This window comes from Vipera berus, assembly GCF_964194415.1.
Source record: "Vipera berus genome assembly, chromosome: Z".
Classification (NCBI taxonomy): domain Eukaryota; kingdom Metazoa; phylum Chordata; class Lepidosauria; order Squamata; family Viperidae; genus Vipera; species Vipera berus.
The window spans coordinates 59,914,404-60,058,582 of record NC_138205.1 but is presented as its reverse complement, the minus strand read 5'-3'; the positions used below and the strand labels follow the sequence as shown (position 1 = coordinate 60,058,582).

At 44.4% G+C, this 144,179-nt stretch overlaps 2 protein-coding genes and 1 long non-coding RNA gene across 8 annotated transcripts in view; all 3 read left to right on the top strand.

The window, feature by feature from the left end:
* The window catches only part of EXOC3 (exocyst complex component 3), a 97,266-nt gene extending 97,231 nt beyond the window's left edge, over positions 1-35 (top strand). For all 3 annotated transcript variants that reach the window (XM_081345337.1, XM_081345338.1, XM_081345340.1), the window contains exon 13: positions 1-35. This exon is cut by the window's left edge. The gene's annotated coding sequence lies outside the window, so the exon portion shown is untranslated.
* Positions 36-42,030: 41,995 nt separating this feature from the next.
* Positions 42,031-143,648, top strand: PDCD6 (programmed cell death 6). 4 transcript variants are annotated; one of them, XM_081345352.1, is made up of 7 exons: positions 42,160-42,219; positions 42,353-42,414; positions 126,924-127,074; positions 136,148-136,192; positions 137,806-137,964; positions 141,869-141,978; positions 142,307-143,648. In XM_081345352.1, the coding sequence occupies exons 3-7, from the start codon at positions 126,966-126,968 to the stop codon at positions 142,403-142,405; spliced, it is 522 nt and encodes a 173-aa protein (XP_081201478.1). In that variant the 5' UTR covers positions 42,160-42,219; positions 42,353-42,414; positions 126,924-126,965; the 3' UTR covers positions 142,406-143,648. The 4 variants fall into 4 exon arrangements, with proteins under 4 accessions (XP_081201477.1, XP_081201476.1, XP_081201478.1 ...); XM_081345353.1 differs by lacking the exons at positions 42,160-42,219; positions 42,353-42,414 and adding exons at positions 102,161-102,243; positions 102,352-102,384 and having other exon boundaries at positions 126,921-127,074; XM_081345351.1 differs by lacking the exon at positions 126,924-127,074 and having other exon boundaries at positions 42,031-42,219; positions 137,806-137,958.
* LOC308677087 lies at positions 71,420-73,779 on the top strand. The gene is made up of 2 exons (XR_014028420.1): positions 71,420-71,703; positions 73,153-73,779. It is a non-coding gene; the product is annotated as an uncharacterized lncRNA (long non-coding RNA).
* Positions 143,649-144,179: the final 531 nt, after the last annotated feature.

The following is a 144,179-nucleotide window of genomic DNA, read 5'->3' as shown; positions in this document are numbered from 1 at the left end:
TGCTAAGTGTTTGCTTAATAAATGAATTGGCTCTGGTGTTGAACTTTTGAATTGTGTGCAGATTATTTGGCTGCCCTTTTGTGAGACATTTTTTACTTATTACAAAAAATTTTGTAGAGAAAAGAAAAATTAACAGAAGAATAGAAAACTGTATTACTGGTAATCCTTGTTTAGCAATCACAATTTGGTCCAGGAATTCAGTGATTAGGCATAACAGTTGCTACGTGAAAAATACATGACCATGACTGTACTTTTACTTCAGTTTTCCTTTGCTTGCTATTTCCTTCAATTGAACTGGGGTTCTTTCTATTTAAGATGTTAGTATGGGGTAAATAAGGGGAGAGAGATTCCACAAAAGCAGTAAATGCAAGGGCTGGTCCCTAATTGCCTTTTGAGCAACACTGTAACCTCAAATATTAAATGAAGCAAATCACTAAGTGAAAACTACTTGTAATTGTAAATACTGTACTGTAGTTTAGAATTAGAAAGGACAATTTAGGATATCAATCCAAACTCTTACTCAAATTATTTCCCCAAGAAAATTCCACTCAGCTTCTGCTTCAACATATCCAGCAAAGGGAAGTTTAATACCTGACTAGACAGTTTGTAATGGACAAACTGATCTTACCAAAATGCTGCCCATTGTAGGGATAGCCAAACCCCAAATTACATATAAAGTATGGAAACTGGGATACTATAACTTCTGTAATAAAATTGAGCAGCAATCTGGACAATCAGTGTGTAATTTCTCATTTTTACCAAGAAACAAAACAAATAGTTGAATTAATGTACCAAAAATAATTTAAAATGCTTCAGAGTGCCCCTAAAAAACTCACATTCTCATGAGATCATTGCCTTAAACACTTACCCATAGTGTTTAAGGTTTTTAAAAATGAAAGGTAGAATCTTCAGCTGTTGAAAGTTTATGGCTACACAAAAATGCAACAATGAGTCAGTCTATATTTTTTTGATTCAATAGAATAGGACTTAGTAATATGTTTATATGGTACATATAGGATACATATGGCTCAGTGGGTTAGGACGCTGAGCTTGTCGATTGGAAGGTCGGCAGTTTGGCGGGTCGAATCCCGAGTGCCGCGTAGCAGAGTGAGCGCCTGTTACTCATCCCAGCTTCTGCCAACCTAGCAGTTCGAAAGCACGTAAAAATGCAAGTAGAAAAATAGGGACCACTCCGGTGGGAAGGTAACAGTGTTCCATGCACCTTTGGCGTCTAGTCATGCCGGCCACATGACCACAGAGACGTCCTTGGACAAGCGCTGGCTCTTCGGCTTTGAAACGGAGATGAGCACCGGCCCCTAGAGTTGGAAACGACTAGCACACATGCACGGGGGAACCTTTACCTTTACCTTTACTAGGATACATATAAGGGTTTGAAACACAATTTTCTGAAGTCTCACAAAATTTTATTTCCAATGAAAGTAAACAGGCATATGAAATCATAATTGGTTTATTATTGTTGGCTTAGCAAGAACATTGTCAATTAATTTTCAAGAAATCATGAATAAATAAATCAATATTTAGCGTGATGTAGGAGCTCACTAATTCAAATGCAGAATGCCCACATTACTAATACAATATTAAATATTAATATAATTATATTATACAGCAATATATTAATAATAGCATTACTAATAAAAGATTAAAATATTCATTTTCTACTAGACATATTTTGTTAATAGTTTCAGTGAGGAATCAAAAGTATTTCCAGAGAGATAAGCATTAAGTCAGAAAAGCATATGAAACTAAACTGGTTTGCTTATCCATAAGTTATTGTCAGCATGTTACATCAATATTATCACTGGATGAAAATTTCATCTTGGTTGTACATGTAGTAATGTGAGAGATAATAAGTTGTTATTTTCCATAATATAGACTAGCATATAGCTTATGAATGATAAGGTTTATTTTTTGTTCAAACTACCTAGAGTTAGTATTTTAAAGTATAGCCACACTACTACATATCCAAAGCACAGCCATGTTTACATGATGCATGAACTCTGCTAGGCAATGACATACACAGCTTCTGGCTTGAGATACCAGGTGCTGCATTGTACAGATGAACAAGAAAAAAATTAAGGAAATGATTGGTCCATTAGTGGGGGAAAGTGGCAAGAAGGTGACAAGCAATAGGGAGAAAGCAGAACTATTTAACTCGTTTTTTGCATCTGTCTTTACATAAAGGGAAAAAACAGTCCAACCTACCAAAACCAATGCCATAAAAAACAGAATAGAAACGCAAGTTAAGATAGGCAAGAAAATGGTAAGTGAACACCTGTCCAGCCTAGACAAGTTCAAATCACCAGGACCAGATGGATTACACCCCAAAGTTCTCAAGGAACGAGCAGACGTGATCTCAGAACCACTGAACTATATTTTTCAAAGATCCTGGAGCACTGGGGAACTACCAGAGGACTGGAAGAGAGCTGATGTAGTTCCCATCTTCAAAAAAGGGGCAAAAAATTGATCCAGGAAACTACAGACCTATCAGTCTGACCTCAATACCTGGGAAGATTCTGGAAAAGATAATCAAACAACAAATCAGCGAACACCTTGATGCAAACAAAGTCATCACGAAAAGTCAACATGGGTTTGTCAAAAACAGATCATGCCAGACAAATCTTATTACAATAATGCCGCTTGGGGGGGGAAGCCCTAATAAGCAGGCATATACATAGAATGAAGGCTATTGCTAAGCACATTGATTTGTGCTTTAGATTGTAAGCCGCCTTGAGTCTTCGGAGAAGGGCGGGATATAAATGGGGTAAAAAATTAAAATTTAAAAAAATTACATCAAATTTGCAGACGACACCAAGCTGGCAGGAATAGCCAATACTCCAGAAGATAGGCTTAAAATACAGGAGGATCTGGACAGACTCGAACACTGGGTGCTATCTAACAAAATGAAATTCAATGGTGAAAAAAGTAAGGTTCTACATTTAGGCAGGAAAAATCAAATGCACAGGTATAGTATAGGTGGTACCTTTTTCAATAGTAGTAACTGTGAGAGGGATCTCGGAGTCCTAGTAGACAATCACTTCAATATGAGCCAGCAGTGTGCTGCAGCTGCCAAAAAAGCCAACACAGTGCTAGGCTGCATTAACAGAGGGATAGAATCAAGATCGAGTGAAGTACTAATACCACTTTACAATGCTTTGGTAAGGCCACACCTAGAATATTGCATCCAGTTTTGGTCACCATGATGTAAAAAAGATGTCAAGAGACTAGGAAGGGTACAGAGAAGAGCAACAAAGATAATTGGGGGACTGGAGGCTAAAACATATAGGGAACGGTTGCTGGAATTGGGTATGTGTAGTTTAACGAAGAGAAGGGTGAGGGGTGACATGATAGCAGTGTTCCAATATCTCAGGGGCTGCCACAAAGAAGAGGGAGCCAAGCTATTCTCCAAAGCACCTGAAAGCAGGACAAGAAGCAACGGATGGAAACTAGTCAAGGAGAGAAGCAACCTAGAACTAAGGAGAAACTTCCTGACAGTTAGAACAATTAACCAGTGGAACAACCTGCCTCCAGAAGTGGTGAATGCTCCAACACTGGAAGTTTTTAAGAAGAGACTGGACCGCCATTTGCCTGACATGGTATAGGGTTTCCTGCCTGAGCAGGGGGTTGGACTATATGACCTCCAAGGTCCCTTCCAACTACTACTACTACTACTACTTATTATTATTATTATTATTATTATTATTATTATTATTATTATTATTATTATTATTATTATTATTATTATTATTATTATTATTATTATTATTAAAGAGAACTGATAAGGAAATACCAAAGAGGTGAGAAATGAAAGGGCTGAGTTCTTAGCAAGTTTGGATGCTTAGCAATAAGGTCCTAACATTTTAAATATTTAGGTGTGATGACAGATCATAAGACTGTTAGCATGTGTCTGACCTAGGCCTATCAACTGTGTCTGGGAAGGATGGACAAGTGGCCAGTAATAGGAATGTATAAAATATGCTGAGATCTGTAACCAGTGTGATCTCTCGATCTCTCTCTTGCTTGTACACTTAGAGTTCCACCAGCTTTTGCAAAAGCTCTAATAAAACACTTTGATATTTCTAATAATTTGACTGTGAACCTTGTTTCTCACAATTGGTGCCCAATATGGGATTCAAGTAACTCAGGAATCCCCTAGCTGGCTCTGATGGGATTCAGGGGGCATGCCCTGCTGATTTCAGAAGCCAAGAGATCTGAGCCACCTGGGGGGCCTGAGGTCCACTCAAATGAAATACGTTGGAAAGATAAAGTCAGGAGAAAAGAAATAGGAAAACGGGCTGAGATCAGCCATAATTGGGTAACTTCATGCATAGACCCAGGTAAGAAAACCCAACAAGTAATTGGGGAAGTATTACTTGGGTGGTAGGGTAGGACTGGTATGTGTGTGAAATCTGGTTGATAATGGGATGTGTGAGAAGCATTAAGGATCAAATCCAAAACGAGTGCTGAGCCTTGATCTGCAACTCTGTACCTCCATGAGGAGATTGGTCAGAGATGGGCGAAGTGAAATGGTTTGGTTAACTTGGGAGTGAACGGAGGTCTTGTATACAGGAAAAGACCAGTCATGGAAAACAGGAAAATTAACCCTTTGAATGAGGGGACTGATGAGGTGAATATTTGGATTCCTCTGGAAAGCCCATTGGGACAAATGCTAGCAGGATGGATGGACCAAGAAATCCTATTATAGTGTATTTTGGCCAAAATATGGAAGTTTTGAAGATTGGTTATGTCAAACATTAAACATATATGTTAACAATAGAAGTTATATACCTGATGGATCCCAGGCAGTAAATTTGTAGTTAAAGAAAAGAAAAAATAGTCCAGTTTTGTTAGAGGAGTGTGGAAGTAGTGTATATGTGTGTCTGCATTGTGTCATTTCCAAGACTTGGGAGAGGGGTAAGACTCTAATAATAATAACCAAAAAGGCCTTATTTTAAAAAAAAGTATGAAATGTTTGTTTCTTTGTGAAGTTGCTGTTTTTGTTTTACTTTTTTATGTCTTTATATATGTGTGCAAGACGCACTGATTTTGAATATCTAGGAGAAAAAGGGTATCTAACAAGAAATGATAATATGTAGAAAGAGAGGTAAAATACTTAGGATACTTGATTAAAAAATAGAAAAATAATACCTGAGAGAATTAAACGAATTGTAACTCAGGGCCACCCAAGACGGACAGGTCATAGCAGAGAGTTCTGACAAAATGTGATCCACTGGAGAAGGAAATGGCAACCCACTCCAGTATCTTTGCCATGAAAACCCCATGAACAGTACCAAAAGGCAAAAAGATATGATGCTGGAAGATGAGTCCGTCAAGTTGGAAGGTCTCCAATATGCTACTGGGGAAGAGCAGAGGGCTAGTACTAGTAGCGCCAGAAAGAATGAAGCGACTGGGCCAAAGCCGAAAGGACACTCAACTGTGGATGCCACTGGTGGTGAAAGGAAAGTCCAATGCTGTAAAGATTTTTTTCCATAGGAACCTGGAATGTAAGACCATGAATCAAGGCAAGCTGGGCATGGTCAAACAAGAGATGACAAGACTGAACATCGACATCTTAGGAATCAGCAAACTAAAATGGACAGGAATGGGTGAATTTAATTCAGATGACCATCAGGTATACTACTGCGGGCAAGAATCCCTCAGAAGAAATGGAGTAGCCTTCATAGTCAATAAGAGAGTAGGAAAAGCAATACTAGGATACAATCCACAAAATGACAGAATGATCTCAGTGCAAATTCAAGGCAAACCATTCAATATCACAGTAGTCCAAGTCTATGCCCCAACCACTGGTGCTGAAGAGGATGAAATTGACCGGTTCTATGAAGCCCTACAGCACCTTATAAACACCAAGAAGTGATGTCCTTATCATCATGGGGGATTGGAATGCTAAACTAGGAAGCCAAAAGATAACTGGAATAACAGGCAAGTTTGGCCTTGGAGTACAAAATGAAAAAGGGCACAGGGTGACAGAATTTTGTCAAGAGAATACGATGGTCATAGCAAACACTCTTCCAACAAACTAAGAGACGGTTCTACACATGGACATCACCAGATGGCCAACACAGAAATCAAATTGACTATGTGCTCTGCACCCAAAGATAGAGAAGCTCTATACAGTCAGTAAAAACAAGACCAAGAGCTGACTGTGGCTCAGATCATGAGATTCTCATTGCAAAATTTAGGCTTAAATTGAAGAAAGTAGGAAAAAGCACTAGGCCACTCAGATATGAACTAAATCATATCACTGATGAATATACAGTAGAGGTGACAAATAGATTTAAGGAATTAGATCTGATAGACAGAGTGCCTGAAGAACATTGTACAAGAGGTAGCAACTAAAAGAAATGCAAGAAAAGAAAAAGAAATGCAAAGAAAAAGAAATGCAAGAAAGCAAAATGGCTGCCTGAGGATGCTTTGCAAATAGCTGAGGAAAGAAGGGAAGCAGAAGGCAAGGGAGAAAAATAAAGATACACCCAATTGAATGCAGAATTGCAGAGAATAGCTAGAAGAGATAAGAATGCCTTCTTAAATGAACAATGCAAGGAAATAGAAAAAAACAATAGAATAGATGACCAGAGATCTCTTCAAGAAAATTGGAGATATGAAGGGAACATTTCATACAAAGATGGGCATGATAAAGGACCAAAATGGCAGGGACCTAACAGAGGCAAAAGAGATAAAGAACTACATAGAAGAACTATACAAGAATGAACTTAACATCCCAGATAACCACGATTGGATGGTCACTGACCCCAAGCCAGATATCTAGAATGTGAAGTGAAATGAGCCCTAGGAAATCTGAGCAACAACAAAGCTAGTGGAGATGACATATTCCAGCTGAGCTATTCAAAATCTTAAAGACGATGCAGCAAAAGTGCTATATTCAATTTGCCAGTAAATTTGGAAAACTCAACAGTGGCCACAGGATTGAAAAAGGTCAGTTTACATTCCAATTCCAAAGAAAGGCAATGCCAAAGAATGTTCAAACTATTGCACCATTGCTCTCATTTCAGATACTAGTAAAATCCTACAAGCTAGACTTCAGCAGTATGTGGATTGAGAACTACCAGAGGTATATGCAGGTCAAGAAGCAACAGTGAGAACAGGACATGGAACCACTGATTGGTTCAAAATTGGGAAAGGAGTCCAGCAAGTCTGTATGCAGAGTACATCATGAGAAAGGCAGGGCTAGATGAATCGAAAGTTGGAATTAAGATTGCCGGGAGAAATATCAACAACCGAAGATATGCAGATGATACCACTCTAATGGGAGAAACTGAAGAGGAACTAAAGAGCCTCTTGATGCAGTGAAGAAGGATAGTACAAAAGTGGGCTTGAAACTCAACATTAAGAAAACCAAGATCATGGCATCCAGCCCTCTCAATTCCTGGCAAATAGATGGGGAAGAAATGGAGGTAGTGACAGATTTTATTTCCCTGGCCTCCAAGGTCACAATAGATGGGGACTGCAGCCAATAAATTAAAAGATGCTTGCTTCTGGGGAGGAAAGCTATGGCAAATCTAGACAGCATATTAAAAAGCAGAGACATCACCCTGCCAACAAATGTGCATATAGTCAAGGCCATGGTTTTCCCAGTTGCAATGTATGGCTGTGAAAGTTGGACCATAAGAAAAGCTGAGTGCTAAAGAATTGAGGCCTTTGAACTATGGTGGTGGAAAAGACTCCTGCGAGTCCCTTGGAATGCAAGGCGTTCAAACCAGTCAGTCCTAGAGGAGATCAACCCTGCCTGTTCTTTAGAAGGCCAGATCCTGAAGTTGAAACTCAAATACTTTGGCCACCTATTGAGAAGGAAGGACTCACTGGAGAAAAGCCTAATGCTGGGAAAGATTGAGGGCAATAAAAGAAAGGGACGACAGAGAATGAGGTGGCTGGATGGAGTAGGCATGAGCTTAAATGGAAGCAGTAGGCATGAGCTTAAATGGACTCGAGAAGATGGTAGAGGACAGAAAGGCCTGGAGAAACATCCATGGGATTGTGATGAGTCGGACACGACTTCACAACTAACAACAACAACTCAACCCTTGCCTCAAATGAGAAAGGAGTTGAGGAAATTTTTAGGATTAACTGGATATTGTAGACTGTGGATAGATAACTGCTATTTTGACTAAAGTATGCAAAACTATAGAAGAAAAGTCTAATGTTATACAATGGACAGAGGATAAATGCGGATAAAGGAATGGCTTTGGGGGGGAAGGGGCAGCCAATGGCATTTTGTCTAAAATGGGTCCCCTACCCCAGTCTGTGGACTAGTACCAGACCACAGCATGCCAGCAACTGATCTGCACAAACAAGGAAGGCCCCATCCATTGGATGCAGAGAAAACACAAAACCACGCTGTCTTGGTTCCGATTAATGAGACAGTTCTAACAAAATTCAGGCATTGTTTATCTAAAAAGTCTTAATAATGAAACGAGACATCGGCACTCATGGAGGGATGCCAGAATCTGAAATCTCCTCCCCTAGCCCCTCGTATCATACACATTTCCCACCCTTGTTTACACGTCATTAATCACATTGTCCAATTAGTTTTACATATGAAGTTGCACTTTCCTTTCTGTGTGCGGCTATTTCTTATCTTCTCAAAATAGCCGTTTCACATTTCCCTTCTGTGATTCAAAGCGAAGCAGTTTGAGACTTCCGGTGGCTGCGCGGCGCCGGAGACAGCCTTCCCGGGCTGCCCGCGGCTCAGCTGAGTGATTTTCGCCCGAAACAGCGCCGATCAGCTGTTCGGGCGAATTTGAAGCCCCCTCCTCGGGAGAAGAGGAGGGGGTGAGGCCCCAGGTAGGGGTTGAGTTCTCCTGGGCCGCCTGAGCTTGTAGCTTGGGTGGCTGAAGGATTGAACTCCCCCGTAGCCTGGGTGGCTCCCAGCTGGTCAGCGTCTCTGCTCCGGACTTCATGGAGCAGAGCCAGGCGTCTGCGACCACCCCTGCCTGAAGGAAGGACTATGGAATAAAAGGAGCAGGCAGAGCGGTACAAGAGGAAAAGGTGAAGAGGATTATTATATTCTACTCTCTAGCTTGATGGACTTTTTAAACTTAAAGTGAAAGTGCATCATAAGTGAAAAAGATGGCGGCTAAACCTCCCTCAAAAACTCTTCAGAGTGCTGGAACTTCTCCGGTACAACAATCATCATTGCAGGCGTTGCATCTTCCTGATGTAGTGACATCGAAGGATTTACAAGATGCTCTTGAAAAACATGCCCAGGTAATTCTGGAATCAATGGGTGATAAATTTGCACAGATGGAGGCGAAATTGGAGAAATTGGAGGAGAGAATGGAAGAGAGGATGGAACAGAAGTTCAGGGTGATGAAGGTAGACATTTTGTCCTCAGTGTATAAAGTGGCTGAATGTGTGGAAGAACTGGAGGAAAAAGTGGAAGATTTGACTCAAAAGAATGCCATATTAGAAGCAAAAGTACTGGAGAATGAAGTTTTAAGAGACAAAATGGACAGAGAATTGAGTCTTGCTCAATATTACCAGATGCAGTTTGCTGTTAGAATTAGAGGTTTAAAAGAGAATATTAAGGAAGATCTAAAGCAGCTGATTTCTGAGGCTCTGGAAGTGGTATTGAATCAGCCAGCATTTGAAATAAAGGGAGGCATGGATAAAGTGTTTCGTGTGAATTCATGGATTGCAAGACAGAGAAAGCTGCCTAGAGATGTGGTGGTTTATTTTACTAAGAGGGAAATTAGAGATGAAGTTATACAAGTTGCCTATGATTCTAAAGTGGTGATTGCTGATCAAGAAGTTTTGGTTTTAAAAGAAATTCCTCCAAAGATTTTAAGGAGAAGGAAGGATTTTATATTCCTCGTGCAAGAGCTCAAGCAACGAGATATAAGGTTCAGATGGGAGATTCCAGTTGGGTTGATGGTGATGTATGAAGGTAAAAGGTACCGTCTGATTACTGTGATGCAGGCGCGAGATTTTTATAATAACGTTTTAAAAGCAACCTCATTATCACTTCTGGAAGCTGCAAAGGGATCTGGAGAAGGAGAACATCAAGAGACTGAGGATGGACAGACAGAGGAGAATGGTGCTGGAGGAGATCAAGCTACAATTTCTTTGGATGATCCTGGAGAGCGGAGGGTGACGCGTGCTGCTTTAAAACGATCAAAAAGAAAATAATAAAAGAGCAAGACCAGCAGAAGTCTATGGAGTTTCCACAACGAACATCTAGGAAGTTATCGCAATGGACATGTGGGAAAAGATTTGGGTTAGGAACGTAAAAAGAGAACTTTTATAAAATGCTTTATAGATGGCATTTAGATCCTAAAAAGTTTGCAAGTATGTATCCGGACTATCAGCCAAAATGTTGGAGATGTGGAGATGAAGATGTTACATATTTTCATGTATGGTGAACTTGTAAAAAGATCAAGGCTTTTTGGATAAAAATTTGGTGGAATATGTAGAAGATTTTTAAGCAAAGGATAAAGTTTTGTTCGCAAATTTTTTGTTTTTGTTTTTGTTTTTTTTTGTTGGGGATAATTACGGACGTTACGGTTGTGGACACTAATTATGTGAAATTTAATTACGGCAGCAAGACTTTTGATAGCTCAGTAATGGAGGAAAGAGGAACTGCCGATTATAGGAGAGTGACTTCAAAGACTTTTGACCTGGCAGAGATGGCGTAGATTTTGGCCTAAGATTTTTCGCAAGAACGTTATATTATGGAATGGAGAAAATGGATTTATAGGGTTAAGAAGTTTCATGTAGCATTTGAATAAGTCTTCTTTCTTTTCTTCTTTTTCTATTTTTGTTTTTCTATATATATTTAATATATATATATATTATCCTATATAAGCTAGAGAGTGATGGATTTTAGAGTTTATGGATGTTAGTATATGGTTGTTTATGATTGTTTTTTTTATATACCTTGTATTTAGCTCTGGGAAGTCGGGGGGGAGGGGGGAGAGGTAGGGGGGAGGGTGAAGGCAGGGGGAGGGGGGATTTTTAAAGGAAAAATTGTATGTTAAAACTTTTTAATTAAAAAAAAAGCGAAGCAGTTTAAACAAAAGGATGCTTCTTATATTGTCAGTGCAAAAACATGTTAATATTTGCAGCATTGACATCCGGCCCCCCTTACAAAAAGAACAGATCCTGTAATGTAACCAAACACAAGTTAGGAGCTGGCTTTTGGTTTGTTGGGGTGTTTCTCATAAAACCTTTTGATAAGTCTGTCAGCTTTCACATCACTAGATTTCACCCAAATGGCTTCAGACAATGGGTATCCCTTCCATTGTACTAGATATCGCAATTTTCCCTTAAAGATTCTAGAGTCAAGAATACGTTTCACTTCATAATGGGTCTGACCCACTACTATGGGGGGTCCAAGTGCCTTCTTAGGGGAACGTCTTAAAGTGGAGCCCCGAAAAGTTTTCAGTAAGCTACAATGGAAAACCGGGTGAATTTTTCCCAAAGGTCTGGGAAGTTTCAATTTTACTGTGACCAGGTTGATGATTCTCACAATAGGGAAAGGCCCCAAGGATTTTGGTCCCAATTTGTTGCTGGGTAATTTGAGATGTAAATATTTAGTTGACAGATAAACCTTTTCCCCAACTTGGAATGTTCTTTGGGGAGCCTTCTTTTTATCAGCCTGTTTTTTATAAGTCCCAGAAGTCTTTTTGTAACGCCATTTTCGTGTTTCTCCAAACCTCTTCCCACCCCCTCACCCATTGATCAAGTGTCTGGGAAGCAGAGGGCACCTGAGAGTAGTCAGGCATCGGGCTGAACTCTTTTTCTGTGGCTACTCTGAAAGGCGTGTAGCCAGTGCTGCTGTGCACAGAAAGGCCACCTCGGCAAAAGGGAGAAGGTCAGTCCAGTTTGTCTGTTGGTAGGATTCTGCAGCCCTATTGGTAGCTGGATGAAAAGCAGATGATAAGCCTTGAGATGATACAATTAATTAAAGGAAATTCCTCCAAAGTTTCGCTGTGAACTGCACTCCTCTATCTTAAATTATTCGCTTAGGGGTGCCATGAAGTCAGTAGATATGTTTCAGGAACAATTTAGTCAGTCGTTGTGCAGATAGGAGTCCTTTACAGGTGTTAAAGTGAGCCTGCTTCGAAAACAGATCACACTCCAGATGACAGTATTTCCTCTACTGTTGGGTAGGTCTATAATAAAGTCCATAGCTATTTCTTCCCATGGTTGAGAAGGGTTGGCTACTGACTGCAGTAGCCCAGGGGTTTTCCCCGGAATTCTTTTCATGGTGGCACATACGGTACAACTCCTGACATAGTTTTCTACATCTCGTTTTAGCCCTGGCCACCAAAATTGCTGGCAAATGAGGTGTAGTTTTTAAATATCTGAAGTGTCCAATCTGTTTTACATCATGGCTGTGTTTGAGAGCATTGAGACAGAGGCTTTCAGGTAGATACAATTTTTCCCCCTTGTATGCCAAACCATCCCTGCATGTTAGGGAGGTTTGATTATCTTTGAACCATTGATCAGTGAGGAGCTCTTGTTTTATCTTCTTTGCTCCAGGGTCATCAGGATTAGGGATTCTGCGAGGTGTGAGTTGTGCTACAGGTTGTGAACTGGGGATAATTGCCTTGTTTGACCTCTTTGCTTTTGTACTGGGGCAATCAGGATAGTGCATCAGCTAAGAAATTTTTTCATCCTGGTATGTACTTTAGACTGAAGTTGAAACGATTAAAGTACTGTGTCCACCGCACTTGTTTTGGGGACAGTTTGCAGGAGGGGGGGGTCTTCTTGAGGAAGAAAATCAGTTTCTCTGGGTCCCCATCAAAGGTTGCTCTGAAGGGTAGGCTCATCATTGGTTGCTGGGGCCCCCACTGCTGCTGGTCCCACCCTGGTTGTTTGTTCAATGGCTGCTGGGGACCCCACTGCTGTTGTTGTGTCTCCAGTTGCTGCTGGCCCCATCCTGGTTGTTGATTTAACGGTTGCCAGGGCCCCCACTGCTGCTGGCCCCGCTGGTCCTGCTGTATATACAGGGGTTGCACATTCAGGCCATGCTACTGCCACCCTTGTGCTTGTTTTCCTCCCACCAGTTTCTGATCTCCAGGCTTCTGCACCACCCCCAGCTGTTGCAAGGCCTCTATTAGCTGTGGCAAGCTCAGAGGTTGTTGGCCTTTCACTTTTTTTTAATTAGACTTATATACCGCCCTTCTCCCGTAGGACTCAGGGCGGTTCACAAGGTTTTTAAAAACAATACAACAAATTACAAAAATTAAAAACAATTAAAATGATTACACTAACCTTGAACTAAAAACCCCAATTACAATTAAAATACAATTAAAACCCCAGTTAATACTCTCAGTCCAGGCCAGAAAGCTCAAAGAGCCAGGTCTTCAGGTCCCGGCAGAATGAGCGAAGGTCAGGGGCAGTCCTAAGCTCTACAGGCAGCTGCTTCCAAAGGGCCGGCGCACCCACAGAGAAGGCTCTCCCCCTGGGTATTGTCTGCCAGCAATCTTTTACCGGCGGTACCCTGAGAAGACCCTCCCTGTGGGAGCGCACAGGACGAAGGGAGCTTGATGCCGGCAGCAGGTGTTCCCTCAGATATCCCGGACCCAAGCCATTTAGGGCTTTATAGGTCATCACCAGCACCTTGAATCTCACCCGGAGGGCAACCAGAAGCCAATGCAGCTCGCGGAGTAGAAGTGTTATATGGGAGTATCGGGAAACTCCCATCACAACCCGCGCGGCTGCATTCTGCACCAGCTGAAGCCTCCGAGTGGTCCTCAAGGGCAGCCCCATGTGGGGGTTCCACAATCTCCCAATGCTGCAGAGGCCCCAAGCTGGGTTCCTCTGTCTCTGTGGGTCTGGAGGGCTTGGCAGGGGATTCCTGGGGCTGACAGGCAGCCTGGTCTGCAGACAGGATTTTCCACTCACCCAAGTTCTCATTGGTAGATGGTCTGGCAGCTCTCCACCATTCTGCTTTTCAGGGCTCTGGCGGTGCAGTCTCAAGGCTTCTGTAGTCTCCACTGGAGTGGTTCCAGCCTGACGACCAGCTAATCTCTGCTAACTGCTTGGATTCTGCCCCCAAATGAGAGTCCTGCAAAAACTCATCTTCCCACAGCATGCTGTCTGTTATTCTCTCTTCAGAAGTTTCACCAGCAGCCAGGCTTTCTCTGTCCATCCTGAGGATTCTTCCCTGAATCTTTGCCAGCTTATCTCTCTTACCGAAGACAGTGGCGGGGGCTCAGGACCCCCCTTTGAAAGAAAGGAGATTCATGCATGATGTCTGTTAAATAGTGGGTTCTTTGGCGCAGGAATGAAGACGCAGAACAGAGTACATGGTAACTCATTGTTTATTTCATGCTGGAACTGTACTGGGGAAATGTCTGCAACTAGCCACAATATATAGTCTAGCACCTAGGCAGCAGCCAATAGGTTTGAATCAAACATTGCCACCTGGAGATAGCCAATTGCAGCACAGGAGATTTGTAGTCTGGGTTGATGGAGAGCCGTTAGCTGCTCCAGCAACCCACGTGGTGTTTCACAAGAGCCCAGTACATAACACCCCTCCCCTCTTAGATCAGACTATAATACCAATTAGTCTCAACAATTGTCAAGACTCATTATCCACAAGAAAGTGATAATAATAATAAAAATAATAAAAAAACAATGTAGGTTACAATGAGATTAAACAACGTCTCAATGAACAGGCTTCACAATTTGTACTATCAGACAGTTACAACATAGCACTAGTTTTTGTAGTCTAGTGGCAACAGGATTTACAACAATATATAGCTCTTTATTTTACAATGTAATCTGCAAGATATGAAGGAGGCTTGTGTGCCCTATAGGAATTTCTTGGAGTTCCCATCATCTTGTGGTCTACCAGTTTACCCAGTGGGCTGGGTAGCCTTATGTCCCTTTGTGCTCCTGAGTCAAGGGGATTCGATGCACTCTGGCTGGCCTCTCCAGGTTGGCCTACCCCTGAGTCAGACTGTTCGGCAGAGGAGGCACAGCAGTTGATGAAGTTCTGTTGGCTTGCTCCTTCAGGGGGTCCATGTTGCACTCCAGAGCTCCCCAGTTCTCCCTCTGGTTCCACCTCAGTTAAGAAAGAAAAGTCCTGGTAGTCCATGTGAGGGCTGGCTTGGCCGCAGGTTTGAGGACCTTGGGAGGGACTTATGACGCAGTCCTCACTTAGTGGTCATTCTGGAAACCATTTCCTGAGCTGATCAATGTGTTGTCTGACAACTCATACTCAGGTATGTCCTGTATGGACAATATTCTAGCAGCAGGAGCTGGAGCTGGATCCATTAGTAACAGTGGTAGTCTGCTGAGGCCATCAGCATGGCCCATTTTGTGAATTAATTTAAAATTGTATGCAGATAGGAAAATAGGCCATCTCAACATTCTTTGAGATAGTATGTGGGGGGTTTGTTTGTCCATTGTAAAATGTCCCAACAGAGGTTTGTGGTCAGTGTAGACCATGAAATCCCTGCCATATAAATAGTCATGGAATTTTTTTATTCCAGCAACAATGGCTAGGGCCTCTTTGTCAATCTGAGCATAGTTGCGCTCAGCAGAAGACAATGTCCTTGAATAAAATGCTATAGGAACCTGTTTCCCATTTTTTCTATGTGACTTAAAACTGCCCCCACCCCATAGGGAGATGCATCACATGCAAGACATACAGGTTTAGACTCTTTGTAGTGAGTTACAGTGGACTTTTCTGACAATAGTGCTTTTAATTCCTGGAAACTTTTTTCATGTAAGTTAGTCCATTTCCATGGAGCTTTCTTATCAAGAAGCCTGTGGAGGGGCTCTGCTATTGCAGCCTTATGAGGTAGAAATGTGTGATAGAAGTTTAGGAGACCCAAGAATGCTTGTAGCTCTCCTTTTGATTTGGGCCTATGAGCAATTTTAATGGCTTTCACTTTAGAATCAGCGGGGTGAATGCTGTTAGCATCAATTCGGAAACCCAGGAATTCTGTTGAAGAAACCCCAATACTACACTTGTTTTTTAATTTGAGGCCTGCTTTGTGAAGCCTCTGCAAAACAGCCTTGAGCCTACTGGCCAACACTTCTGGGGATTCCCCTGCAATAAGAACATCATCAAAATAAGGGCAGATGCCCTGAATACCCTTGAGTGTACACTCCATGATATCCTGAAAAATACCCAGTTCAACATTGAATCCAAACTGTAAGCATTTAACTTTGAAAGCCCCCCTGTGAGTCACGATGGTTTGAGCCACGACTGTGGCCTCATCAACTGGCAGTTGCTGATAGGTCTGTGTCAAGTTTAGCAAAAATAGTACCCCCTTGCAAGGAGGCTAAAATATGATTGACCACTGGGACCAGGTAAGCATGTTGCTTGAGGGCTTTATTTATTGTGCATTTATAGTCAGCACAAATGTGAACTTCCCCGTTGGCTTTAAGTGGGGTGACTATAGGCGTTTCCCACTCCCCACCATCAACAGGCTGTAACATGCCCTGTTCTACCAGCTTATCAATTTTATGCTTTAAGGCAAAGGGGACCCTAAGAGGCTTAACACTGATTGGAACTACGTTGGGATCAAGCTTAAATTAGATAGGTTGGCCTGTGTATGTTCCAAGGGTTGAATCAAAAACATCCGCATATTCCTCACACACTGATGCGAGGTCTGCAGTTTGTGTCCGGTTTATGCCAGTAATCTGAATACCTAAGGCATCAAACCAATCGAGTCCAAAGAGACTCAATCTCTGGCCCCCTACTACTATTACATCCAGGTGCCTCAAAAACCCTTTAAACTTTACCAACAAGGTGGCTTCTCCTTTAACTCTAACATGAGCATTTTGTAAATCCGTTAGGATTATATCTGAGGGTCTTAGTTTGGCCCAATTTTTACTGCGCCTACACATGAAATTAAAAGTGTCTTGAGAAATGATTGAGACTGCAGAGCCAGAGTCCAATTCCATCTTACATGGAACTCCTTGTAGCTCTACCATGAGCTTAAGTTTGGGTTTGAGGAGACGTCGAGCCCCAGTGCGGCATACGCTTCTATGGCTTCTGAAGAATCCCACACTAACTGGACCCTGGGCCCCAGTACCTCTCCTAGTCGGTTCTTCCGACCGGTGTTTGGGTGGCCAGTCTCTCTGGCGGGCTCTGCAAACCACCGCGATTTGGCCTGTCCTTCCGTAGCTTTACACGTGGCTGAACGAAATCTGCAGATGGTGCGAAAATGGTTGCCGCCGCACCCCTTACATCTCGGTAAAAGAACTGCCTTGTAATTGTCCTCTCACGGCTGGCTGTTGCAGTGTGGTGTGTTGGGTTGCTTTTGGAGTCGGTTGATTTCAGGTTCTTCTTCCTCAGAGAGTTCTTCGGTGCATTTGGCATCCTCACAGTGGACCATTTCTTCGAACTTTGTCAATTTGGCGGGCTGTACAGTTTGAATGGCGCCCCCGTCAGTTTCATCGGCCATCACCTCATCTTGTGCTTCAGAAAATGTTAAATTTTGCCTAGCTAATAGTCTCTGCTGAAGTGTTCTGTCCCGTAGGCCGCAGACGAGCTGGTCTCGTAGTCGCTCTTCTAAATTTGAAAATTGGCATTGGCGTGCGGCCTGCCTTAGGCCCGCTATGAACTTCGACGCTGACTCCCCGGGAAGCTGCACTCTTTGGTCGAACTTGAACCACCAAGCCATTTCAGACATCTTGGGCTGGAAGTGCCCGGTTAGCTTCTTTTTGAGATCTGCATAGGAGACTGCTTCGATTGGTGTCAGCATGAAAAGGTTCTTGGCTAAATCAAAGGTAGCTGGGCCGCACACGCAGAGTAGCGTTGTGGTCTTCAGTCCTTCTTCTGTGATCTGGTTGGCTCTGACGTAGTTTTCTACTTGCGATAAATATGATGTCCATTCCTCCGGGTGTTTCACGTCGAATTCTCGCAATTTGCCAGCCTTCAGCATTCTTCTTGCTGGTTCCTGCGTTCTTCCAGATCCTGCTTCAGGCTCAGGGAATGAGTCCACTGAGCATGAGGCCGCTAGTGTAGTATCGCGCCCCGCGGGCTCGACGCTCGCCAGCACAGTGGGTGCGACACTCACCGGCACCTGGCCCGACGCTCATCTCCTGCACCGACGTCCTCGGCGGGGCCCGGGCCACGTCTGCATCCTACCGGCTGCGGCAGCGACGGCGGCCTGCTGGAAACTGCGCGCCTGCACACGTGCGCGCCGAGCCGGCTGGAGCCTCGGTGGTGTGCACATGCACTCTGCGGCCCGACCTCATCCTGCCGGCTACGGTGGCCCCGCAGGGTCTTGGGCCTGGCCTCGTCCTGCCGGCTAAGGTGGCCTCGCAGGGCCTTGGGCCCGAAACAGCTGTGGACCCGGCTCTCGGGGCGCTGGCAGACAAGGCACACCAGACCGGGGCCCGGGAGCTGCTGAAACGGGGGAGCGAAGCCCGTCTCCGAGGCAATACGGCCGGGGCCTCACCGGTCCTGCGAAGGGGGGGCGAGCAGCAAGGTGGAGCAGCGCTTAAAGCGTCGGGGAGGGAGGTGCCGGTTCTGGGGACGGGTGTGGGGGTGACGTCTGGCGGCGACGGCACGGGCGTACGCGAGGGAATTCACCTGGGGGGTGGAGGGTGCCGGGTGTCGGGACGTGTCACAAAGGGAGGTGCTTGGGAGGAACGGGCATTAAGTAAGGGATGGGCGGATGTGGGTGCGGTCGGGTGGGCCGTGGGCATGTACATGCAACGTGTATTTAACAGCGTTGGATGCGGGTAGCAGCCAATGCTGTCTTTGTTCCTTTTGGAGTTTGTTTGCTTTTGCTCAATAAACCGTTCCTGAGAACTCAGCACTCGTCTCGGTTGCTTGATTTTCCTGCTCTCCGGACGAGGCTTGAGAGAAAGCCAGCATTTTCACCCTTTCATCTTGCCTTCCGAGCGACAAGTGGGTGAGTTGTCATGGCGGAGGGATTGCAGGGGGCCGCCCCAGCGGTTGATCCTGAAAAGGAGGTCGGGCCTGAGATGGGGGCCGGGGCTGGTGCAGCCTCCTCCAGGACGGTGGACGTGGGAGAGGTTGCGCTTCCGGCGGTTTGGCCTAGACAGCGGCTGTCGTTACTCGAGGACTGCGCAGTGGAGCCGAGGGAGGCAGGAAGCCAAGGCCACGGCAGAGGATGGTGGCTGGGCCCTGCCCTGGGCCACAGAGGTTTTGAAGAGGCCCACGAACCCCGGCTGAGGGGACCCTTGTCAGTTTGGAGGGAGCAGTGCCTTATGGAGGACGATGGGGACGAGTGGAGTTATTCCACCACCCCAGGCAATCGGACTATGGACATTTTGCGGACCAGGTTTGGGGAGGCTGGTGGCCAGGATCCAGGCCAATGGTCCCCTGCTGGGGCTCCAGCAGGACAGGCTGGGTCGACCCATTCACCTCTGGATGCGCCGCCCTTCCAGAACCAACCTGGTCTTGGCGTGCCCCGTGAGGGTTCTGCTCCTGTAGGCCTCGGCTGAGGTGCTGCGGGGATGTGGTCAGGGACGGACGACAGGCCTGGCCAACCGACAACATGGCTAGCTTGGGGATGTTGGCTTGTTCTTGGAGTCATTACGGGCCCGCTTTGAGGACATCTCCCGGATGCAGCGGGCTGAAGCCGACATCCTGTCCCTACGACAGCGAGGCAGACCTGCGGTAGAGTATGTGAGGGAGTTCCGTAAGGTGGCCGGGAAATTGCGCTCATGGCCGGAGCGTCTCCTTGTCCACCATTTTAGGGCTGGTCTGGACGGGGCTCTCTGCCAGGCTTGTGTGGTAGGCGGCGTACCGGCGCGGCTGCAGGAGTGGTACCGTGTGGACGTGGAGCTGGACGTGGGGCTGCAGGACGTGCGAGGACGGTTCGAACCTCCCTCTGGAAACCGATGGCTGACCGAGAAGACAAAAGCGGACGAGCGGCCTGTGGGGGCGTCTATGCGGCCTCCCTCCCAGCCAGCACGGGCTTTTCTGAGGTGTTTCAGGTGCGATCAACCGGGACACTGGGCAGCCGATTGCCCACTGCCTCCTGCCCGGCCAGCCCCCTCTGTTTCCTCAGCACGAGGGACCGGAACCCGGAGGTCCACGGAGCAGACACGGGCTGCTCACCAATTAGGCAGGGATGTCTCCAGGCCAACCGCTCCTGTCCGGGTGGAGACGCCGGCGGAAACACAGCCCGCACAGTACGAGAGTCCGGAGGAACAGGACCTAGACGAGGACCCAATGGTGAGTGCTCCGGTTTGTCCCTTTGTATTCCCTGTGGTGCTAGTCAGTCCCCGTACGGGTCAGAAGAAAGCGTATAAGGCCCTCGTTGATTTGGGTAGCACCTTATGAGCCAAGCAGTGGTGGCTGCACTGGGGGTCACGATGAGGCGGCTGGCCAACCCCCTACGCTTTCAACAGGTGGATGGGTCTCTCTTGGGGGGGCACCCATCACTCACGTCACCGAACCGATCCAGTTGGAGATGGGCGATCACTGGGAGACTTTACGGTTTATAGTGGTACCATCCATGACCGAGGCGGTCATTCTAGGGCTCACATGGTTGGAACGGTGGGGCCCTACGATCTGGTGGGAGGGGGGTTGCCGCCATCTCCGGTTGGGGTTGGGCCCACAGCCTCCGCAGGAGCACACATTCCTGGTACCACTACACACGGAGGAACGAGAGAGGGCCTGTGCAGGTGGGTTAGCGCAAGAGGCCCAGGTACCCCGAGACTACTCCGACCTGCTGGACGTGTTCGACGAGCGAGAGTGCGACATGCTGCCACCTCATCGCTCCACGGATTGCGCCATTGAGCTGGAACCTGGTGCCAAGCTGCCAAAACCCCGGATGTACGCTATGTCCCCGAAAGAAATGCAGGAGCTTCGGCGGTACATCGACAAAAACCTGGAGCGGGGGTTCATTCAGCCAGCACGATCTAGGATGGCGGTGCCCGTGTTGTTCCGTGAGAAAAAGGACGGTGGGCTTAGGCTGTGCGTGGACTATCGCGGTGTGAACGCAGTGTGCGTTGAGCACCTTTACTCGCTCCCGTTAATGAAAGACCTGCTGGCCCATCTGGCTAAAGGCCGGATCTTTACCAAACTGGACCTCAGAGAGGCCTACTATCGAATCAGAATCAAGGCCGGGGACGAGTGGAAGACGGCATTCAACTGTCCTCTGGGGAGTTTCCAGTTTCGGGTGATGCCGTTCGGGCTACAGGGAGCCCCTGCTGTCTTCATGCAACTGATTAACCAAGTCTTGCATGAATTCTTATACCGCGGGGTCCTGGTCTATCTGGATGACATTCTGGTTTACACAGAGACGTTGGAAGAGCACGTCGCCTTGGTCAGGCGGGTGTTGAGTAAGTTGCGGGACGCACGGCTCTTTGTGAAGCTGTCCAAATGCGAGTTCCACAGAACACAGCTCGATTATTTAGGGTACAGGATCTCCGCAGGGGGGTTGGAAATGGACCCAAAGAAGGTAGAGGCCATCCAGCAATAGCAGGCTCTGCGGACGCGGTGTCAGTTGCAAAGTTTTCTAGGCTTTGCGAACTTCTACCGCCAATTCATACCATGTTTTGCGGCCATAGCCCTGCCACTCACGGACCTCCTCCGTACACGACAGCTGACAGTACAACCATGTCCCGGACTACGGGTGGGGTGGACTGCAGAGTGCCAATGGGCCTTTGATACACTCAAGGCTCTTTTTGCTAAAGAACCGGTTTTACGGCACCCAAACCCTGCCCTGCCCTACGTGGTCCAAGCAGATGCGAGCGATGTCGCTCTCGGAGCCGTCCTTCTTCAGCGAAATGAGGACGGGGCACTTCAGCCATGTGCCTATGCGTCTAAAAAATTGTCTCCCGCAGAGCGCGCCTGGGCGATATGGGAGAAGGAGGCTTTCGCGGTACGCTGGGCACTGGAACTTTGGCGACATCACTTGGAGGGGGCTGTCCACCCGTTTGAGGTGTGGACAGATCATAAAAACCTGATGGCTTTGCAGACACCCCGACGGCTCTCGCCCAAGCATGTACTTTCGGCGATTCCGCTTTACGTTAAAGTATGTTCCGGGGGGGGGAAACTTCCTGGTGGACGCACTGTTGCGTATGCCACAGTTTGAAGGTAAGAGGGAGGACGTAGTACAGGCGCTTGTGCCTACCGAAGGTCCGGCTCGGGAGGGGAATGCTGCCCTAGCAGCACAGGACGAGCTCTGTGAGGACCTTCGGAAAGCCCTTCAGGGGGACGACAGGCTGCAGACTCACCCAGAGCTCGTGATCATGTGTGATGGCTTGGCCTGGCATGGGACCCGGATCTACGTACCTGCCACTTTGCGGGAACGAGTGCTATATCGGTGTCATGACACCAAGCAGGCCGGGCACTATGGATTTTTGAAAACCCTGCATTTGGCACGTCGGCAATTTTGGTGGCCACACATGATGAAGACGGTGGAGGACTACGTACGGCGATGCCACGTTTGCGCTACCACTAAGCCCATGGTGGGAAAACCTTTGGGCCTCCTACAGAGAGTGGCCGACCCTACCCGTCCGTGGCAAGACATTGCCATGGACTTCATTGTCGAATTGCCCGAAAGTAAAGGCCATAATGTCATTTGGACAGTGGTGGACTTGTTTTCTAAACAGGCCCACTTTATTCCTTGTAAAGGACTGCCCTCGGCACGTCGATTGGCTTGGCTCTTTGTAACTCACATCTACCGTTTACATGGGGTACCGCGCCGTATCATTTCGGACCGGGGTGTGCAGTTCACGGTGCGTTTCTGGAAGGAATTTGTTAGATTCATCGGATCAACCCAGGGGCTCAGCACGGCGTACCACCCTAGCACCAATGGTGCAGCGGAACGGGCCAATGCCACCGTTGAGTGTTATCTACGTTGCTACGTGTCGTACCAGCAAACCAACTGGGTGGACCTCCTAGCGTTTGCGGAAGTAGCGTACAATAACGCTGTTCATAGTAGTACGGGGTTTTCCCCCTTCAAAGTGGTGACGGGCAACAATTTCGTCTCCATCCCTGAGTGCAGCCCGGGGAACGGAGCCCCCTGTCAGCCTCAGGAGTGGGTGAGGCAGATTGAGGAGGCCTGGGGTGCGGCGAAAAAGGGGCTGGAGCGGGCTGCGGTAACGTATAAGGAGCAGGCCGATAAGAAACAAAAAGCGTTCGCAGTCCCAAAGGTGGGGGTTTGGTCTACCTGTCCACCAAGTATCTACATGCCCACGTCCCCTGTAAGGAGTTAGGGCCCAAATATATCGGGCCATTCCGGGTGGTACAGGTAATTGACCCCGTAACGGTACGGCTACAACTACCGAAGATCCTAGGCAAACTCCACCCGGTGTTCCACAGTAGCTTGCTGAAGCCTGCCACCACAGCCTCAGCAGCAGTAGGGGGGGAAGGGCCTGGGCCCACCCACGGCGAGCATTACAAGGTTCAAGAGATCTTTGACTCCAGGGTCCGTAGGGGGGGTGTCCAGTACCTAATCAGGTGGAAGGGATATCCCGTAGAGGAGGCGACATGGGTAGGGGAAGCTGATGTACATGCCCCTCGGCTAGTGCGGGCATTCCACCAATTACACCCTGGCAAACCAAGGGGGGACGGGTGGATGCCGCGAACCGGGTGGACAGTTGCTTACCTCTTATATCTTCCCCTGCAGGAGGGGCCCTGGTAGAAGGGGCGGCATGTCGCGCCCCGCGGGCTCGACGCTCGCCGGCACCGCAGGTGCGACACTCACCGGCACCTGGCCCGACGCTCATCTCCTGCACCGACGTCCTTGGCGGGGCCCGGGCGGCGTCTGTATTTCACTGGCTGCGGCAGCGACGTCGGCCTGCTGGAAACTGCGTGCCTGCACACGTGCGCGCTGAGCTGGCTGGAGCCTCGACGGTGCGCACGTGCGCTCTGCGGCCCGACCTCGTCCTGCCGGCTACGGTGGCCCCGCAGGGTCTTGGGCCCGGCCTCGTCCTGCCGGCTACGGTGGTCTTGCAGGGCCTTGGGCCCAGCCTCGTCCTGCTGGCTACGGTGGCCTTGCAGGGCCTTGGGCCCAGCCTCGTCCTGCTGGCTACGGTGGCCTCGCAGGGCCTTGGGCCTGAAACAGCTGTGGACCCGGCTCTCGGGGAACTGGCGGACAAGGCACACCAGACCGGGGCCCGGGAGCTGCTGAAACGGGGGAGCGAAGCCCGTCTCCGAGGCAATACGGCCGGGGGTTCACCGGTCCTGTGAAGGGGGGGCGAGCAGCAAGGTGGAGCAGCGCTTGAAGTGTCGGGGAGGGAGGTGCCGGTTCTGGGGACGGGTGTGGGGGTGACGTCTGGTGGCGACAGTGCGGGCGTACGCGAGGGAACTCACCTGGGGGGTGGAGGGTGCCGGGTGCCAGGACGTGTCACAAAGGGAGGTGCTTGGGAGGAACGGGCATTAAGTAAGGGATGGGCGGATGTGGGTGCGGTCGGGTGGGCAGTGGGTGTGTACATGCAACGTGTATTTAACAGCGTTGGATGGGGGTAGCAGCCAACACTGACTTTGTTCCTTTTGGAGTTTGTTTGCTTCTGCTCAATAAACCGTTCCTGAGAACTCAGCACTCGTCTCGGTTGCTTGATTTTCCTGCTCTCCGGACGAGGCTTGAGATGTAGCTTGCTAGCTGACCTTGAGAGAGGGGGGGAAATGCCTTTTCACTCCGGCGTGTGCTGCCTTTCCCTCGTAGATTTCGGTGAAGCAGGATCCCACCTTCGTCGCCACTGTTAAATAGCGGGTTCTTTGGCACAGGAATAAAGACACGGAACAGAGTACAGTATAACTCATTGTTTATTTCGTGCTGGAACTGTACTGGGGAAATGTCTGCAACTAGCCGCAATATATAGTCTATCCTCTAGGTGGCGGCCAATAGGTTTGAATCAACCATTGCCGCCTGGAGATAGCCAATTGCAGCACAGGAGACTTGTAGTCTGGGTTGCTGGAGAGCCGTTAGCTGCTCCAGCAACCCACATGGTGTTTCACAAGAGCACAGTACATAACAATGTCATCATTCCGATTGATGAGACAGTTCAAAAAAAATTCAGGCATTGTTTATCTAAAATGTCTTAATAATGAAACGAAACATTGGCACTCATGGAGGGATGCCAGAATCTGAAATCTCCTCCCCTAGCCCCTCGTATCATACACAATTCCCACCCTTGTTTACATGTCGTTATTCACATTGTCCAATTAGTTTTACATATGAAGTTTCACTTTCCTTTTTGTGCACAGCTATTTCCTATCTTCTCAAAATAGCCGTTTCACATTTCCCTTCTGTGATTCAAAGCAAAGCAGTTTAAACAAAAGGCTGCCTCTTATATTGTCAGTGCAAAAACATGTCAATGTTTACAGCATTGACACATGCACCCTCTGATGTAAGCAAAACCAAACTAAATTAATGAAGGTGATGCTAGCCCAGATAAGCCAACCTCCCAAGACTGAGGATATTGAGAAGGCCAATAAAATGCTACAAGAATTTGAAAGATATCAATCTGTGGAAAATTCCAATGGGTATCTATAAGAAAAAGGGTGAATTATGAGATACAATATAATAAGTTGTTATTTTCCATAATGTAGACTAGCATATAGCTTAGGAATGATAAGGTTTATTTTTTGTTCAAACTACCTAGAGTTAGTATTTTAAAGTACAGCTACACTATTATGTATCCAAAGCACAGCCATGTTTACCCAATGCATGAACTCTGCTAAGCAATTACATACACAGCTTCTGGCTTGAGATATGCACCAGGTGCTATATTGTATAGATCAGACATGTCAAACTCGTGACGTCACGTGACATCACGCGACATATCGGAGCTTTTTCCCTATTGCCAGCAATGGGGTGAGCGCGGTTTCGTTGCAATGCGTCCAGCCCACGGGCCAACAGTTTGACACCCCTGGTATAGATAAACAAGAAAACTGATAAGGGAATACCAAAGAGGTGAGAAATGAAAGGGCTGAGTGCTTAGCAAGTTTGGATGACAATAAGGGCATAACTAATTTAAATATTTAGGTGTGATGACAGATCATAGGCGGACTGTTAGCATATGACTGACCTGCGCCTATCAACTGGGCCTGGAAGGATGGACAAGCAGCCAGTGATAGGAATGTATAAAATATGATGAGATCTGTGGTCTCTCTTTCTCTCTCTCTCTTGCTTGCATGCTTAGAGATCCACCATCTTTTGCAAAAGTTCTAATAAAACACTGTTATTTCCAACAATTTGAGTGTGAGCCTTATGTTTGTGGTTTTGTCAAGGTTCCAATAGACAGAGACAAATAAAGCAGAACTCTGAGGTTTGCAATTCCTGAAAGAACATGTGTTTTGATGCAAAGTATCAGCACTTCAAAAGTGAAACCAAGTCTGAAGAGATGCATAACAATTCCCCAATACAAACTTTAAAATTCCCATCCCTAAGGCTATGCAAGCAATTATGTTTCCCCATACAGCTTGTTGGTGGGCTTTTCATGAAACACCCAGTCTGCAGTCTCGGGAGCAGCCAATGACCTTGGTTTCCATGAGAGAATGTCTGAAAGAGAAAGTCTGTTTTGTCTAGTGCCTAACCCTAACCCTTCCCTTTGTGCTATGTGTCAACTAGAAATGAGAAGGAAAAAATGGCTGCAGCCATGCTCATTCTAAAGTTGACAGTTGTCTCCTCTTCAGAAAGAAAGAATCTCCTGCAGGGGAAACAAAAATCAGGTTAGCCATCCCCTTGGGGCTTATGAGGGTATTTATCATAAAACTTTTTTATCAACCTATCCGCCTTCACATTCATATATTTCACTCATGTAGCCTCTGAAAGGGGGAAACATTTCCACTGGACAAGGTATTGTAGTTTCCCTTGTGCAACCTAGAATCCAGAATACGTTTGATCTCATAATGTGTCTCTCCCTCTACCACTATTGGACCAGGTCTTAAAGTGGATTCTGACACAGGTTTCAAAAGACTGCAGTGAAACACAGGATGAATTTTCCCCAACAATTACAGAAGCTGTAACTCTACCATCACAGGGTTTATGATCCTGACAATGGGAAAAGGACCAAAGAATTTCGGACCCAATTTTTTGCTGGGCAATTTTAACCGTAGATATTTTGTTGAAAGATAAACTAATTGTCAAATACAAAAAGGGGTTTGAGGGGAACATCATTTGTCTGCTTGCTCCTTGTAAATCTTTGTAGCTTTAGCCAATGCTTTCTTCACATTCACCCAACCCCCCTAAAAAGTTGTCACCCATTGTCCAAGATTTGGGAAGTAAGTGGCTCCTGTGGGAACTCAGGCATAGGTACAAAATCTCTACCCTACCCATCACTATTTTGAATGAGGTGAGACCAGTACTACTGTGCACAGTATTACTGTAGATAACCTCTGCAAAAGGTAAAAGGTCAGCCCAATTTGACTGCTGGTAATTTATGTAACATCTGAGATATTGTTCTACTATTGCATTAGTTTTTTCAGTGGGTCCATTATTATTCGGATGAAAAGCAGATGAAAACCCTGGGAGGACCCAATCAGTTTAATAAACTCCCTCCAGAATTTTGCAGTAAACTGTACCTCTCTGTCAGAGATAATCCGCTTTGGGGCATCATTGAGTCAGTACAGTATATGTGCTACAAAAACAGTTTGGTTAGTTAGTTTTGGTTAGCAGAAGGAAGTCCCGAGCAAGCAGTGAAATGTGCCTGTGTCACAATCCATTTATATTTCATTTCTAACTCTCTTTCTGTGCAAACCCAAATCTCACGCCCCCCCCCCCTGGATTCTGCCATTCCCAAGGAGGAAAGGGAATAAACATGGGAATTTATTGCCTCCATTTCCTTAGATGTAACATTTTGTTTATCTAGCCTGCCTGTTGGCCATCACAATAAGATCAATGAAAGGCATTCTCTCTCTCTAATCTTATAAGCAACTAAGAAAGGGGGTGGGGGAAATCTGGTTTATGTCTCCGGATGGAATGTGGAGGAAGTAATTATGCTGTGAATGGACTGATGGTTCTCCCTTCCCACAAGGGGCTTCCCACCTGAAACTTGACTCATCCAGAACTTACCAAATGAAGTGAGGGGTGGGGTTTTGCTCAGGGACACTTTAAAAATATCGATCTGTGAGAAAATGTTTCAGATCCTATCTATTATACCTTCTATCATCCATGTCTTAGTAAAAGTTCCTGCTTGGACAATCTTGCCTCCAAGAGTCTTTCTTAAGATGTGGATTGGAGTGGGTTCTGACATTAGACAGGATCTGCATTAAGAGTCAACCTGGAACCTTACTGGGGGACTTTGCAAAAAATACAATGTCTAATGATGAGGCAGGAGAGGAGGGAAACCCCATGGAAAGGGAACTTTCCCCCCGACCGAAATCCCACCAACTATCAGAGGTGAAGTGTCATATTCCTCCGGGGAAGAGGTGGTGGAGATGCGCGTCCACAAACCGCGGTGATTGATGGGCGTTGGAAGGAAAAGCGAGTGGGAAAAGGCATTGAGGAAAGTGACCCTGAGGCGGGGGGAGCCACTAACTCGAATGGAAGCAAGAGATGAAGAGCTCCCTGCACGTCAGCAAAGAGGATGGGAGTTATGCACCACATGCAGAGTGGATCCTAGAGAAAGCTATTGACCTGATGAAAAAAACCCTTGGCTTGCTAAGAGAGGAGAAACATGAATCCTGCAGCTGCAACAGCGCCTGGAGCCACAACTGGAGAGACAAGGGGGGATCTGGAACCTGCAGCACCGGGGCCATCCGCTGAACCCAGAGCTACCACCTCAGCAGCACCCACCCCCCACCAGCCCGCAGATGGGGATCAGGATGGGGGGCAATACCACCTGTGGTGTAGGCACCAATCCATTCAAAGACTTCCACCCCTGGAAGTGAATTCAAGAGGGAGCCACCACACTTGGGGTTTTTCCTAATTCAAGTCCTCAGTTATATGGAAGAATATGGATGGGTCATCCCCAGTGACAAAGCCCGCATCCACACTGTGCAATCCGCCCTGGACGGACTTGCTGCAGACTGGGTGGTGAATCTGCATGACTCCAATGCCCCAGAACTCAATGACTTCAACCGGTTCATGTCATCCTTGAGGAGGCGAGTTGAGGACCCTTTGGCTAATCACAAGGCCCGGAGAAAATCAAAATGGTGAGGCAGGGCAGAAGGCCGGTGGCTGAATATACCCAAGAATTCCGGGCCATTGCCAATAAGCTGAACTGGCTGGAAGACATCCTCCTTAGCCATTTCAAAGATGGGCTAAACTATGACCTGTATGATGCTTACCTGCCTTGGGGAGATCCACACCACCTCGATGACTGGTACGTCCTGGCAAAGGAGGCGGAGATAGACCTACTGAAGAGGCACCGCCAAGAAAAACCATGGGCCCACCCACTGCCCAAGCAAACATGTGAGTCAGCAAAACCACCGACTACAGCTAAGAAATCAATAGGCTGTTTCAAATACAGGAGAAATACCAGAAGAATACCGGGACCCTTGCAGAAGTTTTCATTGAGGAATGGGCAGATGAGCTTCCCCCTCACCGACCCACAGACTGTGCTATAGAATTCAAACCTGGGACAAAACTCCCAAAGCCCAGGCTGTACTCCATGAACCCCAAAGAGATGGCAGAGATGGAAAGATTCATAAATAAAAACCTAAAAAGGGGATTTATTGAACCTGCCAAACCCAAAGTGGCTGCTCTGGTCCTGTTCAGAACCCCTGAAGTGGACAATGGAATGTCAAGCGCAGAAGGATGGCACTATGCGCTTATGTGTGGATTACAGAGCTCTAAACACAATTAGTGAAAGTAATCTGTATCCCCTACCCCTAATGAAGGATATGCTATCCCACCTATCGAAAGGAAGGATTTTTACCAAACTAGACCTAAGAGAAGCATACTACCACATTAGGATTATGGAAGGGGATGAATGGAAGACTGCATTCAATTGTCCAATGGATTGCTACCAGTTCAAAGTCCTGCCATTTGGATCGCAAGGGGCCCCTGCAGTTTTTATGCAAATAATTAAGGAAGTGCTAAGAGAGCACCTATATAAGGGGGTCCTGGTTTACCTAGATGACATCCTTATCTTCACTGAGACCAAAGAGGAGCATATTAATCTATTCAGAGCAGTTCTGAAAAAATTGCGGGCTGCCCACCTATATGAAAAATTATCAAAATGTGAATTCCACAAGGAAAGAATAGACTACCTGGGATATTGCATATCCCCACAGGGCATCAAAATGGACCCCGAGAAAGTCAGGGCAGTATTAGAATGGGCACCACCCCGCACAAGGAAGCAATTGCAAAGTTTCCTGGGGTTTGGAAACTTCTACCGCCAATTCATCCTTCCATTTGCCCAAATAGCCTGCCCCTCACAAACTTGTTGAAAATGAGAGGGGGGTCCCCAGTGAAATCTAGCCAGCCCCTGAAGTGGACAATGGAATGTCAAGCAGCATTTGAGAGGCTAAACAGGCTTTTTTTGCCGAACCTGTACTGAGACACCCAGATCCCGATAAACCCTTTGTAATACAGGCAGACGCGAGCGATATGGCAGTGGGAGCTGTGTTATTACAGGAAAATGACAAGGGGGCATTGCAACCGATGAGGACCCAGATTGTTGGGGGCAATTAAGCTGACTTTGTAATAATGCCGCTTGGGGTGTGTGTGAAAGCCCTAATAAGCAGGCATATACATAGAATGAAGGCTACTGCTAAGCTTGTAAGCCGCCCTGAGTCTTCGGAGAAGGACGGGATATAAATGGAATTTTTTTTTAAAAAGCCATGTGCATACATGTCCAGGAAACTCATGGAGACAGAACAACATTGGGCCGTGTGGGAGAAGGAGGCTTATGCTGTGAGGTGGTCATTACTTACATGGTGACATTTCCTTGAAGGAACTAAAATCCCCTTCCAGGTCTGGACAGACCACAAAAAATTTGGAAGCACTAAAAACACCCAGGAAACTCACTCCTAAGCAAGCCCGCTGGTCTCAACAGTTTCACCGATTCCTTTTCACTCTCAAACACTTAGCGGGGGAGGAAATTTCCTGGCAGATGCATTATCTTGCATGCTCCAATATAACAGCACACGGACCACTGATTCTAAACCACTTATGCTTGAACAACAACTAGTAGCACCAGTAACCACCAGGGCCCAAGCTAAAATAAAGCCGCAGGTGGATAGCCAAAGTGGAATAGAATTCCGAAAGTCTTTGTAACTGATGAATGGTTCCAGGAAAATAGACATGTGTGCACAATCAAAGACGGACTACCCTAGGTGGGTCAGAAGTTATACATACCTGCCACCTAGAGGATCAATTTCATGCAGTTGTGCCATGATACAAAATCAGCAGGACATTTTGGGTTTGTAACTAAAAGGCAATTTTGGTGGCCATCCATGAAAAAGGACATAGAAAGCTACGTGGCCAGCTGTCAAACCTGCACAATGGCTAAGGGGCTGCAAGAGAAGTCGCCCAGACTGTTACAACCAGTGGCGAACCCCTCAGCCCCCTGGAAAGAAATAGCCATGGATTTTATAGTGGAATTACCAGAAAGCAACTGGAACACTGTCATCTGGGTGGTCACAGATTTGTTTTCCAAACAGGTGCACTTTATCCCATGCCAAAAGATTCCCACTGCAAAAGCCTTAGTGAAACTATTCATGCAGCACATTTACAGACTGCATGGAGCACCCCAATGCATCATACCTGACAGGGGAGTACAATTTACATCCAAGTTTTGGAAAGAATTTCTGTCCCTCTTAGAAACCACCCAAGGACTGTCATCTAGTCATCATCCTCAGACGAATGGATCAACTGAACATTCGAACTCAGTACTTGAGCAATATTTAAGATGCTTTATTAATTTCCAGCAAACAAATTGGACGGACCTACTCCCTTTCACAGAAGTTGCTTACAATAATGCAGTACACTCCAGCACAGGCTACACTCCTTTTCAAATAGCCAACCCTATGCCAGAACTGATCCCAAACAAACCGGAAATCCCATCGCTGAAGGAATGGATTGCACAATTACAAAACACCTGGCCAATTGTTAGGAAAACTTTAGATCAGACACGTCAAGCACAAGGCCCAGGGGCCAGATGCGGCCCACGAAGTGGTTTCATGTGGCCCGCGAACCCATCCTGGAAACAGTGAGGGAACGGCCCCCGCTGTCTTGGCCCTGGCCCAGGCTGGCCAGGAGCCAATGTACAATTTCGTGGTGGTCATCTATGCTGAAATACATTCAGTCTTAGCTCCACAAGGCCATCTGGAAACAGCGAGGGACCGGCCCGTGCCGCGTTGGCACTGCCCCCTCGGCGCATGCTGGGGAGGTATCACCCTTTGTAAGGAATGAAGAAATGCACCATCGCTTGGAAGTGGCCAGCACATGGTCCTGCCTACTTTGGGCAGGCTAGGGGTTGGGCAGCATTGTGCTTCTCTTCAGATTCATGCCACCTGGCTCAGCCTCTCAGCACTGTGAGGACAGCACCCCGGTGCCTGCCAAAACCGGGCAGGCTGGGGGCAGGGCAGCATTGTGCAGGTAACATCAACTCTCATGCTGCTCATGGCATCCCCTCCCCCAGAGCCCACCAAGCCAGATATGTGACGTAGGCGAGGGCCATGTGCTGGCCATTTCCAGGCGATGGTGCATTTCATTCCTCACAAAGGATGACACTTCCCCAGTTGCGTTTCTTGCCTGTTTTTCTCCCTCCCTCATCTCAAATATTTTCCCACCACTCTGTACTTTGGAAGGAAGGAGAGGGAAGGTCTGAGGGAAGTCCTACCTTAGACCTGCCCTGCTGCCCTTTCACCATCCCCTTGCCCCCTCCTCCTGGCCTATCCTGGGGGTTCTCCATATTGCTAAGGAAGCTTTGGATACAAAGCCAGGTCTCCTCACATGGAGATGTAATGGGCCTCCCTCTTGATTTTGCCCTCATACCCATCATGAGCAACCTGGCTAAGGAGAGCAAGCACAGCAGCAGCAGCCTTGAGGAGGAGGTAAATACAGCTGGGCACCCCCTTGGGAAAGTGGGGCTGGGCTTAGTGCCACGGGTGCTTGAGGGCTGGGCTAGGCATTTGACATCCGCGCCACCATCCAGCCCCCCCAATGGCCTGAGAGGAACAGTGAGGCTCCTCTGGTGGACCATGCCTTGACACTTCCCTGGTCCCATCTCCTTCTGCTAGAGACCCTCAGATCTGTCCCACTCCTGCCCAGGCCCCCATAGGCACCCTTGACACAAATGATGTAGAGCTGGCAATGCCCACCCAGTAGGCCATATGCACTCCAGCCATGCCCACCCAGTAGGCCACGCCCACCCAGGCCACACCCAGCCACCCCCCCGAGGGCAACCACAATGCTGATGTGGCCCTCAATGAAATTGAGTTTGACACCCCTGCTTTAGATGAAGCTAGACAAGCATATAAAGCACAGGCAGACAAAAAGAGAGTTGATCCCACACCATTCAGGGTGGGAGAGATGGTATATTTATCCACAAAATACTTAAAATCCCTACAACCCTGTAAAAAACTCGGACCAAAATATATTGGATCTTTTCCAATTAAAAAAATCATAAACCCAGTAACAGTAGAATTAGAACTACCCCAAAATCTTAGGCAGATACACCCAATTTTTCACTGCAGTTTACTAAAAAGGGAACAACAGTCACCCCTATGACCAAAAAACCCCCACCCCCCCTCCTATCATGGTTGAAGGAGAGCAACACTTTGAGGTAAAAGAAATCCTAGATTCTAGGAAACACCATGGAGCAATTCAATACTTAGTAGCTTGGAAACACCTCCCCTCCTAAGAAAATGAGTGGGTCAATAAACATCACATTAGAACATCCAAGTTGCTAAAGAAGTTTCATACAGAATATCCCAGCAAACTGGGCTAACATCTATATTTTTGTTTCCTCTACAGGTGGACCTCTCTTTTTTTAAAGGACAGCAGGATGTCTGAATCCATTTATATTTCATTTCTAACTCTCTTTCTGTGCAAACCCAAATTTAACCCCCTTTGGATTCTGCCATTTCCAAGGAGGAAAGGGAATAAACATGGGAGTTTATTGCCTGCATTTCCTCTCCTTAGATGTAACTTTTTGTTTATCTAGCCTGCCTGTTGGCCATCGCAATAAGATCAATGAAAGGCATTCTCTCTCTCTGATCTTACAAGCCACTAAGAAAGGGGGTGGGGGAATCCTGGTTTGTGTCTCCAGATGGAATGTGAAGGGGAGGGAGTAATTGTGTTGCGAATGGACTGATGGTTCTCCCTTTCCCACGAGGGGCTTGCCACCTAAAACTTGACTGATCTGGAACTGACCAAATGAACTGAGGGGTGGGGATTTGCTTGGGGACACTTTAAAAATATTGATCTATGAGAAGATTTTTTAGATCCTGTCTATTATACCTTCTATCATCCATGTCTTAGCAAAAGTTCCTGCTTGGACAATGTTGCCTCCAACAGTCTTTTTTTCTTAAAATGTGGATTGGAGTGGGCTCTGACAGCCAGTTTGGAAAATAGATCAATCACAGTCCATATCACAGTGTTTCCCTTGCTGTTATGGTAATTCTACCATGCCTATCTCCTCCCGAGGCTGAGAGGGGTTGGCCATTTGCTGCAATAAACTTGATGGTTTCCCAAGACATTTCTTCATGGCAGCACAAGTGGCACAACTTGTTGTGATTCAGGGTCAGCCTGTGGGTTCGGCCGTTGGGTCGGACGACTCAGAGGAGGAGGAAGGGGGTGTTGAAGAGCTTGCTGATGATGGCCTTGAGGCCTCAGCCAGGCCCCTCCCACCTGGTCACGACGGAGACCCAGCTGTGTGAGCCTGACAGCGTGGATGAAGATGACCCACAGCTGGCCCTGTTCAAGGACGCCCGACGCAGGAGGCAGTCAATCAGGAGTAAACAGAGGAAGGCAATGGGGCACCTCGGAAGGAGGCAGAGAGAAGCCATGCCCTGAACTGTATAAAAGGGGAATGTGTGGGAGGGCTTGTTTGCTGAAGGCAACCACTTGAATAGTTCCTGTTTCATAGCTCCTGTTTCATGGTTGGTGTCTGTTTTATGTTAATAAATTTGGCAGGCTTTATTCCAGCCTCTTGCCGTTTGTAAAGGGGTTGTCCCTGCTTTTTCTGCAGGGCCGGTAGCAGGCTGGTACAGAACACAACTTTTTACATAACTCTCAATGTCTTTTTTTCATTTTCAGCCACCAAAATTGCTTCCGCACTAGATGCAATGTTTTTAAAAATCTAAAGTGACCCACTTACTTAGTGTCATGATTCTGTTGGAGGTATAATTTAGAATCTTTCCAAGCTAATCCCCCTCTTAAAGTCAGTATAGACTTATTATCTTTAAACCAGGCATCAGTCTTTAACTTCTCCTTTAGTTCCCTTAACAATCAATCATCAGGACCTGTAGGGGGTCTCTGTGTGCGCGCGTACGCGATCTGGTTGTTATTTGGGATGTGGATTGTGTCAAAGGAGTAATGGAGTTATTATTTCCTCTCTGTTGCTTTTGCACTGGAGCATTCTAGACAAGGCATCCACCAGAAAGTTCTTGCCTCCAGGAAAATATTTTAAGGTAAAATTAAAACAGTTGAAGTATTGAGTCCATTAAATTTGCTTGGGGGATAATTTATGAGGGGTCTTGACAGCCTCTAGGTTTTGTGATCAGTCCACATCTCAAAAGGTAATTCCCCCCCCTCAAGAAATGACGCCTCTTTGTCTCAAACCGTCCACCTTCTCTCGGTCTCAGTTAATTTCCGGGAAGTATAAGCACAAGGTTGTAATTCTCCTCTATGATTTTTTTTAACAGAACATCACCCACCACCACATCGCTTGCTACAGCTTGAATGATGAATTGTTGCCCGGGGGCAGGGTGTTTAAGGACAGGTTCAGCTACAAAGAGTCTCTTTAGGTTTTTGAATGCTGCCTGGCATTCTAACAACCAGAGCAATGGCTGACAAGGTTGGGGATTTTCTCCCCCTTTGCCTGTTTTGAGTAAGTTGGTGATTGGCATGGCTATCATTGCAAAAGAAGGAATAAATTGATGATAAAAGTTGGCAAACCCTAGAAAACTTTGAAGCTGTTTATGGGTGCATGGGGGTTGCCATTCCAAAACTGCTTTGACTTTGGCAGGATCCATTTCTATTGCCTCATTCAAAATCTGATACCCCAGGTAGTCAATGTGTGTCTGGTGAAATTCACATTTTGTCAGTTTTGTATACAGTTTGGCTTTCAACAGTTTTCTTAATACATCATGGACTAATTTGATGTGTTCATCCATGGTTTCAGTATAGATGTCATCAAGATAAACTAAAACCCCTTTGTATAAATGATCATGGAGTATTTGATTTATCAATTGCATAAATACAGCAGGGGCTGCTTGCAGTCCAAAAGGCATCACTTTAAATTTGAAACTCCCCAAAGGGTAATTAAAGGCTGTTTCCCAGCTTCCAGTTCTGCACAACTAGCGCACCACCCGAGGGATCAAGAGAATCTGATTGCTACAGATGATTTCTCTCTGTTTGGGGACCCTAAATGGGCCCAAAGCCATCCCAGAGAGGTGGCAAGGAAGGAGGGAAACCCTGCCGATCCTAGGGAGATGCTGGTCGATCCAGACATCTGGGGAAATTTCTCCAAAAACCGACAGAAAAAAAGCTAGCATCATTCATGAGTTTAGCCCAAACTACATGCAGCCGAAGCCAAAAAGTACTAAACTAAGCATGATTGTAAGCAGCGTGACTGAACTAGGTAAGAATATTGATTTTTTCTCTCCTACCTGATTGATTTCCTGAGAAAAAAAGAAAAAAACACAGAAGTAAAAATCCTCTGAGAGTGAGTGTGTGTGTGTCTTTGTTCCACCCTCCTCTAAAGCGGTGAATTAAGTTTAGGGGGGGAATTGAAAGATGGACTGTTGCTGACATCTAATGGTGGATGAAAGTACCGCCCTAAATATACAGCCCAGAAAGAAAAGCCTGTTGTTGTGATGTTCAGGGTATTGATTAAACAAAGAGCAGCTGTTACAAAAGAAATGAAAACATTATGAACTATCTATAAAGTGAGAACTACAAAACTTAGAAAAAATTGACCTTCCTGGATTATAAATATTTTTTAAATTGCGACTTTAAAGTGATTGGCACAGAAAGAACTTTTGGTCATTATGGAGCATCAGAGATCTGCAGAAAGAACATACCAAGAAAAAAAAATACTTACCAAGAGGAAATGTTTGTTCTGTTACAACAAATGCAAATTATATTAACTTAAAACCATGAGGAAATTAAAAATGAATTTGAAAATTTATATGAATGCATTCTCAATTTAATGTCACAACAATTAAATGATCAGAAAACAAAGAAAGAGAAAGATCATGTAAAGCAGACCACTGAATATAAGCTAGTGGAGACTCAAGTGGAGAAGGACTTACAAGAAACATTGAATATTGAAAATATAACTCTTAAGATCACAAAGTAAATTTGAGGATGAGGGGGAAAAATGACAAAATGGATTGCTGAGCCGTTGGGAGTACCACAAGAAATGGGGAGACAAGGGATGATGAGAGAAATCTTCAATGAATATAAAGGGAAAAATCTTTTTACAAAGACATGATGTTTGATTTGCCTACTATATCCACAACAACATTTACAAGATTATGGAAAGACACTTTGATGCAACCACAAAAGGGATGGTTTCCCAATGCCAACCCACTTCTAACCATAAGGGTTCAGTTAGGTGTGTGGCAGGAGCACCTTTGATTAGAGACCCGTTAGCCTGCTCAAAGCCCATGGGATGAGCAATAGTTTGGCTCAGATGCTCAATTTAGTGGAATGGCTAGATTTACTAAGCATCGAGGAGCACCCCAAGTCTATTAGGATGCTCAAATTCATATAAGCTCCTGTTTGGTGGGAATGGCAAAAGGGGAAATGGGCCGACTCACCATGGGGTCTTCCTCACCTTCTTCGTCGCTGTCATATGGTGCCAGCATCTGTTGCACCTTGGCTTGGGGCTTAGCTTTGAGCTCAGGAGGGGAGGCTTCAATGTCCAGTCCTTGACGTGCCCAGTTGGTTCTTTCTCTCCCCCCTCTGGGAGCCCTTCATGGTTTCACAGCAGCAACTGGCACCTAGATTGAGGATGAGGAGCGGGTTACTCCACAGCTCAATGACCCATTTGACCACACTGGTAGCACTTGATGGGAGCCCTGGCTGGAGTTTGGGAGATGCTGGTGGCTGCAGAGGCTTGGGGACGTCAGCCATAGAGGCGTTTCCTTTGGACATGCAGTGGCTTGACTTGTTGATGTTTGACTTTTTGGGACGATCCAATTCGATGTCTAGCGCCACTGCCATACGGTAACACTCACATAATAGATTAGGAAAACCTTGAATGATGAAGGCTTGAAGTAAGTCACGATTTAGCCCTTGTTTGAAGTAATTAATTAGTGATCGTTCAGGCCACTGCCCCCAACTGGTTAGAAGCTTTCCTGAATTCACAGACATATTCTTTTGCAGGGTGACCTCTCTGCCTCAGGTGGTGGATTTCTTTCTCGGGCATCAGGACTTGGGACTAATATTCAAACTGACCCCTTAGTTGCTTCATGAATAGATTAATGTCGTTCAATTCAGGAGCCCCTCATCATGGAGGTTGGTCACCCAGACAGCAGCTTCCCCCTCCAAATTTGCCACCACAGCATTCACCATAATAGCCCCATCCAGGTAGACATAAGTGTAGCAATCCAAATGAGCCCAAACCTGATTTAGGAAGAAGGTTGGCTTTTCAGGATCTCCATCAAAAGTGGGCTTGATGGGAGGCGGCTCTAATCTTGGTGCCTGCTGCTGATCCTGGGTGACTTGCTGGTCCTGGGGACGTGGCCGAATCACTCTCTGGACTTCTCTTGGCTGGGCTCCAGGACTGGCATCCTGAGGCTATGGCAGTGGGCTTGGCTGGGGTACAGAGTTTGGTATTGCAGGTGGTGCAGGGATGGGTGAAGTGGCATGGACTCCAGCGTTGGGCTGAAACTCTGGCAAGGGGGAGAGATGGATAGTGTTTGGCATTTCTCCCCATGGCACCCATCTACTGGGCAACAGGAATTTTACCTTTTACCTCCAGCCGGCTGAACTTCTCCTTCAGCTGTTTGAGTGAGGGGCTGTGGACTGCTGACTGAAATCTCCATTCTCCAGAGGCCCCCCCCATTGAGCCCTTTCCTTTCTTTCCATCCACAGACGAAGAACCATGAGACAGCAGCAATAAAAGCTCCTCTCCAATGGTTACAGGAGTGCTCCTGTGCTGAGGGGCAGCCTCAACTTGGAAGAGGTCCGCTAAGGCTATAGTTCCTTCCTGCAGTATCAGTTTCCCAGGTTGGATCAACTTCGTTTTCATCTGAGCCCATGCCAGTGATGTCTCATCAGAATCCTGTTACCCTTAGCAATGGTTTCAACTTTCTCCTTCATCTTGAGTTTTCCCTGGGTCTTTACCACTCTCCCAAAAGTGAGTGGGTAGGCAGCCAGGGCCCAGCACCCTGGGAGATGAAGAGTTTTTTTGAGACTTGGTTTAATGTCAAGGTTCCGATAGACAGAGACAAATAAAGCAGAACTCCGAGTCTTGCAATTCCTCAAAGAACAGGTTTATTGATACAAAGTATTGGCACTTCAAAAGTGAAACTATGTCTGAAGAGATGCATAACAATTCCCCAATACAAAGTTAAAAAATCCCACCCCTAAGGTTATGCAAGCAACTACATTTCCCCATACAGCTTGTTGTTTTCATGAAATGCCCAGTCCACAGTCTCGGGAGCAGTCGATGACCTTGGTTCCTATGAGAGAAAGTCCAAAAGAGAATTTTTTCTAGCACAACACCTGGCAACCCCCCTCCCTTTGTGCTATGTGTCAGCTAGAAATGAGAAGGAAAAAAATGGCTGCAGCCATGCTCATTCTAAAGATGACAGGTTTATTGTTAATTCAAAACATGTCAGAGAATACATGTATGCTTGTGTGATATGCCAAACCAAGTAGGTGGTTCATTAAGTGAACTGAGGCCTAGTGTGTGTATGAATTTAAACTTGGAGTTCATGAGTATAGGTTCCAGAGCAATTAAAATAGATGTCTCAATCAATTCACATGGCAAGTGTTCCTATCAAGATGTTAAGACTGATGATTAAATATACATAATATGCTGAAGCATTTTGTTGAATAATTAAGTGAATAAATTGCATCATCTAAATCAGCTGTGTCCAATGCTGGGCAGCTAGTAATATGGCCCCACAAAATTGTAATAAAAAATACAAAAAAAATTAAAGTTTGTTATTTGTATACATTAACTATATATTTTATATACAACCCAAAACAATTCCTCTTCACTCCATGTGGCCCACGCAAGCCAAAAGGTTGCACATACCTGGGCTAGATTATATAAAATAAGTCATGTACCAGTTTACTGAATTGTGTCTTCATATGTGCTTTATAGGATTTCATTCCCCAAATCAATTGTTAGATTTGCAGATATCATTGCCTACATTCATGTAATATAGCAAATTTTCCAACTATATTTTGAATCTTGAATGTCATGCAAACACAGCCAGTGAAAATGAATCAGAATAGAATAGAATAGAATAGAATAGAATAGAATAGAATAGAATAGAATAGAATAGAATAGAATAGAATAGAATAGAATAGAATAGAATAGAATAGAATAGAATAGAATATAGAATAGAATAGAATAGAATAGAATAGGAGCTGGAAGGTACCTTGGAGGTCTTGTAGTCCAAGCCCCTGCTCAAGCAGGAGAACCTGTCCTATACCATCTCAGGCAGGTGATATCTAGTCTCTTCTTAAAAATCTCCAGTGATTGAGTGTCCACAATTTCTGGGCGTAAGCTGTTTCACTGGTTGATTGCCCTCACTGTCAGGAAGTTTCTCCTTAATTCCAGGTTGCTTCTCTCTTTGATCAATTTTCAACCATTGTTTCTCATCCTTCCATCTGGTGCCTTGGTGAACAACCTGGCCCCCTCTGCCTTGCGGCAGGCCCTCAAATACTGGAACACTGCTATCATGTCTCCCCTATTTCTTCTTTTTTTAAGATTAGCCCAGGGTGTCAAACTGCCAGCCCGTAAGCCGGTTTCAACATACCGAAGCCGTGCCCACCCCATTGCTGGCAATGCAAAAAGAATCGCAATATGTTGCAACACATCACGTGATGTGGCGAGTTTGACACCCATGGACTAGCCAAACCCATGTCCCGTAGCCGTTCTTCATATGTTTTAGTCTCCAGGCCTTTGATCATCTTAGTTGCTTTTCTCTGAATTTTTTCCAAACTCTCAACATCTTTTTTGTGATATGGTGACCAAAATTGGCTGCAGTATACCAGGTATGTTCTTACTAGGATTTTATAAAGCGGTAATAATACTTCACGTGATCTTGATTCTATACCTCTGTTTATACAACCAGCTGCACACTGCTGGCTCATAGTCAAGTGATCCTCCACTAGGACTCCAAAATCTCTCTCACAGTTACTGTTTTTAAGCCAGGTCTTGCCCAATCTACATTTGTGCCTTTGGTTTTTCCTGCTTAAATGTAATACTTCGCTTTTCTCCACATTTATACAATACTTATGACAAATCATTTGCATAGCTTATTAAGCCAAATCAAATCATATGATTTAATACATCCAAAGAAGCAGAAAGTCTTTGCTTGCCCACACACAACCCCTGCCCCCAAATTTAGGCTGCAATGCAGATACCACTTGACAGCAAACCAACGCAGAAAAATCCCTTTGCTACCTTCTATAGGTGGCCCTGGTATCTGTAAACCAGATCTAATACGTCCGATGACTTCATAACCCTTAAAGCATTGTGTCTAAATCTTGGCAACTTTAACCTGGTTGACTGAGGAAAACTAATGGAAGGCTGTTAAACTGCCCTAAACAGTGAAATAATTGATAGTAACCATCTGTAAGGTGAATTGGCTCACACAACATAGTAAGGCCAATCAATGTTTTTGCCAATCATGCTTGGATGCATTTAGACAACACCTTCAAGCACAAAAAACACTGTAGAAAATCGGCTTCGAAACCTTTTTAGTCCGGCCCCCTTCTCAGAACTCCGCCTGCCGAACTGGGTGCGTCAGGATTTGTGTCAGAGAAACAGAGGTGGCTGGTTCCTCTTCTCACCGAAGCTCAGACTGAAATCCGGAACTAGTTCTGAGAAGGCCACTTCCTTAACAAGTAGGGGTGGGTGGGATTTTTTTTTTCTTTCTTTCCGCAGCAAGCCTAGTGTCGGCATGGCGTCGACAGGCATGCCCGACCCGAGCTTCTTGTGGGGAGTCTTCCAAAGGTGAGTCGTGCGAAGTTTCTCTTTCCACATTCAGCTCCCTCCTTTTTGCGCCGAGAATTCTTGATCTGAGTCTTCTTTGCCCTTGTTCTTGTCCCGCGTCGTAATTAGAATATTTTCTTGTGTTTGTTTTCAGGGTTGATAAAGACCGTAGCGGTATCATCTCCGACACCGAGCTCCAACAAGCACTTTCAAACGGTAGGGTATCTTTTCTACTTCCTAGAAGTGCTGCTCTGGTGACAAGAACGCCGCTTGCGTTCACACAACTCTGTTATTAATATGTTTGGTTAACCCAGTTTGTTAAGTTCATGTGTTCAAACTTAGTTCATTACTCGATGCTTTAGTGTTTCTGGAGAGCACAGTATCTCCCCCTCTCCCCTGTGATATGTATTGTTGTATAGCAGGAATGTTTTCTTATTGCAGTATGAATAATCGAAAGCCAGAAAAATAAATGTAATTAAATTCAGTGGTAGCAACTGGATCAATTCCTAGAAAAATATCCTTTATGTAATGACACTGGGAAGTTCCTGTTCCAAGCTACCATCCTTTTCCAATTCTAAATCTAAAATTTAGTGTAGCTCATTTATAAATTAATTACACCCTTTTGGTGTATAATAAATTCTGATTAGCATGATCTCAAGCTAAGTTATTTTTCTAGGAAAAAATGGAAGCAAAATTCCATGTTTTTATTACTTCCATTGTGAATTGTATAGAGATTTTTTGAAATAAAGGAGCAAATAGCTAAAGAGGGCAAGTCTGATTATTTTTTAAAGAGGCACCATCAGAAGTTCCAAAGATTAAATAAAGACATCAAAAGAACATTCCATAGGAAAATGGCAATTTCCTTGTTGCTGCTAAGGAAATTTTATGAGCATGTCCAAATAGTCACCAGAAGTCATTCAGCTTCTGGAAGTGTTTACCTATATACTTTAAAAGACATTTTTGCCTGTGGTAGCCTTGAAATGGAGATATGTGTGAAAACTAAGACAATTCAAAATATTTAGTTGAAACAAAGTAAATTGTTAATCACAAAAAAGTGTGAAAGTCCTAGTGATTGATTAATTTTAAAGAACTGTGAAGCAGTTGAGTATAAAGAATTAGACAAACTTGTGAAAGCTTGATTTCAAAGCTGGTGCCACTAAATATAATAACGCTTTACAGGAGTTTTTTTTTAATTTGTTTTAACAGCTGAAGGATTTTGCTATGATATTCTTTGATAATTCAATTAAATATTTATTATAAAAACACCTGAATATTGTTTTCCAGTTATATATAACAAATAATGCAAAAACATTGTAAGGTTTTACACTTAGCCTCACAATTACCCCAGTATTACTCAGGAATTTAAAAGAGCCAAAACAAACTCCTGAGCTGAGGTTTCAGCAAGCAAAGAACTTTTATTTTGAGCAAAATAGAGTTGGGTGGCCACATCTCTCTTCATGGCTGGTACAGAGATGAAGGCAACAACCAGGAAAGATGTCTTCCACCTTTTATACATTATACCTTTTATACATTCAAAGAGATCTGGTCTTGGTACAAGGAACGATATATATATATATATATGTATATATGTATATATATATATACATTATATATATATGTTAAATGCTTGTTAACTATTTAGATTACCTTGCTAGGCCCCAAACATGGGACAAATCTTTATTTCCTGTTTCGGCCTCACCGAAGGCCATCGACAGGCAGTAGTCACAACAGTGACAGCTCATATTTGTGTAAATTTTAGATTGCTAACAAAGAATTAAAGGGAGACTGATATGCATTTCAAACTTATTTGTTTTCATCAGTCAGCCATACCCTTCTGAGATTCGAACCTATATATCTTGAAGAGGGGAATATAGTCAGAAGGTAAAGGTTTCAAAATCATTGCTTTAGCTGGTTTATCGTTATAGATAGGAGTGGCAGCAAACGTTGGTCTGCATAGAGTGGATCTAACAATTCTCTAAATAAATGGGATAAGGCATGATAAACACAACAACCCTCCTAAGGCCAAGACCACAATGAACAATATCCTTTTCCAGTTATCAAATATACCTGAAAACCATCCTCCAATATCCAGTGTGCCTGTCCATATCTGGACAGGGACATGAGCCAACTTTCGCATTCTGTCAGTGACTTATTTGACATATTCCTTATATGTAATGTTGGGCTGAGGTTTAATAATACAATTTAGGGCCACAATGACGAAATAGGACTCATTTGGTAGGAAAGTCCTTTTCTTTCCAAGTCAAATGAAAATAAGAAGTGTTGTTCTCTCAAGCTTCACATTTAAAAATGAAACAATTCTTTTGGGCCAGATCAATAAAAAAGTGTCTTTGATACCAAGGGAATCTCAAATGCGGTTTCCAGTTCAGGAAGATTAACTTGAATCCTTATTTGTATCTGGTTCAATTGATAGCAAATTCAAATGATGCTGAAAAATCCATTGGTCTGGTTATCTTGAAGCACACTGGGTTGCAGGAATCCTTTGATTATGTCAGGTTGGGTAGGATGTGCAAACATATTTGGCATTTAATTATTAGGCCTGTCTCCACACTTAGTCCATTTAGCTTGATTATAGTCAATAGCTTTACATGCAGGGCTTTTTTTTCTCATAGAACTCTCAGAATGGCGTTCCGGCACCTTTTTTTTTTTGCAAAAAAGAAAAGCTCCCTCTGAAAGCCTATTGCAGGGCTAGGCAATCTTGGCCCTTTTTTATGACTCGTGGACTTCAACTCCCAGAAATCCTGAGCCAGCCATGCTGAGGGGAAAGGGAGAGGTTTCCAAGCTGAGCCATGCTTGCTCAGGAATTCTGGGAGTTGAAGTCCTTGAGTCATAAAAGAGCCTGCACTAGAGGAGGACATTAAAATTATTTACAGGGTTACCTCTTTAGGAACTAAACTTTTAGAATCTAAAACAGCTAATTAAAAAGCCAACAGGAAAGAACCTCACATTTTTCATCTGCTTCTGTCTTTTGGAACCTAAAATTAGATAACAAAATAATCTATTTCCTATGTTAACATCTCTGCAATGAAATCAATAAAGGTAACAGGAAAGAAATGAGAAACATTTTTCTCAATGTAATATGTCTATTTTAGCTGATGTATCTTTTTGTACATACTCTTGAAAACTATTTTGAATCTAACCATTTATTACAACTAAACCACTTTAAATTAAACAATTCTTAAGAATGAAATATTCTTAATTCAGACTTTACTTTTACTGTTTGGACTGTTGTGTCTTTTGAAAAATAGATTATTTAGAATCTAGTTATGTTGCACTTCAGTCTTTAAATAATTAACCTAGTATATACATAACAATATATGATGTTTTCCATGGTGAGCTTAACATCAATAACAACATTTATTAAAAAGGCTAAAATAATTTCTGGTGGTATTATCTGTACATTAAAATTTTGTTTAGTCACAATATTTCACTTTTCATATTCTGGATAAGCAGTGGTCATGTATTCTAGCAAAAGATGTTACATATGCGCATAAGCGTAGTCAGTAGCATATGCCTTTTTAAAAATATCAAACATGCAAAGAAACAAAAATACCATATATACTTGAGTATAAGCCGAATTTTTCAGTCCACTTTTTGGGCTGAAAAATTCCACTTCGGCTTATACTCCAGTCAACAAAAAAACTTACCGAGGACTTGTGCGCGGCCGAGGCTTTGGTGATTCCGGGATCGCGCGCACCTCTCCCAAGCCACCGCCGTCCGAGACCTGCCGAAGTTTGGGGAGGTTTGGGGAGGTGCGCGCGCACCTCCCCAAACCTCCCCAAACGTCGGCAGGTCTCCGTTCCTCCGCGCCCTGCCTGCCTGCTTCTTTCCGCTCCCCAAACGTCGGCAGGAGGAACGGAGACCTGGGGAGGTTTGGGGAGGCGCCCAAACCTCCCCAAACGTCGGCAGGTCTGCGCGGAGGAACGGAGACCTGGGGAGGTTTGGGGAGGCGCCCAAACCTCCCCAAACGTTGGCAGGAGGAACGGAGACCTGCCGACGTTTGGGGAGGTTTGGGGAGGCGCCCAAACCTCCCCAAATGTCGGCAGGTCTGCGCGGAGGAACGGAGACCTGGGGAGGTTTGGGGAGGCGCCCAAACCTCCCCAAACGTCGGCAGGTCTGCGCGGAGGAACGGAGACCTGGGGAGGTGCCCAAACCTCCCCAAACGTCGGCAGGAGGAACGGAGACCTGCCGACGTTTGGGGAGGTTTGGGGAGGCGCCCAAACCTCCCCAAACGTCGGCAGGTCTGCGCGGAGGAACGGAGACCTGGGGAGGTTTGGGGAGGCGCCCAAACCTCCCCAAACGTCGGCAGGAGGAACGGAGACCTGGGGAGGTTTGGGGAGGCGCCCAAACCTACCCAACCGTCGGCAGGAGGAACGGAGACCTGGGGAGGTTTGGGGAGGTGCCCAAACCTCCCCAAACGTCGGCAGGAGGAACGGAGACCTGGGGAGGTTTGGGGAGGCGCCCAAACCTCCCCAAACGTCGGCAGGTCTGCGCGGAGGAACGGAGACCTGGGGAGGTTTGGGGAGGCGCCCAAACCTCCCCAAACGTCGGCAGGTCTGCGCGGAGGAACGGAGACCTGGGGAGGTTTGGGGAGGCGCCCAAACCTCCCCAAACGTCGGCAGGAGGAACGGAGACCTGCCGACGTTTGGGGAGGTTTGGGGAGGCGCCCAAACCTCCCCAAACGTCGGCAGGTCTGCGCGGAGGAACGGAGACCTGCCGACGTTTGGGGAGGCGCCCAAACCTCCCCAAACGTCGGCAGGTCTGCGCGGAGGAACGGAGACCTGCCGACATTTGGGGAGGTTTGGGGAGGTGCGCGCGCACCTCCCCAAACCTCCCCAAACTTCGGCAGGTCTCTGGACGGCGGCGGCTTGGGAGAGGTGCGCGCGATCCTGGAAGCACCGAAGCCTCGGCCGCGCGCAAGTCCTCGGTAAGCTCCGGGCGGTCACTTGCTTCGCGTCTCCTGAGGGAAGGGGGGGGCGACTGGAGCGGGCGTGTTTCCTCGCCTGCTGGGCGCCGTGATTTGCCCGGGGAACGCGCGGGCCCCGAATGGCAGCGTGGAGCGAGGAAGCGGACAGCCAGGGCTTCCCCGAGAGCCGCGGCCACACAGGGTATTCCTGTGTATTCAGGCTTGCAAAATGGCGGATCGAGCCTCTGCTGGCGGCAGAGGCTTGCAGAGCGCGGATCCAGCCTCCGCCGGTGGCGGAGGCTTGCAGAACGGCGGATCGGCTTATACTCGAGTCAACAACTTTTCCCAGTTTTGGGGGGTGAAATTGGGGGTCTCGGCTTATACTCGAGTCGGCTTATACTCAAGTATATACGGTAAGTCCAAAATATCTGTATTACATCCAGAAATGCCAACTTTACAACTGATATTTCTCATCCATAACTATGGCACCCCTAAGGATACCTGCATACATGCAAATGCTTCTCTGGGATCAGTAACACAGCAGGGATTGCTTTTTCCTTCCAGTAACAGATTGCTGGGAAATACCAAACATGGCCTTAAGAATTCCAATGTTTGTTACAAATTTTTCTGGATGTGGTTGGAAAGAGGCCTAGAAATGCCAACACAAATACATCGCACTTGCTGAATGTGCACTCACAACTAATTACAATCTTCAATTATATGTGATATATCCAGGGCTTTTTTCCCCCATAGAATGCTCAGAACGGCGTTTCGGCACCTTTTTTTTGCGCGCACACACACACACAGCTGAAGGAAACTGTTCCAGAGAGCCAAATTCTCCTCAGGCAGCCAGGTTGCAGAGCAGCAGAATGCATCGCAGCGACAGGCCTTCAGATGGCTCAAATCGAAGGAAATGCAATCCATACAGGCTAATTTAAAAGTGGGAGGGTAAGAAGGGCCGAGTGTGAACAGGTTGCTTAGCAACCTGCTTAAACAGTCTCTGTAACTTTCAGCTCCTGGTGCCTTGCCTTTTTTAAGCTGGAAAAAAAGCTAAAAAGAAGGCAATAGAGTGCTATCAAGGAAAATGTATAGATATAGCCAGCAGATGTTTAGGGAACCTTTATTTTTCATACACTGTTCAAATTTTGTTTTAATGCCATGGTGATACAAAATCAAATGCAGTCAGTCTTTTTTTTAATCCCAAAGCATCTGTTTGTTAAATATAGTATAACAAAGTTTTGGATGATGGAATTATTTTTTAATCTAAGGATAACTAATGATAACAGCTCTTAAATCTGTTATTTTGTTTTATTTTTGCACAAAAAATTGTATAATTTGCATTTGCATTCATTTACAAATAGAATATGTTGTTAAAATGTATTGGTGTTGAAATAATTAGTGCACACTAATGCTTATTGCATTTGGTAATTGTAGTAAAAAAGAATCTCATTGTCAAACAGTATAATTCATTTAATTTGAAATCAAGTGAAAAATTGATTTAAATTATTTTATTAAAACAAATTAATGGCAATTCTTTTATAAGAAGTTGCCTCAAACAAAATGTGTTTGACATGCTTGCTCTAGATAGTTGAATGCTCCAAAATAAATTCTAGACCAAGTCTGTACATGCAGCCTACCAAGCACCCTTAGACAGAGCACAGTCTTTTTTTAAAAAAGTAATAAAATCACCACCACTGCCCTGAAAGTCATGTTGCCTAGTGCCTCCATGGCCTACCATGACCATGAGCTCCAACACTGTAGATGCTCCTCTAGTCACCAAATCATTGATTAGCTCACCAGCATTCCTTTGCAGACCACAAAGATTTTTAATTTATCAGTGTGGGCCTTTCCCTTCTACAAGTTGCACAGATCTCTTCTAGATTTTCCTCTTGCCCTTCCGAGTTAACTCCTTGGTCTGTCATTGAGCAAAAATTGACTTTGTAGGGAAGCATATTATCATTTGATGTATATTTAACATATGTTCTACCTTTATTTACCAATTACCGTATATACTTGAGTATAAGCCGAATTTTTCAGCCCACTTTTTGGGCTGAAAAAAATCCACTTCGGCTTATACTCCAGTGAACAAAAAAAAAAGAACTGTCCCTTCGTTCGGAACAGGCTGCTGAGAGAAGGGAGGGCTGGGCTCCCCACGGCTGCCTCAGCAGTTGGCGCGGCCGCGGGTCCGGCGTTCGCCCGCCGAACAGCTGATGGGCGCGGGCGTGGCCGGGCTGTCCCCAGAGCCGGGCGGGTTCCACCGGCGTTCGGCGTTCGGCCGCCGAACAGCTGATGGGCGCGGGTGTGGCCGGGCTGTCTCCGGAGCCGGGCGGGTTCCACCGGCTGGGCTCCCCACGGCTGCCTCAGCAGTTGGCGCGGCCGCGGGTCCGGCGTTCGCCCGCCGAACAGCTGATGGGCGCGGGCGTGGCCGGGCTGTCTCCGGAGCCGGGCGGGTTCCACCGGCTGGGCTCCCCACGGCTGCCTCAGCAGTTGGCGCGGCCGCGGGTCCGGCGTTTGCCCGCCGAACAGCTGATGGGCGCGGGCGTGGCCGGGCTGTCTCCAGAGCCGGGCAGGTTCCACCGGCTGGGCTCCCCACGGCTGCCTCAGCAGTTGGCGCGGCCGCGGGTCCGGTGTTCGCCCGCCGAACAGCTGATGGGCGCGGGCGTGGCCGGGCTGTCCCCAGAGCCGGGCGGGTTCCACCGGTGTTCGGCGTTCGCCCGCCGAACAGCTGATGGGCGTGGGCGTGGCCGGGCTGTCTCCGGAGCCGGGCGGGTTCCACCGGCTGGGCTCCCCACGGCTGCCTCAGCAGTTGGCGCGGCCGCGGGTCCGGCGTTCGCCCGCCGAACAGCTGATGGGCGCGGGCGTGGCCGGGCTGTCCCCAGAGCCGGGCGGGTTCCACCGGCGTTCGGCGTTCGCCCGCCGAACAGCTGATGGGCGCGGGCGTGGCCGGGCTGTCTCCGGAGCCGGGCGGGTTCCACTGGCTGGGCTCCCCACGGCTGCCTCAGCAGTTGGCGCGGCCGCGGGTCCGGCGTTCGCCCGCCGAACAGCTGATGGGCGCGGGCGTGGCCGGGCTGTCTCCAGAGCCGGGCGGGTTCCACCGGCTGGGCTCCCCACGGCTGCCTCAGCAGTTGGCGCGGCCGCGGGTCCGGCGTTTGCCCGCCGAACAGCTGATGGGCGCGGGCGTGGCCGGGCTGTCTCCAGAGCCGGGCAGGTTCCACCGGCTGGGCTCCCCACGGCTGCCTCAGCAGTTGGCGCGGCCGTGGGTCCGGTGTTCGCCCGCCGAACAGCTGATGGGCGCGGGCGTGGCTGGGCTGTCCCCAGAGCCGGGCGGGTTCCACCGGTGTTCGGCGTTCGCCCGCCGAACAGCTGATGGGCGTGGGCGTGGCCGGGCTGTCTCCGGAGCCGGGCGGGTTCCACCGGCTGGGCTCCCCACGGCTGCCTCAGCAGTTGGCGCGGCCGCGGGTCCGCCGTTCGCCCGCTGAACAGCTGATGGGCGCGGGCGTGGCCGGGCTGTCCCCAGAGCCGGGCGGGTTCCACCGGCGTTCGGCGTTCGCCCGCCGAACAGCTGATGGGCGCGGGCGTGGCCGGGCTGTCTCCGGAGCCGGGCAGGTTCCACCGGCTGGGCTCCCCACGGCTGCCTCAGCAGTTGCCGCGGCCGCAGGTCCAGCGTTCGCCCGCCGAACAGCTGATGGGCGCGGGCGCAGCTGGGCCTTCTCTGATGCTGGGTAGCTGCCACCGGTCGTGCTCCCCCGATCCCCACTGTGTTGTCGAGCCCGTAGGGCTTGACACCTGGCAGCACATCCCGCAGGGAAGGTCTGCTAGGGAGGCGGCAGTCAAGCGTTGTTTTCCTCCTCGTGCGCGTGTGTGTGTGTGTGTGAGACCTGCGGGAACGGCTGGTAGAGGTGGCGGCAGTCCGGCGTTTCCCCCCCTCATGCATGCGTGCGTGTGTCAGACCCGCGGGAATGGCTGGTAAGGAAGCGGCGTCCTCCCCCCTCCTGTGTGTCGGGCCCACGGGGCTTGACACACAGAGAAACGCAAATGCCGGACTGCCGCCACCTTTACTAGCCATTCCTGCGGGTCTGACACACACACACACACACACACACACACACACACACACGCACGAGGGGGAGAAACAACGCTGGACTTCCGCCACCTCTGCCAGCCCTGCAAGCCTCTGCCGCTTCTCCAACGTGGAGATTTCCAGAGGTATTGGACATCCAAGGAGACGCAGACTGCAGGGCAAGTCGGCCGAGTGCCTTGGCGACATTCCGGCAAGGCAAAAGGCACAAAGGGGGCAGGGGTCCCTCAGGCCGGCTGGGGAGGGGGAAAGCGCGTGCTCTCGGCTGGCTTAACCCAGTTCCATTTTGCAAGGCAAAAAGGAGCCGGGAGAGGGAAGCAGGGAGGAGCTCTCCGCCCACCCTCTCTCCCGCCTTTCATTCCCCGCGTTGAACAGCGCGAGTACACACGCTACGAGACGCATCCCTCCCTCCGGCCAGCTTGTTCTGCTCTTGCTCCGTCCGTACAAAACAACTGTTATCCAGCTTTATTTACTCCTGCCCGAGCCAGCAGGGCTTACGTTCTCCTCTTCTCCCCCTCCCCCTCACTGGAGCGCTGCCTGCCGCCTTTATTCTCCCCCCCGCCCCCTCCGCAGAACAAAGGAATGCGAGGCGCCGAGGCAGCGCCCTCCAGCCAGCCCCTTCCAGCGCGCGCGCTTCTCGCCCAGTCATAACAACCAACGCCTTAAGGACTGCTGCGAGTCCTCCGGCTCCCTTCTCCGGTCGCCGCGGCCGCCGTCGCCCTCCGCCCCGGCAGAGGCTTGCAGGGCTGGCAGAGGTGGCGGCAGTCCAGTGTTGTTTCTCCCCCTCGTGCGCCCATCAGCTGTTTGGTGGGCCAACGCCGGTGGAACCCGCCCGGCTCCGGGGACAGCCCGGCCATGCCCGCGCCCATCAGCTGTTCGGCGGGCGAACGCCGAACGCCGGTGGAACCCGCCCGGCTCTGGGGACAGCCCGGCCACGCCCACGCCCATCAGCTGTTCGGCGGGCGAACGGTGAACGCCGGTGGAACCCGCCCGGCTCTGGGGACAGCTCGGCCACGCCCGCGCCCATCAGCTGTTCGGCGGGCGAACGTTGGACCCGCGGCCGCGCCAACTGCTGAGGCAGCCGTGGGGAGCCCAGCCGGTGGAACCCGCCCGGCTCCGGAGACAGCCCGGCCACGCCCGCACCCATCAGCTGTTCGGCGGGCGAACGCCGAACGCCGGTGGAACCCGCCCGGCTCTGGGGACAGCCCGGCCACGCCCGCGCCCATCAGCTGTTCGGCGGGCGAACGCCGAACGCCGGTGGAACCCGCCCGGCTCTGGGGATAGCCCGGCCACGCCCGCGCCCATCAGCTGTTCGGTGGGCGAACGCCGGACCCGCGGCCGCGCCAACTGCTGAGGCAGCTGTGGGGAGCCCAGCCGGTGGAACCCGCCCGGCTCCGGAGACAGCCCGGCCACGCCCGCGCCCATCAGCTGTTCGGCGGGCGAACGCCGGACCCGCGGCCGCGCCAACTGCTGAGGCAGCCGTGGGGAGCCCAGCCGGTAGAACCCGCCCGGCTCCGGAGACAGCCCGGCCACGCCCGCGCCCATCAGCTGTTCGGCGGGCAAACGCCAGACCCGCGGCCGCGCCAACTGCTGAGGCAGCCGTGGGGAGCCCAGCCGTTGGAACCCGCCCGGCTCCGGAGACAGCCCGGCCACGCCTGCGCCCATCAGCTGTTTGGCGGGCGAACGCCGAACGCCGGTGGAACCCGCCCGGCTCTGGGGATAGCCCGGCCACGCCCGCGCCCATCAGCTGTTCGGTGGGCGAACGCCGGACCCGCGGCCGCGCCAACTGCTGAGGCAGCCGTGGGGAGCCCAGCCGGTGGAACCCGCCCGGCTCCGGAGACAGCCCGGCCACGCCCGCGCCCATCAGCTGTTCGGCGGGCGAACGCCGGACCCGCGGCCGCACCCACGGTCGGGGGGGCGAACGGGGGCGGCCATGAACGGCCACAGAGCACACGTGCCGGCAGGGATGGCTGGGAGAAGGCTGGAGACGGCTGCCGGTGGTCACGCAGCTCCATCAGCTGGGAGGCGGCAAGAAACAGCCGCCGGCGGAGTCAACGAGCAGCTCGTCGTGGCACAGAATATAGATATGTTGCTAAGAAGGGGCCAAGCTTATACTCGGCTTATACTCGAGTCAATAACTTTTTCCAGTTTTGGGGGGTAAAATTAGGGGTCTCGGCTTATACTCGAGTCGGCTTATACTCAAGTATATACGGTATATAATATTTGTATGCAATCCACATGTTGAGGTTTGGGCAACTTACAGTATTTTTTAAATCATAAGATTAAAACATAAAAGCAGGGCTTTTTTTCTCATAGAACGCTCAGAATGGCGTTCCAGCACCCTTTTTTGCACACACAAAAAAAGCTTTTGCACAAGCTATGCTACTCTATTGGCTTTCAAAAGCCTATTGGCTTTCAAAAGCCAATAGGAATTGCTGCTGAGCATACCAAAAGACCTGGCTGGCAAACGTTGCACCAGCAAGTTGTCTGCAGCGAAGGTGAGTAGGCAGGAACTTTGCATCCCTCCCTGCTGCCCAACTAAACCATTTCAACTAGGTAAGTAAGAGAGGACAAGGAGTGGGAGGTGGGTTCTGCGGAGTCTATGTGCACTCCTTCCTTGTGCTCACCCGCATCAGCCAGGCTGGTGGCCTACCTGGTGCTGGACCTGTGCCACCGTCGCCTCGCCCTGCGTGCCTATGTGGCCGCCCTGCATTGCCTGGTCCGCCCTGCCTCCGCCACCCGCCACATGCAGCTCTGCCATATAGAGCGGGCCCCGCTGCTCCCACAGCACCAGCCGCACCAGTTCCGGCCCCAGGGGGCAGCCCGCTACCAACACTCCTCGTACCTGTGACCACAGCAGCGCCCCCTCCCCACCTCCTGCGCTGACCAAGATGAGAGTTCTGGCACCTTTTTTTTAGAAAAAAAGCACTGTTTACATGCATCAAAAAAAATTCTGGCACCTGTTCATAAGTCTCGTGTTATTCTTCCCCAAAAGGTAATGTTTGTATGTTCCTCCATATGTCCAGATTTAAAATTGTTGGTAAAGCTGCACTGTATTGACAGGAGCATAACAAGTGACCCTGTTGCCTCTTTGCAAGTGGAATACATAGTCTTGCTATAAACATAACTCCCTTTTGTTCCTTGAGTATTGGGCCCATGGTCCTTCCTTCTACCAAAGAAGGTATGAGGGAAACAACAGTAGCAGAAGAAAAATATTGCAATACATAGTCCAGGTTCCAGGAACATGATTTTCAGGAACATCCATTGATGTTTTTCTCATACTTAGAGGGAAACACTTCAACAGGCGAGGCAAATTGAAATTTTATTTGCAGGCCTATCTTTTTGTTAGTGTTTGTGATTGCATGTTGGGCATATGTTTATTGTTTGAATTATTTGTGTAGAACTATGTTAGAACCATAGAAAAGGTAATTTAAACTGGCTTGCCCAACCCCCTATTCAGTACTGAATGCAAATTGGAGCATCTGATCAGAGAGCTCTGTAATCTTCTCTTGAACACATAAAATAAAGTGAGTTCACCATCTTTCTGAGTAAAAGCTTCCATTGTCAAACTATGTTTAGTTAAACATGTTTAGCATTATTAAGAGAGAATATAAACACTAATACTTTTCTTAAAGAAATAACTTTGTAAGGATTTTGCTAAGGCATCTGTTGAGCAAGAAATAAATAGGATATTAATGAAAAACATTAACTTGAAATTGTGATGTTTCCCTTTGCATAGTACTATACTATTGTTTCTTGGGGGTTAAGAATGAATCAATTCCATAGTTGGGCATTCTGTGAAAATTTTAGGAAAAGATAGATTCCATCTTTGATAAATGTTCATTGGAAACTATACTTATAATGATGTTGATTTCTACTCCATCTCTATAATAAAATACTGATGCATCTATATCTTAGAGTTATAGATATAGATCAACATCAGTATCTATAATTTAGAGGTTATAGACTAGAGCAACAGTTAAACCATATTACAAAAAACTACAGGGATATGAGCTGTCAAATGGAATGGCTGTGTTGAGACACCACTCCAAATAAGCGTGCCGATCTCACAGCTTTTTCTCCGTTCCCGGTGGGTTTTTTTTAAAAAAAGCCCCAGATCTCTTGGAGGGAGATTAGAAGCAGAGGCGCCCAGCTGAGCAGCTCAGGACGGCAGTTCGAGCTGCAGAAAGCAGGAAAGCCTACAAGAGAGCCGGGTGAAGGAGACGGCCCATTATGGTGGCCGTGAAGAAATGACAGCTGTCAAAAATAGCGGTGAGCCAGCAGGACAGCGATTCATCTAACTTGGCAGAAGAAACACTCAGCGAACTCTTCTAAGTGTTCCGGATGGTGAAATCTTTCCGGAGAATTTCACAGAAGAGAAGAGAAGAGGCCCCAGAGTGAAAGGGGAATTCATCTCCCCTGTCAGATAATGGCGAGAAAGAGATGGGGGAAAAAGATATCTGACCTTAAAGCAACAGGCTCACAGACTGTAAGGACTGGAGATCAAGGGTGGCTTCTCTTTCTGGTTCTTGCAGTAAAGCCAAGAAGGAGTTTAACAAAAAACAAAATAAACTTGAAGAGTGACAGTGCGTACTGAGCTGAGAGAGCAGACATCTTGAAGAAAAACTAATGACCAATTAGCATCAAAGGAGGGAAGAGTGATACTCATAGTTTAGAAGTGAACTATTTGTTTCAAAAAGTTTATAAAACAAAAGGGATAAATGGTAATTGTTTTGAGAATTTAGACAAATAAGAATTAATTGAATATAACCTATGGTATGATTCATTTGGAGGAGACTAATTAGGAACAAAAAGTTGAATGTTTAAGGAGGGAGAGAAAATCTATTTGTCCCCTTGTATATAATAATATTCATAACTGAACGGACTGTGAAATCTGGTTTTTATTGTTAAAGAATTGAATAATATTGGTTATATTATAGTTACATGTTTCTATATAGAAAAGTTAGGACTGTTTGGAATATAGATATTTGAAATTGATTAATAATGATTATTATGTTTTAGTGTAATAGGTGTAATAGGTTCGATATTGTGTTAGCAACAAAATCTAGCATTGTTTTGTTTTTTTTATTAAAAAGTTTTACAAAAAGTTTTACAATATATCCCCAAATCCCCCCCACCCCAAACCCGCCCACTCCCCCCCCACTTCCCAGAGCTAAATACAGGATTATAGTTATAATAATCATATTCTAAATAAAAATTATGCAAATATACAATTAACCAAATTCATAATGTGCTTTAACTCCCCTTTAACATAACTACAATCAAAGTACCAATAACAATATCCCACTAAGATCTACTCGTAAGCTAAATGGAACTTATTAGTTCCATATTTGTTCTGAATATAATCTATCCATCTCCTCCAAACTGAAATATATCTTTCCTGCGAATGATCTTTCAAATAAGCAGAAATCTTAGACATCTCTGCAAGATTCGAAACTTTAAACAGCCATTCTTCTATAGTAGGCAAACTATCCTTCTTCCAATATTGTCCCACCAGTAACCCTGCTGCTGTTATCATATTCAACATCAAATTAGTTTCTTTTAACATCACAATCTACAACAATACCCAATAAAAACAATTGCGGAGAAAACTTTATCTTTCTCTTAAAAATCTTTTGAATGTTCCACCAAATTTTGGTCCAAAAAGCTTTTATATTTCTACAAGTCCACCACATGTGAAAATAGGTAGCTTCTAAACTACCACATCTCCAACATTTAGGCTGTAAATTAGGATACATATTAGACAACTTCTTGGGATCCCAAGTGTCCAACGAAATTGGTTCCTGAATATTTTGTGCCCACTTTATCATACAGTCTTTTACCAATTCCGTTTCCGAATCCAATTCAATTAAAGCATTATATATCCTCTTTATATGTGCACAATTTAAATCTCTAATTTGTTTTACTAAATTTTGATCTATAATTGTGATGCCAACCTTTTGATCTGACTTCCACCTAGCTTTCAATTGAGTATATTGAAACCAAGAGTAACATGTTTTCTTGTCTTAACTCATCTAATGATTTAAGTTGCCAATCATTCCCTTGCAATCTAAGTAATTCCTTATAAGAAACCATATCCAAACTCACTCCCATAGATACGCCCTCTATCGCGTGTCCAGGAATTCCCCAAATCGGTAATTTATAATTTAACTTATAATAATACTTTTTCCAGACACGCAATAAAGCGCTTCTAAGAATATGGGATTTAAAAGCCCTGTCCACCTTCTTATCGTAAAGCAAATATGCATGCCATCCATATATCAAATCCCATCCCTCAAGATGAAGTATTCTCTTATTAGTTAAATTAAGCCAATCACTAATCCACGTCAAGGCAACCGCATCATAATACAATTTCAAATTCGGCACCTTGAGTCCCCCTCTTTCCCTAGCATCTTGTAAAATCTTAAATTTAACTCTTGGCTTTTTCCCCGCCCAAATAAATTTATTAATACCCTTCTGCCATTGATCAAGGTTGGCATCCTTTTTCAATATAGGTATCATTTGAAACAAAAAGAGAAACTTTGGCAGAACATTCATTTTAACAACTGCAATTCTTCCCAGTAATGATAATTGTAACTTTTTCCAATTATTTAAATCCCTTTGTACCTTCAACCATAATGTTTCATAATTATTCTTATACAATTTTACATTTGAGGCTGCAATATATACTCCTAAATATTTAACCTTTTTCACTATTTCAAAACCTGTTAATTTAGATAACATATCCCTTTCACTCATAGATAAGTTCTTAGATAATATCTTAGTCTTATTACTATTCACCTTGAACCCAGAAACCTTACCATACTGAGTTATAATTTCCATCAAATCTATAACCGACTGTAACAGTTGAGATACTGTCACAACCAAGTCATCGGCAAAAGCTCTCAATCTATAATCATTCTGTTTTATTTTAATTCCCTTTATCATAGAGGACTCTCGAATTTTAATTAACAAAATCTCTAATGTTAAAACAAACAATAATGGTGATAGGGGGCACCCCTGTCTTGTACCTTTTTCAATTTTAAAGGTCTCTGTTAGTCCCCCATTAACTATAATTTGTGCAGTTTGTTGTTGATCTATAACTTTAATAGCATGTAAAAAACCTTCTCCAAAATTCATCTCCTCAACAACTCTCAATAAAAATTGCCAATTCAATTGGTCAAAGGCTTTCTCTGCATCCAAAAATATCAATGCTGCAGAGACTTGGTTGTTCTTATCCAAGTATTCAAGCAAGTTTACAATTTGTCTTACATTATATTTCATATACTTTTCAGATACAAATCCCGATTGGTCACTATGAATCATTTGTTTCAAAACTTGCATTAATCTATTAGCCAATACTTTAGCAAAAATCTTATAATCTGTATTTAAAAGCGATATAGGTCTATAATTTTTAGGTTGAGTAAGGTCTTGATCCTCCTTTGGAATCAATGATACAAAAGCTGTCCTCCATGATGGTGGAACTGCACCTCCAATCTGAATTTCATTAAACAAAATCTTTAAGGGTTCAATCATTTCAGGCAACAACTTTTTATAGTAAATTGCTGTTAATCCATCTGTTCCCAGAGCCTTGCCCAATTTCAACTGTTTAATAGCTAAAGAAATTTCTTCTGATGTAATTGGGCAATTCATCTCAAGTTGTTCTTTTGAGAGTCTCGGAAAATGAGCTCCCTGTAAATACTTGTCTATATCTAAAGCTTGTATATTTTCTTTAGAATATAATTTCGAGTAAAAATCTAAAAAACTCCTCTTAATCAAATTTTGTTGGTAGACTTCTTTTCCTTTATATTCTATTTTATCTATACTACGTGATTTCTGTTTCTTCCTTAATTGATAAGCCAACCATCTACCAGGCTTATTAGCGTTACAAAAAGTATTGTGTTTAGCATAGCGCAAATTAATTGCTACTTGATCAGCCAGTAGCATATTAAATTGTTCTTTCAATAAGTGTATTGAGATCCTTAGATTATTATCCAATGGATTCAAAATAAGCTTTTTCTCCTTAGCTTTAATCTCTTCCTCAATATCTAAACGTTTTTGCTTTTGCTTATGCCTGTAAGCATTATTCATATAAATCAAAACCCCTCTCATGTAAGCTTTACTAGCATCCCAAACCATTTCCATCGATGTACCTTTATGCATATTTGTAACAAAAAATTCTTTCATATGTTCTCTACATTTCTGCAAGAACAAGTCATTTGTAAATAAGTTCTCATTCAACCTCCAGGATCTTCTACTAGCATCTTCAGCAAAAAACTCCAACCAAACAGGACTATGATCAGGACTATGATCAGACATCCTAGGAAAAATCTTAACGTTCTTAACCGAAGAAAAAATATCAGTAGTAATCAAAATAAAGTCAATCCTGGAGAAAGATTTATGTCTATCCGAAAAAAAGTAAAATCTCTGTCTCTCATATTCCTTTCCCGCCATACATCTCTTAATTCCAGATCTTCCTTCAAATCAAAAAAAGCTTTAGGCAATTTCAAATTAAAAAGTTTTTAGAGGATCCCTTCTTGTCTTCAGATGGCACCAAAACTCCATTCCAGTCCCCCATCATAATAACAGATTTATAATCCAGTTCGATTAGTCTCTGATGTAAAAATTTAAAGAATTTTTGCTGTTGTTGATTTGGAGCATATAATCCAATAAGAAGAACTTTCTTTCCTTGTAGTATTAATTCAATACTAACATATCTCCCTTGTTTATCCGATTCAATCAATCTTGCCGAAAAGTCTTTTCTTAAATAAATAATCACTCCAGCCTTCTTGTCCGGAGCAAAGGATGCAAAATGTGTTCCCAATCGGGAATTAATCAGATACTTTTGGTCTTTTAATGTGATATGTGTCTCTTGTAAACAAACAACGTCATTTTTATGTTGTTTCAGATAAAAGAATACTTTCTTTTCTGTGGTGAATTTAAGCCATTAACATTCCATGTCAGGAACTTCACCATCTCTGGTGACCATGAGCCTTTGGAACATGGCCTGAAGATCAGCTGTTGCTCTCTTCAGACGTGCTCCTCCCACAGGCTCTGAGACAGCCGCGTCTTGCGTAGCTGGACCAGTTACAGGCTTTTGTTTTTGCTCTTTTTCCATACGCTTATATGCAGCCCTTGTCATCCTCTGTTCTTTTGGGTCTTCCTTTAATACCAAACTCTGCTCCGTAGACTCCGCCTGCCGCATCTCCTCAAGAGGCGATGACATTGCCCCTTCACTCAATTGTTTATCTTCTTGTCTTACTTCTGTTCTTTTGATTCGAGGAGGCGGTGGTAAGCCTGCTTTCAGGACCTTAGTATAAAAATCTTTTGCTTTTAAAATTGTATCCAATCTGTATCTGGTCCCTGCATAATTTACCACAATTCCAATAGGTATTTCCCATCTGAACTGGATTTGTCGCTTCTTAAGCTCATCGGACAGAAAGGCAAAATCTTTCCTTTTTCTAAGAATTTTTGAAGGTATCTCCTTTAAAATCATAATATCTTGTCCTGCAATTTGAAATCTTTCCTGATAAAAAGCCTGGATAATAGAATTTCTGGTTAATCTCCTGGAAAAATAAATCACTACATCTCTAGGTAAATTTTTTTGTCTAGCAATCCAGGAGTTAACCCTAAATGTCTTATCCATTTCCTTAAGTAATTCTTCAGGTTCACATTTCAAAACAGGAGCCACTGCTCGTGCTACTTCCCATTCCAAATCTTCTTTAGGATTCTCTTTGAGGCCTCTGATACTCAAAGCAAACTCCATGTTCTTATATTCTGATATAGTAACCTCGTCCTCTGTTCTGTCAATCTTAGCCTCTGCTCTGTCAATCTTCTGTTCAGCATCAATGATTTTATTTTCCAAATTCTCCACATACTCCATAACTGAGTCCACACGAACATCCAGGTTTTCTATATGTGCAGCCAGACCCTGAAGTGCAAGCACTATATCTTCCCTCATCTGGTTGTTTTGGTTAACAAATTCTTCCCTTGTTTCCTTTATTTCCTGCTGCAAAACTTGTGTTGACTGCATCACAACTCGCTGAATGTCTGTCAGTGTAAATGCAGGAGGTGGGGGGAGGGTGGTTGTACTGTAGGTTTAATCGAAGTCTGCCCTACAGCTTGTGGTAAAGGTGAAGAAATAACATTCTTAGTGATTGGAGGCCCTCCCCCACGTCTCACAGCCATCTCTTAGGTTTCGATTTCCTCTTTCACCCAGCAGAATCAAAGTTCAGAAAAAAAAGAAGGAAAAGGAAAGAAAAAATAAAAATTCTCCCAAAGTTCTTAACCTTCAATAACAGGCTTTCAAATAAACAAAATCCGATACTGGGTAAAGTCAGTTGCAAATTGTATCTCTTGCTTTGTAGCAAAATATAACAGTTTTCCAACGCAGTCACTTCGCACAGGAAAGAAACATTCCAGCACCATTTTTACTCCATTTCAAACTTAAAACTTGAAGAAGATAATGAATTTGAGTTAAAGTTAAAATCCAACTTGAAAATTCAGATCTTCCTGCTTTGCTCTGCCTGCTTCTCAAAGAACAAAATACTCACAGTCCCATCTAAGCAGCAGGTGCAGTTGTCGCGTCTGGTTCTACTCCTTTTGGAGCGAAAATGTCCTGAGAGCGGAGAAAGCCTGGGCTCCAAGGGGGCTCACCCTGTTATCCCCCAAACTACTTGGGAGAATCACAGGGGAGCTCTACCTCTACCCAGGCAGGCTCGCCTCTCCCTCTTCTCCCAAGGGAGAAGCTCCAGCGCCGCGGGACAGCTGATTTTCGCTGCCTCTGAGCGCTTTGACGCTTCCCAGGATCGGGCAGCTTCAGAAAGCTGCCATTCGGCCCGGCAGCGCTACCAGAATCTAGCATTGTTAAGATATAAGGCACTAGTGATTATAACCTTGGAAGAATGATAAATTCCCCAGGTTTGGTGGAGGGAAAGACAAAGATTGTGTATAAGTGGGAGGGTTGGCTGACGTCATTTAGAAAGATGACAAGCATCCCAAATCTCACAAGACTTGGGACTGGAAGAAGGCAGATGACCCAAGCCCCATCAGCAGAATTAAGCCCAGCAGGGCAAAGATCTATAGAGGAGATGATGCCATGGGAGAGAGCAAGCTCACTTAAGGACATACAAGCAATATTACAATCCATGCAAGAGGTTATGTTGAGAAATCATGAGGATTTAAAAAGAGAAATAGGTGAAATTAGGAATGATACTGGAGAACTCAGAGAGGATGGGAGCAATGGACGGAAAATTTGAATGTTTTCAACAGCAAATATTGAAAAATGAACAGAAATTATTAGAAATGGAGGATAGAATGAATAAGGAGGAAAGAAGAGTAGATGAAATGAATGAAAAACTTTTGCAAGCAAATAAAGAGTTAGAAAAATCATTATACTGCTTGAAACTGAGAAAGCAGACCACTATTTACGTGTCCAAAACATGAAGCAAGAGAAGGGGGAGGACCTCCCAGAAATGATGACAGACTTGCTAGCAAGGGCCCTAGGGACAGGAAAAGATGAAATGGCAAATGACATTGATGAAATATATAGAATTCACACAAATTACGTGAGAAGAAATAACTTACCCAAGGAGGTACATATCAGATTCGTGAAGAAGTCAATTAGGGATGAGATTTTGAACAGAACAAGGGACGACCCAATAGAATATAGAGGTAAACAACTAATTGTCCTCAAACAAGTCCCTAGGAGGGTAAGAGATCTGAGAAGGCCCTACCAACATATTATATCAAAATTAATAAGACAAAATATTAATTTTAGGTGGCTGATGCCGGAAGGGATTGTGGTGACCTGGCAAGAAAAGAGATATAGGTTAGATTCGATTGATAAAGGAGAAGAGTTTTTCCAGCAGCATCTAGGCAATGAAGATGAACTAGAAGAAAGAGAGTTAAGAGAAAGGAACAATGCAGAGAGATATAATAGAAAGTCACAGGAATCACAAGACAAAGAACAGGAAACAGAAAGAAGAGAAAAAATGAGAATGCACCATGACAACAATGATGAGTGTAGACACAAAGAAGTTAAGGAAGATAGACAGAGAAGGGCAACAAGATCAAAACAGAGGCAGTAATATAGAAATATTAACAGTATTATCATTAAATGTGAATGGACTAAACTCCCCAGCTAAGAGAAATATAATTTTGAATAAGCTCAGTAAGAAAAAAATAGATATAACAATTCTACAAGTAACACATGTAAAGACTCAAGATCAGGATCTATTAAACTACCCTAAGTTAGGAATTAAATTTGTATCGCTTTCACAGCAGAAGAAAGGAGGAATTGTGATATATGTTAAAGAATCCCAGCAAGACAAATTTCTCGAGATGAAGAAGGTAGAATATTGATTATTGAAATTTCCTTGAACAGAAAAAAGGTCGCCCTGGTAGGAATTTATGCCCCCAATGAAAAACAAAGACAATTTTATAAGAAATTGCATAAGATTATTGCTGATATGGATTATGAGAACATTTGTATAATTGGCGATTTTAATACAATTATAGACAGAGAATTAGATTATAAGAGTGAGGAAGTTAGAAAACGAACCAGGAGAATATTACCCAGTACTTTTTTTAAAATGGTGGAGGAATTAAATATTCAAGATAGTTGGAGGGAGAGAAATTTGAATGAAAAGCAATTTACATACTATTCAGAGGGGCATCAATCGTGGTCTAGAACTGATATGGTCTGGACAACGAAAGAATTAAATTCAGATATTGATGATATAATAATAGATATTAATACTTGGGCAGATCATAATCCCATTGTAATTAAATGGAAAGAACAGAAGACAACAACAAGGAGGTGGACTCTTAAAAAGGCAATCCTATACCAAACAGAATTTAAACATAAGATGGAGGGACAAATGTGGACATTCTTCCAGATAAATAAGAAAGAGGAGACTAGCACTCAAAATTTATGGGATACGGCCAAAGCAGTTATGAGAGGAACTGCAATTGCGTATATGACCAATGAATATAGAAAGAAAAGGCAATATCGAAAAAGTTTAGAGGATGAACATAAAAAATTAGAATTAGAACTACAAAAAACCCCACAATGTAGAGATTTAAAACAACAGTTGGATTTAAATAAGCAAAATTGAATATTATAGAAAAGGGAGAATTGGCACAAATAATAAGCATTAGACAAAAAATTTTTGAGCAGGCAAATAAACCCGGGAGATGGCTGGCCTATAGATTGAAAAAACAAAAAGATAATAGATGGATTAGTAAATTACGTAATCAAGCAGAGGAGATAGTACATCAAAATGATGGGAAAAAATGGGTGACGTATGAATTCTATAAAAATCTTTATAAAGAGGAGGAAATGATCACTGAGGAAAGAATATCACAATATCTTATGAAAGCAAACCTACCGAAGGTTTCGGAAGAATTTCAAAATATATTAAATAAAGATATAACAGTTCAGGAAATTATGTAAGCTATTAAAAAACAAAAAAATAATAAAACACCTGGCCCTGATGGACTACCATCCGAAATATAAAAACCTCCAAGAACCTTTGGTCCCAGCACTATTGGATTTATTTAATGAGGTACTAAATGTAATGTCGGGTGCTCGGACCGAAGGAACAGCTGACACGGATATCCAAGAACAGGCTTTATTCAGCTGGAACAGGACGAAGACAGTGAGTGCCAGAGCTCCTTATATACTCTGGCTGCTGGCCCAATGCCCAATCCTAACAGAGGAATTCTCCCGCCATACGCAGCCGACCAATCACGCGCTCCCCCTCTGTTGCTGCCAGCCGAGCTGTCAAACTCAGCTGTTATGGAGCTGTCCGTGAATTACCTCAGCTTATGTACATAACACCCCTTTCCTCCCCCCCAAAATGACAATAAATGGTTAACTTCCTTAACATGCTTTGTAGTTGAACATGAATCTTTAACTCCCCATGTCCCTTGACCCCTAGCCCAAACAAAGTCTTCAAGGTAAGCTGGCGACCTTCGAGTCCTGCCTGAACGCCGTGGAAGTTGTGCAGTTCCTAACTCTGCCTTAACCTGGGTCGGTGTCAGCCCCTGAGTTTCCTTGTCCATATGGGCTTCAGCTGGGTCAAGAGTCTCTGCAGGTTCTTCGGGTTGATTCGTTGGCCTTCCCTGCGCAGTTCCCGGCTGGCAAGAATTCATTGCTGAAGCTGTTGGTGGTGTAAGGTGGTCAGGCCATCTGGGTGGGGTTAGCTCCCTGTGTTCCTTAAGCTGAGTCTCCAGGGCCCGTTTCCTTAGTTGATTGATGTGCCTTCTAAAGTGGCAACCCCCCTCCCCTTTAATGATGTACGATAAGGGCCCTGTCCGGTCGACCACTACCCCCTGACTCCACTTGTCCCCTGGCCCATAGTTCCTAGCCCATACGAGGTCCCCGATGAGGAACTCTCGAGAGGGGTAGGGTCGTTCCGGTTCAGCAGCCGCCTGATCAGGATGAAGCCTGTCCAGCTTTGTGACAAGCCGGCGGCCCCAACGTAGCTCAGCTGGACTTTTTCTGGTGGCAGTACAGGGGGTGGAGTGCTGAGCCAAAAGGAATTGGGCTAATCGGTGGTGCCAGTCTCCCCGGATGATGCGACGTAGGGCATCTTTGGTTGACCTTACCATACCTTCAGCAAGGCCATTAGTGGACGGGTGGAATGGAGCGGATGTGACGTGCCTAATCAAATTGTTCTGGGTGAAAACCTGGAAAATGGCAGAGGTGAATTGAGGCCCATTGTCTGAGACTAATATGTCAGGCAAAGAGCCCCCTGAGTATCTGTACTGTGCTGGCTGAAGTCGTGCTGCTAACTGGGATTACCTCTAACCACCTGGAATAGCTATCCACGACAATTAGGAACATTTGCCCTTGGAATGGCCCAGCAAAATCCAGATGGACCCTTGACCAAGGATTGTGTGCTACTGCCCATTTGTGTACCGTGGCGTGTGGTAGCTCTGGCCTGGAATTTTGACATGAGTAGCATCCAGCTACGTGACATTCTATATCTTTGTCCAGGCCTGGCCACCACAAATAACTGAGCTAACGCTTTCATCTTCACAATTCCTGGGTGGCCCTCATGAAGTGCCTGCAGGACCTTAGTTTTATATTTATCAGGAATTATGACCCTGTTTCCCCACAAGAGACAGCCAAGGTGTGAAGACAATTCATGCCTCCTAATGAAGAAGGCCCGGAATTCGGTCCCTGGGCTTTTTGCTTGCCATCCCGAGGCTACCCAAGTCAGTACTCTGCTAAGGGTTTTATCAGTTTTGGTAGCAGAAGCAATGTCCTTCGCTTGTAGAGGGCATTCAGGTAGTTCCTAAATGGCCAGAATTTGGCCAGCAGGTGCTGGGTCCTGGTCCTCCTCTGGCAAGGGCAATCTACTTAATCCATCTGCGTTGCACATTTCCCTGCCAGGTTTGTAAAGCAACTTAAATGTGTATGCAGAGAGGAAGGTAGACCAACACAAGATCCTGGGAGACAGGATCTGAGGTGTTTGTTTATCTGAAGTGAATAACCCTAACAAAGGGCTTGTGGTCAGTGAAGATTGTAAATTCCCTACTATAAAGGTAGTCGTGAAATTTTTTCACCCCGGCAACTATTGCCAAGGCTTCCTTGTCAATTTGTGCATAATTTCTTTCTGACTCAGAAAGTGTTCTAGAGTAGGATGCAATCGGTTTTTGTATCCCATCACTGCCCAAATGGCTTAATATAGCCCCCACCCCATAAGGGGAGGCATCACACGCTAAGCAAATAGCTTGCCCTCAATAAAATGGGTGACAGTTGAGTTGTTGGAGAGCAGTTTTTTCAGGTCCCTGAAACATTTTTCATGAATGCTGGACCAAGTCCAAGGGGCTTTTTTCTCTAGCAACCTGTGTAGGTGCTCAGCGATGGATGCTTTCTGAGGCAGAAAAGCATGGTAGAAATTTAGTAGTCCTAAAAAGGCTTGTAGTTCGGTTTTGTTTTGGGGGGTTGGAGCCAATTTAATTGCCCTTACCTTTGAGTCTGTGGGGTGATTTCCTTGAGCATCTATCCTGTAACTTAAGAATTCAGTGGAAGTTACCCCTATGCTACATTTTTCTTTTTTCAATTTGAGCCCAGCTGTATGAAATCTGCAAAGTACAGCTTGCAATCGTTCAGCCAGGACCTCTTCTGATTCTCCTGCAATCAGAACGTTGTCGAAGTATGGACACACCCTGGGATGCCTTTCAAATTTTTTTCCATTACTTCCTGGAAAATGCCAGGAGCTACTGAAATTCCGAACTGCAGACAGTTCACTTTGAAAGCCCCACGGTGTGTAACAATAGTCTGCGTGTCTGTGGTCTCCTTGGTAACAGGTAGTTGTAAGTAGGCCTGCGCCAAGTCGAGCTTGGCAAATATGGCACCGAATTGTATCGCAGAGAGGACGTGTTTCACCGACGGGACAGGGTAAGCATGTAGGTTTAAAGCTCGATTGACTGTGGCCTTGTAATCGGCACAAATCCTAACTTCACCATTAGATTTAACTGGGGTGACGATGGGGGTTTCCCAGTTACCCCCATCCATGGGTTCTAAAATCCCAATTTAATGAGTCGATCCAGTTCGTCCTCAATCTTTTGCTTGAGGGCAAACGGAACTCTCATCGCCTTAATCCTAACTGGTAGGATATTGGGTTTAAATTTTAAGCTTACGGGAGGGCCTGTGTATTTCCCTAGGGAGCCATCGAATATGTCTGCAAATTCCTTGCAGACGGATTCGAGGCTTTTGGTCTGGGTGGAATTAACTCCCCCCAGCCAAATTCCAAGGGCCTCAAACCAGTCTAGTCCCACTATACTGGCTCTTTTTCCTACAGTTACTAACCAAGGGACCAAGGGACCCCAGAACCCCTTAAACTTAACTGACAGGGTGGCCTTCCCCTTTAGTTTTATCGGGGCTGGAAATCCGCTAACTTGACTTTGGTTGGTTTTAAGGGAACTCGCTGCCCGCTTAGGTTGCAAATTGTTTGAAAGGTCTCAGAAGATATTATGGAGACTGGAGATCCAGAGTCGACCTCCATCTCGCAGGGAATTCCTTGTAATTGGACCTTGATTTTAATTTTAGGACTAAGGAGGCGGTGGTTTACAGAATGACAGCCTAACAACTCTCCCCTGTCAATAATTTGTGCAGAAGACCCAGGGTGCTCAAAGGCAGGGATTGGGGGGGGGGTGTTATACCTGGCAACGAAGAGTTGAGTTCATTCAGGTTGTCGCAGTTGCGGCTGCGACTGACGGCCCAAATGTGCCCGGTCTTGCTGCAGGAGTGGCATTTGGCGTTGTGGAATCGGCAGGTTCCCTGGGCATGAGCTGGCACATCTTGCCTCTGGATCTCTGATGCTTGGGTAGCCCATGCTTTTCTTGTTGTTGGCCCGTGGTTTTTGTTGAGTTCTGCTGAGGTCGCGTCAGGTTTGGAATTTTTCAAACTTTCGTTGGGTGGCGTTGACTTCTGGGTCGTCATCGTCCTCCTCATTGTCACCGTCCATGGTGCTGCCTTGATGCACTGACCCATTTGGGCTGTTGCCCGGTTGGGATACGTTCTTTCCACACCCGGTTTCGTGAGCCATGACTTTGCTAACGACTTCGGTCAGGCTCATCATAGGTTTTGTCACCAACTTCCTCTGAAGCCGCTCGTTGCTTAGCCCGAAGACGATTCGATCCCGAATTCGATCTTCAAGATCCGGAAACCAGCACATACGGGCGGCTTGACCTATCGCTGCGATGTAATCAGTCGCGGACTCGCCAGGCATCTGGCTCCTCTGAACAAATTGAAGCCACCAAAAAAGTTCTGACCTCCTTGGCATGAAGTGCCTACTGAGTTTGTCTGAGGTCGGTGTAGGAGACAGTTGTGACAGGCTCTGGACTGCACAACCCGATGGCCACATCATAGACATCCAGACCACTGAGGCACAGCAAGGCAGCAGCCTTCAGTCGGTGCTCCGTGATGTGATTTATTAGTAGGTAGCCTTCAACCTGCCTCCAGTGTGACTCCCAGCACTCCGGATAGTGGATGTCAAATTCTCGGATGTGTCCGAGCTTTGCCATTCTGTTCTGGTCCGGATACGGCTTCAGCGGGAAGTTGCAGGATGAGTTTCCTCTATCCACTTCCCAGTGACTTCAGCTTAGTGTCTCCACTCTATGAAGCAGTATCCCACCTTCGTCGCCAACTGTAATGTCGGGTGCTCAGACCAAAGGAACAGCTGACGCAGATATCCAAGAACAGGCTTTATTCAGCTGGGACAGGATGAAGACAGTGAGTGCCAGAGTTCCTTATATACTCTGGCTGCCGGCCCAATGCCCAATCCTAACAGAGGAATTCTCCCGCTGTACACAGCCAACCAATTACGTGCTCCCCCGCTGTTGCTGCCAGCCAAGCTGTCAAACCTAGCTGTTATGGAGCTGTCTGTGAATTACCTCAGCTTATGTACATAACACTAAACACAACAAAAACCCCAAACTCATGGAAAGAAGCAATCATCTTACATCCTTCCGAGGTAGGTAAAATGAAGACCCAGATTGTTGGGGGCAATTAAGCTGACTTTGTAATGATGCCGCTTGGGGGTGTGTGAAAGCCCTAATAAGCAGGCATATACATAGAAAGAAGGCTACTGCTAAGCTTGTAAGCCGCCCTGAGTCTTCGGAGAAGGGCGGGATAAAAATGGAATTTAAAAAAAGAAGAAGAAAGAATTATTCCTTGACATTGGTAGCAGAGAATGGTTTGATTTATGTTTTAGACGCATGTTTCTGAGACTGTTATCAGTTAGTTCTGGCGACTGAGGAAGCTGTGATTAACTGCTGAAACATGTCGGGAAGGAAGGCACGGATAAAAAGGGAGGCTCGGAGCCTGTCTCTGGGGCATCTTCCTTTGAGTTTACAGACTCCGCTCGCTTCAGCCACACGCCTTGGAGAAGACGCACCTGCTCCTGTCGACGATGCAAGGTCAGTCACTCTTTTTTCTGCTTTTCCAAGCTCCCTGGCAGCTACCCTTGAAAATGTTCATACTCCAGGGGCTCATGATGAATTCCAAAGGCTTGGAGCGAAACCTAAAGTCAGGCTGGAGAACATTCCTCATGCTCCTCCAAGCCCTGAGCCAACTATGAGAGAGAGCTGTGCAAGGCTACTGTGAACAAATTGGTGTTTTTGAAAAGCAATTGCAGCAGGCAAAAGAATATGTATCAATGATTCAGCAGCATGAGAGGGGCTCTGCTGTGATTCAAAGGCCAGTGTCGGCCATGTTGCCTTCACCACCTCCTTCTTCTCCAAAGCCAAAGTCACACCCACCATTGAGTGTCATGTCAGACGAATGGGAACTGGAAGCCCCCTATGTTACAGTCACATGACTATGGGCAGTCTCAAATGTCTACACACAGTCACAATGATGCCTGAATCTAAAATTAGAGTACCATCTGCTGGTGAAGCTGCATTAAGACATGAATTGCAAAGCCTGGAGCTCTCACTCTCGCAAAGTTCCATGCAGGAATCATTGCTCAGAGACGCAAAGTTTCTACAGTTACCTGAGGCTCCAGCCCCTGATAGTGCTAGTATTCCTGTTAATATTGCTTCTATGCAAGTCCCTCTTCCTGACAGAGCACAGCCATATGTAACCCACATGCAATTGCCACTGGGTTCTCAATTGCGAAGGCCAGTTCCTTCTACAGGTCATGCTAATGCACCAGTGCCTCCTGCTGGCCAGGGTGGACTGGCAGCTCAAATACAGTTACAGCCAGCACCTGTACCACTGGCAGCTCCAATGCAACTGTCATGTGTCAGGGCACAGGCACAGATGCCACTGATGCCCCCTGCAGGTTTTGGTCGGATTGCACAACCTGCACAGCATGTACCTCAACTGCATGTTCCTCAACAGACACCCTCTATTGTACCACTGGCTGGTGACCTAAAATTAAAGCAGTCAGGACAGAATTACAGGGCATGGGTCAGTGAAGTTGGCCTATTGCTACGCAGAGAAGGTACTCACATGATGGTGTTTAATCCTCCTGTCCAGCCATGGACTCCTGACATATGGAACATGGATAATAAAGCAGTCTCCCATACTGGGGTGAAGCTATTAAATACGCTAATCATATCATCAACCATACTTGGAGTAGTGTAATAAATCAGACCCCTTATTTCATGTTATATGGACACAAGCCTGACCTCTCACATCTCCATATTTTTGGTTCATATGCTATGGTGAATATTCCCTTGGCCCAAAGAAAGAAAGGAGGTCCTGCAGCAAAAACAATGAGATTTATGGGTATTGATGATAATTCAAAATGGAGCAAATATATTGACTCTTATCATGTAATAGTGATTTCACAATCTGCTGCTTTTGAGGAAGATGCTGACTGGTCCAGGGTTCATTCTAACAATCCTGGAGTTTATTTTCCTAGAGATGATGCTGCCGATGTCTCACAGCCTGATGATCAAGATCCACAGGAGGATGTTCCTTCCACGAGGTCTTCTCAACCTACTGTTCCGTCTTTGCAAGCCGCCGATGCTGCTGCTGGTGACAATTTTATTTATTTATTTATTTATTTATTTATTTTAATTCCATTTATATCCCGCCCCTCTCCGAAGACTCAGGGCGGCTTACAAGCTTACCAGTAGCCTTCATGACGAAGACGAGGACAACACAGAAGAAGAATGGATGGTTGTTCCGAGACGTTCCAAGAGGGTCACAAAGGGGATTCCTCCAAAACGATATTCGTGGCAAGTAACAAAAGCACCTTTACCATTGATTTGTAATGTTACACTTCCACCTGAGAAGTTCACACAAATCAAACATCTTCCTGAAGCAGAGCAAGATAAATGGTATGAGGCAATGCAGGCTGAAATGGACAGTCTAAAGAAACTCCAAGTGTTTACACCTGCAAGTCATCCAGCAAATAGAAAGTTATTGGCACTTGATGGGTTTACAGGATTAAGAAGAAGCCAAATGGTGAGTTGTTGTACAAGGCCAGACTTGTAGCCCAGGGTTTCGCACAACTTTATCCTGAGGACTATACAAATACATACTCACCCACAGTGCAGACTGAGCGTGTGAAAATTGCCTTAGCCACTGCAACTATCCTTGCTTTGAAGGTTTTCCAGTTCGATGTTGAGATGGCTTATCTACACGCTGGCCTAGATGAAGACATCTATGCGAAAGGTTCTCCAGGTTTTCGACAGCAAGAAGAGGATACCTGGTTTCTACACAAAAGTCTTTATGGTCTGAAACAGTCTGGTTTAATGTGGTACTTATGTCTTTCTGACAAACTAAATTCAATGGGCTTTATTAAATCTGCAACAGATGAATGCGTGTTCACGAAAAGATCTGATAATGGGAATGAGATAATTCATGTTTATGTTGACGATATTATTTATATTGGGCCCAATAAGCAGAGATTTTTGCTAATGCTTTACAGCAGTTTTAGTCTTTAGGACACATTAACACTTATTTGGGTGTTCAAGTTGCCAAAACCCAGAAGGGGTTTAGCCTCACAGAGGAAGATAAGATTGAACAACTATTGCATCACTGCAACATGGAGGATGCTAAACCAGTGTGAGTACACCCATGCAAACCGATTTTCACAACTTGACACATGAACCGAGTCCTGAGTTCGAAGATCAAACACTTTATCGCTCAGTCATTGGGTCGCTGCTGTATATCAGTAGTTGGACTAGACCCGACATTGCACTTAGTGTTAATCTCCTATCACAACACGTAGGCAAACAAAACAGTTTCATTGGATATGTGTTAAGAAATTATTGAGATACCTAAAACACACCAAAGACATGAAGTTATTGTTAGAACCTACACATACTGACTATGCAGAGTTATGTTGTTATGCAGATTCAGATTGGGCAAGTGATAAGAAATCACGGAAAAGCACTTCAGGTTATTTGATGTTTTTAAACGGATGTCCTGTTTACTGGCATGTGCGTAAACAGGCTTTTGTTTCTTGTTCCTCTATAGAAGCTGAGTATGCTTGTGTTTCTGATGCATGCAGTTCCTTAACCTGGTTTGATGCTTTAGTCAGATATCTGGACACCTCCAATTCAACCGATCACTGTAATGAAAGACAACGAATCTGTGGTTTACATATCCGAGAATCGATTTACAGGTTCCAGGTCCAGACACATTGACATCCGTTATCAAAACATAAGACAAGTAGTTAAACAAGGTTTTGTGAAACTGCAGTATGTGCCTACACGTGATCAAATTGCTGATATGTTAAACAAACCACTACCTGCAGCCCAACACGAGTATCTGCATGAGAAGATGTAACTTACCTGAATCTTCGCTTTGCTGACAAAAGAAGGGGATGTCACTGCAGGTTTTTTTAGTTCGTCCGAAAAGCTCAATTCTAATTGTACATTTCCTTCTGTTCTGCACCTGTGTTGATAACCTATCTGGTAACCATAGTGAATGTCATGTGGTCTAGCTATGTTATGAGTTAGTTTTGCTCTGTGCGCAAGCATAAAGTTTTCTAGTTTTTGTCTTTACTTTTTTTTTACTGTCTGATGAGAGAGGATGTAGTTGGTTAGCTTTCTTTGTTTATGTATATTTTTCTTTTGTGATTAAAGGATATTTAGTAGAATATGCCTCGGGTTTTGTTTCCTTCACCCACACACATTATGCATCATCTGAAGCACGGTCCATCGCCCTCTGATAGGAAGAATTATTCCTTGACATTTTTATTAGCATCTATATAATGGATGTAACTGAAAGATACGTAAACATAACGCTGAGGACTGAATGACAGTTTACTAAAAAAACCAACAGATCTTATATGTACAGTTTTTTATACTCTGTCCTGTTATAGATTGTATTTTAGGTTTTTGTTATTTGTTTCTGTAACGTAAGATAATACCAATAGTAGTGTTGTTGCTAGGGAAGTTGAATCATGTCCACTTTTGTTTTTAAATGTATATTTAATAAAATTTTCTAAAAAAAACAACTACAGGGATATGAGGAAGAATTGAAGAATAGAAAGATTAAGACATTCAAAAGGAATTTTACTTATGTAATTAGATAAATACTTGGTAAAATAAGGGTACTTTTAAAAAAATAGATTTAGGGGATTTCTTACATGTGATTTAATCAATTAACGTATGTAAAATCAAAAGAAAGAAAATTCCCCTTCTAGTGGAAAGGGGAAGAGGGAGTGAATACTACATCATCATGCTACACCATCATTTGCATGAGGGTGAGGAAACCATTCCTGGAAAGTTGAAGAAGGGACAGTTGGCTGAAAGGAAAAGGAAGACTGTGCTTCTACTAAGATAATATTTCTTAATATAGTTTTACTCCTGCTACCTCAGGATACATATTGTGGAGTGTATGTAAGGATCTGCCTCAGTTAATGCTCCCGAAAAAGCAGAACTCTTGAAACTTGCATTGTCTCAACAGGAACTTTTATTGGAAAGTATTAATAGCAGTGTAGTAAGGCAGGATCTAAGGAGTTCCCATGCAAAACGTTACATTAAAAAAACCCTTTCAATCCCCACCTGAGACCTTGAGGAAGTGGAGTCTCTCTTGGGCATTTCTGGCCACTTGGGTTGTATTAACTTTCCAGGTAAGATCTTCACAGAGGTAGACTCCCAGAAATTTAAAGGAGGAAACTCTTTCCACACTGCCCCCCCTGATGTAAAGCGGGGCAGGTTCCTCTTTTTTCCTCCAGAAGTCTAGCACCATCTCTTTCATCTTGCCAATGTTCAGGTGCAAGTTGTTCTTGAAACACCATATGGATAGTTTTTGTACCTCCGCCCTGTACAGTATGCTGTCTCATCTCCACCTGTAATAAAACCCACTATGGTGTTATCATCTGTGAACTTAATTATCGCAGTAGATGGGTCGGACGATACACAATCATATGTGTACAATGAGTACAGGTAGGGACTAAGCACGCAGCCCTGTGGCGAGCTGGTGCAAAGCTTCGGGGGGTGGATAAAACAGACCCGACCCTCACTGTTTATAACCGGTCCCTGAGAAAGTCTTGAATCCAATTGCAGATGGAGGGGGAAAATTTGAAGTCAGTCAGCTTTTCAATGAGAGTGCTTGGCAAAATGGTGTTGAAAGCCGAGCTGTAATCAACAAAAAGCATTCTGACATAGCTTCCAGGTTTCTCAAGATGTACAGAGTGTAGAGCAGTAGCTATGGCATCATCCGTCGACCTATTTCCCCTGTAGGCAAATTGATGTTTGTCGAAATCCAGTAGAAGGCATGTCCTAAGATGTTGGAGAACCAGTCTTTTGAAGCATTTCATGACTACAGATGTTAATGCAACAGGTCTGTAGTCATTCAGGCACTCAATTGCAGTTTTCTTTGGGCCTGGAACAATGGTAGCTGCTTTCAAGCACGATGGTACACATGCCATTAGCAAGGAGATGTTAAAGATCCTTGTCAGGACCCCTGCTAATTGGTCGGCACAGTTCTTAACCACTATCCCCAGCACCACATCTGTGCCTGTGGCTTTGCTGAGATTCACAGCCTTCAATACAGCTCTCACTTGGTGTTCACACAGGGTGAGTGGCTGAGAATCAGAAGGCCAGCCAGCAGAGGCTACAGGATCTGGTCTTTTCACCTCGTAGCGAGTGAAGAAAATATTCAGCTTCTCTGCCACTGAGGCATCGGTATTAACCGTGTTCCTCGTACTGCCCTTGTGGTTGGTTAGGTGCTGCAGTCCCTGCCACACTTGCTTCGGATTGTTGTCTGCTAGGTGGTTCTCCACCTTGTGTTTATATTGTTGTTTCGCCATCCTAATGCCTCTTCTGAGATTTGCCCTGGCCTCTCTCTATGTGTCCCTGTCCCCTGCCTTAAAGGCAGAATCCTGGGCTCTCAGGAGTGTTTGTACCTCTGCAGTCATCCAGGGTTTGCAATTCCCACAAACTCTAATGCACTTTTCTGTTGTCACACTATCAGTGCATGTTTTAATATAAGAAAGCACAGCATCTGTGTATACATTCAGGTTTTGATCTTCAAATACTTTCCAGTCAGTGGTTTCAAAGCAGTCCTGCAACTGAGAGCACCCACTGGCCAGGTTTTGACCCTTGAGTGCCTGAGTTCTTTTCCTGAGAGGGACATACTTTGGGCACAACAGGAGTGAAAGATGGTCAGATGTACCCAGGTGGGGGAGAGGAAATGCTCTGTATGCCTGTTTCAGATTAGAGTACACACGGTCTAGAGTGTTCTTCCCTCTGGTGGAAAATTGCACATACTGTACAAACTTGGGGAGAACTGTCTTTAGACAAGCTTGATTGAAGTCCCCAGCCACGACAAGAGCGCCCTGTGGGTGAGTTTGCTGCTGCTTGGAGATGACGTCATATAGATTGGAAAGTGCCGTGCTGAATGGAATGTAAACAGCTATAATAATTACCACAGTAATTTCTCTAGGCAGATAAAAAGGCCTACATATGACAGTCATCAGTTCCACATCTGAGGAGCAATACGTGTAAACTAATCTGTTGGCACACCAGTCACAATGTATAAACACACAGAGTTCTCATCCTTTGCTCTTACCGGAGCCTCCATCTCTGTCAGAGCGGTGAATGACTCGGCTTGTCAGCTCTACTGCTGAATTCGGTACATCTGAATGTAGCCAGGTCTCCGTGACAACCATCACACAGCATTCATGGAGAAGCCTGCTTGCTGTCAGCTGCAGCTGTAATTCATCAATTTTATGGATGAGGGATCTGGCATTACTCAAGAAGACACTCGGCAGTGCTGGTCTATGAGGCTGCTTTCTGAGCCGAGCCAGTATCCCGGCTCTGCAGCCACGTTTTTGTTTTCGCTCCTTTCTCTTTCGCTTATGTCAGCTCCTCCCTGGCTCAAAGATAATCCATGGAGATCCTGGAGGCCTTGCTATGCAGTTTGGTATTGTATGGGACTGCTGAAAATCACTGGTAATTCTGGATTGCCTTGCAAGCTCGATGTTTAGCAGCTCTATGCATGTGTAGGCTAATTTAGCCCTTGCACTACACTGTGCACACTCATCCATACACACATTATTCCAATCACCACACACCAGTACCGAGAGCTCAGGGCCGCTGCGTGTGATTGTGCCGCCATCTTGGGGGAAAAATGGCAGAATCCCCAAAATGAGGGCACAAGAAAGAAATACATTGAGGGTCTGATAATGTAACTTGAACAGGCACTGATGAGACAGGTTACCAGTAATTAGTTTTGCTACTCAGTTCAAAGCAAAATATCTTCAAAATAATTGCTTATTTGCTTCTGCACGCTCAGAACTACAAAAGTCCTCACTGCTACTGCTTTTTGAATCAGCTGGAACTGCCACTGGATCCCCTTGCTGTATATGCATCACACACACAACCAACAATCAAAATATACACACACACACATCATTTAGAAACACAGCAAATATGAAGTCATAGGTTTCAGATGCCTATAGGAAGAGAAGTTCTCTGTGTTAAAAATATTTGGAATATTTAATATACAGGTTTTCTTAATTTATTTCTTGTTTGACAATATTAAACAATATTTATATATTGAAGTTGTGCTAAAAGGTAAAGAGGAATTGCTAAACAGAAAGCCAAATTATAAATCACAGTTCCCATTTTTCCTGATTTTCAGAAATAAGTAATGCTGAATATGTTTCATTAGTAACCTAATCTATTAGAATTTCAGGATTTGAAAGATAATTTTTAATTCCACAATAGTAATATATTATTAGATAAAAGAGAGAATATTTGTAAATTGACCAGACTGGTGAAATTTTAAGTATTTAATTCCATGCTACTTGGGTTATGTTTCCATTTCATCATAAATATAAATTAGAACTAGATGAAAATTATTGTAATATTTGGCTTCCGGTTCCTGTTTTCCAGCAAGCAGTCTGAAGATTTGGAATGCCAAACCCTTCGGCTGAAATATCTTTTTGTTGGGGACCCTAAGGGGCCAGAACCCACCCTGAAGGGGTGGAATGAATGAAGGAAATCCCAGGGACCTAGGATAGACGGCGGTTTCCCCGAACAGTCCAGGAGAAGCCACCCAGAAACCAACAGAAGAAAAGGCTGGCTAACTTCATGTTCAGCCATAGCTGGTGACAACGGAAGCCATAAGCTTTTAAACTAAACGGATTTTAAACAGCATGCTTGAATCTGGGTAAGAATATTGATTTTCTCTATCCTACCTATTTTCCTGAAGAAGAAAGTCCCAAAAATAAGAGATCTCTGGAAAAAAAAGAGGGGGATTATACTCCCTCCTTTTGGTTACCAGAAGCGGCGAAACTTACCTTTAGAGAAAGAAAAAAAGACTAGAAAGGCCTGAAAAATGAGCAAACGCTGACATTTACTGGTGGGTGAGGATTTTTTTTCTTTGACCCTCAAATTTCTTAGAAAATGCAGCTGTGTAAACAAAGTGAGAGTAACAAATCTGAAGCAATGAATACTTTACAAAAGGAAACATATGATAAGCAGCAACAATTTCAAAGGACAATGACTTTAAACTACAAAGAAATACAGAACAACTTTGAGAGTATGAATCAACTTATCTCCAACTTAATTTCACTCCAAGAAATTTCTCAGGAAAATACAGTAGAGAACATAATTCTGGGCATAGAGACTTAAAGATGGAACCGTATAAAATAAAAAATCATGATTATTCAAATGGGAAATATTTCAACACGTCCAAGCAACTTTGAAGATAAGGAAAAGAATGAGAAAAAATACTTTACAGGGAAACGAATGATGCAGCAAAACATACTGATTAAGAAAGGAAATGGCCAGGAAAAAAAGATTAAAATGGAAATCAAGAAAATAGATGATGGGACCTATCAGAGAGAATACTTAAAAAAGAAACATTTGTTTGAAAATTGTGTGATATAATAAGGCAAGTGTTTTGCAGACCAGAGTAAAATTATCATAAATTTTTTGGATAAATGCTGCTCTTGACTGTGCTGCTAAAAAAAACAACTGTGTTGCAAACAGAAGAAATACGCAGGGAAACAAAAGTTTGTGGGACAAAAAAAAACTTCAATCAAACCTTCCAACTTCACAAGATCTTATTTTTTTCATGAGAAGTTGGAAGGTGTGATTGAATTCATTTATTTTTTTAGTCCCATGAACTTCTTTTGTTTCCCTGCATATTTCTTCCATTTCAACACAGTTTTTTAAGCAGTACAGCCAAGAGCAGTGCCCTGTTCCATTCTTGCTTGGAGGGGAACCAGGAAGAGAGGGGAGGCAGAACTAGACCGACCAAGCCTCATTCCTTCCAATCAAGAAGCTAGACGGGGGCAGTCACCTTACTCTGGGTGGTTTATTCCCACTCACGTTCAAACAGGATTAAGTGTTACAAAGCAAGGGGAGCTAGGAGGTGATGAGTCAAGCTCTCCAGCTCTGTGGTGGAGGAGAAACATGACAGACCTGGAAAGCAGGTTTGTTTAGTAGACCCTTTTACAATTTAGCAAAGGAATGCTTTTGACAAGTGAGGGGAGCTGGGCAGTGGTGCGCTAAGCTCTCCAGCTCAGCAGTGGTGAGAAACGTGACTAGGATTGTATAGGAACTCCTTTTGCAACTTGGAAAAGGAATGCTTTTGATAAGCAAGGGGAGCAGGGCATTGGCGTGCCAAGCTCTCCAGCTCTGTGGCAGTGCAATTTGTGAATGATCAAAATTCAGACACTTGGCAACTATGATGGTTGCAGTGTTCTGGGATCATGTGATAACCTTTTGCAACCTTGTGTCAAGCAAAGTCAATGGGGAAGCCAGATTCACTTAACAACTGCAGGGATTCACTTAATAAGAAAGGTTGTAAAATGGGGCAAAATTCTTGCTTAGGAACAGAAATTTAGGGCTCAATTGTTATCGTAAGTTGACGATTACCTATATTCTCGTTCCTTCTCCATAGAAGTAATTAACGCTGCTATCAATAGAAATATGGTAAAGCACAGGTTTCAATGACATTCATCCAGAATTCCTGAAAAATTCCTGGAGGTTCACATGGAATTGAATTAGCAAATTCCTTTCAGATGTAGTTTCAAATGGCTGCCTCCCATCAATTATTTCTTTTAAAAAAGTAATATCACTTCTAAAACCTGGAAAACAACAAGACAGTAGGCAAGACAGGGAAGCAGGGCTCTGCCTCCCATTCCCAATTTTTTTAAAAAAAATGTTTTATTGATTTTCTATTTTTACATTTAAGTATTTAAAAAGCAACTTGGCAGCTAGGTTAATCAATAATACAATAACATACAAGTATCCTTAGTACAAGTCTTAAGCTACCACATTGCATTTTCCCTCTCTTTTCCCCTTAGCATTTACTGTCTTCTGTTTAAACTAATACAATTCTTATTAAATCAATTGAATAAAAATCACATTCTTACATTTGTCAATAATTTTTGGTTTATACATATCCTTATTATTTTAACATTCAGTCTTTATAGACAATCAATGTCCTGATTAGTTTTCCCCGATTTTTAATTTCCCATTTATATTAAAACTTTAATGTTTAATATTTATAATTTCCAAGTTTTAAATAACCAAAGTTCCCATTTTCACAATTCATCACAAAGTCTAATATTCAGAATACACATCTTATCTATTCAGATATATTCTATTTCTCACTATCTTACATCAACTAATTAATAATACAATATTCTTATTTTCTATTAATTTCCAAATGTATTAAATTTAGTAACCAAATTTTCTGTTTTAACATCGAATACTTCCTCTCTTTTTCTCCTAATTTCCATCGCATATTTAAGCTAGTACAGTTTTTATTATATCAGCTAAATAAAAACCTGTTTATTACATTTATCAATATATTTTAGCGTATATATATCTTAAATAGGTTTACATTCAACCTTTATAAACAAATCAATATTCAAATTTAACTTTTAGAATTTATACTTCAAAATTTTAAAATAGTTTTCTTTATCTCAGTTCATAACAAAATCTAGTATTCAAAGTACATATCTTGTCAAATTGAGTATATTTTATTTTAATCCTTACTAATAAATCAAAGCCCCATTTTTTCCAGCCTTATTCTAGCTTGCTTTCTTTGCCAATTTGCCTTCCATGTCCGTGCTTTTAAATCATCGTATAGATCTCCCTCTGTTATTATATATATTGTTTGAAGTAAAAAAGGCCATCCAGTCACTATTTTTTGAAGGGGCTAACAAATCATCTCTCTATTTTTCTCTCAGTGTAGTTGTCCTGAAATGTTTATCTTCCCTTCAGTCTGTTCTTTTTCTTGATCCTCAGGTTTCTTCTGGTTTATATAGAAAGTCTTTTCTATTTTCAAAGTTGTCAATCCATTTTCTGTGTTTTCCATTAACTGTGTTTGTTGATCAGTTGAATCTTCTATCATAGTATTTAATTGCTCTATTTCTTCTATTATATTCTGTGTAGTTAATTCTTTGGTTGTGATCAAAGTTTGGGTTCGTATATCTAAGCTGACATCTTGTTCTTTTCTGTAACCTCTTATTTCATCATTGGCTTTAAGAATAGTTTCATGAATTGCTTTCAACATAAATAAAATCTGTTCCTGATCTTCATCTCTATTCTCTTAATGGTGTGTATTAAAAGCTTTACAATCAGAAAGTAAAAATAATTTTATCACTGAGTATAGAACACAGCTGGGCCTCTCACAGCTGATTGCCAATTTTACAAAAGTCTTATCTATAGTCTGGGCTTCAAACAATAACAGGTTGTAATAGGTTTAGCCACAAGATGTTGCCCATATTATTTAGGATTTTTTTTCCAAATCCAAGATTTTTATATTCCTTTTTTCAATTTTACTTCTTTTTTGTAAATAAAAAACCAAATATTCAATAGAAATAGGAAATCTTTTAGTCCTCAAGTTTTAGAAAAATAAAAACCCAATTAAAATCAGGTTATTGTTTCAACATTTTAAACTCCCCTGGATAGTCACTGCTGTTTTAGAGGGTGGGATAGTTTCCCTTCCCTCTCTACAGGGGGGGAAATACCTTGGGCAGCTTATACAGGTGGAAAAAATAATTAAGATTGAAGAGAGGTTCAGATCTCACCCAGTCTCATCCGCGCTGCTTTGTAGGTACCTGGTGGTAAGTTTGACTTCGGTTGCCTGCAGCCTCTTGACGAGCCATACTGCTATGGCCAGTCTTTCATCCACCGATTTGAAGGACTGCACTGGATCAAGCAGAGGGCTACCACCCTCCTGTGATCAAGGGGGAATCCCCTCCTTGCTGGTTGCCCCTACAGGGCAACTTTCGACCATTTCCAGGGTCCCCCAGCGATCCGGAATTGGACGTGGAAGATGGAGGTCGTCTTCCAAACATCCACAGTGGCTGTGTTGTGACCCCGGCCCCAGAGGGTGCTTTATCGTAGCATACCGACTTGGAGGATGAGTTGGAGGAGGAAGCTGGCACGAGCGGCGTGCTGGAGGGGCCGACTCACTTGGTGAGTCAGCAAGAACTGACTGGCTGACGTGCCTATGGACCCCAGCCAAACAGAGGGGGAGGCAGAACAGCAGGCAGAGGCTGGTAGCACCGAGGAAGAGCCCCTTTTGGATGCAAGGGAGAGACATAGAATACATTGTCAACAACAGCAGCAATTGTTGCAACATCCCAAGAGGCGTGGCTGGGAGACATAGGGCCAAACCCTACAGAGTATAAAAGGGGTGTGGCTGCGCAGGACAGGTGTGGTGGACAATTTGTTGGCGTTTGAGTTTTGTAGCGTGTCTGCTTGTCCGTATCTAGGCTCTGAAGCTGCTGGCCATCTGCCAAGAACCTGGGAACATTGCCCGGTAATTACAACATTGCTGTCTGATATAAACTTTGGAGAGAGTTAACTGTTAGAAGTCCAGTTTTCATTTGTTCAGCTTATGTTTGGCTTCTGTTGGACTTTTGAGCCTCTTTGAGGCTACTCAGTGGGAGAGGACAGAACAGGCTGCGTCAGCAAACCAGAAGTCTCCCGTGCCCAATTTCTTCCTGCTGGAGGCCTGAAAAGGGTCTGAAGTCACCCCAGAGAGGCAATGAAATGAGGGGACCCTTGTAGATCATGGGGAGATAATGGTCAACCCGCTTGATCCAAGGAAATCCTCAGAACCAACAGGAGAAAGACTGGCTGCACCCATGTAGCCAGTCGGAAGCTGCTGACCTCTGGAGAAAAAAAGTGGTATTTAACAAGCGCGAGCAACATGTTTGAGTCTGGAGGAGATTATTTTCCTTTCTCTATGATGCTCTTGGAAAACTGTTCTTGAAAAAAAAACGATCTGAAAGCAAGGAAATTCCCAGAACTAAAGTGGGGGGGGGGTTTCCTTCTTTCATCCCCTCTCCTAGAATAAAAGTGGCATTTTAAGTTGTCTTGGGGGAAAATAAACTTTAAAATTAATTTGGACAGGTTTGGGGAGTTATAATCTCTCTCTCTCTCTCTCTCTCTCTCTCTCTCTCTCTCTCTCTCTCTCTCTCTCTCTCTCATCTTTCTTGGAGAGTATTAGAGCAAAACCTAAAGAAAAAAAACAAAGGGTTTATCTGGGTCCGATGCCTCGGTACAGGTTCGGTGGAAAAAAGTCTCTTTAACCTCTTGAATGCTGCTTGGCATTCCATTGTCCATTTCAGTGGCTGGCTGGGTTTCATTGAGGGTCCCCCCTTCGTTTTTAACAAGTTTGTGAGGGGCAGGGCTATTTGGCCGAATGAAGTGATGAACTGGCAGTAGAACTTTGCGAGGCCCAGGAAACTTTGTAATTGCTTCCTTGTGCGAGGTGGTGCCCATTCTAGTACTGCCCTGACCTTCTCGGGGTCCATTTTGATGCCCTGTGTGGATATGCGATAACCCAGGTAGTCTATTCTTTCCTGGTGGAATTCGCATTTTGATAATTTGGCATATAGGTAGGCAGCTCACAGTTTTTTAAAAACCACTCTGACTAAGTGACATGCTCCTGTTTGCACTCAGTGAAGATAAAGATGTCATCCAAATAAACCAGGACCCCTTTAAATAGATGCTCCCTTCATTGATTAATTGCATAGATACTGTACATTGTAGTACGAATGGCAAAACTTTGAATTGGTAGCATCCCATTGGACAATAAAATGTGGTTTTCCATTTGTCCCCTTCCTTAATCCTAACGCAATAGTATGCTTCTCTTAGGTCTAGTTTGGTAAAAAAAACCCTTCCTTTTGATAGGTGGGATAACATGAGGGGTAGGGGTTACAGGTTACTTTCACTGATTGCATTCAGAGCATGGTAATCCATGTACAAATGCAAAGTGCCGTCCTTCTTCTCCCTAAAGAGGACCGGGGTGGCCACTTTGGGTTTGGCAGGTTCGATAAAACCCCTTTCTAGATTTTTATTTATGAATCTTTCCATCTCATCCATCTCTTTAAGGCTCATAGAGTACAGTCTGGGCTTAGGGAGTTTTGCCCCGGGTTTGATTTCTATAGCAGAGTCCGTGGGTCAGTGAGGAGGGAGTTTATCTGCCCGTTCCTCGCTGAAGACTTCAGCAAGGTCTCAGTATTCTTCCAGTGTTTCGGGTAAGCCCTTCTCCACTCCCACTGATGCTTTCTCCGCTCCTGGGATTGGTGGGGCCCTTGGGAGTGTTCGCACGATCCCCTTTCGGGAAATTGAGTTCTGCCATCCTCCAATTTACCCAGGGTTTCCATCTCTTTAAGCACTCCAACCCTTGGATCATTGGGCATTCCATGCCTGGGGTCACTACAAATATTATGTCTTCCTCATGGTCCCCCAGGGATAGATGGATTGGTAAAGTGGCTAGGGTAGCTGGCACCTCCCCTCCTATGGACCCATCTAATTGGCCAAACAAAATCAGCTTCAGTCTCCTTACCAGGATGCCCAAATGAGGCAGCGGGTGCAGCCAGAGTCTATTAAGCCTTTCACTTTGACAGCTTCGGGCATGGAGGGGGCTATTATAGTCACTGTCTTAAGGATGGGCGCAATGGGTCCACTTACCAGGGGTTCACCCTCCGAGTTGTCATCCAAGGTATCCACCACCCCTGCAGGGAAGGCCGGAATTCCCTGCCCATCTGTTGCCCTCATGGCAGGTTCTCGTGGCTTGGCTGGGGACTTCCCTGATTTTCTGGCTGGTGATTGGTCTGGTTTGCATGGAGGGACTTTTGAGCAGCACTCTAAGGCATGATGCCCCTCTCTCCCGCATTGGAAACAGCCTGTTGATTTCTTGGCTGTGGCCGGTGCTTTTACTGGTTCGTGTGACAGCTCAGAAGGCAAGCAGCCCCATGGTTTTCCTCAGCGGTACCTTTTCAGTAGATCAATCTCTGCTTCCTCCACTAGGACATACCATTTGTCGAGTAGGTGTGGGTCTCCTCGAGGCAGGCAAGCATCATACAGGTCATAGTTTAGGCCTTCTTTCAAATGGCTAAGGAGGATGTCTTCCAGCCAGTTCAGCTTGTTGGCGATGGCCCTTAATTCTTGTGTATATTCGGCTACCGGGCATCTGTCCTGCCTCACCGTTTTGATTCTCTCATGGGCTTTTCGGTCATTCAGGGGATCCTCAAGTCGCCTTCTCATAGAGGATATGAAATGGTTGAAGATGTGGAGCTCTGGGGCGTTGGAATCATGCAGGTTCACCATCCAGTCTGCAGCCTCCCCATCTAGATACGGATTTGGGCTTTGTCGCTGGGGATGTCTTGTCTGTACTCTTCCACTTGGGTTAGGAAGAACCCCAAGCGTTGTGACTCCCGCCTGAATTTCGCGTCAGGTGGTGGGAATCTTTGGATGGACCAGTACCTTCGCCGCCAACGGTGCTGTCTCCCATCCTGATCAGCAGTTACAGGTCGGCGGGTAGTGGGGGCTGCCAAAATGGTAGCTGCTGGCTCAGCGGACGTCCCCAGGACTTCAGCTTCTGATTCCCCTTTCGTGTCTCTCTGGCTGCGGTTCAAGGTAGCAGTCCGCCCGTGGGGTTCAGGTTTCTCATACCTGAGAGAGCTGAGGGTTTTTTAAATCAGGTCAATAGCTTTCTCTAGGATCCAATTCGAGTGCTGCACACGATCTCCTTCCTCTTCACTAAGGTGAAGAGATCTCTCCGTTTCTTGGTTCCATCTGGGTTGGTGGCTGCCGTGTCTCAGGGTCACCATCCTTGATCTCTTCTCCCACTCGTCTTTCTTCCCAATGCACATTGACCACCAAGGTTTGTGGCTGCGCATTTCTCCCACTTTTTCTTCTGAAGAGTAGGACATCTCGGATCCCGACAGCTGGCAGGGTCCTGGTCAGAGGGAGGGCTCCCCCTTTGCGGTGGGTTCCTTGTTTCCTGCCTCATTGTCTGACATTGTATTTTTGGCAAAGTCCTCTGGTAAGGGTCTTCCTTACAGGTTGACTATTACTGCAGATCCTGTCTAATGTCAGGACCCACTTCAACTCCACATCTTAAGGAAGCAGAACTCTTAGAAACAATTTCTTCTAACAGAACTTTTATTAAGAGTAGTTGATAGCAGGCATAATAGACAGGATTTGAAATTTCACACGTAGAGTGATAGATTATAGTATCCCCAAGCAAGACCCCACCCCATACTCTGCCTGGCCGATGTGGGATGGCCAATCCCCAGATGTTAAGTCTGTCGTGGGAAAAGGGGAGATAATATCGGCCCATTTCCAGCTCACACAACGAGGGTCGGCGGCTTCTTCACACCTTCCTCTGAGAGCGTAGACATAAACTAGGCACTGAGGTTACATTCCTTATTTCGTCCCTTGCTCTAACTGACAGTTAAGAAGATAGAATTCAGAGAGAGAGAGATAACTTAGGAAACAAGTTTTTACAATTCGATTAGAGGATACAGAGGCAATAAAGCAAAGAATTACATTGTAGCGAATAGAGGGAACAAAGCCATAACCCTGCAGGCACATCCCCCCTCCCCCTTGGGAGTATGGCAGAACCCAGGGAAAGGTGAGGTTTGTTTTTAGATCAGAGGGGATACATGGAAATGAAATGAAGTAGGAATAGAGTCTGACACTAGTCCCTCTGGAATGCTCCATTGATGACTCTTATCTCATGCATCAGTTTCTTTATCTTCCTGATTGCCCAATGCCCCTCTTGGGCCATGATTTACTTACTAAACTACAAGTAACCATTTCCTTTCAGGGGGACTATGTAGAACTGTCAGTGCCACCAGAGCAAGCATGGCATGTGCTGACCCTTCAGGTCTTCCTGAGAGATGATGCACATGAATACCCAGGCTTCCTGGAACACTTTGTAGACCTTGATGTTTGGTATTCTGGGTTCCCTGGATGGGCTGTCAACGCATCTCCAGTAGAGATCCCCTTGCAGCTGGCTGCTCAACCTGTCTCCATCTGCTAGTATCATATTAGTTTAGAGGCTTTGCAGGGGTTGGAATCTATCATCACCAACTTCCTTACATATGGACTTATTACCCATGAAAAAAACAGATGGCTCTTACAGCTTCTGCCAAGATCTGTGTGCAATTAACCAAATCACAATGACATTGCATCAAATGGCCCCTAATCCCTACACCTTGCTTACTCAGTTAGGCATCCATCTCACCTGGTGCACAGTTGTTGAGCTTAAGGATGCCTTTTTTTGTTTGTGTTCTCTTGGCTCTAGTGAGCCAACCACTTTTCACTTGCCAGTGGCAGCACAGCAATTTTGTTGGACTGTTTTGCCACAAGGTTTTAAAAATAGTCCTACTATCTTTGTCAACGTATTGGCAGAAGACCTATCCACCTGGCAGCTGGTGGATGTTATCACTGCAATAGTATTACAATATGTGGATGACTTGCTTTTGAGGCTGCAAAAGGCTTGAATAAAAACTCCTTTGAATGGACAAAGGACTGCCAGAGGCATTTGATGAGATTAAGACTGCTTTAATGCAAGCCCTGGCACTTGGGATTCCTGATGTCACAAAACCTTTCATGCTATTTGTGGCAGAAAGCAGAGGAGTGGCAGCAGACGTTATTACACAGATGCTGGGGAGCTGGTTAAAACCAGTGGCATACTTGACCTGGTCACTCAGGGGTGGCCGGTCTGCCTCCAGGCCACTGCAGCCATAGTCCTCTTATTAGAAGCAGTTAAGTTTTGGTGCCATTATTACTGCGGAAACGCCTAATTCCATCCAGGAATTACTAGCCTTGTGGGGGCACTAGCCCACAGCCAGCCACCTTGAACAATATCAGATTGCCCTCCCAGACAACCCCCATATCCAGTTAAAACAAAGTAGCAGATTTAATCCGGCCATCTTTCTTCTACAATTGGAACAAGATGTTCATCATAATTGTGTCCAAACCATTGCAGAAGTGTTCTCAGACTGGATCTCAGTGACCGGCTACTTGACGATGCAGAAAGGGACCTGTACACGGATGGCAGCAGCTTTATAGATCGGAGTGAGGCTGGCTAGATATTCTGTGATCACTTTGGATCAAGTACTGGAAGTGGTGGCCCTCTTTGCAGGAACTTCAGACCAAAAGACTGAGCTTATTGCTTTAACAAGGGCCTTGGAGTTGTCGGAAGGCACACTTGTTAATGTTTTCACAGCAGTAAATTTGCTTTTGGTGTTGTGCATGTGCATGGTGCCTTGGGGAAGGAGTGAGGGTTGTTAACTGCCCAAAGCACCCCTGTTAAATATGGACTTGAAATACTCAGCTTATTGGGTGCTGTTTTGCTTCCTATCAAGGTAGCCATTGTGCATGTCAGTTGCCATGGCAAGGAAAATGCCCTGGCTGACCATGCCGCTAAGTCTGCTACCTCCAGTCTCCCTTCCCCATGGTATGTTTGTGCACTGATACCTTTTTACTTCCCTGTGCTGGGTCTTTCTTATACCTCCAAGGATAGGCACAGGACATATAATATGGATGCTGTTTATCAGAGGAATTTGCTGGAGAAGGATGGGAAACATCATCTCCCTATACATGGATCATGAGCCCTCTTAAGAGAATTGCATGCAAGTATGCATTGGGCTCCAAGATGATGGCTGAATTTCTTATTAAGGATTACATTTGTCCAGGTATTTTTGATAAGGCCGACACAGTTGTTAGGTAATGTGTTATTTGCCAGTGAAACAATCTGGTAAAACCTAAAAAGTTCTAATTGGGAAAGTTCAAGTATGGCCATGCATCTGCCAGCTTCTGGGAAGTTGACTTTACTGAATTACGAAGAAAACAGGGCTTTCGATATCTGCTGGTCTTTGTTGATGCTTTCTCTGGGTGGATTGAGGCTTTTTCCTGAGATAACAACCAGGCATGTGAAGTGGTCAAGGCCCTCTTTTCTTTCACATGCAAAGGCATTGGCTCAGACAATAGCCCCCACTTTATCTCCACTGTTACCCAACAGGTGGCCCAAGCCCTAGGCTATTGGCAACTTCATTCAGCTTATCAGCCCCTCTGTTGAATGTGCCAGTAGCATCCTTAAATGTCATCTTGCTAAACTTGCCCAGGAGACACACTTACTTGGATCCAGGCATTACTCTCTACCCATGCATATAGCCAATTGAATTGATGTACCCCTTCTCTATCAAGATTCCTTGTCTATCCCCTCCCTACTTTTGGTGATCACACCCTCCCTGACTACGTAATATATCTTGCTAAAAATGTTTCCTCCATATCCCAAGCCATGCAGGCCCTTCACCATCTAGGATTGGATCATCTACTCCATTCTTTCCTTCTGGGCAATTGGGTCCTTGTCAAATCCTGGACAGATTTGGGACCACTGACTGAATGTTGGAAGGGACCTCTCATCTTCCTCCTTACAACCCATACTGCAGTCGAGGTTAACAGCATTCGCACCTGGATCCACTGCACCTGTCTTAAATCCACATCCCCACCATACCATACAGATGACAACTGTACTGTTGCCCTGTCTAAAGAAGATGATCTGGGCCTGAAGCTTATGTTCAAGTGTCATCATTCCTATACTGCATGTCCAGGCATCTCAGAGGCCGCTGGTTCACTTCTGGTTGAACCATCCACCACAAGCTCTCTGTCCTCTTCCACCATGTATCCGGATCATTGCTGCCTCTTCTGCCTTTCCTCTCTTGTCATGCACGGGCTTTCTTTTTTTCTTGGGTTATATTGTTCTTGTACTCAATGCCATCCTATATGTCTCTTCTCGTCTCTTCCCTTCCCTTGTTAATGTCATGGTTCCGACTAACGAAACACTTCAAATAACTTTCAGGCATTGTTTATCCTAAAGAGTCTTTAATCATGAAAACAAAGCATTGGCACAGCATGGTGGATGCCAAGATTTGAATTCCCCTCCCTTCAGCACCTAATATCTGGCATGATTCTCTCCTCCAATTAGCAGTCATAAATCACATTCTCCAATCAGTTTGAAGGGCAAACCTTCCCTTCCGTTCTGTAACGCACCATTTCTTATCTTATTAAAAACAACCGGGGAAAACATTCTTCCTCCCCTCCCCCAGGATCATCTAATTCTAAGAGCAAAGCAATTTAAAAGAAAAGGCTGCCTCTTTATATTGTCAAAGCAAAAACATCCAATGTTTGCTGCGTTGATATCTAATACTTCTGTCTAATGGGGATTATGGGATTAGTGGGGGAATGGTCATAGAAACAGAACTGTGCAATCAGACAGACTGATAAGATGTCCCCATACTACAGAGTGAACGAAATATTAAATGGGATGTTCCCAAAGTACAGAGCAGGAAAAATGTCAGGAGAATCATCAGGGCATACAAGTCAAATGTAGACCTGAATCCAGGAAGGGGTTCCAACAATCCCCTCTCCTGTATTACCCTTACCACCACCACCCACTAATGCTCGACTGGCTGGACCCATTGTCATAGGGTTCCGGTCAGAGTCTTCTGTAGTCAAACCTGCAAACAAAAATAAGTTCTCTCTCTCTCTCTCTCTCTCTCTCACACACACACACACACACACACACACACACACAGAGAGAGAGAGAGAGAGAGAACAGGGATCCACAAGACAAGTTGCTGGAAGAAATATATTAATGGCCTTGTCGGAACCCGGGGCCTGGGAGGAAGAGGAGGTGGAACCGGGGCCAATGGAACGGGAGAGTGCAGTCCCTATGGCAACTGAGGAATGATCTGGGGACGAGTCAATCCCAGGTTCCTTGGGCCTCAGAAGAGTAGTCAGGGAGGAAGAGATGGTGCAGGCTGACCAAGGAAGGCGGAAGGAAATGGAAAGGGCAGGTAGCGAAACAGAGGAGTGGCAGAGCTCTAGAGATGAGTAAATGCCTCCCCTGCCCAATCCCTTTGTGCGGAGAATGGAGAGGAGGCAGAGTCAGCACAGGGTGACCTAACTACTCTGGAGGAGGGTACCCTGCCCCCTCTTCACCTGGAGAGTAGCATTTAAGGAGATGTTGTGAGGAACGGATTTTGTCAGGAATAAGTGTTGTATTTCACGGCAACACTCTCCATGGCTCTTGGTAGAACTTTGCTCCAGAATCCTTGATCTTGTTGACTTGTGTTTGATTCTTTGCCTTGACATCTGTGAGCTAATAGCGACACGGCTCTGTTCCAGGTTTTTGCTGCATTCCAGGTGGACTCTAAATGCCGTGAAGTTCCAAATAATTCGCCATGAACTTTGCCAAGGTTGAGATCCTGTCTTGCTTCTGGAGTATTGCTGCTCTCTTGAACTTCCATTACTAGGAAGTTGCACAGAGTATGTGGGTGCATGTGTTAGAACCTTGCTGTTGAACTGTAGGTATGAATTGTATGCAGAAATTTTGGGAACAGACTGGGAATTGCTGAATTGGGGGGGTTGAATAAATGCTGATAAGCCTCTGCCTAGCATGTGTTGCTTGTGCACCAATCCTGGGTCATAATACATATCAGGAAACTCAGAGGGAATCACAAAAGGAACTCACATCAGTAGAACAGAACATAGCTGATACCCCACATGATGAGAAACACCCAGGCCATGCAGGACCCGTTAATGCCAGAGAAGACAAATGGCAGGATGGTCAACAATTTCCAAAACCATTTCTGGGTGTCTAGGAAACTAGCACACATATTCAGAATGTTCAGGGTTGAATGAAGCTATTAAATGTCACCAACTGATAGATCTTCACCCACATAACCCCAACCAGCACCCATGGTCTAGTCATGGAAGCTGCCCCTCCAGGGACTCCTATGTTCCAGGTATCAAATGTTATAAAAGGGTGGATGATTCCTATCTTTGGGGCAGGAAAACTAATTGCTAAGCTAGGGGCACGCATACAACATCAAGCAGCCACCTGTCTGAATATTTTAACTCTTCCTCCAAATACGAATTAGTAATCTATGAACCTTGTCAATTGTCTGGAAGGTCAACTGCACAAATATGTGGGATAATTGGCACAAATGTCACCAAACTTTCAGCCTTGATCCACAGAAAAAAATCTTTGGCCCTATGCAGTTTGTTTGCGGCCATAGGGACCATGGCCTATATTGCACAATTTAGGACCTTCATGCTGGGAGGACTCAAGAACCAGAGAGGAATTTACTTGGCCAATCATTGGAATTGGTGGTTTTTGTGCAGATATTTTGCTTATAAATCCTTGCCCACCTTTTAGTCAGGGACATGTGTGGTGGGAATAATCTTTCTGTTAGGATCATATAGCAGCATGACTGGAACTTTTATCTCTGGAATAGTTGTGATACAGACAGTGTTGAGCATCATCCCATAGGACATCTGGGAAATGCTGCCGCCAGAGCCATAATAATAATAATAATAATAATAATAATAATAATAATAATAATAATAATAATAATAATAATAATAATAATAATAATAATAATAATAATAATAATAATAATAATAATAATAATAATAATAATATAAATATTTCCAGCACTAGGGCTCGATTTAAATTATGAATCCATTCTAGAGCTGGGAGACTAGACAGAGCTTAGTTTAACGACACTATGCAGGCATTCCTACATTTAAACAAGGAACAAGGGGAAATCAGCGAAGTCATGCTACAAAACTGCCAAGCCCTGGACATAGTCCTCACTGCTTAAAGGAGGGGTCTGCACATTAATTCATTCTCATTGCTGCAATTATATCACAAATTATCCAGTTAGTATTAATCATACCATCCATCCTATGGAGAAAGGGATAAAAGACAGACTTAAGGATGTTGAGATTCCTCTCTTTTTTGGCCTATGTTCTTGGCTTACTAGGTTGGCTGGCCAGATGGTGTTGGCTCCATGGACTCTTTTTTTATTTTTTTGAAAAATTTTTTATTAGTTTTATAGGGTTAACAAAGAAGGTAGGTAAAAAGGGACTTGGAATAGGGTAGAGAAAAGGTTAAGGGTATGGGTATTTGTGAAGCAATGTGGTGGTTGGGTAGTCCTAAGTAGCAAATAACAAATTGTAGATAGTTCAGGTTACATCAATAAAAATTCCCTCTCTGATTCCCTTAATTTTCACATAGCCAAAGTAATTAAGTTAATACAGTTCTAGTTATGAGCTAGTCAATTAACAAAGTTTTCAATATAATTAGACTAATACATATCAAAATCCTGTTTTTAAGTTTTACTTAATTGCAATAAAAATACTCTAAGGTAGCCTATATATGCAAAAAAGAGCTTACTTTTTGGGTAACCTACAATTCCCTATTTCAGTAAACAATAATTCTCTTGTGTACATAACTTACGTTGTTTGTTATATATCATTCTTATGATTTAACAGTAAAATTAATTTTCATCTTAACACATCACAAATTTGTTTAAAAAATTGTCTTAACCATTCAACACTTAATAAAATACTATCTTCTATTATAAAATTGTAAATTCTATTGTATAACTCAAAGTTTATTCTAAAAGCTTAATTTTGTTTTCCTTTAAAAATCTAAAACCTAAATATAGAATCAGTTTATTTATTTATTTTTAAGATTCCCCTTAGTCCATCAAAAGACATTTTTTAAGTTCTGTCTTTACAAATCCCCAAAAAGGGAGACAAATCTAGGTCTTTAAATCTAACACTCGCCTTCTTTTTGTGCCAATCAGGTTTCCATCTTACAGCTTTTAAGTTCTCCAACGTGTCTCCCTTTCTTCCTCCACCTCTTATTTGAATCCATGGAGACCATCCAAATAACAGTTTTGCCAAGCTAATGTCCCCTTTATAATCATTGAAGTATTGCTTTAATAGCTCAGTTTTTGATGTTTTGCTGTGATATGATTGTCATTAATTCAGTCTGGTCTTTATCTTGTTCCATTTCCATCTGGGTTAGGTAGTAAGTAGTAGCTAATGTTGTTATCATTTGATTAGCTGAATCCTCAACATACTGTATTTGGAGGCCTTTGATATCTTCACTCCTAATGTTGCTTTCTTTGGGTATCATTGTTTTTCGAGTTGTAAGTTTTGTAGTTAAAGTTGGAGTTTGGACTTCGAAGTTCTCTGTAGGCTGCGTTTGTTGCTCTTTGAAGTCTCCTATTTTAGTATTGATTTCCACTTCTGCTTGTTTTTGGGTTGTCAGTTCATCATTTAAGGTCAAAGTTTGGTTTGGTGGCTTTGAGTTGTCAGGTTTATCATGCAATTTGGCTTTAATTTGTTCAGTTATAGCCAAAATTATGTCCAAAATCAATTTGTAGTTAAGTGGTGGGATATAATCATCCATTTTGTTAGTGTTTACAGCTAAGCCTTCCATGGAGGCTATTTTAATAACAGTCTGTAATTTCCCCCCTCCAATGTTTCTAAAAGTTGTTTTCAGTGCCAGGTGTTCCCACACTTGTCTTTAAAGATAATATAAAGGACAGCTTTCTGCTCTCAAAATAAGCAGAAGGTTTACTTGCAATTCCAAGTTTAGCCACAGGATGTCATCAGTAGCATATAGAATAAATTGTAAAGTTCTTTTTTCCCCAAATTAATATAAAGCTTTTATATAGTTAGTCCATTCTTTTTTCCTTAGTTCACATCTTAAACAGAAAATAGGGTAGTAGATCCGCACAGAAATAGGAGCTTTTTAGTAAGTAGGAGTGAGATTATTTAATTTCTTTGTTTAGTCAGCTGGGTTGTTGTTTTTCCTTCAATGCTTTAGGCCTTAAAATGTTAATCCCCCAGGTATAGAGAAGCCATTTTCTCAAAAAATAAAAGGGGGGGGGAGAATTTTCAAAAAAGTCCCACAGGCAGGCAGTTAGGGGGATAGAAAAGGAAAGGTCTTACCCAGGTCCTCCAGATTGCTTTGTTGTGCTAGATGGTGCTTTTGGCTTTCGGCAGGGAGCGGCTTAGTGATTGGCCATGTTGATGGCCAGTCTCTTCTTCAGGCCAAAAGGAGCTGCTCCAGATTCAAGCGGAGGGGTGCTGCCCTTCCACAATCACAGGAGGGTCTCCTTGCAGTGGTCGCCCCTCCAGGGCGACTTTCGACTCTTTTCAGGGTCCTCCAATGAAGAAGGATTGGACAGCAGGGAGGGAGCTCTCCCCTGCACATCTGAAAGTGCCACGCGCGCAAACTGGAAGCCCGCTCCATGAACTCTTTATAGGAATTATGTTTGTGGTTTTCTTTGTCATCTTCTTTTGCTGTTTCATTCATTGTTTTCCCTTAATTATGTCTGCCTGCCCTAAATGATGTAGCTCACACACTATTGCTGCCTATTCTGTATCATACTTCTGGGCACCACTCAAAGTATGAAAGGGGGGAATATGTTGATCAGGAATCTAGTGATAGCCTTGATGTTCAGTCAACCCAGTTACCTCAGCAAGCCTTTAGGATCATGGGAAGTTTCCCAGGAACACCTAATGTCCCTGAGGTACCACCCAATGTCCTTGGAATGCCACCAAGGGAGGAGGTTGACTATTTCTGTACCTCTTTATCTTATATGTTGAGTGCCAGCTTCCAGTGTGACCCTCTGTGTGACCCCCTGTCTAACAAAGTGATAACCAAGAGAAAGTATAAATATTTGTGTGATCCTCTTGCTTGGAGAGACCCATCTTTATTCAGCTAAATAAATATGTTTAGCTTATCAAGACATTGTCAGGTTCCTTTGGTCCATTGGTGTAGGGAAGAAGGAAGACTGGAAGAAGAAGATGAATGGAGTCACCCTCACCTGAGGCAGTCACAGCACAGATGGAGGAGAGAATTAGAGGCATCTGACGACGACAAACAGCCTGACCGTGGAGATGCCTTCATGAAGTAAGCAATGTGTTTCATGATAGAAGTATTCCAAGACTTGAAAGCAAGGGGAGCTCAAACCAGAGCAATAAAAGATGTTGACTGATGAGACTGACCACAGATAGGAAAGGGAGAGCTTGTCCCCAGAGCATTGCAGCAGCTGCTGTGGGGACTTCCACGCCTGGGGGCCCCAGCAAGGTGATCACTCCCTGAGCTGGAGATGGAGGAGGCCACCACTGCAAGCACAGAACACCTCCTCAGAATGAAGTTCTATGGAGACCCCGAGCAACTCAGGTTCTTCCTGACTGATGTCCTCACCTATAGCAGGAGTACAGCCAGGAGATCCCCACTGAGGGGGCCAGAGTCAGGGTAACTGGCTGACCCTGGAAGGTGCTGCTGCCAGGTGGATGATGACCCTCCACAATGCAGATGTCCTGGAGTTACAAAACTTCAATTGCTTCACAGCAGCCCTAGGAAGGCATTTTGAAGACCCATTGGCAGACCGCAAAGCCCAAGATCACTGTAAATGCTGCTAACATTGTATGTTCCTGCTCTGACAACTGATGAAAATACAGCCATTTTCTCTTCTCCTTTAACATGTTTTTCTTACTTTTAGAATTCAAGTGCAGCTGGGGGGGGGTTGGGATGTAAACTAAGTTAGCCATAATAATAATGCTGCTGTGGGAACTCAAGGACGAGCTGATAATGTTTTGGTGAGCTGAGGAGAAAGCCCATGCTTGAAGCTAATTGGGGAATATATTTTATGACTTTATTGGGGGTGGAAATTGTACTTTGTTACTTTGTATCCAGGGGAAGGGAATTTAGTTTTTGGGTTCAACTCTGTTGTGCCGATACTTTGTTTTCCAAATAAATGTTCTTAAGAAAGAATTTTGCCTCAAAGTTCTTTTGATGGGTTTCATCTATCAGAACCATGACATTAACCCCAAAACTACCATTTTCTATCTTAACCGCCTTGGGGTCCTGAGCTCCAGTCACCATCCCTAACTCGAGGGATAGACTGACAAAGACTCGGGGAAGATCTCAACATGAAGAAGGAAAAAGTGCCTGTTCTGTTCCAGCCTATTACCATCCTTGTTTGCATCACAAGAACAATCCTTTTTATCAATAGGCTGGAAAAACCAACCCTTTTTATTTATACAGCCCTAATACTTAAGTCCTCAAAACAATAAACAACAGAATACTTTTCCAACGAATAAATAGTTCAAACAGCAAAACAGAGCAGGAGTTAATCAAGAAGTTCAGCAATAACAGACCATGATTCCCTTGAAGTTCTACAAATGATTGCCTTCAGCAACCAGCTACTTTTATTAAGCAGCCCCAAGCTGTGGCTTCTCAATGCCTTCTTCTCCTTTCACTGAGTTGCTGCATAGTCTTCTTCTGACCTGCTCTTCTATTATGAGCGTCTATAATGACGTTCATCTGTGAAGCCTCAAGAGTCTGACTCATCCTCCCCACACAGCTGAGCCTCATACAGAACACTATTGGAGGGGCCTGGCTCTTCTTCTGACTGTGAGTCTTGTAATGCATCATAGCCTCCCTCCGACTCCGAAGGCTCTCCAAACCCCTCCTCCTCCTCCTCCTGAGATCCCTCGGACTTAGCTGTCAGGAGCACAGGCTGGCACGGAATCACAACAGTGCCTGGATCCAGCACCCCAGCCATGGCTGCAGCCTCAACGGAGGGAGAGCAAGCCAGCGCACCAGTGGAGAAGGAATCTTCTCAGGCCCTAAAGCTGGGGGAGAGAACCAAAATGCGGGAGCTGCTCCGGTCATTGGAGTGGACTCTGCCCATTGGATACTCCAAGCCCCTCGAGATGACCCTGCTAAAAGCAAGTTCTTCGAAAGTGACCAAAGTTGATTTGCAAGAGGGAAAGTCTCGAGAATTGTGTTCCCTGAGCTGCTAGAGAATCAGGAAATTGACGACTACTGAAGACTCCAGAGAGTGGAAGTACATGTCCTCAGCCCTTAGCCAATTTGTGGAGAAGTTGGTGGTGAGGTTCGAGGGGCTAGAGATGAAGAATGGGGAGCAACCCTCTCACTCTTCTAATGCAAGTGATCATGATGATTGGTGGAGTAGGCACCAATCCGTGCCTAAAAGAAGCCCCAATCCCGCCTATGGAGCACAAGCAGCTTCCCCATCTTTGAAGCCACCAATAACCTCCAGCCCTGCAAGGAGGGACAGTTCCAGCTGCCACTCTGAACATGGAGGCCCAAGACATTGTCACCCAGATTGCTACAGGTATCATGAAAGCCTTGACCGTTGCTACCATCGGTCACACAGCCCAGAGCTTCACCGTCTGTACCACCCAAGCCCGAAGCCTACACAGGGGGAAGACTCAGATATGAGCGTTCAACATGATATTATGCAAAAGTTGCACAGAAAGCAACAGGTGAGAGTGCTGCAGCTGTTGGGTCCCCTGCAACAATTGGGAAAGCCATAGGCACCACTGCTGGGAAGTCAGCCACACGTGGGAGCACCACAGCAGTGGGACTGTTACCAGCCCCTGAATGTGCAAGAACCGCTGGGAGGCCTGCATCAACTGGGGATGCTGTAGCCACCAATGGGAGGCCAGCTACAGGTGGGAGCGCAACAACAGTGGGGCTGGCAGCAACCTCTGAATCTGCAGCAACCCCTGGGGGGCCTGCAGCAACTGGGGATACCACAGCAATCGCTGCCAGAATCACTGGGAGGCCTGCAGCAACTGGGGATGCCACAGCCACCATCACCAGGAGGTCAGCAGCCATTGGGAGTATAGCAGCAGTGGGGCTGGCAACAGCTCCTGAATGTGCAGCAGCCACTTGGGGGGCTGCAGCAACTGGGGATGAATAGCAATGCCAATTTCTATCGGAATCCAGTTGCTATGGTCAATGTGGTCGTGTATCAGAACCCATACTTTAACAGGCCCTTCTTCCCTTTTATTCCTTTCCATTTCCCTTCTTAACCCAAACCTCATTCTCTTCTCTTCTTGGGTTCTGCCATATTCCTGGAGGGGAGGGGGAAGTGCTTGCGGGTTATTGCCTTGTTTCCTCTATCACTACAATGTAACACTGCTGTTTCTGCATACTCCTCTAAACTTTCCCCTTGTTGTTAGCTAGTAAAAGGGGGGAGGAGAATGGAATGTACCTCCGGCAATTGGTGGAGCAGTGGACTAATGCCTCCTTAAGTAACACCAGCTGCCTGCAATTAGTGCAGGTTCGAGTCCCACCAGGCTCAAGGTTGACTCAGCCTTCCATCCTTCCGAGGTAGGTAAAATGAGGACCCAGATTGTTGGGGGCATTGTTGTAAAAATGCCACTTGGGGGGGGGGGCGAAAGCCCTAATAAGCAGGCATATACATAGAATGAAGGCTATTGCTAAGCACATTGATTTGTGCTTCTTAGATTGTAAGCTGCCCTGAGTCTTCGGAGAATGGCGGGATATAAATGGGATAAAAAAAATTGGTTTATCTCCGCATTTGCAAGGGAAGGTGCGAAAGCAAACAAAAACATTGCTGCAGCCCAGAGACAGCCTGATGTTACCTCCCTTTTCCTGCAACGGACTTAACACCTTGGGATTGGCTTGTTTGAACCGACCGGATGAGCTATGGGGTGGGGGGGGTTTTGGCACACTTTTTACCTATTGATCTGGCAGGAAACCCTCAGATCCTGTCTAATATGCCTGCTATCACCTTCTCCTAATAAATGCTCCTTTTGGAAGAAACTGCTTCCATGAGTTCTACTTTCTTAGGATGAGGGTTTGAAGTGGGCCCTGACATTGCGGCCAATGAATGGCTAAACAATTTGTACAACAACAACCAACCTCCAACTCTTATTCCTTGGATTAAGAACCGTGTTTGAGGACCCATTAATAGCCCTCAAAGTGGAGAAACAAATATGTAAGATAAAACAAGACAGCAGACCTGCTTTGGAATACGTACGAGAATTTTGTAAGGTAGCAGGTCAACTAGAAAGGTGGCCTTAAGAGTCCCTAGTGAACCACTTAAAGGAGGGGCTACACCATCACCTTTCCCAGGCCTGTGTCTATCGAGCTATGTCTAACCTATTGCAGGAGTGGTACCAGGCAGCAATAAGATTGGACATCGAGCTGGCTCATTATAAGAAGCCACCACCTCAGGAAGCCAGGCAGAAGCCAGAACAGAACAGATTAAAACACACACACCCCGTAAGCCTTCAGCCATCGTGGCCGCAGAGCCCACCAGACCACTTGCCAGTCCACCAATCAAATGCTTTAGATGTGGGCAACAAGGACACCGAGTGGCAAGCTGCCCGGTCCCATACCAACAGCAGAACAGATCAGGACCACCGGCAAGGAAGAAACCAGTCCAGCAGCTGGTGAAAGAGAAGTCAAACTGGATCACAAGAACCTGTTGCCCAGGTTATGTCGCCCACGCAAGAGAGCACCAAGGCCCAAGCTGGACCTGTCATTGCTCTGTCCTCCTACAACAGTGACGACGGGGAGAACAACCCGATGGTGAGTTGATCCATTCCACCTTTTTCTCTCACAGCCAAACACATAGTCCCCAAGATGGGTGCACGAGTAGATTTGAAAGTGCTAGTGGACTCGGCGTGCTCCTGGTGTGTTATTAGCTTGCTACTTGCCCTTAAACTGGGTATACGAGCAAGGTTGCTCTCCAAACCTGTGCGATTTGAGCAAGCCGATGGCTCTTTAATGTGAGGAACTTTGGTCACACAATTGACAGAGCCAGTACGCTTAGAGATAGGTGAATATTGGGAGTTCATTTGCTTCATAGTGGCTCCAAAGATGACTGAGACAGTGCTTCCCGGGCTAGCCTGGTTGGACAAATGGAAACCATTTATTTGGTGGGAAAAGGGGATGAGGACTTTGAGATTATCTATAGGGCCCAAGCCCCCCCTTAATTTTGGCTGACGTTACTGGAGAGTTTAGGCCATCCACCAAGTTAGCAAAGGTAGCCATCCTGCCTCAACCAGGTGAGCCACTCATCCCCAGTGAATACCGGGATCTAGCAGAGGTGTTTAGTGAGAAAGAATGTGACACCCTGCGTCCCCACCAGCCCAATAATTGCACCATTCAACTGTTGGATGGATGTACAACATGGATGTACACCATGACTCCCCTCAAAATGGATGAACTGTAGCAGTATGTGAACAAGAACCTAGCAAGAGGTATTTATTGAACTGGCCAAATCTCAGGTGGGAGCTCCGGTGTTATTTAAAGAGAAAAAAGACGGGTCGCTTCGTCTCTGCATAGACGAAAGGTTAAACACTGTGAGCGTAGAGAACAAATACCCCCTACCCCTCCTGAAGGACTTACTAACCCACCTGGCAAAGGGGAGTGTCTTCACTAAGTTGGACCTGAGAAAGACATATTACCAAGTAAGAATAAGAGAAGGAGATGAATGGAAAACTGCTTTTAACTGTCCCATAGGGAGCTATCAATTTAAAGTCATGCTGTTTGGACTACAGGGTGCTCCAGCTCTCTTCATGCAGCTGATCAACCAGGTACTACATGATCATTTATACAAAGAGGTTTTGGTGTATCTTGATGATATCCTGATATACAGCACAAATATGGCTGACCACATAAAACTAGTGCGAGAAGTGTTAAAGAAGTTGTTGAATGCCAAACTATATGTTAAACTATCAAAGTGTGAGTTCCATCAGACCCGACGAGATTATCTTGGCTACAGAATTTCCAGTGATGGACCCTGCTAAAGTAAAAGCCGTAATCGAATGGCAACTCCCAAAGACTTGCAAACAGCTTCAGAGCTTTCTGGGATTCGCCAATTTTTCCCGACAGTTCATCCCCTCCTTTGCCAAAATTGCTTTACCCCTCACATTGAAAACAGGCAAAGGGTGGGAAGCCCTGACCGGGCCAGCCACTATCATGGCTGTCAAACTGCTTTTGAGAATTTGAAAAGACTTTTTGTAGTTGAACCAGTCCTAAACCATCACCCTTTGTGATTCAAGCCGATGCCAGCAACGTGGCTCTCGGAGCTGTACTATTGCAAAAGAACCATGATGGAATCCTACAGACCTGTGCCTACACCTCAAAAAAGTTCACCGATTGCAAGAGAAGGTGGGCAGTTTGGGAGAAGGAAGCCTTTGCAATTTGTTTGTTGTTGTCTCTTTACCTCTATCACCCTGCTGGATCCATTTATAAACAGATTTTTTTGTTCTCCTAAAGGTGTATCTCCAAGATCTGGCCTTATTTTAGTCTGTAAGTATCACTTCTATACAGTTATGTTATATTCAAGCTAGTTCATCTCATTCTGAACTCAGGAACTGGGCAGGGATAAATTATGATCCAGAATTAATACTAAATTGGGTTTTATTCCACAAGGATGGCTTCATATTTCAAAATCTGGGAATCTGTTAACTACCTTCCGGCTTTCTGATTTAAAATTGTTCATACTTGATGGGGGTACTCACTATCAGTGCCCTGCCCCAAATATCAATTTTCTGCTTTCCTTCACTAACACAGCTGTAGCCATCACTGAACACAATCTGGCCATCCTCGACAGACAGGGTCTAACATTTTATACCAGAGGTCTCCAACCTTTTGAGCACCAGGGACCAGTTTCATGGGGAGAGGTTTTTTTCCATGGACCAGAGGGTGTGTGGTTTTGTGTTCTGCCTGCATCCTGCAGATGGGGCCTTCCTTGTTTGTGCAGATCAGTTGTTGGCATGCCACAGCCCAGTACTGGTCCATGGACTGGGGGTTGGGGACCCCCTGTTTTAGACAAAAATGCCATTGGCAGCCCCTTCCTCCCAAAGCCATTCCTTTATCTGTGTTTATCCTCTATCCACTGTATAACATTAGGCTTTTCTTCTAAAGTTTTTTTTATTAAAAAGTTTTACAATACATTTTATCTTTAACAAAAAAAACCCCTCCCAACCCCCTCCCCTCCCACCCTCTTCCCCCTCCCCAACCCTCCCCAACCCCTCCCTCCCTTTCCCCCCCCTACTTCCCAGAGCTGAATACAGGGTATAAAAATACAAACAATCATAATCTAACTTACGCAAACAATCCTAAACTATTTAAACTATCGCACTTTAACTCATATAGATAAACTCCAAACATATATATATCATATCAATAATTATTCAAATACAAAATAATACTTTTTAATCTAATACCCAATAAAAACAATCACAGATAAAACAATTTATGTCAATTTTCTAAAACTATTCTTCTTTCCAACTAGGCTTTAAATTCATACTAAAACCAAGTTTACACAACCTTTCCTTCTCCTAATATATTATACAACTTAAAATACCATACCTTACTTTCCAAACTTAATTTTTTTATATATAATCACATCATTCTTATATTTTCAATCAGAGATAAAACAATTTATATCAATTTTTTAAAACTATTCTTTCCAACTAGGCTTTAAATTCATACTAAAACCAAATTTATACAACCTTTCCTTCTCCTAATATATTATACAACTTAAAATACCATACATTACTTTCCAAACTTAAATTTTTTTATATAATCACATCATTCTTATATTTTCTATTACCTGTTCCATTATTACCCATAAAAATATTACAAGTTAACTTTCATCTATAATTTTTCCCAAAGTTGCACCAAAGCATATCACAAAGTATATACCAACCACACAATATCCACCTTCTTATCACACCGTAACTATACGTACCAACCAAATAACAAATCATAACCTACAGAATATCAATAAGCACTACTACAAATCTTCCCAATTAAATTTTCATAATCATCTTAAAACTAAAGCAACATAAAATATTACATAATTATTTTATAAGGGTGAAAAGTATATCCCCAAGTATTTAGTCCTTCTAACAATTTTAATTCCCATAATCCTTATTACATTATTATCTCCTGCAGTTCTGCAACTAAATCTTCAGGCTTGGTTCATTCGTCCAGAAGCAGCACGCCTCTTCCAATTTCTGGCCTCCAGTGGTACTGAAATTTGATCCACTCCTGTAGCTTTCACATCTGTCTGTATTAGCCCTTCATCATCTTGTAGATTCTCTCTATAACGTTGAGACTCTCTCTCACCTTTTTTCTTTGTGGATTCCAAAAATGGTATGGGGGCTGCTTTTAAAATATTACTGTAGAAATCACGTGCCTGAATCACCGTAGTAAAACAATGCCTCGTACCTTCATAGGTCACCACCATACCCACTGGTATCTGCCATCTAAACTTGATATCACGTCATCTCAATTCTTGTGTCAAAAAAGCAAATTCCTTCCTTTTTCTTAAAATTCTTGAAGGGATCTCTTTTAAAATCAGAACTTTTTGCTCAGCAATTACAAAATCAATATTGTAGGAGGCCTGGATAACTTCATTTCTAATCATTCTCTTTGTAAAATAAACCACCACATCTCTGGGTAATTTCCTTTGTCTTGCAATCCAAGAATTAACACGAAAACTTTTATCTATATCTTCCATTATTTCATCTGCTGGTCGTCTCAGCACCCCCTCCAAAGCCTCAGAAACCATTTCCTTCAAATTTTCTTTAGGATTTTCTTTTAAGCCTCTAATCCTTAAAGCAAACTCCATCTGATAATACTGTGTCGAGATCAAAGCATAATCAATTTTCTCTACCACATTTTCAGTTTCTGTCATTTTTGCTTCCAGTCTAATATCATTTTGAGTAAGATCTTCCACTCTTTCATCCAAATTCTCAATGCATTTAACCATGCCTTGCATTGCAGATATAATGTCTGCTCTCAGTTCTGTTAATTTCTCTGTAATCTTTTCATCCATAACCTTAGCTAGTTTTTCTGTTAACTTCTCCTCCAACTTTTTATCCATTATCTCAGCAAATTGTTGCATTTGCTTTTCCATAGTCTCTTGCAGCAAATTCTGCAAATCTTTTACTGTAAAAGCTGATGCAGATACGGGTGCAGGGGACAATAAAGTTTTCAACGAAGACTGCTGCACCAGAGCAGGAACTTTAGAAGATATAGCCGCCATTTTCACCCACTATTGTTAACTACGTACTTCCACTTACGAGCTCAGCAAAGTCCATTGAGTTAAAGATCAAAACACCATCTTCACCAAAATCTCCTGCATCACTCTGCCTGCATCCTCGTTCTCAAAAGTTCTTCCTTGCTAGCAGGGATGGTTGCGAACGCCCTGTTCTGCTCCAAAAAACCTGGAGCAGAGGCGCCTCGCAGTCCGGAGCATGCCCAGGTTTCGGGGGGGCTCAATCCTTCAGCCGCCAAAACTTTACGTTCTGGCAGCCCTGGAGAGCTCTACCCCTTACCTGGGTGCTCACCCCCTCCTCTTCTCCTGAGGAGGGGGCTTCTGAGCCGCCGAAACAGCTGATCGGCGCTGTTTTCGGCGGCTCTATGGAGCCGCGAGGCTGACAGCCGAAGAATGGCTGCCTCCGGCGACGCCTTGCCATCCGGAAGTCCTAAGGTTTTGTATACAAGTCTTTAGTCAAAATAGCATAGTTATTTATCCACAGTCTACAATATCCAGTTAATCCTAAAAATTTCCTCAACTCCTTTCTCATTTTAGGCAAGGGTTGAGTTGTTGTTGTTGTTGTTAGTTGCGAAGTAATGTCTGACCCATTGCAATCCCATGGACAAAGTTCCTCCAGGCCTTCCTGTCCTTTACCATATTCTGGAGTCCATTTAAGCCCACGCCTACTGCTTCAGTGACTCCATCCAGCCTCCTCAATCTCTGTCATCCCCTTCTTCTATTGCCCTCGATCTTTCCCAGCATTAGGCTCTTCTCCAGTGAGTCCTTCCTTCTCATTAGGTGGCCAAAGTATTTGAGTTTCAACTTCAGGATCTGGCCTTCTAAAGAGCAGTCAGGGTTGATCTCCTCTAGGACTGACTGGTTTGAACACCTTGCATTCCAAGGGACTTGCAGGAGTGTTCTCCACCACCATAGTTCAAAGCCCTCAATTCTTTAGCACTCAGCCTTTCTTATGGTCCAACTTTCACCGCCATACATTGCAACTGGGAAAACCATGGCCTTGACTATACGCACTTTGTTGGCAGGGTGATGTCTCTGCTTGTTAGTATGCTATCTAGATTTGCCATAGTTTTCCTCCCCAGGAGCAAGTGTCTTTTAATTTCTTGGCTGCAATCCCCATCTGTGGTGATCTTGGAGCCCAGGAAAATAAAATCTGTCACTACCTCCATTTCTTCCCCATCTGTTTGCCAAGAATTCAGAGGGCCGGATGCGATGATCTTGGTTTTCTTAATGTTGAGTTTCAAGCCCACTTTTGCATTCTCCTTCTTCACCGCATCAAGAGGCTCTTTAGTTCCTCTTCACTTTCTGCCATTAGAATGGTATCATCTGCATATCTTAGATTGTTGATATTTCTCCCAGTAATTTTAATTCCAGCTTTTGATTCATCTAGCCTTACCTTTTTCATGATGTGCTCTGCATATAAGTTAAATAGGCAGGGCAACAATATACAGCCTTGCCGGACTTCTTTCCCAATTTTGAACCAGTGTTTCCGTGTCCTGTTCTCACTATTGCTTCTTGACCCTCATATAGTTTTCTCAAGAGACAAATAAGATGGTCTGGGACGTTAAGCTCGGTCTTGTATAGTTCTTCAGTATAGTTTTGCCACCTCTTCTTAATCTCTTCTTCCTCTGTTAGGTCGCTGCCATTTTGGTCCTTTATCATGCCCAACTTTGCACGAAATGTTCCCTTCATATCTCCAATTTTCTTGGAGAGATCTCTGGTCCTCCCTATTGTTTTCTTCTATTTCTTTGCACTGTTCATTTAATAAAGCATTCTTATCTCTTCTAGCTATTCTCTGCAATTCTGCATTCAATTGGGTGTATCTTTCTATTTCTCCCTTGCCTTTCGCTTCCATTCTTTCCTTAGCTATTTGCAAAGCTTCCTCAGGCAGCCATTTTGCTTTCTTGCGTTTCTTTTTCTTTGGGATGGTTTTAGTTGCTACCTCTTGTACAATGTTGCAAAAATCCGACCATAATTCTTCAGGCACTCTTATCAGATCTAATTTCTTAAATCTATTTGTCACCTCTACTGTGTATTCATCAGGGATACGATTTAGTTCATATATGAGTGGCCTAGTGCTTTTCCCTACTTTCTTCAATTTGAGCCTAAATTTTGCAATGAGAAGCTCATGGTCTGAGCCACAGTCAGCTCCTCATCTTGTTTTTACTGACTCTATAGAGCCTCTCCATCTTTGGCTGCAGAGCACAGTCAGTCTGATTTCTGTGTTGGCCGTCTGATGATGTCCATGTATAGAGCCATCTCTTGGGTTTTTGAAAAAGAGTGTTTGCTATGACCATCGTATTCTCTTGACAAAATTCTGTCAGCCTGTGCCTGCTTCATTTTGTACTCCAAGGCCAAACTTGCCTGTTATTCCAGTTATCTTTTGGCTTCCTACTTTAGCATTCCAATCCCCCATGATGATAAGGACATCATTTTTTGGTGTTAGTTCTATAAGGTGCTGTACGGCTTCATAGAACTGGTCAATTTCCTTCTCTTCAGCACTGGTGGTTGGGGCATAGACTTGGAATACTGTGATATTGAATGGTTTGCCTTGGATTTGCACTGAGATCATTGTGTCATTTTGGGGATTGTATCCCAATATTGCTTTTTCTACTCTTTTATTGACTATGAAGGCTACTCCATTTCTTCTGAGGGATTCTTGCCCGCAGTAGTATACTGATGGTCATCTGAATTAAATTCACCCATTCCTGTCCATTTTAGTTTGCTGATTCCTAAGATGTTGATGTTCAGTCTTGTAATCTCTTGTTTGACCACGTCCAGCTAACCCTGGGGCGAAGAAATTGAAACAGGAACTCCTCAACGATTGATGGAGCAAGGAAAATCAAACCTCTTTGATATACAGGGTTGGTTTGGCTCAGAAAGGTGGGAAGTTGTATTTGCCTCCGCCTCAACTCTCTGCAGCACTGTCATGATGTGAAACAAGCTGTACACTTTGCATATTTAAAAACACTGCATCTGGTTCGTCAGCAATATTGGTGGCCACGTCTGAAATGGGACATAGGGAACTATGTCAAGAACTGTGCTGTGTGTGCCACCCTGGAAAGAATTGATTTTATTTTGGAATTACCTAAAAGTAGAGGGAATATGGTGATTTGGACCATGATAGATCTGTTTTCAAAGCAGGCTCATTTCATCACTTGCAAAGGACTCCTGTCAGCCCAACAACTAACCAAGATGTTTTTGAAGCATATCTACAGACTGCATGGCGCGCCAAAATGAATACTCTCAGACTGGGGTGGTGCACTTTACCGCCAGGTTCTGGAAGGTTTTTCTCAAGTTAATTAGCTTGTCACAAGGACTGTTTTTGGCTTTTCACCCATCTACGAACGGGGCAGCTGAATCAGCGAACTCAATGGTGGAGCAGTATCACAGATACCATGTAGACTATCAGCAAATGACTGGACTGACCTCCTCCCTTTTGCAGAGGTGGCTTACAATGACTCTGTCCACAGCAGCACCGGTTTTATGCCTTTTAACATTGCCACAGGAAAAGAGTTCAACCCAATACCCAAATATCCTCAGGCACCTTCTACTTAGCAAACGCTTAACCAGTGCGTGAGTGGGTGAGAGGAGGTATGGAAAAACACAAAAATCGCTCTGAAATAGGGTTCTGAGATGTATAAAAAGCAAGCAAATAAAAAGAAGACTCCCCAAAGATCATTACAACTTGGGGAAAAAGTTAATCAACAAAACATTACAACTTAGTTGCCTAGTAAGAAGTTAGGACCAGAATACCAAGGTCCCTTTCCCATCATAAGGATTATTAACCCAGTCATGGTAGAATTAAATCTTCCCAAACTCCTAGGAAAAATGCACCTTGTGTTCCATTGTAGTGTCCTGAAACCTTTTCGGGGTTCTACCTTACGACCTCCCCCTAAGAAGGCACCTGGGCCTCTCGTAGTAGCCAGACAGACTCATTATGAAGTGAAGCATATTCTTGATTCTAGACTTTTTAAAGGAAAGTTGTCGAGCCCTGCGGGCCCGACACTCCGGAGGAAAGGAGAGCTCCTGCAATGGCCCCAGCGACACCCCAAAACCCCACGCTCCGCGCCGGGGCACAACCGACCCCCTCGCCCTCACCTTTGCTCCGAACGCCTACGGTCCTGTGCTTCCTGGGCCACGCAGCGCTGTAGGCTCCACCAAGTCACTGGTGGCTGCGCAACAGCTGAGCGTCGTGCCTGCACAGTCGTGCCTTCCGGTAGGCCTTCCAGGCACCCAGCTGTCCTCCGTTGAGCCGACGCGGTGCAAGGCCACAGAACTGGCTGCCGTGGGCCCGCAGGGCCTTGCAGTGGGCTTCTCCGAGCGACCGGTTGGTGCTGTGAGTGTTGGGGCCTCTGGACTGGGCCACAGCGACGGGCTAACAGCGGATGCGGGTGGACCACAACACCGAGCACCTGGCGGACCGGGGGTGACCAAACCAGTAGCGAAGACATCGGGGGATGACTCCCTGCTGGTCCGGACTGGGGGTGCAGAGCAGGGGCTAGCCAGACTCAAGAGGGTGGCCCTGGGGTGGGGGGTGTATGCTGCGGGCAGAGTGTGTGTGGCTGGGATGTTGGGGGGTGAGGTGGGGGATGTTTGGCGGGCTTACCTTACGGTGGGCGAGCACGCAGTCTGGGGCACACACGTACGGGCGGAGGGGGTGGGGTAGTTATCAGCATGCGGATGGATGTTGGCTTACATCAGTGGGGTGGGGCCTCTGGGGAAAATTAGCGTTAAAAGAGCATTGGAGCGGAGTGCTGCCAACGCTGACTTTGTTCCTCTTTCGTTGTGTGGAAATAAACGTTGTCACTCGTACCTATGGCTGTTTGTGGTTTTTTGTTGGGGACACATTGTGACTGTAGGTCAGCGTTGTTCCTTTACCCCTGGTTTCCTTTTAGTCATTACCCCCTTTCCGTCAGTTGGGCGGCATGGCAGAGGAACCGCAGGGGCTTGTTCCGGTGGCTGTGGAGGAAGAGCCTGCTGGGGCTGCTGCAGCACCACGGAACCCAGGAGGAGTGGAGGAGGCCTAGCCTGTGGTGAGGCCAAAAGTGTGGGACCCTCCTCCTCCATCCATTGGAGGTGGAACCCAGGAAGCGGGGCCCTGGGCCCAGAGCAGGGAATGGTGGTTTAGCCCTGCCCTGGACCGTATGGACCTCGCCCATGGGCAGCCAACATGATTGAGGGGCCCGGTGTTGGCACGGAGGGAGTGACGGTTGACCAATGAGGACGGGGAGGAATGGAGCTACTCCATGGCACCAGGTGGCCACACACTGGACGTACTGTGGGACCGGTTTGGGGAATTTAGTTGCCAAGAGCCAGCACCCTGGTTGCCCACTGCACCAGACCATGAGGCAAGATGATGGTCACAGGAGGGGATGTTGCCGGTGCACTCAGGCCCACCTGGGTTCCATTTGGCCAGCCCAAGGTTCCGAGGCCTGCTGGGCCAGCATACAGCTTCGCAGCCTGGTTCATCTGCACAGGCTCCCGCCGCCACGACGGGGCAGAGGGGACCAGACACATGGGTGGCGATGGATGGTGGTTCCACCTGGCAAACAGCCAGGCAACAACAGGTGCCGGCTGTGAGAGAGCCCAGGCCTCAGCGGGGGCCCTGGGGTCTGGGTGTGGTTTTGGGCCCACCACCCTTGCCGGTGTCGTATGATGGACATCCCGACCATCTGGCCATGTTCCTGAGCCATACCATAAACCACTTGGATCAGTATGGCATGGCCTACCCTACCAGTGGGCCATGGTGGTAGCGGTCACCACGAGTCTCCAGGGAGAGGCTGTGGCTTGGGCTGCTGACCTGTACAGCGAACACGCCAGGGAGCTGGCTGATGTCAGCCTTTTCTTGGAAGCACTGTGGTTGCAGTTTGAGGACGTGGCCCGCACACATAGGGCCGAAGCTGAGGTGCTGGGCCTACGACAACAAGGTAGGCCCACGTTGGAGTATGTCAGCAAGTTCTGGTGGGTGGCCCGCAAGCTACGATCGTGGCCGGAGCGCTTACTGGCACACCACTTCCGGGCGGGACTTGATGGGGCCCCGTGTAGGGCGTGTGTTGTCCGTGGTGTCTCACACAAGCTACTGGAGTGGTTCTGGGTCGCGGTGGAGCTAGACATCGGCCTACAGGAGTGCAGGGGACAAGTGGAGAGCGCGTCCAGCTCTCACTGGCCAGCCGACAAAACAAAGGAGGAGGAATGGAAGGCCCTGGTGACGACTGCGAATCCACCCGTACCACCACTTCGGCATGCAATCCGGTGTTTCTGGTGTGACCAGCTGGGACATCGTGCTGCCGAATGCCTGCTCCCAACACCCCGTGCAGATCCAGCCGCCATGCCCGTATGTGGTGCCATGGCCAGGAAAACCGTGGAGCGGTCACGGGCCACACACCAGCTGCTGGGCATCACACCCAAGACAACACCGCAGCCAAGGGCGGAAACACCAGTTGCTGTTGCACCCGAGCCGTATGACAGTACAGAGGAGCAAGAGGACGATCCTATGGTGAGCGTACCAGTAAGCCCTTTTGCGGTCCCAGTGGTGATTGTAAGCCCCCAGACATGTCAGAGGAGGAAGTATCACAAACTGATTGATTCAGGTAGTACCCACTGCCTTATCAGCCAGGCAGAGGTTTCTGACGTAGGCATCGGGTTGAAGCAGCTGGTAACTCCTCTCTGATTCCAACAAGTGGATGGGTCCCTTCTCGGGAGGGCACCCGTGACCCACGTGACAGAGCCCGTACGCCTGGAAATGGGGACCCATTGGGAGGTGTTGCATTTTATTGTAGTCCCCTCCATGACTGAGGTGGTGATCTTGGGGCTCACCTGGTTGGACAAGTGGGCCCCCACGATATGGTGGGAAGGGGGGTGTCGGCATCTTCACCTTGGGATGGGGCCACAACATCCGAGCCACGCTTTTGTGGGACTGGGTGGCCTGCTTGTGGAGGAGAAGGCCCGTGGGGTGGAGGCAGAAGCCCAGGTGCCACAGGCATACTCTGACTTGGCCGAAGTCTTTGACGAACAGGAGTGTGATGTCCTACCACTGCACCGGCCAACAGACTGTGCCATCGAGCTGGAGCCAGGAGTCAAACTGCCAAAACCTTGCATGTACACCCTGACACCACGTGAAATGCATGAACTGAGGCGGTACATTGACAAGAACCTAGCGAGGGGATTCATTCAATCCGCCCGGTCCAGAATAGCGGCACCCATCTTGTTCCGGAAGAAAAAGGATGGTACGCTCCGATTGTGCGTGGACGTCCGTGGTGTCAATGCGGTTTGTGTCGAACATCTCTACCCTCTTCCCCTGATGAAGGACCTACTGGTGCACCTAGCGAAAGGCCAAGTGTTTACACGATTAGACCTGCGTGAAGCATACTACCGGGTGCGTGTCAAGGCTGGGGATGAATGGAAGACAGCATTCAATTGCCCACTGGGCAGTTACCAGTTTTGGGTGATGCCATTCGGCCTCCAGGGGGCTCCAGCGGTCTTCATGCAGCTCATTAACCAGGTGCTGCATAAACACCTGTACCGAGGGGTTCTTGTCTATCTTGACATATTAATCTACACCGACACTATGGAGGAACATGTTGCCCTGGTTCGGCAGGTCTTGAAGAAATTGTTGGCTGCTTGCCTATATGTGAAGCTCACAAAATGTGAGTTCCATAAATCCCGTCTAGACTACCTGGGGTATAGAATATTGGCGGCTGGGTTGGAGATGGATCCCCAGAAAGTAGAGGCTGTGCAGCAGTGACAGGCACCCCGGACTTGTCAACAATTGCAAAGTTTCCTGGGCTTTGCCGATTTCTATCGACAATTTATCCCAGCCTTTGCTGCAATGGCTCTGCCATTAATGGACCTAATGCGTACATGGCAGTCTGGAGAAAAACCGCATTGCAGACTAAAGTTGGCATGGACCACAGAGTGTCAGCAGGCGTTCAAGTCCCTTAAAGCCCTGTTTGCCAGAGAACCTGTGCTGTTGCACCCCAACCCAGACGTAACATTTGTAGTTCAGGTGGATGCCAGCGACTTTGCGGTGGGGGCTGTTGTGCTTCAGCAGAATGCTGATGGAGCCCTCCAACCGTGCGCGTACTCCTTGCCTCAATACAACAATAGGGAAGAGGTGGTACAGGCACTCATACCTCCCTATGGGTCGCGGGACGTTAGGGACGTGGCATGCAGAGTGATGGATGATCTGTCCCATGCCCTATGTGAGGCACTCAAAGACGACGCCTGGCTAAAGGAGCATCCGCACCTTCTCACTCTATGGGATGGTTTGACCTGGCATGGGGACAGACTGTACGTACCACTGGCACTCTGTCCTACAGTCTTATACTGGTGCCATGACGCCAAACAGGCCGGGCACTTCAGCTTTCTGAGGACCCTGCACCTAGCGCGCTGGCAGTTCTGGTGGCCGTTCATGAAGGCAGAGGTCGAGCAGTATGTGCGAGACTGCCATGTGTGCGCAACAGCTAAACCCCGTACTGGGAAACTGTTGGGACTTCTGCAGCTGGTGTCTGATCCCGTTCGGCCTTGGCAGGTTATAGCTATGGACTTTGTTGTGGAACTGCCAGAGAGCCATGGCTACAACGTTATCTGGACCGTTGTAGACCTGTTTTCAAAACAGGCACACTTCATCCCATGCAAAGGACTGCCATCGGCCAGACGGTTGGCCTGGTTGTTCATTTCTCACATCTACCATCTGCACGGGGTGCCATGGCATATAATCTCTGACCGCGGGGTGCAGTTCACAGCACGGTTTTGGAGAGAGTTCGTCAGATACATTGGTTCAACCCAAGGCCTAAGTTCGGGATACCACCCGTGCACCAATGGGGTGGCAAAGCGAGCTAACATCACAGTGGAACGATTCCTGCGGTGTTACGTGACGTATCAGCAAACGAACTGGGTGAACCTGTTAGCATTTGTGGAGGTGGCGCATAACAAGGCTGTCCACAGTAGCACGGGTTTTACCCCCTTCCAGGTGGTGTCGGGTTATGAACTTGTACCCATCCCCGAATGTGACTCAGGGAACATCCCCTCCCTGTGGTCCCAGGGACTGGATGGAACAGATAGAGGGGGTTTGGAAGGCAGCCAAGGAGGCATTGGTAAAGGCTGCAGCTAGAACCAAAGAGCAGGCAGACAGAAAGCGGGAGCCATTCGCGACCCCCAAGCCGGGGGACTGGGTTTATCTGTCTACTAAATATTTACGACTCCAGATACTCAGTAGAAAACTAGGTCCGAAATACATAGGCCTGTTCCAGGTAATTCGGGTGATCAACCCTGTAATGGTGAAACTTCACCTGCCAAAATTCCTGGGCAGGGTCCACCCAGTTTTTCATAGTACCTTGCTAAAGCCGGCTCGAGCACTACCTGGAGTTACTGGCAGAGGGGCACCTGGTCTGGTGCACGGCAACCACTATGAAATACAAGGGATTTTCAAATGGACAGGATTATGAGGAAGCTGAGCTCCACCACGTGTTTATTGGACCCGTGCCCTTCCTGGCTGGTTTATGCAGCTCGGGAAGGGACACGAGGCTGGCTCCAGGCGGTGATATCTGCATCTTTGAGTGAAGGTAGTTTCCCCGCCGCCTTGAAGGAGGCGGTGGTGAGACCTCTCCTCAAGAAGCCTGCCTTGGACCCAGCTGTATTAAACAACTTTTGTCCGGTCTCCAACCTTCGCTTTCTTGCGGAGGTTGTTGAGAGCGTGGTGGCACATCAGCTCCCTTTGGTCCTGGATGAAGCTGATTATCTAGACCCATACCAATCGGGTTTCAGGCCCGGGTACAGCGCGGAGACGGCATTGGTCGCTTTGGTGAATGATCTCTGGAGGGCCCGGGACAGGCCTAGTCCTATTAGACCTCTCAGCGGCGTTCGATACCATCGACCATGGTATCCTGCTGCGGCGTCTCAGGGGATTGGGAGTGGGAGGCACAGTTCTTCAGTGGTTCTCCTCCTACTTCCTGGGACGTTCGCAGTCGGTGTTGGCAGGGGGACAGAGGTCGACCTCGAGGCCTCTTGTTTGCGGAGTTCCTCAGGGGTCGGTCCTCTCGCCTCTCCTGTTCAACATCTATATGAAGCCTCTGGGTGAGATCATTTGTGGTTCTGGAGTTGGGTATCATCAGTATGCTGATGATACCCAGCTTTTTATTTCGACCCCAAACCACCCCAGTGATGCCCTCGACGTGATGTCCCGTTGCCTGGAGGCGGTTCAGGTCTAGATGGGGAGGAACAGGCTTCGGCTCAACCCTGACAAGACTGAGTGGCTGTACGTGCCGGCATCTCGGGAAATTCAAATTATTCCATCTCTTACTATGGGGGGTGAGTTATTACCCCCCGTAGATAGGGCCCGCAACTTGGGAGTCCTCCTAGACTCACAGCTTTCTTTAGAAGATCATATAGTAACTGTGACTAGGGGGGCCTTCGCCCAGGTTCGCCTGGTGCTCCAGTTGCGGCCCTATCTAGACTGGGATGCCTTGCGTACAGTCACTCATGCGCTCGTGACCTCTCGGTTAGACTACTGCAACGCTCTCTACATGGGGCTGCCCTTGAGGACCACTCGGAGGCTCCAACTGGTGCAGAATGCAGCCGCGAGAGTCGTGTTGGGGGTCTCCCGATACTCCCATGTTACACCTCTACTCCGCGAGCTGCATTGGCTTCCAGTTTTCTTCCGGGTGAGATTCAAGGTGCTGGTAATGACCTTTTTTTTATTAAAGAGTTTTACAAAAACAAGATTTTACAATATATCCCTAAATCCCCCCCACCCCAAGCCCGCCCACTTCCCCCCCCCCCACTTCCCAGAGCTAAATACAGGATTATAGTTATAATAATCATATTCTAAATAAAAATTATGCATAATATACAATTAACCAAATTCATAATGTGCTTTAACTCCCCTTTAACATAGATACATACAAAGTACCAACACTAAGATCAATAACAATATCCCTCTAAAATCTACTCATAAGCTAAATGGAACTTTTTAGTCCCATATTTATTCTGAATATAATCTATCCATCTCCTCCAAACTGAAATATATCTTTCCTGTGAATGATCTTTCAAGTAAGCAGAAATCTTAGACATTTCTGCAAGATTCGAAACTTTAAACACCCATTCTTCTATAGTAGGCAAACTATCCTTCCAATATTGTCCCACCCGTAACTGTGCTACTGTTATCATATTCAGCATCAGATTGGTTTCTTTAACATCGCAATCTACAACAATACCCAATAAAAACAATTGCGGAGAAAACTTTATCTTTCTCTTAAAAATCTTTTGAATGTTCCACCAAATTTTAATCCAAAAAGCTTTTATATTTCTACAAGTCCACCACATATGAAAATAGGTGGCTTCTAAACTACCACATCTCCAACATTTAGACTGTAAGTTAGGATACCTGTTAGACAACTTCTTGGGATCCAGATGCCATCTATAAAACATTTTATAAAAATTTTCTCTTAAGTTTTGAGCCTGAGTAAATTTAACATTTCTGACCCAAATTATTTCCCAAGTGTCCAGCGAAATTGGTTCCTGAATATTTTGTGCCCACTTTATCATACAATCTTTAACTAATTCCGTTTCCGAATCCAATTCAATTAAAGCATTATATATCCTCTTTATATGTGCACAATTTAAGTCTCTAATTTGTTTTACTAAATTTTGATCTGTAATTGTGATGCCAACCTTTTGATCTAACTTCCACCTAGCTTTCAATTGGGTATATTGAAACCAAGAGTAACTTATGTTTTCTTGTCTTAACTCATCTAATGATTTAAGTTGCCAATCATTCCCTTCCAATCTAAGTAATTCCTTATAAGAAACCATATCCAAACTCACTCCCATAAATACGCCCTCTATCGCGTGTCCAGGAATTCCCCAAATTGGTATTTTATAATTTAACTTATAATAATACTTTTTCCAGACACGCAATAAAGCGCTTCTAAAAATATGGGATTTAAAAGCCCTGTCCACCTTCTTATCGTAAAGCAAATATGCATGCCATCCATATACCAAATCCCAACCCTCAAGATGAAGTATTCTCTTATTAGTTAAATTAAGCCAATCACTAACCCACGTCAAGGCAACCGCATCATAATACAATTTCAAATTCGGCGCCTTAAGTCCCCCTCTTCCCCTAACATCTTGTAAAATCTTAAATTTAACTCTTGGTTTTTTCCCCGCCCAAATAAATTTATTAATACCCTTCTGCCATTGATCAAGGTTGGCATCCTTTTTCAATATAGGTATCATTTGAAACAAAAAGAGAAACTTTGGCAGAACATTCATTTTAACAACTGCAATTCTTCCCAATAAAGATAATTGTAATTTTTTCCAATTATTTAAATCCCTTTGTACCTTCAACCATAGTGTTTCATAATTATTCTTATACAATTTTACATTTGAAGCTGCAATATATACTCCTAAATATTTAACCTTTTTCACTATTTCAAAACCTGTTAATTTAGATAACATATCCCTTTCACTCATAGATAAATTCTTAGATAATATCTTAGTCTTATTACTATTCACCTTGAACCCAGAAACCTTACCATACTGAGTTATAATTTCCATCAAATCTATAACCGACTGTAACGGTTGAGATACTGTCACAACCAAGTCATCGGCAAAAGCTCTCAATCTATAATCATTCTGTTTTATTTTAATTCCCTTTATCATAGAGGACTCTTGAATTTTAATTAATAAAATCTCTAATGTTAAAACAAACAATAGTGGTGATAGGGGGCATCCCTGTCTTGTACCTTTTTCAATTTTAAAGGTCTCTGTTAGCCCCCCATTAACTATAATTTGTGCAGTTTATTGTTGATATATAGCTTTAATAGTATGTAAAAAACCTTCTCCAAAATTCATCTCCTCAACAACTCTCAATAAAAATTGCCAATTCAATTGGTCAAAGGCTTTCTCTCCATCCAAAAATATCAATGCTGCGGAGACTTGGTTGTTCTTATCCAAATATTCAAGCAAGTTTACAATTTGTTTTACATTATATTTCATATACCTCCCAGATATAAATCCCGATTGATCACTATGAATCATTTGTTTCAAAACTTGCATTAATCTATTAGCCAATACTTTAGCAAAAATCTTATAATCTGTATTCAAAAGTGATATAGGTCTATAATTTTTAGGTTGAGTAAGGTCTTGATCCTCCTTTGGAATCAATGATACAAAAGCTGTCCTCCATGATGGAGGAACTGCACCTCCAGTCTGAATTTCATTAAACAAAATCTTTAAGGGTTCAATCATTTCGACCAACAACATTTTATAGTAAATTGCTGTTAATCCATCTGTTCCCTGAGCCTTGCCCAATTTCAACTGTTTAATAGCTAAAGAAATTTCTTCTGATGTAATTGGGCAATTCATCTCAAGTTGTTGTTCTTTTGAGAGTCTCGGAAAATGAGCTCCCTGTAAATACTTGTCTATATCTAAATCTTGTATATTTTCTTTAGAATATAATTTCGAATAAAAATCTAAAAAACTCCTCTTAATCAAATTTTGTTGGTAGACTTCTTTTCCTTTATATTCTATTTTATCTATAGTACGTGATTTCTGTTTCTTCCTTAATTGGTAAGCCAACCATCTACCAGGCTTATTAGTGTTACAAAAAGTATTATTTATTTATTTATTTATTTAATTACATTTATATACTGCCCTTTCCCGAAGGACTCAGGGCGGTTTACAGGGTGATTAAAAAACCAAAATACAAAAGTTAAAAACAAATTTAAATATATATATATATGTGTCCCTGCCTAAATAAAACCCCAGTTAAAATAAGATTAATCCTCAGCCTGGGCCAGAGAGCTCGAAGAGCCAGGTGTTCAGGCCCCGGCGGAATGAACGGAGGTCGGGGGCAGTCCTCAGCTCCACTGGCAGCTGGTTCCAAAGGGTAGGCGCCCCCACTGAGAAGGCCCTATCCCCTGGGTGTTACCCGCCGGCAATCTCTTACCGGTGGCACCCTGAGAAGACCCTCCCTGTGGGAGCGCACTGGACGAAGGGAACTTGATGCCGGCATGTTTAGCATAGCGCAAATTAGTTGCTACTTGATCAGCCATGCCGGCATGTTTAGCATAGCGCAAATTAGTTGCTACTTGATCAGCCAGTAGCATGTTAAATTGTTCTTTCAATAAGTGTATTGAAATCCTTAAATAATTATCCAATGGATTCAAAATAAGCTTTTTCTCCTTAGATTTAATCTCTTCCTCAAGATCTAAACGTTTTTGCTTTTGCTTACGCCTGTAGGCGTTGTTCATGTAAATCAAAACCCCTCTCATATAAGCTTTACTAGCATCCCAAACCATTTCCATCGATGCATATTTGTAACAAAAAATTCTTTCATATATTCTCTACATTTCTGCAAGAACAACTCATTTGTAAATAAATTCTCATTCAGCCTCCAGGATCTTCTACTACCATCTTCTGCAAAAAACTCCAACCAAACAGGACTATGATCAGACATTGTCCTAGGGAAAATCTTAACATTCTTAACCCAAGAAAAAAGATCAGTAGTAATCAAAATAAAGTCAATCCTAGAGAAAGATTTATGTCTATCCGAAAAAAGGTAAAATCTCTGTCTCTCATATTCCTTTCCTGCCATACATCTCTTAATTCCAGATCCTCCTTCAAATCAAAAAAAGCTTTAGGCAATTTCGAATTAAAAAAGTTTTTGGAGGATCCCTTCTTGTCTTCAGATGGGACCAAAACTCCATTCCAGTCCCCCATCATGATAACAGATTTATAATCCAATTCGATTAGTCTCTGATGTAAAAATTTAAAGAATTTTTGCTGTTGTTGATTTGGAGCATATAATCCAATAAGAACTTTCTTTCCTTGTAATATTAATTCAATACTAACATATCTCCCTTGTTTATCCAATTCAATCAATCTTTCCGAAAAATCTTTTCTTAAATAAATGACCACTCCAGCCTTCTTGTCCAGAGCAAAAGATGCAAAATGTGTTCCCAATCGGGAGTTAATCAGATACTTTTGGTCTTTTAATGCAATATGTGTCTCTTGTAAGCAAACAATGTCATTTTTATGTTGTTTCAGATAAAAAAATACTTTCTTTTCTGTGGTGAATTTAAGCCATTAACATTCCATGTCAGGAACTTCACCATCTCTGGTGACCATGAGTCTTTGGAACATAGCCTGAAGATCAGCTGTTGCTCTCTTCAGACGTGCTCCTCCCACAGGCTCTGAGACAGCCGCGTCTTGCGTAGTTGGACCAGATACAGGCGTCTGTTTTTGCTCTTTTTCCATACGCTTATATGCAGCCCTTGTCATTCTCTGTTCTTTTGGGTCTTCCTTTAATGCCAAACTCTGCTCCATAACCTCCACCTGCTGTATCTCCTCAAGAGGCAATGACATTGCCCCTTCACTCAATTGTTTATCTTCTTGTCTTGCTTCTGTTCTTTTGATTCGAGGAGACGTTGGTGAGCCTGCTTTCAGGACCTTAGTGTAGAAATCTTTTGCTTTTAAAATTGTATCCAATCTGTATCTGGTCCCTGCGTAATTTACCACAATTCCATTAGGTATTTCCCATCTGAACTGGATTTGTCGCTTCTTAAGCTCATCGGACAGAAAGGCAAAATCTTTCCTTTTTCTAAGAATTTTTGGAGGTATCTCCTTTAAAATTATAATGTCTTGGCCTGCAATTTGAAATCTTTCCCGATAAAAGGCCTGGATAATAGAATTTCTGGTTGACCTCCTGGAAAAATAAATCACTACATCTCTAGGTAATTTTTTTTGCCTAGCAATCCAGGAGTTAACCCTAAATGTCTTATCCATTTCTTTAAGTAGTTCTTCAGGTTCACATTTCAAAACAGGAGCCACTGCTTGTGCTACCTCCCATTCCAAATCTTTAGGATTCTCTTTAAGGCCTCTGATACGCAATGCAAACTACATGTTCTTATATTGTGATATAATAACTTCGTCCTCTGTTCTGTCAATCTTAGCCTCTGCTCTATCAATCTTCTGTTCAGCATCAATGATTTTATTTTCCAAATTCTCCACATACTCCATAACTGAGTCCACATGAACATCCAGGCGTTCTATATGTGCAGCCAAACCCTGGAGTGCAAGCACTATATCTTCCCTCATCTGGTTGTTTTGGTTAACAAATTCTTCCCTTGTTTCCTTTATTTCTTGCTGCAAAACTTGTGTTGACTGCATCACAACTTGCTGAATGTCTGTCAGTGTAAATGCAGGAGGTGGGGGGGAGGGTGGTTGTACTGTAGGTTTCATCGAAGTCTGCCCTACAGCTTGTGGTAAAGGTGAAGAAATAACATTCTTAGAAATTGGAGGCCCTCCCCCATGTCTCACAGCCATCTCTTAGGTTTCAATTTCCTCTTTCACCCAGCAGAATCAGAGTTCAGAAAAAAAAGGGGGGGAAAAGAAGGGAAAGGAAAGAAAAAATAAAAGTTCTCCCAAAGTTCCTTAAACTTCAATAAGAAAAAAGGGAACAAGCTTTCAAATAAACAAAATCCGATACTGGGTAAAGTCAGTTGCAAATTGTATCTCTTGCTATGTAGCAAAATATAACAGTTTTCCAACGCAGTCACTTCACACAGGAAAGAAACATTCCAGCGCCATATTTACTCCATTTCAAACTTAAAACTTAAAGTTAAAATCCAACTTGAAAATTCAGATCTTCCTGCTTTGCTCTGCCTGCTTCTCAAAGAAACAAAATACTCACAGTCCCATCTAAGCAGCAGGTGCAGTTGTCGCGTCTGGTTCCACTCCTTTTGGAGCGAAAACGTCCTGAGAGCGGAGAGAGCCTGGGCTCCGAGGGGGCTCACCCTGTTATCCCCCAAACTATTTGAGAGAATCGCAGGGGATCTCTACCTCTACCCAGGCATGCTCGCCTCTCCCTCTTTTCCCAAGGGAGAGGCTCCAGCACCACGGGACAGCTGATTTTCGCTGCCTCCGAGCACTTTGACACTTCCCAGGATCGGGCGGCTTCAAAACGCTGCCATTCGGTGCGGCAGCGCTACCGGAAGTCCCTGGTAATGACCTTTAAAGCCCTACATGGCATGGGTCCGGAGTACCTTAGGGAGCACCTGCTGCCAGCATCACCTTCCCTCCGCCCAGTGTGCTCCCACAGAGAGGGCCTCCTCAGGGTGCCACCGGTCAGAGAGTGCCGACTGATGGCCCCCAGGGGGAGGGCGTTCTCTGTGGGTGCGCTGGATCTGTGGAACCGTTTACCGGTTGAGCTCCGGATGGCCCCCGACCTTCGCTCCTTCCGACGTGATGTAAAGACCTATTTGTTTGAACAAGCCGGCCTGGTCTGATGGGTTTTGGGATTTTATCATGTTTTATGTAATTTATCTGTTTTATTGGGCATTATGGTTTAATCTCTTCTTAATTTTTGTATTTCTGTATTTTAGTATTTATTGCCCTGTTCACCACTCTGAGTCCTTCGGGAGAAGGGTGGTATACAAATTAAATAAAATAAATAAATAAATAAATAAATCAAGGGTATGGAGTGGAAGGGTGCAGTACCTAGTGATGTGGAAGGGGTACCCACTGGCAGACGCTTCGTGGGTGACACATCAGAATCAAAGAAGATGAATGGAAAATAGCTTTCAATTACCCATTAGGCTGTTTTCAATTCAAAGTACTTCCTTTGGCCTGCAAGGAGCACCCAATGTGTTTATGCCGCTGATAAACAAGGTGCTCTGTGAACACTTATACAAAAGGGTCCTAGATCAGCCTCGAGGTCGGGGTGAGAGATCGACTGCTGACTGTTTCTGGGGTACCCAGCAAGAGTGAGAGTTGGGCTGGACTGGCGGTTTTAGACTCATATACTCCTCCTGATATGACATCATCTTTCAACATCTGACTGCCACTTCCTGAACTCACATGGCCAGTCATGGCACGCTTACGTTACTCTGGCACGGAATATACGCCCTCAGGGGTACTCCCCCCTCCTGAGTGCGTCCCGCCTTCTTTTTTAACTTTCCTCTTGATGATGGGCCCAATTGTTGGGACCCTGAGAGATGGTCAGGTATGGATTGGGGTCTCCGGTTTATTGTTAGGAAGAGACCCCTGATCTGTTTTTTAGCAAAAAAATTTAAGGGGTTAAGGGGGAGGGCCAGGTCCGGGATTGATTGCGTAGGGGGGAAGCGGGGGTCGGTTGCCTCCGGAGCTCTGGAGCGGGTCATGGGATTACCTATTCCCACGACGTTAGGGAATGGCAGCAGGTGTACGAACAGAGGGCCATATCGACATCCGAGAGGGCCCCTCCGCTGCTTACAAGCAGTGAGGCGCTCCGACCCTCTGCTTCTGCCTCGAGGTCCTGGGAGCGACGATGTGCAGCCACCTGAGCTCCGGTTGGTGTACTTGAACGCCAGGTCCGTTGTTAATAAGGCTCCTCTTATCCGGGATCTGGTCGAGGGTGAGCATGCGGACCTGGCTTGCATCACGGAGACTTGGGCCCAGAGGGTGGCATTCCTCTGGTTGATCTTTGCCCTCCAGGTTTCCGGGAGCTACACCTGCCTCGGGCTCAGGGTAGGGGCGGGGGAGTGGCGGTAGTCATGAGGGAGACCTTGTGTCCGCGGGAGGCCACTGTTCCCCAGATAGTCAGGTGTGAGTCTCTCTTCCTGAGATGTGGTCCTGGGGCGCAGTTGGGCTTGCTGCTGGTGTACCTTTCGCGTAGTCATGCAGCAGCAGCCCTGCCTGAGCTTCTCGACATCCTCTCGGGGCTGGTGATTGAGTTCCCCAAACTTATAGTTTTGGGTGACTTCAATCTACCATCCCTGGGAGGATCATCTGAGTTAGCTTGGGAGTTCATGGCTTCCATGATGGCCATGGACCTGACGCAAGTAATTTATGGACCGACTCATGTGGGAGGCCACACCCTTGACTTGGTTTTCTTATCTGGACGGTGGTTAGATGATCTTGGTGGGGGCTCCCCAATTGTTATGCCCCTGTCATGGACCAATCATCATCTCCTGCGGCTGGTCTTCCATTTTGCCACTCCCCGCCGGGGGTGTGTGGAGCCAATTAGATGGTACCGCCCCAGGCGCTTAATGGACCCTGATAGGTTCCAGGCAGCACTGGGGTCCCCACCTGCCTCCGTTGCTCACAACTCAGCGGATGCCTTAGTGGAAGCCTGGGAAAGGGCAGCCACTGAGGCACTTGACCGAGTTGTACCCTTGCGGCCCCTGACCCGGTGCAGATCCCAGCGAGCTCCATGGTTTTCCGTGGAGCTTCGGGAGATGAAGCGTCGGAGAAGGGGCCTAGAGAGCTGTTGGAGATCCAGCCGATCTGAATCCGACCGATTGCGACTAAGAACCTATATTAGGTCTTATCTCGCAGCGATAAGGGCGGTGAGGTCTAATCACTTCGCTACCCTTATCGCGTCCGCAGATAACCGCCCGGCCGCCCTGTTTAGGGTGACCCGCTCCCTCCTTAATCAGGAGGTGAGGGAGGAACCCTTGCAGGGTTGTGCCGAGGAGTTTAGTCAACATCTGTGGGACAAAATCGCTCGGATTCGGACCGGTCTGGACTCCGACTGGGCAGAGTCGGACGATCAGGACGCGGGCGGTCTTGTCGATATTATGTGGGAGGAGTTTGATTCTGTGACTCTGAAGGAAGTGGACAGGATTATGGGGAGATTGAGCTCCACCACATGTTTATTGGACCCGTGCCCCTCCTGGCTGGTTTATTTATTTATTTATTTATTTGTTTGTTTTTATATACCGCCCTTCTCCCAAGGGACTCTATGCGGCTTGGGAGGGGACACAAGGCTGGTTCCAGGCGGTTATATCTGCCTCTTTGAGTGAGGGTAGTTTCCCCGCCGTCTTGAAGGAGGCGATGGTGAGACCCCTCCTCAAGAAGCCTGCCTTGGACCCAGCTGTGTTAAATAACTTTCCTCCAGTCTCCAACCTTCGCTTTCTTGCGAAGGTTGTTGAGAGTGTGGTGGCGCATCAGCTCCCTCTGGTCCTGGATGAAGCGGATTATCTAGACCCATACCAATCGGGTTTCAGGCCCGGGTACAGCACGGAGACGGCATTGGTCGCTCTGGTGAATGATCTCTGGAGGGCCCGGGACAGGCCTAGTCCTATTAGTGGGAGTGGGAGGCACAGTTCTTCAGTGGTTCTCCTCCTACCTCCTGGGACATTCGCAGTCAGTGTTGGCAGGGGGGCAGAGGTCGACCTCGAGGCCTCTCGCTTGTGGAGTTCGTCGGGTCGGTCCTCTCGCCTCTCCTGTTCAACATCTACATGAAACCGCTTGGTGAGATCATTTGTGGTTTTGGAGTTGGGTATCATCAGTACGCTGATGATACCCAACTTTTTATTTCGACCCCAAACCACCCCAGTGATGCCCTCGACGTGATGTCCCGTTGCCTGGAAGCGGTTCGGGTCTGGATGGGGAGGAACAGACTTCAACTCAACCCCGACAAGACTGAGTGGCTGTGCATACCAGCATCCCGGGATATTCAGAATATTCCATCTCTTTCTATGGGGGGTGAGCTATTATCCCCCGTAGATAGGGCTCGCAACTTGGGAGTCCTCCTAGATTCACGGCTTACTTTGGAAGATCACATAGTGGCTTTGACTAGGGGGGCCTTCGCCCAGGTTCGCCTGGTGCGCCAGTTGCGGCCCTATCTATACCAGGATGCCCTGCGTACGGTCACTCATGCGCTCGTGACCTCTCATTTAGACTACTGCAACGCTCTCTACATGGGGCTGCCCTTGAAGACCACTTGGAGGCTCCAACTGGTACAGAATGCAGCCGCGAGAGTTGTGTTGGGAGTTTCCCGATACTCTCATGTTACACCTCTGCTCCGTGAGCTGCATTGGCTCCCAGTTGTCTTCCGAGTGAGATTCAAGGTACTGGTAATGGTGTTCAAGGCCCTACATGGCATGGGTCCAGAGTACCTCAGGGATCACCTGCTGCCAGCATCAACTTCCCTCCGCCCTGTGCGTTCCCACAGAGAGGGCCTCCTCAGGGTGCCACCGGTCAGAGAATGTCGTCTGGTGGCCCCCAGGGGGAGGTCCTTCTCTGTGGGCGCCCCGGATTTATGGAATCGGTTGCCGGTCGAGCTCCGGATGGCGCCCGACCTTCGCTCCTTCCGACGCGATCTGAAGACGCACTTATTCGAACAAACCGGCCTGGCCTGATGGGGGGATGGGTTTGGGATTTTATTGTTGTTTTTTAATATATGTACTTACTGTTTTAGTTTGGGCATTGTATTTAATTCCTTTTTAACTTTTGTATTTTTGTATTTTTATATACTTGCCCTGTTCACCGCGCTGAGTCCTTCAGGAGAAGGGCGGTATATAAATAAAATTATTATTATTATTATTAGTATATCTTGATGATATCCTTATCTACACCAAAACAAAAGTGGAACATGTAAAATTGTTAAGGGAGGTGCTTAAAAAATGCACAGCCAAGCTATCCAAATGTGAGTTTCACAAAGAAAAAAAAATGACTACCTGGGATATCAAATCTCTTACGAAGGGGCTGAAATGGACCTGGAGAAGGTGACCTGGTTTGGGAACCTCCCCAAACCAGGAAACAGCTTTAAAGCTTCCTGGGATTTGCCAACTTTTACCAGCAGTTCATCTCTTTGTTTGTTCAAATAGCTCTCCCCATTACCAACTTGCTAAAAATGAAAGAGGGGGGACAAACCAAAACCCAGCCAATCTTTGAAATTTAATGGACTATGGAATGCCAGGCAGCATTCAAAATACTTAAAAGACTGCTTTCTGTTGAGCCGCTGCTAAACACACTGACCCAGGAAAACCTTTTGTCACCCAAGCAGGTGCTGTTACAAGAGAATGAGGAGGGAAACCTGCAACCATGTATGATTACATCACAGAAGCTAACCAAAACAGAGCAACAGTGGGCAGTGTGGGGAAAGGAGGCTTTTGCAGTTAGATGGGCTCTCCTTACATGGAAGCACTTCTTAGAAGGTAACAAAATTCCATTCGAGGTCTGGACTAATCACAAAAACCTGGAAGCTCTGAAACCCACCCATCCCCCCCCAAAAAAATCTCCAAAGCAAGCACAGTGGGCTTAATATTTCCACCACTTCAATTTCACCCTGTGCTATCTGTTGGGGGAAAAACCTCTTGGCCGACACTCTGTCAAGGATGCCACAATACAACAGCTCCAAGGCGGAAATAGTAAAACTCCTTCATGTAAATCAGCTAGCAACCCAGGTAACTACCAGAGTGCAGGAGAAAGGGAGAAAACCCATGGATAATGCTATCGCACCTGAATTTTAAAAAGCTTTGGAAACAGATGAATGGTTCTACAGCCACAAAAATCTGCTCCATGCAGCATGGCCTGGTGTGAGTAGGCGGAAAGCTGTACATGCCAGCTAAGCAAAAACTAAGGACTATACAAATGTGCCACGACTTAAAAGTAGCAGGACATTTTGTGTTTGTGAAAACCCTACACCTTCTCAAAAGACAATTCTGGTGGCCCTCACTCAAGAAAGACATTGAAAGTTATGTTTTCAGCAGCCCCATCTGTGCTTCAGCCAAATGGAGGCAGGGAAAAATGCCTGGGCTACTCCAAACAATAGCTTAACCTTCAGCACCCTGGAGAGAGATTTCCATGGATTTTATGGTGGAGTTCCCCGAAAGCTTGGGAAACACTTAATTGGGTCATGACCAACTTATTCTCTAAGCAAGTCTACTTCATCCCTTGTCAGAAAATTCCCACAATCGAACACAGTAATGGAACAATACCTGCACTGTTTGATTAACTACCAACAAAATGATTGGACAGACCTGTTGCCAATTGCTGAAGTAGCTTATAATAACACTGTGCACGTCAGCACAGGCTTCATGCTGTTTCAAGTGGTAACTGGGCAAGATTTTTACCCAATGCCTGAATTATTAGCCCAGGAATCCAGGATCTCCTCTTTTTTTTATTGAAAAGTTTTAACATACATTTTATCTTTAACAGTCCCCCCTCCCCCTCCCTTCTCCCTCCCTCCCTACCCCTCTCCCCCTCCCCCCCCGACTTCCCAGAGCTAAGTACAAGGTATAAAAACAAAAAAAACCGATCATAAACATCCATATGCTAACAACCATAAACTCTAAAATCTATCACTCTCTGGCTCATATAGGATAATACAAACACTATTAATATTAAGTATATATAGAAAAAAAAGAGAAAAAAGAAAAGGAAGACTTATTCAAATGCTACATGAAACTTTTTAGTCCTATATTTGTTCTGGATATACTCAATCCATTTTCTCCATTCCATGATATAACGTTCTTGCGAGTGATCTTTCAAATAAGCCGAGATCTTTGCCATCTCTGCCAGGTCAGAAACCTTTAAAGTCCATTCTTCTATGGTCGGCAGTTCCTCCTTCTTCCAATACTGACCTATTAAGAGTCTTGCTGCCGTAATTAAATTCAACATCAACTTAGTGTCCACAACCGTAGCATCTGTAATTATTCCCAACAAAAAAAGTTGCGGACAAAACTTTATCCTTTGCTTGAAAATCTTCTGCATATTCCACCAAATTTTTATCCAGAAGGCCTTCACCTTTTTGCAAGTCCACCATATGTGAAAATATGTTGCATCTTCATCGCCACACCTCCAGCATTTTGGCTGATAATTCGGGTACATACTTGCAAGCTTTTTAGGATCTAGATGCCATCTATAAAACATTTTATAGAAGTTCTCTCTTAAATTTTGAGCTTGTGTAAATTTTACGTTCCTCACCCAAATCTTTTCCCACGTGTCCATTGTAATAACTTCTTGGATGTTTTGGGCCCATTTTATCATACAATCCTTAACAAGTTCTGTTTCTGAGTCAATCTCTATCAATGCAAGATATATCCGTTTAATATGTGCTGGTCCCTGATTTCTAATTTGCTTTATCAGATTTTCATCAGTCATTGTAAAACCAGTTTTCTGGTCTTCTTTCCACCTGGCCCGTAGCTGAATATATTGAAACCAAGTTTGAACAATCTTCTCATCTCGCAAGAGACTGTATGGTTTCAGACACCAGACATTTCTTTCCAAGCTTAAAATCTCCTTATACGTAATCACATCATGTTTAAAACCAACATTTATATTTTCTATTGCGTGTTTTGGAATTGCCCACAAAGGTATCTTACAGTCTAACTTATATCTATACTTCTTCCAAACTCTCAGCAATGCCTGTCTTAAAATATGCACTCTAAACACATTATCTACCTTCTTATCATACAACAAATATGCATGCCAGCCAAACAACAAATCGTGGCCCTCAAGATTTAATAATCTCTCTTGTGTCAAATTAATCCAATCACTTATACCTGCTAACGCAGCAGCTTCATAATATAATTTAAGATTAGGCATTTTAAGACCACCTCTTTCACAAGTATCCTGCATAATCTTAAGTTTAACTCGTGGCCTTTTCCCTGCCCAGACAAATTTGTTGATACCTCACTGCCATTCCTCCAGATTAGAATCTTCCTTAAGAACCGGTATCATTTGAAATAAAAATAAAAATTTAGGCAGGACATTCATTTTCACTGCTGCGATTCGCCCCAACAAAGACAATTGCAGTTTTTCCCAACTCTCCATTTCTTTTTGAATTTTTCCCCATAATTTTTCATAGTTGTTTTTATATAATTTTGTATTAGAGGGCGACAGAAGCACCCCCAAATATTTGACCTTTTTAACAATCTCAAATCCAGTTAACCCTTCTAAAAGGGCCTTTTGCGATGCTGTCATGTTTTTAGCCAAAATTTTAGTTTTTTTGTACATTAACTTTAAATCCAGAAACCTTCCCATATTGCATTATTATCTCCATCAGGTCCACAACAGAGCTCTCCGGCTGGGTCACTGTAACAACCAGATCGTCTGCGAACGCTCTCAATCTATAATCCTGATCTCTAATTTGTATACCCTTAATTCTTTCCGAGTTCCGTATTTTTACCAATAATATCTCCAATGTTAACACAAATAACAAAGGCGATAACGGGCACCCTTGCCTTGTACCCTTCTCAATATTACATGCTTCTGTCAAACTATTATTAACTATTATTCGGGCTGTTTGTTTTTGATATAATGCCCTAATTGGTTGCAGAAATTTATCCCCAAAATTCATTTTATCTAAAACTTTCATCAAAAATTGCCAGTTCAATTGATCAAAGGCTTTTTCAGCATCTAAAAAAATTAGTGCCGCAGGGATCTGGTTGTTCCTTTCCAAAAATTCCAACACATCAACTATATGCCTCACGTTATTTTTCATTTGCCTACCACTAATAAACCCAGTTTGATCCCCATGAATCACCTGTTGCAGAACCCTCATCAATCTATTAGCCAACACCTTAGCAAATATCTTGTAATCTGTATTTAAAAGTGATATCGGTCTGTAGTTTTTTACTTGAGTAACATCTTGGTCTTCCTTCGGAATCAAAGAAATAAAAGCAGTTCTCCAAGACGGAGGCACCTTTCCCCCTCTCTGAATTGTCTGGAACAATTCCTTTAACAGTTTTATCAACTCTAATTGTAAATTTTTGTAGTAAGCCGCAGTCAGACCATCCGTACCTGGCGCTTTATCCACCTTCAACTCCTTAATTGCTGTAAGAATTTCTTCTTCTGTAATCAATTGATTAATCTCCTCTTTTTGTACTTGCGTAAGAACCGGGATGCTAGCATTCTCCAAATATACATCAATGTCTTTTTCATTAATCTTCTCCTTAGCATATAATTTAGAATAAAAATCCACAAAGGCTTCCTTAATAAGATCCTGTTGAAACACAACCTTTCCCTTATGTTCAATTTTGTCTATATTAGAAGCCCTTTGCTTTTTCCTTAGTCTGTAAGCTAGCCATCTACCTGGCTTATTAGCATTGCAAAAAGTATTATGCCTGGCAAACCGCAAATTGGTTGCCACCTGGTCAGCCATTAGCTTATCAAATTGTCCTCTTAATAGCTTAATAACCTCCTTAGTCTTCACATCCAATGGATTCAAAATCAAGGCCTTCTCTTTTTCCTTAATTTCATTCTCCAATTCTTTCCTTCTAGCTTCCAAAGTACGTCTGTGTTTATTATTCATATATATCAACACCCCTCTCATATAGGCCTTGCTAGCATCCCAAACCATGTCCATAGAAGTATCCTTATTCATATTAATTTCAAAAAAATCCTTCATCCGTTGTTTACATTCTTCCACATTTTTCTGATTTCTAAACAAGTTCTCATTTACGCGCCACGAGCGCCTATCTCTATTGTCCTTATTGATCTCTAACCATACTGGACTATAGTCAGAAATAGCTCTTGCACAGATCTTTACCTTCTTAATCCTAGAAAAAAAGTCGTTAGTCAGCAAAATGAAGTCAATCCTGGAAAAAGATTGATGTCTATCCGAAAAAAATGTATAATCCTTTTCATGCGGGTGTGTGTCACGCCAAATGTCTCGCAGTTCCAAATCATCCTTCATTTCAAAAAAAGATTTAGGCAATCTGGCATGACACGGAACACGCTTAAAAAAACCAGCCTTATCCATCTGTACATCCAAAACACCATTCCAGTCCCCCATAAAAATAAACGATTTGTAATCCAACTGAGTAAGCTTTGTATGAAGTAAACTAAAAAAATCAGCTTGTTGTTGTTGTTGATTAGGAGCATACAGTCCAACTAAAAGCGTTTTTTTGCCTTCTAGCAACAAATCTATCATAACGTATCTTCCATGCTTATCTGCTTCAATTAAGTCCGCTGTTAAAGCACTTTTAACATAGACAACCACTCCGTTTTTCTTATTCATTGCAGAGGCGACAAATTGCGTGCCCAACCTTGAGTTCAATAAATACTTTTGGTCCATAGCCCTAATATGCGTTTCTTGCAAGCATATAACATCAATCTTAAATTGTTTTAAATATTGAAAAACTTTCTTTCTCTTCTGAGGCGAATTTAGTCCATTAACGTTCCAGGTTAGAAATTTAGTCGCCATACTTGTCATCCCGAAGCTGTTGGAGCACATCTTTTATAGCCCCTCTGTCTCCTTTGGGCCGTGCTCCTCCCACTGCCTCGCTGTAAGTACGCTTTGAAAATTCCATAAACTTCTGTTGGTCTTGTTCTTTTATTTGTTTTGCTCGTTTTAAAGCAGCACGCGTCACCCTCTGCTCTCCAGCATCAGCCAACGAAGTTATAATTTGATCCCCTCCAGCACCGTTCTCCTCTGTCTGTCCATCTTCAGCCTCTTGAGGTTTTCCTTCTCCAGATCCCTTTGCAGCTTCCAGAAGTGATAGTGGGGTTGCTTTTAAAACATTATTGTAGAAATCACGTGCCTGTGTCACAGTAACCAGACGGTATCTTTTACCTTCATGCATCACCACCAATCCAACTGGAATCTCCCATCTGAACCTTATATCACGTTGCTTAAGTTCCTGCACAAGAAATGCAAAGTCCTTCCTTCTCCTTAAAATCTTTGGAGGAATTTCCTTTAAAACCAAAACTTCTTGGTCAGCAACCACTACTTTAGTATCATAGGCGGCTTGAATAACTTCATCTCTAGTTTCTCTCTTTGCAAAATAAACCACCACATCTCTAGGCAGCTTTCTCTGTCTAGCAACCCATGAGTTTACACGAAAGACTTTATCCATGCATCCCTTTATTTCAGATGCTGGCTGACCCAATACTGCTTCCAGAGCCTCAGAAATCAGCTGCTTTAGGTCTTCTTTGGTATTTTCTTTTAAGCCTCTGATTCTAACAGCATACTGCATCTGATAATACTGAACAAGACTCAATTCTCTGTCCATTTTGTCTCTTAAATCTTCATTCTCCAGTACCTTTACTTCTAATATAGCATTCTTTTGAGTCAGATCTTCCACTTTTTCATCCAAACCTTGCACACATTCAGCCACACTTTCCACTGTAGACAAAATGTCTACCCTCATCGCACTGAATTTCTCTTCCATCTTCTCTTCTATCCTCTCCTCCAGTTTCTCCAATTTCTCCTCCACCTTTGCCAACTTATCACCCAGTGTTTCTAAGATTACCTGGGCGTGTTTTTCAAGAGCATCTTGTAAATCCTTCGATGTCAATGCAGCAGGAGGAAGCAAAGCTTGCAACGATGTCTGTTGCACCGGGGAAGTTCCAGCACTCCGAAGAGTTTTTGAGGGAGGTTTAGCCGCCATCTTTTTACTTTCACTTGTTGCGCACTTTCACTTTAAGTTTAAAAAGTCCATTAAGCTAGAGAGTAAAAATAAAAGTCCTCTTCACCTTGTCCTCCTGTACCGCTCTGCCTGCTCCTTTTTATTCCAGGGTCTTTCCTTCTGGCAGGGGTGGTCGCAAACGCCTGGCTCTGCTCCAAAAATTCCGGAGCAGAGACGCTGAACAGCTGGGAGCAACCCAGGCTACGGGGGAGTTCAATCCTTCAGCCGCCCAAGCTTTAAGCTCAGGCGGCCCCGGAGAACTCAACCCCTACCTGGGGCCTCACCCCCTCCTCTTCTCCCGGGGAGGGGGCTTCAAATCCACCCGAACAGCTGATCGGCGCTGTTTCGGGTGAAAACAACACAGCTGAACAGCGGGCAGCCCGAAACGGCTGTCTCCGGCGCCGCGCCGCCACCGGAAGTCCAGGATCTCCTCTTTAAAGGAGTGGATTAATCAATTGAAAAACATGTGGCCCGTAGTGTGTAATGCTTTGGCAGATGCCTGGGCAGCTTACAGAATCCAGGCTGACAAAAGAAGTGTAGAAAAGAACCCATACCACATTAGGAACTGAGTATACCTGTCCTCCCGGTTAGCGGCCCTATGTACATTGTGAAGCAATGTATGAAGATGTGCTATCCAGATCAAGGAGACTGCTAGTGGATGCATAAGAGATGCCAAAGGGATCAGGAAGGGTATACAAATGTGCAAGTGTGTGTGAGAACAACATAATAGGGAGGATGCATGCAACAGGCACCATGTGGGGGGTTGCAAGAGGTGCCAGGATCAGTTTTTTATGAATCCATGTTGACTACAGATTATAATCTTGTTCGCTTCTCGGTGTTCACAGATTTCTTGCTTGATTATCTTTTCCAAGATCTTCCTAGTTATTGATGCCGTGCTGATTAGTCTGTAATTTCCTGAATCTGTTTTTTTCCCTTTTTTAAATATGGAGACCACATCAACTCTTTTCCAGTCTTCAGGTAGTTCCCAGGTGATCTAAGAACTTTGAAAGACATGTTTCAGTGATTCTGAAATAACAGCTGCCAGTTTCTTCAGAACTCTAGGATGTAGTCTGTCAAGACCTGGTGATTTGAGTCCCTCTGTTGCTGACAGGTGTTCTCTTACCTTATTTTTGCATATTTTAATTTGCATTCCTAAATTGTCATTTATGGTTCTGTTTTTGGTAAGATGAGTAGTGTTTGGGTTTTTTTGCATGAAGACAGATGCAAAGAATGAATTAAACAGTTCTGCTTTCTTTCTACTGCCTGTTACTTCTTTGCCATCTTCTCCATTTAGTGGACTAATTGTTTCTTTGAGCTTTTTCTTGTTTTTTATATGTTGAAAGAAAGTTTTTTTTTATTGTTTTAGACATTTTGACAAGTTCAAACCCTTAGCTTTCCTAACTTCATCTTTGCAGGTTCAAGCTATTAGTTGATATTCTGCCTTACTTATGTGCTTCTCTTTCCATTTTTTGTACTTGTCCTTTTTTGTCTCAGTTGGTCTGAGAGTTCTTTGTGCAATCATGCTGGTTTTTTTCTTGTTTTCCTTTTTTGTTTTTTTAGTGGTATTGAACTGGACTGAGCTTTTATTAATAGTATTTTTCAGTTTCCGAAACATCTTGAGTTGATTTACCCTTTAAGATTTTCATCCATGGGGTCCTTCCTAAAAGCTCTTTTAAAGAATAAAACACTTGTTTGATTATGTTCTGTTGCTTGTGTTTGTTTTATATTGAATTCTAATATAACATGGTCACTCTTCCCTAAAGTTCTTGCAACTTCAGTCCCCTCTATCATTTCTTTGTTGGTTAGAATAAGCTTTCCCTCTAGTTGCCACCTCTACCTTTTGGGGGATGAAGTTGTTAGTTAGGTTGATCAGGAATCTGTTTGATCTCCCATTTATTGCAGAGTTTCTCTCCCAGTTCACGTCAGAGTAGTTAACATCCCCGATTACTACTGTGGTATGTTTTTTACATGTTAGTTAACTGGTTAACAAAAAGTTAACATATTTATTCTGCTTGGTTGGGTGGCTTCTAGTATATACCTATGGCAATGTCATTCTTTTTTCCTTTTATGTTGACCCAATGCATTCTAGAAGGCTTTTGTGCTTTGTTTGCATCTCAGTAGAGAGGAAGTGATCTCTAACATATGATATAATGCAACTCTAACTCCTCTTTTGTTAGATCTGTTTCTTTTAAATAGTTTGTATCCTTCTATCAGTACATTCCACTCATGACTTGCATCCCACAAAGTTTCTGTAATGGCAATTGTATCATACTTGCCCTTGTGTACTAATATTTTCAAGTTGACTAATATTTTCATGTTCCCTGAACTTTGAGTGTTAGGGTATAGGCATTTAAGTTCCTTGTGGCTGACGCTGGGCATACTTCCTACGTCTCCTACTTTGCATCTGAGTTTTTATTCTTTCTGTTTATCCATACCTCCTTATATGTTTGGTTATATAATGGTTTTGGCTTGGAATTAGGTTCTAAAAGTCATGAAGATTGGTCCCCTCCCCCTCAATTTTAGTTTAAAGCCTTACACACAATATATTGGAGGAAAATATATATTTATATATTTAATAAATAAATATATATCATTATTATATGAGGAAAAAATTCTTCCATATTTATATATTTAATTTCATATTTACTTTATTGATGACAAAACTGTAATAAAATATTGAACAGTGGGTAAAACAGTCAATTTTCTTAGTAAGCAAAGATAATTTATATATGCCTAACTTATGAACATAATTAAGAGGTAAGATTTATTAGTACTACTGTTTTACTAAGCTTTAATTGTTTAATTACTACTCATTTATTACTTTGAAATGTTCTTGTTTCTATGTGTACCATGCAATGTTTTCTCTTTCTTTTAGGAACATGGACTCCATTTAATCCGGCAACTGTAAGATCTATTTTATGTAAGTAATATTTGAACTCCATTTGTTTTATATTTAGATTGCACTTGTCTGAAGTGGGAACCAAAATGCTAACCTTTTCAGTTTTATTAATTTAAATAAATGCAGGTAATCTTAGACTTACAAGTGGATGTTTAATGGTTGATCAGAGTTATGACAGACTTGAAAAAAACTACTTACCACCTGTCCTCAAAGTTATGATTAGCATTTGGGCATTTGGACATTTGACAACCAACTTGCATGCCAGTTTCTGGCAAAAAATACCCACTAACCCCACATCCGTTTAGAAGAATGGATTTGCATAATGACAATGTGATTCACTTAATGATCATGAGATTCACTTTATGACCACAGCAATTTATTTTTACAGTTATTGTAAAAATGTGTAACATTGAGTTTGGTCACATGCTCCCCAACTTACAATTGCAATGGCTTGTAATCAAAATTCCAGATTCCATTGTGGCTGTAAATTGAGAACTACCTGAAAGTTTATTGTAACCACAGGTCCTATCAACTTTATTAATTGGTATTGGGATCTTTCAGGTAATCACTAGTGCAAATAGCATGTTTTTCTGCTTTTCAGAAAGCAATTTTTGAAACATTGGTTTATTCATCTTTTTCCAGAATGAGTAGTATTAATTGATACAAAGGAGCCTCTGCAGAAACCAGTCCTTTCATCAAAACGAAAGTAGCATTATACAGTCACAATAGAAGCTTTGCCCCTTTTATGTGTGTACAACAATTGCTTTTCTCTTTTCTTTTCTTGTTCTGTTTCATATTTTTTGTTCTAATTTATTAAATAAAAACAAAAAGGTGAATGGAGCTTGTTTTGTATACTGTTGCTTTCATCATTTGTCCCCTTGAATACCTCTTAAAGGGAGCATGTATAGAAACCTTGATTTCCCCCTGCATTAAAATTAGTAAAATATTTCCATCCTTCCATATTAATGCTTTGCATAATTATCAGATAGACTGGACTATAGATATAAGAAATTTCTGCTTATATCACTACCCAATTAGTAGTATTGCCAATTGCATCTCTGGGTTATATGTGTCAGAATCAACATGATGGTACATGGAGGATGACAATGTAAGTGTCCCTTTTTTCAACCTGTGTTGCCAATGTCATATGTAAAATGAGGCAGGGCTTGTATCCTTGCAAACTTTGACACATATAACCTGCAGATTCTGCTAAATTACAGTATTTGATAAAAGATAAATACAATGCTTACAATTTCAGGAACAAATCTAGCATACAAAAAGCTTCATAGTTTGCTGTGTATTTCTCCTATACTCATCTATTCCTAAAGTATGGTAACTAATGGAGGTCCTTACAATTGAAGAACTAATTGAATTGCTCTTTAAAATGGTTGAAACCAAACTTTTTTTCTCAAGTTCTGCGGAATCTATATTTTGCCCTGCATAGAAGCTGCTTTGGGGGGTTTTGTTTTGACATAAAAATGGGAAATAATTTCAGTACAATTAACTTTTTTAAAAATACTTTTACTTTCTAGTAATTAACTTAAACGTAATAAATTAAAAATGGTAAATTACAAATAGATTAATATTTAGATTAATTTACTATTTAAATTAATTAGGATTAATTATTTTTTCAGCTATGTTTGACAGAGAAAACAAAGGTGGTGTAAACTTCAATGAATTCACAGGAGTCTGGAAATATATCTCTGACTGGCAGAATGTTTTTCGCAGATATGATAGAGACAACTCTGGAATGATTGACAAACATGAATTAAAGCAAGCCCTAACAGGTTTTGGTAATTCATAGTAATTATTAAAATATTTATTTTTGGCAAATAGCTTTATGTAGCCTTTCTAGATGTATAGACTTCAACTTTCAGAATTTTCAGTAGTTGTCAATCAGAAGAATTCTAGGAGGATACACCTGGATACATCCTCCACAAACCAGGTTGGAATAGCTTGCCATTAGGTCTTTAAATTAATGTTTTTAAGCAATATATTGAATAGTGCAGCAATCACAAGTTATTTAGAACTTATTTCACAAAATCTTGCGATTGTGGAATCATAGTTGCAATATGATGCTGCCCTTGAAGAGGATCCAGAAACTTCATTTGGGGCAAAATGTAGCAGTGTGAGCAATTTTAAGTGTTTCTAGAAGAATACATGTTACACTTCTGCTCTTGTCACTATCTACATTTGTCACTGTTTCCTGATACAATTTAAGATGCTTATTTTGTCTATTAAAGCCCTCTGAGGCATGGAATTGAATTTTTTGGGGGACCACCTGTCTCTAATTACAAACGAAGCTGAGGAACATTATTTGAAGGGATTAAAATTTAAGATTATTAAAAATATGGGGAAGGGATATAGTTTATTCCAGAGATCCCCAACCTTTTGGGCACCAGGCACCAGTTATGTAGAGAGAGGTTTTCCCGTGGACCGAAGTGTATGTGGTTTTGTGTGCTGCCTGCATCTCGTGGATGGGGTTTTGCTTGTTTGTGAGGCCCAGTTGCTGACATGCCGTGGCCCAGTATTGGTCCACAGACCCCTGGTTTATTTAATCAAGGTTAAAATAGTTATGTAGTTATTTCTGGTAGCCCTTAACTTTGCTGCTTAGGAATGAATGAAGAGGATTTAATATTTAGTCAGTACTGTAATTAAGGGAGAGTTACGGGGGAAAAGAGTGCATCTCTCTGAGTTCTGCAAAGATTATCACATAGTCTATCCCCAAGGGAAATCAATAGGCAAATGTCAAGTAGAGCTTGATAACTTGAATGTCATCCAAGTGCCAAAGGACTGAGCATATGATACATTTCTTTAGTCTTCTCTGTGGAATAATTTATAAGATATTACGTATTAAATTAACTGATTACAGCTCAGTTTATGGAAGATTTGAGGTGGGGGATGTTTTAAAATGAAAAAGAATTACTATAAACGTATATGATACTTGATAGAAAATGTTAATGATATGGATGCTTGTTCACTAATTTTACAAAATATTTGAAGATTTTACAAATACACACATATGCATAGACAGGAAGGATGGAAGGTTGACTCAGCCTTCCATCCTTCCGAGGTAGGTAAAATGAGGACCCAGATTGTTGGGGGCAATTAAGCTGACTTTGTAATAATGCCACTTGGGGGTGTGTGTGAAAGCCCTAATAAGCAGGCATATACATAGAATGAAGGCTACTGCTAAGCTTGTAAGCCGCCCTGAGTCTTCGGAGAAGGGCGGGATATAAATGGAATTAAAATAAATAAATAAATAAATAATAAATAAGAGGGAGGGAGAGAAAAAGAGAAATCTGAAACAGCTTGTAAAGGTATCTTTACAATTTCAAAAACATGATTATATAATAAAAAGTAGGGAAGAGGAAAAAGCATATCCATTTTTAAAGGTATATTTTGGTCCAAATATCTAGATATAAAAGAGCGTAGTTTTAACAGTATGATTGGGTACATGAAATCTTTTCTGAAAAACATCCTCTCACACTTCACAGCCAAGTGTTCTGGTGTGACATTGGGGCTTGATGTTTGCTTCTCATATGAATGAAACTGTTTTGACAATAAAGTCACTCTTCTGAAGAGCTTACATTCATCTGAGGGAGAAAGGGGATAAATTTGAGTATAATTTTTAGTGAAGTATATTATATAAGCTTACAGAAATCATTACACATTAGAGATTGTTGAAGGCATTTCCCCTTAGGTGGAAACCTTACTCCATTTAGATTTCTAACTTAATAATACAGATTCTGTGAAATGCATTTCTTGATACAGTAGAATGACTTCCTGAGTACATACTACCATGTTTCCCCTGAAAGTAAGACCTATCCCAAAAATAAGCCCTAGTTTTGGGGCGAGGCGCATGCCTAAAAATCAAGCTTGGGCAGGAGTATTGGGATGGACCTGCCCAATACCCACTTACCATTACAGCCAGGCCTCCCATGAATCAACACCTGCCTCACCTCACCAGCCCACTTCTGCAGTACCCCCCAACCTGCATTTTGCTATCAGAGGCCTTCAGGAAATGCCTCTGCAGCTGAAAATGGAGTTCTGGATTCTTCCCCCCACCACCTGCATTTAGCCATTGGAGGCCTTCCGGACAGGTCTCTGCAGCCAAGAAAATCCGTAACTCAGTTCTCAGCTGCAGAGGCCTTTCCAGAAGGCATCTGACAGCAAAATACAGGCCAGGGGGCACTGCGCGCATCAATCCAGAGTTCCAGTCACAGCTGCAGAGGCATTTCCTTCGGCTGCAGAAGAAGTGGGCCAGCTGGTTGGAGCTGTCAGTGCCACTGCTGTGAGGTGAGACTGTGGAAAAGACACCCCCTGAAAATAAGACCTGGTGCCTCTTTTGGAGGCAAATAAATAAATTTTCAGGGAAACATGGTATTTGATGCTCAGGTTATTATGTCTTCCTATTTAAATAAAACATTATTTTCATTCTGTACACTCTTATAAATAATTATTTAAAAAACTGATTGAAGAGGTATTCAAACAACATAGCACTATTTAAAAAATACATAGTATATCAAGATGGTTTCCAACCACAATGATTGGAAACTGATCAAAGAGAGAAGCAACCTGGAATTAAGGAGAAACTTTCTGACAGTGAGGATAATTAACCAGTGGAACAACTTGCCTCCAGAAATTGTGGGCGCTCTATCACTGGAGATTTTTAAGAGGCTAGACAGTCACTTGTCTGACATGGTATAGGTTCTCCTAACTGAGCAAGGGGCTGGACTAGAAGACCTCCCAAGGTCCCTTCCAGCTCTATTCTATTCTGTTCTAAGATTTTGATTTTATTTAATTTTACCAATCCAGTAAACATTATTGTTTGTTTTCAGCCATAACTTTTGTTACAATAGCAATAAAGGTAAAGGTAAAGGTTCCCCCGCACATGTGTGCTAGTCGTTTCCGACTCTAGGGGCCGGTGCTCATCTCCGTTTCAAAGCCGAAGAGCCAGCGCTTGTCTGAGGACGTCTCCGTGGTCATGTGGCCGGCATGACTAGACGCCAAAGGCGCACGGAACGCTGTTACCTTCCCACCGTAGTGGTCCCTATTTTTCTACTTGCCTTTTTACGTGCTTTCGAACTGCTAGGTTGGCAGAAGCTGGGACGAGTAACAGGCGCTCACTCTGTTACGCGGCACTTGGGATTTGACCCGCCAAACTGCCGACCATCTGGTCGACAAGCTCAGCGTCCTAACCCGCTGAGCCACCGCGTCCCTACCACAATAGCAATAGCACTTATCAATAACACTTAGACTTATATACCACTTCATAATGCTTTACAGCCCTCTCTAAGCAGTTTACAGAGTCAGCATATTGCCCCCAACAATTCGTCTTCATTTTACCAACCTCGAAAGGATGGAAAGCTTAGTCAACCTTGAGCCGCTTGGAATCGAACTCCTGAAGTGAACAGTGATTTAGTCTGCAGTACTGCATTCTAACCACTGGGCCACTACGGTTCTTATTTGTGACACATCATAGTATGCTTTATGGGATAGCCTGATTTTTCATAAAATAAAAAGGTGTCAGCTAGCTCCAAAGGATCTGATTAAAACACATTGGTTCCATTGTTCTGTTATACCTGAAACTTCCTGGTTGTTGTTTTTTTATTTACTTACATGAATATCATTTATCTAGGTGGCTGCAATTATAGAATGTAATTATTTTAAATTTTGTTTCCAATTCTTAATAAGGATACCGACTGACTGACCAGTTCTACGATCTCTTGATTCAGAAATTTGATAGGCAAAGAAGAGGGCAAGTGGCTTTTGATGACTTCATTCAGTGCTGTGTTGTACTGCAGGTAATCATAGACTGCGGAATATAAAAAAGACAGATGAAGACAGATGAACAAATTGTTTCAAGTATGCAACATGAAAACAAGGATATGAAAGTTTGAATTCAAGTACAGCTTTATGTTGTGGACCATTGACTTTGCAGTTTTGTCCAGCCCTTTATCTGGATCCTGACTGCTACTTTCATTGTAAAAAACTGTAGAAAAAATATTCCCCTCCCCAATTTAGATTTCAGTATGTGCATCATATCTGTCTCATGGTTGTTATATGCATTTTCTATAATGGAACACAGGTATTTTATCTGCAGACAATTTGACATTAACTTTTTTCTTCCAGAAATGGACAGATGTCTTCAGACGCTATGATACTGATCAGGACGGCTGGATACAAGTGTCTTATGAACAATATCTTTCTATGGTTTTCACTGTTGTATGACAGTAAATATTGTATATGATTAAGGAATAGAACTTGCATACAGGTAGTCTCGATGTTCAACCACAATTGAGCCAAAATTTCTGTTGCTAGGCAAGGTAGTTATTAAGTGAATTCCCCATTTTTTTTGCCTTTTTTGCAATCACTGAGGTTAAGTGAATTCACCTCCCCCATTGACTTTTTTTGTCGGAAGCCAGTTGGGAAGGTTACAAATGACCATCACATGACAATGCAGCTGTCTTAAATACATGCCAAGTGCCCAGATTTTGTCTCATGACCATAGAGATGCTGCAGAAGTTGTAAGTTTGAAAAATGGACATGTCACTTTTTTCTGTGCAGCTATATCTACGAACAGTCACTAAACGAATGGTTGTAAGTCAAGGAACACCTGTAAAAGAAAAATAGTTTTTTTTTCTCCATACAGCACAATTAGTTTAGAAATACATTGCTTAAAGATTCTGTTTCTCATTGCTAAAGGTGCTATAGCTACAAGATTCTGCATTGTATCAGGTATATTTTATTGCTGTAAGTAATCTTTAAACACCAAGAGTAGAATTCTTGTTCAGATTTGCACACTATTGCATATATCTTTTTAAAATAGAAAACAGAAAATAAATGAAATTTTTATCCTGTGTCTTCACAGAAATAAGGGCCTTAAATATGCCAGATGTCAAGATAACTCATTAGTATTTTTCTCCCATTTAGATTAGGTTTCATCTGCTTGTACCATTTATCTTTTTTTAAAAAAAATAGTGTTACTCTTCTTCCTGGGATTTTTTAATTCTGGGTAAGCAGAATTTAAGAGAGTTATTACTAAAGCTGAATATTTCTTCTTTTTCCTTATTTTTGGGTGTAATTAAAATGTTTTCTGCCTTTACTCTCTGGCTTGGAGTTATAACTGGATATGAATACAGTTTTACCTTCAGTAGTTACTGTGCTTAGGATGCGCTGCCAGCCTAAATAATACCTTTCTGCACTAAGATCTATTCTACTCTGGAATGGTACATGGCCACAGAAGGGCTGCAGTTTCAACCATGTCTAATTTACTATTCCATGGAGTTTCTGCATCAGCCCATCTTTTGTATGGCAAGCAACCATTTACTTTATCTTAAATAAAAAGCAGAAAACTTACTGAAACAAATTTTATTCTTTTAAGTTTCATGGTAGAGTATTAGTCTTGATTTACATGGCAAATGAAAACCCTAAATAATTGAAATGATAGCCTCATTTTATATATATATATATATATATATATATATATATATATATATATATATATATGTGTGTGTGTGTGTGTGTGTGTGTGTGTGTATGTGTGTGTGTGTGTATGTGTGTGTATGTGTATATATATGTGTGTGTGTGTGTATGTGTGTGTATGTGTATATATATGTGTGTGTGTGTGTATATTTCCAATGGTGTTGGCTTAATGCCATTAAAACAAAATTACAAATAAAAAGAAGTAACTAGAACAGAGTTAAAAATGTGTCTTCCCCACTCTTCTCAATTATCATGTTAATCATAAATTTCAGAAATACTAAGCACTGTAATAAACTATTTTAAATTGGTTTCAAATACTGAACGAACTAAGTAGTCCTTGTTTAAGAATGCTAATTGGGACTGGAAACTGTTGTTAATCAACTGTGTTGAAAACCCATTTGACCACACCACCTAATAATAGTGACAACAGTTACTATCATTAAGTGAAGACCTCATGGGTCGTAAAATGAGGATCTCATGACTGCACTTGATGCAGATCCCCACTGACATTGCTTGTTGG

Coding starts and splice junctions, on each gene's coding strand:
- PDCD6 (XM_081345350.1), top strand. CDS start 42,167: ATGGCGTCGACAGGCATGCCCGACCCGAGCTTCTTGTGGGGAGTCTTC. Junction 42,415..136,147: donor CCAACAAGCACTTTCAAACG/GTAGGGTATCTT, acceptor TCTTTCTTTTAG/GAACATGGACTCCATTTAAT. Junction 137,965..141,868: donor GCAAGCCCTAACAGGTTTTG/GTAATTCATAGT, acceptor ATTCTTAATAAG/GATACCGACTGACTGACCAG.